A 144,179-nucleotide genomic window follows, 5' to 3' on the forward strand; every position below is an offset into this window, starting at 1 on the left:
GTCCTGCCAAGGCCTCCTGGTGCGCCGGTCTCGTGTCACTCTGCGCTTAATTATTTGCATATGATTAGACCCAATTGCGGAGTGAGATCCGACCCATTCCGTCCCCTCTCTGACTAATCACTGGAGTCAGCTACGTTGTGTAATTGTTAATGATGATTAGATTCAATTTAGGGCACCATTAGTTAGCTGACGAGGCTCCATTCCCCATTCCCCATCCACCACTTCCCATTCCCCACTTTCCAGTTCACAGTTCACCCCATTGTCTTCCCTTTAAATTTATGCCAACGCCGCAGTCGAGAGTCCGTGAGGCGGGGCACGCCGGACCCAAGTGACTTACGTGGACGTTGCAACGTGACCTGAGGCCGTTGTCGAGTTTGAGGTTAATTTCGCAAAATTGTCGAGTCAACGGGTTAACACCCGCGCACCCTGCGCCGCCGCCGACAGGCGCTCCCCGGTTGAATAGTTCAGAGTGGTATGCAAATGTGAGGCATTGTGTGGTTTTACTTTGGCCGGAAGGCGTTCACCGTCCGCAGTCGGGATTCCGTAGTCCTCAGAGCTCGCAGGTCATCTTGTGGACGTCCATTGTGCGATTTTAATCACTCTGAAAGCATTGGCGCAAGAGTCAACTAATCGTCCTTAGTGGCCCCATGCTCATAACCATCAAGCTGTAATTGGGCTCGCTTGTGGAGCTGAAGGCTGACTATTGGCTCAAAAATATCAATTTACTTGTAACGTGGAAATTTCGCAAGTATTAACATATCTCATTAAAAAAGTCGTACCATATACCTTTGATTAACTTAGGCCTGAAGGCAATGATTTTTTTAATTATGATCACATAGTTAAACAAAATCCCAGATCCCTGAGTCTGTGCGCTTCATTTGGGCATTGCTTCTGGCCCTTTGCCAAAACTTTGAAATCAGTTTCAGTTTATAAACGCAAATTTATTACAATTAGTGCTGGCAAAACGAACGAAAGTAAAAATATACATCGCCGGACGAACCAAAAAGTTTTTAATTTAGGCGAAGCTTATTATCTACTCCCCGCAAGGCCTCTTCGCAAGCAGAGGTGAGGAAATTATTAAAAAAGTTGCCAAGGAATTAAGGATTAGTAATGCAAAATTATGCGCAATTTTCACTTCGCATCCCCCCAAGCCTCTCCATCCATCGTCAACTTTCCACGAGGAGTTGAGATAGCTACTCCTTGAACGCACGGACCATTCGGCCATGAAATTAACAACGCTCTCGAAAATATTGCTAAATGCAAAAATACTGCTCGCAGTTTCGCCGGTCTAAAACGGCAGACAGGAGCAGACGACAGAGTCTTTGGGTATTAGATAAATTCAATGCAAGTGCAGACCTCACGATTTATGGATACCGTGAGTTCCACAACCAGGAGCTGCACCTGCTGGTCCCAACGCAAACTGAAGATCCGAAGATTTCTTTTGTTGCCAATTAAAATTGAAGGCAACTTCCCCTTCTGCTTCTGCTCCAACGTGCCGCAACTGCTCTGAGATGTAATCACATTTCTGTAATTGTAAAATCAAATCATTTCTCATATATTGCATGGAAAATATTTATGCCACTCCACTCTGGTGCGGGGCAATTGTGTGGCTGACTGGCAGAAAAATGAACTTGTTGGGACGCAGCCAGCCAAGTCGCCTCGGGGTGCAGTTCGGATGATTTTATTCCCATTTTTGTATTTTCCAAGTGCCCGCCCTTGCTGGCCAAATGTGAAATTGTTGTGCTCCTCGGCATTGTTGCGCCCGTTGTTGTTGCGGCTGTTGTGCGGAGCTCAAGCTGCTGCACTTGAGTGCTCACTTCAAGGCAGCATATGCGAAAAAATTGACCACCTCCAGTGGACCCTTGGCTGGCTGCCTCGGCAGAGAAGGTGTAGTCCAGCAGCCCAGCAGCCCAGCAGCCCAGCAGCCAGCGAAGTGAAGTCATAAACTAAATAAGCCGAGCTGAGTGATTGGATTGAGTGAGTGAGGATGGCGGCGGCAAAGACGAAGTAATTGCTGGTAGAAATGGGGAGTCCTCGAACTTGTTACAAGCCCACTTCGATCCGCTTAAAGCCCGTTCGTGAGCCTTTAATGAGAAACAAAGGCGATGCATTCTCCCCCGGGAGCTTTGAGAACTTGCGCAGCTGCCGAAAAACTTGTCTCGCTCCAAATCGAATTAAGTTCAATTACAATTCGGGGTTGGAGGTAGGCGAGTGCAGGCTGAAAGGGCTAAGCCAGTCGGTGAGGAACTGTCACACATTTTTTTTGCCGCCTCTCCTGCGCTGCAAATGGAAATCGACTACTCTGCCATCCTGCTGCTGAGCAGACAGGACACGGGCACACATGGCCGGGGGAGTGCGAAAATGTGTGAAAACATTTTTGATTCATTAAAAATTTAAAAAGTTCAAAGTGTTTTGCAGACGATATAGGCGGGATGCCGGGTTGGCGGGTTGGCGGGTTGGCGGGTTGGGAATGGATTTGTTTTGCTGCTCGCTTTTGGTCGCTCCTGCACTCGAGGTGAACCGTGTGCTTGGGTGCTCAGTGCATCCCCAGAAGTAGTCATTGAATTACATTTCGCTTACAGTTAGCGCCTCAGTTCACCGTGAAATCTGCAAATCATCGGGGGGCGCGAGCAGGAAGCCTCGAACTCGGATGCTTGTCGCACAACTGTGACCGGACCAAGCCGCGTTCGAGGGCCCCAAAAAGATTAAGACGCAGCCTCTTCGTTCCCAATTTTAAGCCCAAATCCAGCGCTGCAAAGGGGCGAAGACAGCCTGTCACCAGGGCGGTAGCGGGGGCGGTCCGCTGGCTTTGATCTGGCTGCCTGAGATTTTCGGCTTGTCCTCAAACGAAGTGCAGTCGAGCGTCCATAAGCGCACCTGCGTACAGCAAGACGTCCTCCCAGGACAGGTCCTGTGCCCCAGGACCTTACCCCCGGCCCACGGGCAGATGCTCAACTGCGGTCTGCGGCCCACTGTGCCTCGACGTCCTCGTGCTCGATGGGCGTGTAAGCAGCGAGTGAGCGAATGAATGACTGAATATCCATTCAGGACAGGGCGATGTAACACTCACCGAGCTGTCCTTTTTCGCTCCTTGCCTTGGCTGCGGACTGGGGATGCTTAGGGACTGGGACTTGGACTGGGACTGGGACCCGGGCAGTGAAGCATGTGACAAAACGATAAACACATTGCGGGCCCTGCATTGTAATCACTTTGGCATTTATGCATATCAAGCAAAAGGACGTCTCGGTACTCGGTCCTCGGTCCTCGGTCCTCGTCATCTTCAGCGTTCCCCGTTCGACTTGTCTCCATTCAGATGTAACGTTTTTAATGATGTCCAAATATATCGGCTCAGCTTGCGTATACTTTCATGCTGGTCTGATTTTCGTTTCATTTTGAATGCAAATGAAATAAAGACGAATTCACCAGCGTGCCGAGGAGTTCCTTCTATCTGCTAGACGATTATGTTCTTCCTGCCGCATATTTTTTTGGCGCAGTTGGCAAAATAAAAACTTCAAAGAGAGCTCAGGAGATTTATTGAACTTGAGAGACCCAAGAGACATGGCTTTCGCCTTAGCATTTTGTTAAGTCAGTGAGAGTTTTTAATAGGCGGCAAATGGTACACAAGCAGATAATCTGCTTCAGGACCCAAGTGGGTAGATACCCCACCTGAAAAAGGGTGGCAGGAGTGTCTAACACAATAAAGGGGCACTAAAACAATGTAATGAAATAATTTCCATTGCTGAAATGATAACAATATATCAAGCAGACATGACATGAACAGCAAGAGCATTAGGGCTGCTCCGAAAAGCAGCCAGAACAACGAAGACGACGGCAAATAGCGGCGTTTGTCGCGGCTGGCTTGACAATTTCAGAACCAAATTCTGTGGCCTGTCGTGGGTGTGGGGCAAAGTGCTTGTCGAGAGTGTCTGGGGCACATGCTGCCGGCTAGAAAACCAATTTGTTATGCGCTGTAGTACAATTTAACGGCGTTTGATTCCCCAAATTGCGTGGATGCATTCGAAATGGAGGATTACAATGGCCAGTGGAGTGGCAGTGCCGGCTTACCCTTTATGGCCAGCTAATTGTCTGCGCTCTCCATGCTGAACACGTGGAGTGGTCTTCTGAATTTTTATTGCAAAACTTTGCTCCAACTGAACTTTGCCCATAAAGCAAGTCGGCTTGGTGGCACGTTGTACTTAGGCTGCTGAAAATTCCATTTGTAATGTTGTCCAAACTCATTTGGCCATGTTAATTCATTAATTCAGCTCCCAGCCGTGCCGCCCACTGTCCTAGCGGCCCTTTGATGCTAATTGCCATTTCAGAGCCGGTTTACAGCCAAGTCGTTCAGCTCGGACCGCTCCTTGGAAATAAAAGTTAAAATCATCTCAATACGTATACGCCGTGTGGGATACAGAAAACTAATTCTCTGGCGCATTGCTTCCGCAATTAGGCTTGCCCTAGCCGCCCACGTCTTTTCTATATGCCTTTCTATCGCCGAGTTTATTTTAAAAGCTGGCCAAGTCCACTACGCTTCGGCACCGTGGCTCAAAATCGTGTATTTGCCAGAGATCTAATTTTGTTTGCCTTTTTGCAAATTGTTTTTGAAATTAGCAGCCAAGATCTAAACATTGCTAAAAACATATTAATTTATATTTATTTTATTTATTAAAAAAAAGCTTTGATGATTTTCAACTCAATTATTCGATCGTTCATAAGGCTACGTCGACTCGGCTATTGAACCTGATCAAAACTATGTAGAGTTGAAAACTCTTCCTTCTGCTTGTTACATACTTTTCAACGAATATACAATGTACAATTTATTCTCTACTACTAAAACGAGTGTATAAAAAGACAATTTTTAAACATTTATGTTGGGCACAAGATCAACCGATATCACTGATGCACTAAAAAAAATTATAAGAATTGTTTTTTCTCTAAAGTTAGTGAGTTAGTTCATATTAGTTAATGTCACAACGATATTATTATCCGTCATCTTTAGTGTTCACTGTATGATGTGCAGCGGCGTTTATTTGGGCCATATAAATGGAACTACCGGATGGTTTTTGCTTTACTTTCAAAAATGAGGTCTTGGTGGAACAAGTCAACAAAGTCACAACCTTATTTGACACAATTTTTTAGAGTCTTAAAAGTTTTTGAAAATATTAAAGTTAAACGTAAATATTTTTTATTTATATGGTTTATTTTTTAAAATAATAATATTTTCTATTTATTAGAAAGGCATGCCAAATTAAGTCGTACGTGTACAAATTTATGTTTTAATTTGAATAGACTGGAAAACCTCAAAACATTTGTGGAAAAATAAAAAACCGTAAGTAAGGAAGACTGATATACAGGATATATAATTGTCTGATCTTTATATATCTGGTGTTATTTTTAAGAAACAAAAAAATAGCCAAAGTTGTTAAACAATTACACTGGCTAAGAAAGTTAAATCGAAAAAAACCAGCAGAGAACGTGGATTTTCCGGTGGAGTGGACCCCCTTATGCTGAAAATGACACACAAAATGTTGTATTGTACAACAAAGTTAAAAAACGATATATTTCTAGTAAAATAAACTATCGATAAGTTATAATCGGTTTGGTAGAACTGGAGATAAAAAAGCATGAAAATAGGTAGAAAACGTTAATTACATGTTTAAAAAGTGGTACCATACAAAAAATTAAAAGTTATCTGAGTCTTTCTGTAGAAAATTTTGTCTATTTAAATTTGTAAGCCAGTTTTATTCGGTAGTTATATGTCAAAAAGGAAGTTAAGTCTTTGAATGCTGTAAATAAACTTTCCATTTGAGCAAGATAAATAAATTTTAGGAGTTGCAGTGGAGTTTGCTGACGGAACAAAAGGCACTACATTTTTGCGCACTATTTGGTTCTTTGTTCCACGGTGTGTGGCCTTTGATTTTGTGCTGATTTTGGCTCTTTTGTAATTGGAAAAACGCTTCGTATATAGAATGAAATCAATCAAGTGTGGCAGGGAGCTTACTTTCCTCAGACCTCAGTTGGGAATTGCCACCCGCCACATCCCTTTTATTACGCTATCTTCCGAATCTGTTGGAATTGAGGGAGGAGAAAGAATAGTTCATTTTTGTTTTTTTTTTATCTCCGGCCACAGTTGATTTCCTTCGCTGAACAGGCCTTCGATTTAGCCTTTCCCCGATTTTTTTAGTTTCGGCGGCAGTAGCGCTAAATTAATTTGACTGCTTTGTTCTTTATTCCAGCCCACACACACACACTGGACAATGCTTTTGTGCGCACTCGAATGCTGTTATAAATATTAATGAACTCGGGCTGTAAAGCTGGCAGCAGTGTAATTTATAGGCTTAGTTTTTGAATTGAGCTTAGGATGGGCCAGAACGTTGTTGCGTTAATTGCCGGAAAAAGTTGTAATTACCGCTTGAAATATATTTCCCTGCTGCGGTGCGATCTTCCCAGATTTTTCTTGCCCCGAACTTAGTTGAGACAACTACTTGGGCGCGAACCAAAACTTTCCTTGTCTGGCTTAAGCATTTTTAATGATTGTGTGGGCCACAAAACATTCCATAAGGAGCAACAGAACTATGCCAGTGCCCAACAACTGAGCCCTGCATGTGTCGCATGCAAAGGGAGTCGAAAATTGTCTTCAAATTGAAAGCGAAATGTGAGCGCATTTTAATAAAACATATGCGCTGTTCTCCGCCAAAGGACACCCGTGCTGGCTGTCGCTTGCCAATAACTCTTGCACTATCTTGGCCCAGGTCCAAAGGACGGAGGACGAAGGACGTAGGATGGAACGACCTCATCGCTTGCTGGAAAAGTGCAGACAAAGCCGCAGTCACAGTTCGCTATTGCGGTTGAGTTATGGGCGGGCCCTGCCATAGGGCGCGCTGCCACGCCCACAGCCCACAGCCCACGCTCGAAATGTGCAGGCGACACAAAACATTTTGGAATATGTAGCAGGCTTTTAGACGGCCCAGCCCGAGGGCCCTAGCGAAGAAAAACAACATTTTGCGGCCAACATTAAGCCCAACAGAAGTGGGCAGCAGGGTGGGGCAGCAACAATGAACCGAAATGAAATGAAATGAAATGAACTAAAATAGAATGGAGTAGAATAACTTGGCCGAAATGCGACAAGAAAATTGTATTACAACAATGGAAAGCGATTGTGGTGAAAAGTACAATAAAATGTCGCTAAATTAGACATGAAGACAACCGCAGTTGAAGGGGCGCAGGAGCCGCAAGTGTAGTTTTCGAAAACCCAGGGACGGGAGGGTTCAAGTTTCAGACTTGGTTCGAGGGATAAGTGGAGGGCTGGCCAACTAATTGAGCTTTGTGGAGGCAACACATGATAAGTGCATGGGGCTAAGCCCACTTACTTCCACCGGCTGCCCTTTTATATGTTTCTTCATTTTGTATGTTCACTTAGAATACGTTTATGGTTTACTTGGATCATCTTTAAACGGGAGATATATTCGTATGCGTATATTCGTAACGTATATTTCAGTTTACCGCAAGTCTGCAAGAATGTATTACCTAAAAACTTGTCTTAAGTTTTTTTTAGTTTTTAAGGTTTTTTTCTTCTTAATTAAGTTTTAAAATGCAACACTAAGCTAAGTTGGACTGGAGATAGAGAAACTGAAGAACAGATCCTTATTAGTTTAATAACCGTTAACATTTTAACCATTAAATCTAAGAAGTTCGAGAAAAATAGAGCTCCATTAGTTTAGATAAAGTGAAACGACTTCATGAAATAAGCATTAAGTCCAACTTAATTTACATGTCTGTTATTATTTTAGCTGATTATAAGTACTTCTACCACCGCCAAAGCGAGCAGAAAACCTAATTAAAAATAAAAATAATAAATTACCTTTAAGGGTGAGAAGAATTAAATTTCAATTGTTTACTTTTACGTTCGTCGTTGTCACCATATTTAAAGCTTTATCATTTCACGCATTTGGCTTAAATTCATAGTAAACGTTCCTGTGTAAGCGAATACATGAAATGGTGACATGAAATGGCTATCGTATAAACACAGTAATAGTAGTACGATTTTGAGTTTATTCAAAGTGGCCTAATTCCGATAAATTGAGGCGACGGATTCTATAGAAGTGATACAATATACAGAGAAAACTAATCATTTGTGTAGCGCTATAAATAATTGTTTATAAACATAATAATTCCTAATTAATTGTTATATTATTCTTTTAAATGAGATCATTTTATTTAAGAAATACTATTATAAAAAAGGTCAGGCGTCGACTGAGAAATGATCCCGGGACCTTACACGTGCTCTAGATATAAGTCTTAATCTCCTAACTTGTCAGTGACCAAGAGTGGCACAACTATTTTCTTGAATATGCGAATTTGTATTTAAGGCAAAATATTTGCGGATATTTTTAGAAGTGGTAAACAGCTAAATAAGCTTTAATTAAATAAAAATAAAAGCAAATCAAAGAAAATAAATTACACAACTCGAAGTGAACTCGGTACCTCGAACCTTGGGAGTCGGCTAAATCTCGGATTTTGAATACATTATAAGAATTTTTCCTCAATTTAAGTTTTTTTTAATGAGTTCAAGTATCTTAAATGTGAGTTCTTAGACAAAATATTTACTGAAAATGGGTACTTCTTCAAGTTGAGAATTCGAATTCTCAATTTCTGAAAGTCGAAATTTTCTTTGTGTGTAGTTTTTATATATTTACAAATATGCTTTTCAAACATACAAATAGAACTACAATGGTTTAATTTTTCAGCTTGTTGCTTAGTTCGTTTAGTCTGATCAACATTACAGCCGCATACCAATTCATATTAAGTGCAGCTATTATCGTGACCGCTTATTAAATTAAATTGTTATTAGAGAACAACCTATCAACCTATCTTGTTTTAAATTGCCATCTCACTTTTTGGAAATTAAAGCCAAAGTCACGTGCACCGTTCAAAAACAATTTAATGAGACAATTTGGACGAAATGTACTATGCAATATGGCCAAGGGAGCGGACTTCCTGTCAGTCGTCTTAATAGGCTATACGAACGGAACTCTTTTCGCTCGAGGGCGGCCAACCCTCTCGTCGACTGGAAAGTGTCCAGGGGGACTGAAATTATGCGATTATCGTGACATTAAGGCGAGAGAATAAAGCCCACGCAAGCCGCTTAAAACGCTATCAAAGCGGTATTGGTCGAGAGCTTCCGTCTGGGTCGACCCACCCACCGACCCCTGCCCCTCGAGTCCTCGCAGCCATCCGCCTGAACTGACAACACAATGCTCAATGACGACGACGAAGTCGCTGAGCCAGACGACGAGGGGACGACAGGACACGCTACTACCATCCTCCTCCGACTGGGACTGGGACTGGGAATGAGACTGAGAATGAGACTCTCACTTGTGCACTTTGTGTGAAATAATTGCTTGGAATTTTCACGCGTATTTCCGCCTTGCCTTCCTGGAAGCGACTTCCTCGGCTGGGCACTAAAATTTCACAGCAATTTTCAGCTCACCTGCGCGCAAAGTATTTCCACAGCTCGTTCCGTTCGTCGTTGCGATTTTAACAATTTTATTAAATTGAATTTATATCATTTACACGCTTGTCGCCTTCAAGTCTGCCGAGGACGGTGGCATCCACCCAGGCTCCTCCCCAGCCGCCGTTTAATTTCGCGCTTTCGTTTTATGTGGCATTTCTGCTGGATAGACGAGCAGATATTTTTTTTCATAGGCATGTCGGGGCTTGTAGCAAATTTTTGCTTTCATGATTATTGATGCGGGTGAAATTTAATTGGTCGCCTTGTATCGTCCGACCTGCGTCCGCCGCCTTTTTAGATAATATTTTTCCAGACTAACGAGTTGCAGCCAGATTGGACCACTCGAGCCGAGTTGAGGCGTTGGGGGTACTGGTACTTTTGGGTTCTGGGCTCTGGGCTAATGCCAATTTGCTGGGCCAGGAACTTCTGGCAATTCTTTTGACCGCTTCCCCGGCTCGGTCTTGTTTCCAAAGTATTTCTAGCTAGGAAACTTTAAAAGAGTTGCCACGCATGTCTGTGCCGAAAATTTGTTTAAATAAAGGAAAAACTTTTCTTATTTCGCGCAAAGCTCTCTCGAAAAAACGAGTGAGCAACAACAAGCAAGTAAGCAGCAAAGAAAACTTCGACGCCGATACAATTTCGAGAAATGTCGAAAGCTGTGATTGCGTGCCAGGCAGCAGGGCTAACTCCTCTCGCTCCTTCAGCGTTCAGCTGCTTTCCTTCGAGGAACGCAAGCTGCCACGGCGCCCAACTTTGAGGCAAATGTAAATACTTTTCCTGGCAAATATTATCACAATTCCACGCGGCTGCTGCCAGAGACACTAAATAAACTGTTGGCTTGGGTCGCAGCCGAAAAGTAAGCAGCAGGAAATATCCTTCAATTGCAATCAGGAACGGGATGCAAAAGGGGCCACGGGGAGTGAGTGAGTCAACGTGCAGTCGATAAGCTGTGCCGTCGATGAAGTCCCGAATCGAGCATTTATATAAGCCGATGACCATCGTGAACCATAGCCCATTTCCATGCGCAATTAGCTGGTGTAATGTGACGGACAAATTAGCCAAAATCCCCTACCGACTTGCAACCGATCCATGTGCACTCACCAGAGGCGCATAAAAATTCATGTCCTCGAATATTGCGCATACGCCGCGTGGCGCAGCCCTGCACGGCGATAAACTCCAAGTGCCCTGCCACGGACGACCACGACCGCATGGCCATCGTTTGGATAGGCAATGCCAACGACTAGAACATGGCTCGCCGCATCCTCATCCGCATCCGCATCCGCATCCGCATCGATTGCCATTGAGTGGGTGGTAAAGGGGGGGGGGATTCCTCAGATCCCAGGCTGTCGGAGACAACGCCCTGCCATATTAATCTGGTTAATGATGAAACTGAATCAGCGTTTTAAGCGAGTCACTGCACTGCTGCTACTGCTGCTGCTGCTGCTGCTGCGTCGCATAAATGGCCCAGCCTGCAAATAAATTAGCTGCGGCTTTCTCTCGCCTCTCGACCACTGGCCATAAAGTTGCCATTCTCGGCGATTTTTTCCTGTTGCAGTGTCGCTTCCGCTGTTGACTTGAATTTGAGGAGGAGGGGTTTTCGGTTGCATATTTCATTGCATCGTTGGGGCAAACTAAGCTTACCTTATGAGCTTTAAAAGCAATGCCCGCTTAAAGTGTCCTATGCTCCATTGCCTCCTCACTGGCACGCAGTGTCCGAAAAATTGCTCAATTATTCAAACGAATTTCACGCATTTAATTGTGTAAATTTAGCCAGCCATGGCAGACTCACCCCCCCCCCCCCCCCCGAAAGGACTCGAGGAGTCGAACCACCCATCGAGCCATGTCCGTGCAGTCCGAGTGGACCTGATGTGCGTCGGCTAACGGTACGTAACGTCATAATCACCCCGAAGCGCACGTAATTGGCCAATCAATTGTGTCATTGTTCGCATTTATTACGCGGCCTTTCGGACTGCGACTCTGGCTCTGACTCCGAGTCTGAGTCTGCCCGCCGTGATTTATGTGGGAGGTTGTGGGCAAAGGGGAAGGGGAAGGGAAGGGGAAGGGCCATGGCCCATGGCCAGGGTGCCAGTGTTAGGCCTACCAGAAGGAAAATCAAGAAAAGCGAAACTGCAGCAAATGAGATCCTGCAAAGGCAGTGCTTGTTTCGCTCTGTTGTGGTTTTGTTCTCGCTTCTTTTTCAGCTTTTCCCGTTTTCAGCTGTAACTTTTTAACAAATGCACAAAACGAATGACAACTTCCGGTTCCGGTAGGGGAACTGTGCTGGCTTCCAGGCGCCAAACAGGGTGGATGGGGATGGGGAAGGTGAAGGGAGGTCTACGGGCGGCTGTCACTGCGAAAAATTACATGCCTTGCGCAAAAGTTTTGCCTCTTCATTATTCTAACATCAAGTCGACACGAGTTGCGGTTTTTGCAATTTTTCTTCAACTCCCGCCCCTACGTCGCCGCATTCTTCTCCAAGGAATTTGTGCACAGTCAGACAAAGTGTGAAGCGAGGCCCAAAACTTCTTCCTCGCCGGCGCACATGCTGCCAGCTCGGAGACAGCTCCTCAGACACCCAGTGAACAGGAACGCTCCTTCCGGGGCGGGCGATGCGGTGCGGAAATTATACGCTGCATTTTAATCACAATTCAAATCAACGGACTCATCGTCTTTATTCCGAGCAGCGGGCGTCTGTGCTTGGCAATCCACACAGGACTTCTCCCACGCCCACAGGAATGTTCCAAAGTGGATGTGGGGCTGGTGACAGTTTTTCGGAGCCCTCCACTTGGTTCATCATTAACTCTACGCGGCTAAAGTCGTCGGCATCCATGTAGCTGGGGCCAATGTGCAGCAGCAAAACTAACTGGCTATTAATGGCCCTCAATTTGCGGAATAAATTTCCGTATAATTCACGGTGCTCTTCCGATTCATTTACAATTATCCATGTTGTTCAAATGCCATCGCGCGTAAACATTTGCAAGAGAAATTGAGCATACATTTGCCGTTCGTTGTGTGGACAAATCGTGCAAAATATTGTTAACAGCTCTGAAATCACAGCAAAAAGTCGGCATTCAGTTATCAACTGCACTGAAGGAGAACTTCATAGATCAAAGTGCCGCATAACGCGCACCTTTGGCTCGATAGGAAAACTTTTGTCCGACTTTCTGAGGGTGATTTATTAATGTGCAAGCCAATGCAATTTGCCAGCCTTTGACAGATGGCGATAAGCGCCAAGCAGGAGCACCCAAAAGCAGCACAGAAAATGGAAACTGTCAGAATGGGGCAAAATCAATGACAGTTGCGATTCGGAAAAGTTCGCCAGACGGCAAACCAAGTACGCCTCGATCGTATCGTATGCGGCAATTAGCATTCCGTGGCAATGTTGCAACAATAATTTAACGAGCCGGCAGGAGCTGTTCCAGAGAAAAGTCGCAAAAACGCCGAGGACCTTCGCCAAAGGATAGGAGGAGGCAGCGAAAAAAATTATTTGATTATCCTGCGGCCATGCGCTGTCACAATTTCGCAGACTGCCCGCCGAGCGTGTCGACCAAGTCCAGGCGACTCCGTGTCCGTGGTCCTGGTGTCCTGGGTGTCCTGGGTGTCCTGCAGCAGCGCCACGAAAGTGCCACATCAGCGAAAGTCTGTTAACTTCCGGTTTATGGTTGCAGCAGCTTATGGAGTCATTTCCGCCTGCTCCCCGCTGCCCCGCTGCCCGCTGCCTTCCAGTTCCCATTCATTCGGCTCAGCCGGCTGGCAGGACACGGTAGCCAGCTGGCGGTGCCCGCAGACCATTCTATTAAATCATCATTTCACTGCCAGCTCCGCCCCACCGCGCGTCCTTCGGCGCACTGCGCTTGCGGTAATTTCTTCCTCCTTTTTTCGGCTGCAAGTGCTTCCTTTAGATTTATAATTAAGATTTGGTTAGCAGAGAATAGCGGCTCTTTCTGAATTTATGCTGCCCTGTCGGGCAGGCAACTGCAGCTGCCCGTTAAGCGGTAATTTATCATATTTCTAGCGTCAGTCCCTAACAAATTATATGGGCAGCCCGAAGTGAGGGTGGGACTCAGTTGGATGGGTAAACTTCTGAGCCACTTCTGCAATTTAATTACATTGAAGGGCTGGCCTGAGCGCCACCTGAGTGGATCCGCAGTTTCATTAGCGCTGGCACGGCTCCTTCCCGATATCGAACCTCGGACTTGAGCAGATCAACACACGAAAAGAAAAACAAAGTCAAACCAACTATTTAATTTTTTAAAAAAATTTTATTTCCCATGAAATGGTAATTTTTCAACAAAACAGTTAATTACAAAAAATAATAGTTGCATTACTATTACAGTGGGACAGCCAAAAAATTGTGTATTGACTCTTAAGTGATTGCATAACCATACAAATTGTTCACATACAATGGTACATAGCATGTCAATCAATTGGTTTGTGAGTCGAACGGTAGGGGGGGAGTAAATTTTGAATATTTTACAATTCAAGATTTTTGGCCAAGCTTTCTACCCGCTGACCCACGAGCTAACAAGCTGAGGTGATTCCAATTTGTAACTTTAACACTCATTAAAATTGACGGCGACGTCGACAAAAAAAATATTGGAGCAACAAAAAATATGAGAAAAATTCAAATGAATCAATTACTAGTAGGTATTGCAACAACAAACTAAACAAGAAAGGTAACATACTTCGGCAAGCAGGTATGTCAAATATTAAATATTCTTGAAAACTTAACATTATGATTTATTTGCGTATATGTTTAAGAACCTTGAAGCTATGATTCAATTATTCGATTTTTTCTATGACAGCAATAGAATTAAAAGCGTAATTCTGAACTGTCAAATTATTAAACAATCAAAAATATTTTTTAAAAAAATTACATAATAGAAAAGAACATTTTTTTGTTTTAAAATATTTTTTTTGTTTCTATGGGAGCTATTTTGATGAAATTTAAACCGTTATTCTGAAATATTAAACCATTACTTTTTGTCGAAAAACTAAAACTATGATGATTTGCAGCTCAATTATTAGATAGTTATTTTATATATTTTTATTATTTCTATGGGAGCTATATGCTATAGACGTCCGATTTTGATAAGATTTATACCATAATTCTGAAATAATTAAACATTGCTATATGTCGAAGAACTAAACAAAAAATTAAAAAACAGCAAAGTTATAATTTTTTTTCATTTATTTTTCCGATTGTTCCTATGGGAGCTATATGCTATAGTCGTCCGATCCGGCTCGTTCCGACTTATATACTACCTGCAATAGAAAGACAACTTTTGGGAAAGTTTCATGCAGATAGCTTAAAAACTGAGAGACTAGTTTGCATATAAACGGACGGACAACGGACAGACGGACGGACAGACGGACGGACAGACGGACATGGCTAGATCGACTCTACTAGTGATGCTGATCAAGAATATATATACTTTATAGGGTCGGAAACGTCTCCTTCACTGCGTTGCAAACTTCTGACTGAAATTATAATACCCTCTGCAAGGGTATAAAAATTTAAAAACAGCAAAGATATAACTTTTTTTTTTGTTTATTTTTCCGGTTGGCCGCGAAAGCAAAAACAAAAGGCATGAAAAATCGTAAAATGCTGAAATAACTAAATATCATGTGATAATTTTACTTATACTTGAACTGGACTGAAAACCAACAACAAAATACAGGAAAAATTAAATATTTTATTAAAAATTTTACTAAGTTCGTTCCTACATATACAATTTTTTGTGTAAAGATAAGGTGTTTCGCTAATGCAAAAATTATGAGCTTTTAATGGACCCATTAACAGCAAAATGCGTGCCAATTGAATTCTATCAAAAGATTCTATTAGTAAACATCGAACAGTAATGGTTGTACGCAGAGCCCTTGTTTTTGGGCTGATCCTCTGTTCAGCCTGCGGACTTCTTGGGGGTGAGAAGGTGAGATTTAGCGGATAGCACTACTGATTACCCTGTATCTGATATCGCCACAGGCCCTGAATTTTCTGCTCTTTCGAAGGATTGTCACTGGCTACAACAGCAAGTACATCTCCCTCTACGAGGCGGCAGTCAGTCGGGACTGCACCACGATCAACTTTACCTTGAACATTGCGCGGGACATCACGGCGGACGTGTGGCTCCGGGTCACGATGGGGCAGCGGGTGTCCAAGAGCGGAAACGCCTACCGGGACGTCTTCACGTACAAGGTGAATATGTGCCAGGTGCTGGGAAGGGGCAAGGGCCACAGCCTGATCCACCTCTGGATGGACAATGTGCTGAGGCAGTCCAACTTTCCGCGTAGCTGCCCACTCAAGGAGGTACTGCGTAGCTGGCAATCGAGCTGAACAAACTAACTGGAGGTTCCTTTGCAGGGAAACTACTACATGCGCAACATTCGATCGGAAAAGGACACCGTTCCACGGTTCATTCGCTCGGGCAGCTTCCGGATCGACTCCAGTGTCTATGTGAGAGATTGGCACAACGTCAACTTGACAGACACCGTCTTCTACGTCGACATCAAGATGAAGTGAGTGGGTGGATCCGGTCGCCAACTGGCAACTGGAAACTGGCAACTGGTAACTGGTCACATTAAAAAGCAATGAATCATTGAAGAGCTCAAATCTCCAGTGGCTAACACAATTTCTCACTTCCAATCGACTAAATCGTTGCACGTGCACTTCGCATAAATAAATTAATGAGTGCTCCAGCAAGGACACGGATACGGGCACAGATTCAAGCTCGGAACGTGGCTGGCCACGCTGCGAGCTGCAAGCTGCAAGCTGCGATTTATACGAGTGCGCAATCTAAGCGCAAAATAATTTAAACACTGTCAATAATAGTTTGGGGACAAAGTATTTTCCATCGACAAGTTTGCCTTCGTCCTTCGCTCTTCGTCCTTCGTCCTTGGTCCTTGGAGCTGGACTCCTCTCGACACGTTCGCACGCGCTGCCAAGGATGCCACGGGTTTTTCCATCGCATCCGCCATCAATTGCACTTCCGCCGCTGGAGTGAGGGGCGGAGCGCAATTTCTTGTGTTTTGCCGGAACTCAGGGAAGAACAAACGGCGGGGCAGTGCAACCGGAGTTGCGGACAGAGTCTTGGGTGCTTCTGTGAAACAATTGCAGGGGGGTGAAGGGGGGGCGGATAACTGGAGAAGTGGCGTCGTGTACTCAAGGAAATTGCCATCATTATACTTGTCGCAGTCGCCGTGCCTTGTGTTAAATAACGTTTAATGTTTGTTTGCCGTGAAATTGATTTACAAAAGGGAGTCGCATTGGCCTTCCAAAATCCATCCATCCGATGGGTCGTACGGGCTTTGCCTTAGCCAAGCTGTGTTTTCTGTGATGTTAAATCATCTGCAAGCCATTCTTTGGAATCATTTCAAAGGCCTCCAATTACATGGCCGGATAGGCGTTTGAACTAATTAGGCAAAGCTTACCTGACTTTCACTCGTTCTGTGGCCCACACTCATTAGTCATCAGACATGCCTGTCGGCGTTGTCAGGACCAGGAGTAGAGTGTGGGCTGCGCTATGCAGGGGGCGCAATCATCACCACACAACCTATAATTATACCAGCGGGATTCGAACAAATTGGCCGGCAAGAAGGCCTGGGGCAAATCATTTCGGATGTGTCTGTGTGCAAATGCACGTTGTGACCGGACCGTCAAGTCGAAAGGACTGAGAAAGCAGCCAGCAGGCGGCAATTAGGAAGCAATAAAGTTAAACGCTCAGTACACCGAGTCACATGTTAAGCAGACCGTTAGTGTGACGATGTCTAATGTCTCCTTTTTCCCGGGCGCTTTTCAATTTCTTTTGCAGCATGCGACATCTGTGATCCCAGTTGAACACCAAGGACAATGGAGCCCAATTGAATGCGCCAATGTCTTCTCCTTCTGCTGCATCGATAATCGACGCAAACGAAACGCCGTGCAACATGTTGCAGCCTTGTTCAGGATATTATTATTTTACGCCATAAAATTGCTGCTATCTTCCGTTGCAGACGTTCCCCGAACTGTGTGAAGAAAGCAGCGGTAATGATTCGGTTATCGACGCTCGAGTGCGGAAGTTGTTGGCATCATCACTGCATCGAGAACACATCCCAACAAAGTTGCACTTTTTCGACTGCAATTAATATAAGCTACTTTAATAACAAGGTCATTACATTTGTTCAATCAATTCTGGTACCTGCACAATGTACTCCTTAAATTTTGTAATATAAGAAGGATATGCGTGTGCTATGACATACTTTTCAGACGCGGCTAAAGCTGAATAATTTTAAAATATTAAAATTATTTTATTAGTGTGAAACAAAATACATCTTTAATTCTTTAGTATAAGGCGATAACATGTTTATGGGTTTTGATTATTTAATGACCTACTTAAACAAAAAATAACCAGAAAGGAAGCCAACTTCAGCGTGTCGAAGGTTATAAATTAATTAAAAACCATTGAAGATATGATGATTTTCAGTTTAATTATTCGATCGGTTCTATGTTAGCAGCTATATGACATCGTTTTCCGATTTTAATACAATTAGTAGCGTAATTTTGCATTAACAAACCATTCCTATGTCCAAAAGTATTGCAAAAAAAATTGAAAATTAAAGAAACAAGAAAGGAAGCAAACTTCGGCAAGCCGAAGTTCATATACCCTTGCAGCTATTAAATATTCTTTATTTTTATACCCTTGCAGAGGGTATTATAATTTCAGTTAGAAGTTTGTAACGCAGTGAAGGAGACGTTTCCGACCCTATAAAGTATATATATTCTTGATCAGCATCACTAGTAGAGTCGATCTAGCCATGTCCGTCTGTCCGTCCGTCTGTCCGTCTGTCCGTCTGTCCGTCCGTTTATATGCAAACTAGTCTCTCAGTTTTAAAGCTATCTGCATGAAACTTTCCCAAAAGTTGTCTTTCTATTGCAGGTAGTATATAAGTCTGAACGTTCCGGATCGGACGACTATAGCATATAGCTCCCATAGGAACAATCGGAAAAAAAATGAAAAAAAATTATAACTTTGCTGTTTTTTAATTTTTTGTTTAGTTCTTCGACATATAGTAATGGTAAAATATTTCCGATTTACGCTTTAAATTTCATCAAAATTGGACGACTATAGCATATAGCTCCCATAGGAACAATCGGAAAAATAAATGAAAAAAAATTATAACTTTGCTGTTTTTTAATTTTTTGTTTAGTTCTTCGAGATATAGTAATGGTTTAATATTTCAGAATTACGGTTTTAATTTCATCAAAATCGGACGACTATAGCATATAGCTCCCATAGGAACAATCGGAAAAATAAATGAAAAATAATTATAACTTTTCTGTTTTTTAATTTTTTGTTTAGTTCTTCGACATATAGCAATGTTTAATTATTTCAGAATTATGGTATAAATTTTATCATAATCGGACGTCTATAGCATATAGCTCCCATAGAAATAATAAAAATGTATAAAATAACTATCTAATAATTGAGCTGCAATGTTTTTTATTTAGCACATACTCAAGTAAATCATAATTTAAATGTTTTCAAAAGTATTTAATTAATGCAATAGCTGCAAGGGTATATGAACTTCGGCTTGCCGAAGTTTGCTTTCCTTCTTGTTTTCATTTATTTTTCCGATTGTTCCTATGGGAGCTATATGCTATAGTCGTCCGATCCGGCTCGATGCGACTTATATACTACCTGCAATAGAAAGACAACTTTTGGGAAAGTTTCATGCTGATAGCTTTAATACTGAGAGACTAGTTTGCATATAAACGGACGGACAGACGGACAGACGGACGGACAGACGGACATGGCTAGATCGACTCTACTAGTGATGCTGATCAAGAATAAATATACTTTATAGGGTCGGAAATGTCTCCTTCACCGCTTTGCAAACTTATGACTGAAATTATAATACCCTCTGCAAGGGTATAAAAATTGTTTGTAATATTCCGATTGTTTCTATGGGAGCTAAACGATATAGTCGTCAGATTTTGATCAAAAGAAAAACGGCGGTAAGTTATGTTATATATAAACAGGTAAAAAAGTAGGGACGATTGCACTTCAACACACCAAATTATTATATAAAATTGTGTGACGAATAATTATTATTAAACATTAGACCTAATAAATATACTTTTAACAAGAAAGGAAGCAAACTTCGGCAAGCCGAAGTTTATATACCCTTGATCTTCTTAAACCCAATTGACCCTGCTCACTAAATAACTTTATATATGTTCGAACTTTTTTCTAAGAAGTTTACTGGCCGTAAAGATCTTTAAGATTTTTTTTACAATTCAGTCAGTGGCATAGCGGACATCTCACGATCATTTAGTTTATTGACTTTCACAGCGAAAATGGTCCAATTATATAGACAGGCGGAAAGCAATATTCGATGATTCTAGTTGGATAGGATCGCATCAATCGTCAGATTCAATGCTTCCTCGTACGACTTAGTCGCGTATTTGCCGTAGAAGAAGCTGACCTTGGCGCGATATTCACCAGGGATAAGAAACTTGTGGGTCATTGAACTCCCCATGCGCCAGTTGCGCAGGTAGTAGTGGCCCACCTCCACTGGGCAGTTGTACATGAAGTTACTGTCCTTGGTCATATCCTTGAACCAGGTCTTGAACAGGCTGTTCTTGACACCCGACGTCACAGCACACACGTCGTTCTTTTGGTTGAACATGGACTGGAAGTTCTTGGCGTTGGCCAGTCGCAGCTGAATGTCGAAGTGGGCCTTGAAGCCCCTCTGAATGGGTCCGGTTCAGATCCATGTCCATGTTAAGCAAGTTGTCGACTATTGTCAGCGAAAAGTTTTTGAAATACTTCGGACTGTACGAGCAGTTCCCGGTGAGGAACTCTACACTGCGCTCCTGAAAGATAACCAATCTGGAGATTTTCAAACTCTCGGAATCAGAGAGTGACTTACCACCGCCACGAGATCGATTTGGCAAGCCAATAGAACGGAGCAAACAAGCAGTTTCCACATTTCAAAGCCCGCGATGAAGCTCAAATGAAAGCCGTGGAAATCAATTACAAACTATGTTCACGAGCCATTACCCAACGGAACAGAACCAGTGCATCAGATATGTATGACAGCATCGGCCGTACAGCTCATTACGAAGTCCTCATCTTTGCCCTTGTACCCTCCGATAAAGTTGTAGGTCTCCAGTCGGTATGACCCACTAGCTCCCCGAACCGCCAGCGGACACTGGCGGAGGAAGTTGCCGTACTCGAGCAGGTTCTTGTACCACTTCCCAAACAGGCTGATCCTGGCCGCGTTCACAATGTGGCACACGTCGACGTTGGTGGAGAAAAGGCTCTGGAAGCTCTTCGAGTTTCCCACGCGGGTTCGGAAGTCCAGTCTGGCTCTCCAGCCTCTGAGCAGGTGCTTCCGCAGGTACATGTCCAGGAAGACCTGGTCGTTGCGAATGGAGAAGCTGAAGTTCTCAAAGTATTCTCGGTTGAACAGGCTCTCGCCGGCTATGAACTTGATGCTGCGATCCTGGGAAAGACAAGCTTTCTTAAGTTATCGGCGGAAGGGCGCCGTGACAGAGAACAGACCGATGGTCAGACACAATTGTATCTGCAGCCTCATGAGCTGCAAGATCCACACACGCAGAGCCATCTCTGTTCACAATAAATAGAAAACTGTTTCTACAATAGTTTTACGTTCAACAAAATATATTAATTATCCAGAGCATTGGAGCCTGACTGCCCAATTAGTCAGTCTCTAGCTCAGCACGGCTTCCACACTGCACTCCAGAAGGGGATGGTCCACCTGCTTCTTGAACCTGCCATAGAAGAAGGATCCGCGGATTCGGTAGTCGCCCAGGTAGAGAAAGGAGGGCACATAGTTCGCGTCCAGTGTCCAGCCATGCAGGTAATAGTAGCCCTGCTTTATGGGACAGCTTGTGGCAAAGTTTCCCACCTTCAGCATGGACGTGTACCACCGACGGTAGATCGACTCCTGGGAGCCCTTGATCAGGGCGCAGTAGTTCATATCGTGGTGGTAGACACTCTGGTAGGGCTTGCCCTTGGAATGGACGGAACTCGAAGCTCAAGTGCGCCTTCAGGCCCTGCCGCAGAGTGGTGTCCAAAACCATGTCCATCATCACTTTGGTTTGGATTATTTGGATAGTGAAGTTGGAGAAAATCGACCTGTTGTACCGGCAGTCACCGGCCTTGAAGGTCATTCGGGGGGCCTAAATATCAGGTTCTCAACAGGGCTTTCTGGAATAAGCTGAATGACTTACCACGCTTTGGTGGATGAGAAACGCCACCACAATGCAGACCAATACAACAGGTACGACTTTCCCGGGAAACATCGCGGGGTAATATCAACTCAAACAATGTTTCTATCGCCTAATTTTGTACATTGCAATTAAAGCCATTTAATGGGATTGTTTTTCGGTTCGAGTTGCGTGGCTGATTGATTAATCGGTCAAGTACGAACCAGTTGAATGGTATAATTACACTCGCCCAAATCAGGCCGACCCCGTATTTAATTGTTATGCATTGTTGCCTCCACGATGCAATGGACGAGGAACAGCTGCCTCCTGGTGCGATACTTTCCGTAGTAGACCAAGGCACTCAGGCGGTAGTCGCCGCTCAGCAGGTAGGCAGGCACCAGGCCCATGTCGACGTGCCAGGAATTGAGGTAATAGTGGCCCGCCGGAACCGGGCAGTTCTCCATGAAGTTGCTGTTCTTCAAGGCGCTCTGCACCCAGCGCCGGAAGAGCGAGTTCTTCAGGGTCGAGAGCAGCTCGCAGTAGTCGGTGTCGGTCTGCACGAGGCTCTGGAAGTTCTTGGCGTTGCTCAGGCGCAGCTGCACATCCACGTGACCGCGGAAGCCCGACCTTGAGGGTCTGGAGCAGCTCTATGTCCGCCGTGACCGTACTGTTCACTACCGTCACGTTCAGCTTGCTGAAGTACTTGGGGTTTTTCTCGCAGTGCACCCCACTCAGGCTCACCGAACTGGGCTGCGGTGGCGGATTCATTAGAGACCGGATCGGCTGTCTTATACTTATACTATGCCCAAGCTTACCTCTGCCAGCATCGCGAGAGCACCGATGAGGACAAGTGTTACCTTCAACATTGGTACTTCCGAGCTCTTGTCTGATTGCACTGGCAGTCTGCTCCCAACGGTGCTCTAGCTCTGCGATTGAACACGAATCGGATCCGCTAATTGCTTTTAAATTACTCCACAATGGCGCACTGCGAAGTATGTTGTTTTTAGAACGAGCTTCTTGTTTTCGCTTTATTAATGAGCTCGAATCAATTTGCTGTATCACACTAGCCATCGGCGCTCAGGTGGCTTGCAACAGAGCGTAGACGACCAGTTCGAGGACAAAGTCCTCCCGCTTTGACTTGTGCTTGCCATAGAAAAAGTGAGCGGACACACGGTAGTCACCGGGAAGCAAGTAGTGCGGCACAGACTGCGAGTCCAGCTTCCAGCCATTCAGAAAGTAGTGACCCGCGGGCACAGGGCAGTTGACCATGAAATTTCCGTGCCTCAGCATGCTGTCGAACCAGCTCTTGAACGTGCTAGTTCTCACCGAGGAAACCACGCCGCAGGTGTCCAGAATGTGGGCGATGATGCGTTGGTAGCTTCTGCCCTTGTCGAGGCTGATCTGGGTATCGATGAGGACCTTGAGGCCGCGGTGAATCGTCTTGGAGGTTACCATGTCCATTAGCATCGTGTTGTTTTTTATTTCAAGTGTGAAGTTTTTGAAATGTGTCCCACTGAACCTGGACCTTCCCGTCTGGAAAATAAACGAAGACTTTTTCACAGGCAGAGCGGATTATTCGGACTAAGGCTTTTAAACTTGTAAGCAATTAATACTCACTCCATCTGCGATCAACAATTGGTGGAAAAATAGCAGGGAGGCACAGGTTAGTACTTTCAACATTTCCATGCTGATGCCGAGCGTATAATGATTTAAAAATTACATTTTCATCCAACCACCAATTAGACTAAACTAATTTTAATTGAAGGCAACATAATGTAGCAAATTTTTATTTATGCTGATTATGCTAAACTTTGTTTGTCCTATAACAATTTGCAATCGGGTTTCGGTTTACAGTCCGATATTGATTGTTTTGAGATGGTGTCAATCTAATCTCTTTAATCCGAATTGCCTTAAATGTAAGGTAATGAACGCTTTCATTTATAATCTAGTCTCTTCATATTGGCTCAACAATTTAGGAGTTCTTCTTGACCCAAAATTAAAATTCGACTGTCACATAAAGTCTACTGTTAACAAGGCTATGAGTATTTTTGGATTTATTAGGCGATGGTCAAAAGAATTGGACGATCCTTATACAACTAAAGTATTATTTACTTCCCTTATCCGTCCTAATTTAGAATATCGCGCTCCCGTTTGGAGTCCCCAATATCAAGTACACATTGATCGCATTGAGTCGGTACAAAATAAAATTGGTTCTTTTCGCCCTTCGTGGTTTGAACTGGGATCAAAAAATAGAGTTGCCTTCTTACTCTAGTAGATTACTATGGCTTAATATACCTACTCTTCTAAATCGTTGAATCATGCTTGGAACTATTTTTATGCACAATTTTGTCAAAGGTGATATTGACTCCATGGAATTGGTAAGCTGCTTAACTTTTAATGTGCCTTTTAGACCAACCCGAAACTACCACCCTTTCGTGTTCTTTGTAATAATAATATTAATAACTATATAATCAAATTTGCAACCTCTATCTCTGTATTAAAAACTACAGTTTTAATATATTTGCACTTTACTTAGTTTTGATTTTTTTATAAATGTCTCTACATTACTGCCCACTTGATGTTAGAGCCCGCTCTTAACAAGCTCGTGCTGGTTTTCGTTGAACCACTTGTTTGTACTGTTTATAGTGCACCAACGTTCAACAAATAATATAACATAATTTACTATATATACAATTAGGGGATCACACATCGCTTATTTTAGTTCAACTACAAAGGCACAGGCCACAACGAATTCTCTGATTGTTTCGTTACTTCTTAGCTGGTTCATGTCGAACTTCACTCGGTACCTGCCTGCATACAAAAACTTTGGAACAAAAAGCAGGTTATAGTTATAGTTTTTCAAATAGTATACGTTCGGCTCAACTGGACAATACTTGTTGAAATTGCTGGCATCAAAGAAGGTCGCAAACCATCTCTTGAATATATTGTTTCTCCTCTGTGCCAGCATACTACACATATCCAGAGTGTACTGGAAAATTTTCTGATACCTAATGGAGTTTTGCATGCTGATGAGGAACTCCATGTCCATTGTCACACCCGGAACGAGACCTCTTAACAAAACAAATTCCAGATTAAGCCGGGAGTTTTTCACCATCATAGTAAAATTGGAAAAGTAGCTTCGATTAAAGTTCCCACATTGACTCTCAAGCATTACGATTTTACCCACCTGAAAGTGTTTAAAAGTGCTCATTAATTAATTCCACCTTTGATCCACGAATATTTACTATGGGAGTGGGCATAACCATTAGGAACACCACTATCACCAAAAAACCAAAGCCATTCGTTGTCATTTTTCAAAATCCGGGCTGGAAGGTTGCCGAATATTTACTAAGGTCTATATCCTAAACATTGGCTTTTAAATGTTAACAGAGCCGTTTTATATGATTGACGCAAACTAAATTTAAACGGTCATTTAAGAACGATTATTTGGTTATCGTTTTGACTGCTTTTGTATTAAAAACAAAAGAAAGGATCAAAAATCTTCCATCCATAAACAAAAATGTAAGTACATATTGTTATAAAAAATTGCAGTACACTTTAAATTCAAAACGTATTTCTGATATTAAAATAAGAATATACAATAATATACTAATTTTATCAATTATTTTCCCGAATGATCTGTGACAGACCGAAATGGCTACGTCGACTGGCTTACTGATTCTGATCAAGAATATATATTATTTGTATGGTTGGAAATGTCTATTTCACAGCGTTGAAGCCTGTTAAATTGCATTGTAACATCATTATCATCCTCTGGAATTAAAATATATCGATTTAAGTATGTTTAGTGAAATACAAAAACATAAGTTTTAAAATCTGAGGTGTTCAATTATAAACAAAGTATAGTACAAAGTGTCGGACACTGACAATGTGTGTTTTAGAATCGAAATTACCTGACATGATCATGTTAATGATTGTTGCTCACCAGTGCGTGGCGGCTTAAGTATTTAACGAGATCAAGTGAGCAATCTGAACACTTACCAATTTGGAATTCAAGTGGAAAGCAAAACATATTTAGGCAAGCCGAGCTCAGTTCTTAAATAGTCTAGAGCAAACACATCAAAATGGGTGCACAAAAAGTGTACCAGAGCCTAACTCTACTGTGGCTGCTGTACTTGCAGGAAATTATGGCCATTGTGGGTAATACCCTTTTCTTTTAGATAACTAATAATGGAAATCCCACCTTAGAAATCACTGGAAGTGCTTAGCCACAGATGCAATCATAATACGATTTACTTCGATGAATTTAACATCTCGATCATTGAGAATCGTATTTCCTGTGAGATGAAGACGAAAATTAAGATCCCAGCTGGCATAACGTTTCATATCAGTCTTGAGAGGGGTCTGAGCCGCAATGGAACGTACAACACATTCTTCAAGTACGACATTGACTTTTGCAGGGTGATCAGCTCTTCTCGGAACAACCTGCTTAAACGGTGGACTCTTAGCTTGGCCAAGCATGGAAAGATTCCGAGTCGCTGTCCCTGGCCGGCTGGCCAGTATTATGTCAGGGATTGGCTGCTGAGTCACGATCTAGTACCGCAATTCGTGGTCTCTGGCTATTACAAAAGTAAAGTAATGTCCCACCTTGGGATCGTTGGCTCAGAATCTTTTGAGCTGTTGTACCACTGTGAAGTTACTTCGAAGTTGATTTAATTGAAGACATTTATAAATTGTAATAAACTGCAAACAGTGCAACATATGTATATAAGTTAAACATTCGCCTTAAAGCCTTTAATCCTCAGGTTCCTCCGGCTGCAAACACATCCACAGTCTTAGTCTCCCGCAAGCATTCAACAAGGCAGTCAGTCATTCGTGGCGCTCATCCTAAATGCAGTCAACGTGTCTCTGTTTACCCAGCGTAGAGCCCAGCCCCGAGTCCCCAATGCCGCATTTATGTGCACGAACCACTGCAGAAAACAATTGCACGTAATTCTGCTTACGCCGTTGCATTGCAACAATGCACAGCAAAAAAGGCACACAAAAAACAGCCTGCCTAGCCATTTGTTAGCGTTTTCGGTTTTTCCGGATTTTTCCTCCCTTTTTCGCCTTCCTGCGGTTGCGACAGTCTGATGGCCAGACGAAGTGACAGACCGACAGATGGATGTGGATGTGGATGGGCATTCCGCCGGGAAACGGGAACGGGAACGGGAACGGTGGGTTGTCAGACGTCGACCCATGCGCTTAATCAGAATCGGGTCTGTCGAAACTAAGGCGCCATTTGCCATTGTCCAACGATGTCTGGGTCCGGGTCCTGGTCCGGGTCCGGGTCGTGCCTACTTGCTGGATCCTGGTGTTGGCCAAATAGATGTCTTGCCTTCGCTCTTGTGCGCTCCTTTTGTTTTCTGTTTGTCCCTCGTTCTGCTTTCACTCCGTGACTGACTGCCTTTTTCCCATTTCTGTCTGTCGGTCTCGGCCTCGGCCTTTGCCTCCGCCTGCATATTGCATTTATTTACATAGGCCTGGCCTGACTTTTGATTTTAAGCTCTTTGGCTGTTTGGCTCTTTGGCTCTTTGGCTCTTCTAACTCAATTCCCTCTCGAGGCTTTTCCCCAGCAGCTGTCATGGCGCCAGGTACCAGTGTTTGTGTGCGGCTGTGATTGTGGCTGTGTGCTGCCCTATGTACTTACGGATGCATTTACGTGCTCTGCCTCTTGCGGACTGTGCAAATAGGACACTTGCCCATTCTGTAGGTCGCCAGGATGCAGACTCGAGCCCGTGACCATCACCACAGTGCTTATGTGTGACTTTTGTTTCTTGAGCTATCCGGATTATGTGGATTATGTGGGCTGCCTAAAGGGGAGCTCGTTCTTTAATGCCTACAATATAGTTGGACGATTTACCCTAATGACATGATTTGGGTTCTTGCTCATTACTACCAGCTGTAAGATGGAATGGGGTTATGGAATGGAAAACCATTAAAAGGTGGATACACCGAAAAGAATTCGACATCGATTACTGTTAGAAAAGAATGCAATCCTATGAGATCAATGAGATTATCAGTGCGATACTAAGCGGACACACAAGTCAATCTTGCATTTGGTGCATCATCAATAATTAAGAATCATTGGCATCAACAGTAAATTGCTTTTAATTGAACCGACTTATATTATATGGACTTGTTTTTAGTTCGGTTTGAAACAGCCATTCTCAGTTGCCTTCATTAAAATCCTCTTTTTAACGGAACTCATCAACTTTCTAGATTCCGACTTTAAGGCGCACGAACTTGCGAGTCAGCTGTCTTTACTCTTTGGTGCAACCTGATTGCCTCCAGACCTCCGTTCGACTCGCAAAAACTATTGAAAACGCCTCGTCAACGATTTCAACCACATTGCTCTGATTTGGCCCGACAACAAAGTCTCCTTCTTTCGAAATGGCTCCTCACGGAGCGCACTCCTGCCACTCCAAACGAAAACGGCAATCAAAAGTGCAACGGAGGAAGACAATTTTCACACTTGGCATGAAAGAAATATATTTTGCTTGGCAAATATGCTGACCTGACCCCTCAGAGCAAACAAGCTGGCAGTGCGGTGGCACTCGTGCGAGTCGAAGGAAAACGTCATCATAAATGCCCAGAAAGGACTTGAAAGGCGGCAGGAGCAGCAATCAGAGGCGCCTGGAAATATGCAATGCGAAAATCAACACAGCAAAACGACGAGAACGACCCCAATTACCCTCGATTTGCAGTGTGAATGGGGAAAAGGAGTGAAAAGCAGGAAAAATGCCTGCAAATGTACAGGCGTTGGCATGAAAATTTGTCACCTAGCAGAGCAAACACCTCCGAATGCAGTGTCTGAGTGGGTGTGAGGCCGGGTGTGAGTGTGGATGTGGGTGTGTGGCTCTCGTGTAATTGAGCCTACAGATATGCAACCAGCGAGCTTCCCAGTAATCGACACTTGGGCGCGGCAAACAGAACTATGAGCCGAGCCGAGCCGAGCCGAGCCCCCTTCTCGGCACCCCTCCGACTTCCCTAGCCGCGTTTGCGCCTACTTGCGTGCAATCGTAGGGGCAAGAGTGCAGTGCCGGCCTGGAAATGTGCAATGCTGCGATTGGCCAACGCCTGCCGTGCTCATAAAGTTTTCAGGAGCGGCTCGGATTGGTCCGAGCAGAAAGTTAAGGGCAGATCCCAGTGCGCATGGGCGGCGAGAGAGCGAAACGGACGTGCTCAGCAAATAGAAGGAGCGCCCCACAGTATGCAATGGTATTTTATTTTCATCCTGGCTGGTTCGGGGTTTCATTGTGTGTGTCTGTGTGTGTGCTGAGGCGATTAAAGCTCTGTGCGTGGTGAAAATGGACGGGGATTCACTTTTGAGTGGTGGTGGTTTTACCCTCAGTCACTTTTGCGTGTGTGTGTGTGTGTGTGTGAACTAATTGCGTTGGAATGTTTTCGTCCCGCCGCCCTCGTTTTTGTTGTTATTGTCACTGGACGTCTGTATTTGCATTCGGATTCCAAGTGTTTGCCATTGATTGCATCTTATATTTGTATCAGTGGGACAGCATGAATTGTTTGACTTTTCGTGAATAATGTATGCAAAACATGGTTATATTTGTGTAAATTATCTAGGAGTTAATCAAACTTATAGCTTCACAATGTATATTGTTTTAATGTTGCTTTGGTTTCTGTCGTTGTGACGTTTAAGTTCCATTAAATTTATTTCGCATTCACTTTTATGTTTCAACCCCAAGTAATACCCTTGGGCAAAGCTTTTGTGTAGACTTTGCTATCCGTCTCTCTTCTGCAGCCTGTCTGTCGGTTGAGTTTTTCTTTATCCCTCTTTCATGTTACTTGCGTACATAGAAAAGTCTACACAAAGTGGAGTCAAATTCGCCGTGATTTGATAAAGACTAAAAGCTTTTCTGCATTGTAAAAAAAATTCAATTGATATCGAAAATGTCAATAAAATGTTTTAGCCTAGGGATACAATTTAAGGCGATTCATTTTGTAGGAATATTGAGCTTGATAAGCCGAAACCCGAATCAACGAATTTCGAGTTCCTCTTCTTCCACTTCGCATCAACTTTATAAACTATACACTATTAGAATAAATAAACACCTCATAGCAGCGGAATTAAAATTCTGATTTGATGGTCCGATCATAAGAAGTACACCAATTGAAAGGTTTTGCAAAAAGGAAATGGTAATGGAGAAAGTAACCACTACTACTAAACATTTTTATACTCTTGTAGAATATTATAAATTCGGAGACGTTTCCGACCTTATACAGGATATATATTCTTGATCAGCATCCCTAGGAGAGTCGATCTAGCCATTTGAGTCCGCCTGTCCATCTGTCTAGTCTACTCTCTCTGTTTTAAAGCTATCTGCATGAAACTTTTCCAAAAGTTGTCTTCCTATTGCAGGTAGTATATAAGTCGGAAAGAGCCGGATCGGACGACTATATCATACAGCTCCCATTTGAATAATCAGAAAAATCCGATCCCAACGAGCAATACACCAATCAAAAGGTAACGCTAAATGAATTAATTGGTTCAGGAGAAAGTGCTTTTAACTTCTTTAACACAGATTAAATTTTAATGAAATTTCGCTTTGATGCTCCGTTCAAAATTTATTAAAAAAATTTTTTGTTGGTATATTTAAGAAATACAAAATGTTTTCGTGTCGTTTGTCAAATCCTAAAATGTAAGGACTTGTAAGGGACTTCTTTTATAATTCTGGAATAATTTCTTTTGTATTGGTCAGGTCGTTACAAAAAAAAGTTTGTTCAACGACGTTTTAACTATGTAGTAAAGCTATAGACAAGTGATATAAGCCATTAAAATAGGGATCACGAAGCCTTAACTTAATTGGTCTAAATAAAATAGTTCAAAAATTATTTAATTTTAATTTGTTTTTACTTCTTTGCAAATTTTTAAATGTTTTCAGTGAAATTTCTCTGAATGAATGTTTTCGAAAAATATTAAGCAACAAAGGCGGCTACTTTTCTCGGTTTGGAGAAGTTAAAACTGCTTGGGCAAGAATTTCCTTAAAGAATAATCCCCCACCAATTTGGTAAGAAAAAAACTATACAAAAATGGTTTCACGATAAAGTAAAAACATTAACATTAAATAGTTGTAAAATATTAATATTAAAACAATATTAATATTAATTTAAAACAATTAAATTTAAATTTAAAACTAATCTTAATTTAAGCAAACTTAATTGTAATCAGATACTTCGCAAACAAATGAGCACTCGTTTCTACGCAAACTAGCCCATCACTATTAGTAGAAGTTGAAACAAGCCAGATCGGACGACTATATCATACAGGGAACAATCGGGAACAATAAAAAATATAACTTGGCTGTTTTTCAATTCATTTGAATATACTTCGATACAAAGTAATAGTTTGTTGTTTCAGAATTACGATTCCAATTTTATTAAAATTAGACCACGACATTTAATAGCTGATTATAAAAAATAAAAGCATACAAATCGAAATATTGTTTTAACAAATATTTAATTTTTGGAAATTTTGCAAGGGTACATTAACTTGGAGTTTGCTTCTTTTCTTTTTAGCAAGCTTTAAGCCTTTTCAAACGTAGTTTGTTTAAATGAAATAAGTACTGACATCAGTAAAAAAATCATGGTAATAATATTGGGGTATTTTGACTATATTTCAAACAAAAACTTCTGATATCAAACAAAAACACCTTATAACGAGGTAAAAAAAACGTGCGATCATTCAACATATAAAATATCTGATATCAAATTTTATGACGAAAACTGAATAATCATTAGAGTAAATAAATACACTTATTAAATGTTCCCATTCGTCACGCTAAATTAAAAAATGCCTGTGTATGCAAAATACGTGGATGAAGCGGTCCGAATGGAAACATTTAAAAAGTATATTTAGTGCGATCGTCACGACTATTTTAACCTCGTTAAGAGGTGTTTTTGTTTGTTATGAGTTAATTGCAAAAATTAAAAACTTTTGCAGCTATGATGATATGTACTTTAACTATTCTATCGTCCCTATGGCAGCTCTATGATATGATACTGAGTTATGAAAACTTCTGACTGAAATTATAATGGGGTACAAAAACTAGAAATGGAATTTTTTTTAAATTTTTAATTAATTGATCGAAATATAGTAACAGGGTAATATAGCAGAATTTCTGGTTGATTTGATTAAAATCGGACGAATTTTACATATAGCTCCCATAAAAACATTCAAAATACAAAAAAAAATAAATGAAAAAAAAGCATTTTCTTACTTCTTAATTTTTTTTTAATTTAGTTAAACATAGAAATAATTTTGTAATTCAGAATTACGCTTTTAGTTTTATTAAAATTAGAAAACAAAATCATATTGCTGCCATAGGAACGAACGAATAGTTGAGCTGAAAATCATCATAGCTTCAATGTTTTTAAACATATAGGCCTATAAATCGAAATGTAGATTTTTTAAGTAATGTTTAGATTTTGTAATAGATGCAAGGGTATATAAACTTCGGCTTGGCGAAGTTTGCTCCTTTCTTGCTTGAATTGAAGTTTTTTGGCCCGGGTTGGTAAAATGCTCTACTGTTTTTAATTAAAAACAAGAAAGGAAGCAAACTTCGGCAAGCCGGAATTATTTCATTAATTATTTCATTAATGTCGCACGACTATATCATATAGCTTCTATGGAAACAATCGAAAAAATATTAAAATTTTAATTAATTTAGTTTAATTACAATTGCAATATATAACACTGTGCAACAATTTTAATTGGTTTGATTCTGAACCAATATTTTAAAAAATCTGCTCAAAGTACTTCCAAATTGGTTCGTGCTTGTGTTTAATGCTATTATCCATTTTGTTGCTTAAACTGGCATTCGGAAACCTTATTTGACATTTTGATACAACTATGTCTCGTAAATCAAGAAAAAAATTTTTTTTGGTTCTTAGCAAAAGGAGGAAAAAATGCGGAACAAACTTACCCGAAAAAATCCCACCTTGTGCCTCAATATCGCAAAAATTACAATTTTTAACCGTATTTTGTCAATAATAAAATAATTAAAACTTAAAAAAAGCGCCGAAAGGTGACAGTAATTTCCAAAAAAAAAAAAAAATTATATTTGTTACGTTTTGTTGTCATAAAGTGTTGAAAAAAGACGAAAAGGAGCGAAATAATTTGTTTAGTGCCGATTTCATAAAAGCGTATTGTGCCTATTTCAATGAACCTGATCTCAAGCTAAAGGTTAAACGCCAAACATCGTGGCTTAACTTAAAAGTACTCATTTCAAACTTGTCATAATTTCGTATAGAACGGCTGCAATCAGGTTTATAGTGATATTTTTTAGGGAAATAATATCTCTCACTAAATTATCATTATTTCTGAGCGATATTTTTTTCCCTAAAAATAATGATTTATATATATACATATATATTAAAATAATGATTATTATTTTTTGGAATTTTTTTGAATATCGCTTATAATGATTATGGTAACTGATTATTAGTCATACCTTGCATAAGCTTAAACGTCGCCCAAAGTGAAAGTAGAATATAACTTGTAAAATTGAATGGATTAGAAAACTTAAGTCTTCGCAGAGAATAACATTTTGCGATTTCACAAAAATCAAGAAAAGAAGCTTGCTTCGGCAAGCCGAAGTTTATATACGCTTGCAGCTATTGCACAAAATTAAATATTCTTGAAAACATTAAAATTATGATTTACTTGAGTTTATGTTTAAAACTATTGAAGCTATGATGATTTGCAGCTCATCGTTTTCCGATTTAAATAAAATTAAAAGCGTAATTCTGAACTGTTAAATTATTAAAAGGTCAAAAGAATTAAAAAAGAAGATACAAAATATAAAAGTTACATTGAAAATGAAAAAATTTGTTATATATTTTTATTGTTTCCATGGTTGCTATATGATAGAGTCGTCCTATTTTCATGAAATTTTAACCGTAATTTTGAAATATTTAACCATTACTATGTGTCGAAGAAATAAAATAAAAAAATTAAAAAAAACAGCAAAGTTATAATTTTTTTTGTTTATTTTTCCGATTGTTCCTATGGGAGCTATATGCTACAGTCGTCCGATTCGGCTCGTTCCGAATTATATACTACCTGCAATAGAAAGACAACTTTTGGGAAAGTTTTATGCAGATTGCCTTAAAACTGGGAGTCTAGTTTGCGTAGGAACGGACGGACAAACGGATGGACGGACGGACGTGGCTTGATCGACTCTCCTTGTGATGCTGATCAAGTATATATACTTTATAGGCTCGGAGATGTATCCTCCACTGCATTGAATACTTCTTACTGAAATTATAGGGCAAGGATGTATTGAAGATTCAACAAAAAAAAATTCAAAGACTTCTTGAAACAGGCATGGTTGATTAAAAGTAGTTTCGTGTAGAAAAATACACGTGCAAAAACAGCTACATACTTTCGTAAAGTCCAGCTTTACGACATTTGTTCCCATCGCTCAAATTTCTGAAAATGCAAATGGAGAAATCATGCACAGCTACCTAAAAATGTTGTTTTAAATAAACATGCAAAGTAGTATATACATATAATGTAAAACACCAAATTTTGCTGCTTTACAGTATGCCTTAAAAATTAAACAAGATGACTAATTTTCTGATCCAGAAGTTAAAAAAAAACAAAAATGAACTTTAAATTCGTCAAAAATGTAACGAAAGGCTTAAACTAAAATCAAATGCAGTAAAATCTGGCATGAGTCAAAAACAAGAATGAACGTAATACAAACAGCAAACACAAAAGTAGCAGTGAAATTGCAATTCAATTCTCGGTGTATATTACGTATTGTATCGCGTGTCACTTAAATAAAAAATTTTAAGAAATTAAGAAAATGGTGTGTGAATAAACAGATAAGTTGTGGGTTATTTATTTTTAAGGTGTGTACAACTATACAATATATTTTAAATATAAAATCTTGATGAATATATTATATAAAATGTTAACTTTTTATTGCATACTCTTAGGCATTTTTTGAAGTGATTTTAAAAATTTGACGGGTTTTTGTGGCACCCCGGCATTACTGAACCGCTGAAGTAATATTCGAAATCTTGAAGTACTTTAAGTATTGATAGCACACACTTGCGCATGGTTTTATTTCAGTGTTTTCGCTTGAAAGCTCCCAGTCAGTGTATGTGCTTCAGACCAACTGCGGAGAGTGTGTAGAGTTACGAATGCGACGGTTGTACTTGTTGCCAGTTGTGTTGTTTGAGGCGAATTCGCAAGCGCAACATGTTTGATGTTGACTTACTCCAACGACATGCTGTTGCACACTAGGCTATGTAAATAATAGCTAAAATATCTGAAACAATCATATTTTTACTTAGTGATTTTGCGTGTGCAAATCGAAAGCCTCCATTAAGCATTAAGCATATTCGTGTTTTTTTTTATTAATTAAAGCGCCATCTCTGTATTACTGGCTATGGGTCTTCGTCGGCTGGCTGCATTCCTCGTTTGTTTGCCGAGACTTTTGGTGTTACTGTTGCTGGTGCTACTACTTCGCAGCTCAGTTGCTCCTTATTTGCCGGCTAACAGTTCGTAGAGGTCCTCGTGCGAACTCGTCGTCTGCGGCTTTGGCTCGTCGGCTGCCCCAAGGACTCGTGCAGTTGGATAGGTTCGTGTTCGTTGCACAATTCGCCAGCGATGGCAAGCTTGAAGTTTTTCGGAATGCGTTAAGGATCAGTTTTGCGCGAATTACGGTCATGAAAGGTTGCTAACGACAAGGAGCCGGCGTCCGAGACAAACATTTTTCCAAGTACATTTCCCAGAGTCTTCCCTTCTGTGCGTGTGTGTACGGTCCGCGATTTTGATTACTTCTTCAATAATTAAAGAAGCAATGTAAACACATCGCCCATGCAAACTGACCTAGGCCAGGAAACTGTATCGTAACGTAACTGACCTAAGTCAAAAACAATACCAGGACTTGGACAATATTGATTAGGCATAAGAATGTTTTTCCTTTTAATAGTATTAGAGTAAATTATTTCATAAGGCTTTTGGAAAATTCCAAAATATCTTAGGAGTCCGTAAATGTGCTAATCTAGTCTTAGTCTTTGCAACACATTCTGTTAAATATATCAGTTTAAATTGCATGGTGTATCCCAAGAATCAGTAGAATCCTGGACAGTTTGGCCATAGGCAGAAGACATATCCCAACATCGCTCGCTTAAACTATAAATGGTTGTGAACTGTAGTAAAGCAAATATCGAATAGGACCTTTAAACTCCCTAGCTGACTTAACCATAAGAACTTGTGCGTTCTGAAGTATTCAGGTGCGCTAAGCATTAAATCAACAAAATTAAGAATACGGAAAAAGATTGTCGTTCTCTGGCCAGTTATTACAAAAATAAGTGAGCAGTGAAAAGTTGTAAAGAATCTCCAATCTATAAACGGAAAAAGTGCGATATAGAACCATATTAAAATATATAAAGTGTTGGAAAATGTGAAAAAATCAGAAACCGAATAGAACAACGTGCAAGTTTTGAGTTTAAAATCGTATTAAATGGTAAGCAAACCACTCTTGATATGTATTTTTAGTTTGTTATGTTAAGCATTTCTTCAACGTAAAGCTCTACAAAAAAGAAAACAAATATTATTGATCGAGATTAAAATTCAAGTTTCTTTTAGCTGATTAATATATAGTTAAAGCTACAACAAGATTGTTTGGCCGAACAAAATAAAAAATGTATTGCCGTCACATGATCAAAAAATATACAAATCAAACCACCTGGGATCAGTTGAATTATTAAAAAAGGGAGTTCGTTTTACAAAAATGAACAAAATGTAACATTTTTTTTCTTTCTCGCTATACGTTAATATAAAACTTAACTATTGTGCATTAGACCTGCTCTTCGTTGAGCTTGAAACCACTATTGATTTTCTTGCCGCCTATTCGACACTTCAGATTCAATTAAAATTGTTGGACTAAAATTGCTCTTTACCAGTTGGTCAAGTGCAACATCGGCAAATTTTCGCATTGAGCGGGAGGCTTAGGGTGCAGAATGGAGAGGCTTGCGACAGTTGCTAAACAAACGCCAATCCAAGCAATTTCAGAGTTGACTGCATTGCAATGGGCGGCTGAAAGGGAGGAGCCAGGCTGCATGCATTGCAGGAAAGTGATTTTTGCAGTGATCCGAGCCCAAATCCGAATCCGTTTGTGTGAAGTGAGTTGCATAAATGTGCAAGCTGTTCAAGTGATTTCGATTGAAAGACTCTGAATGAGACGTTGTCTGGCTTCGGCTGCGAATGAAGGTCCTTCATCTGCTTGCGTTATTTTGTTGCATACTTTGCTGCGTCATTAAACCAATTGATGAACCTGAGCAGAAGCGATGGAGGGGAAAAAACGTGTTTATTACGCTTATCGTGCCGTAAGTGGAAAATATAATCCAAATTCCTGCAATTCTGAAGTCCTCTCGAGTGGTTCTTTTGATTAGACTGCTGAACATGTGATGAAAACGGATAAGCGTCGATTAAAATACTTTAAATGTTCTTTAATGTTAATTTCAGTGCATATAGAACACTTTGCATTGTACAATTTGTGTGATGTATGTAGGATGGATGGGATTGAAGTCAAAACATTCATTAAAGGCAGTGGCGAACACTGTGAAAAAGTACACAAAAGCAGCTGAAAACAAAATGTTGACAAAAAGCGTAAAACACACAGCTCAATAGTGCACAAAATGAAAATGAAAATGAAAATGACGCAACATGCAAAGAGCAGAAGCAAAACAAAGAGAGTTGCAACAAACTCGGAAAAAATGTAACCAAACCAACTGACCAGCGGACTGAAAGACCCTCCGACAGACAGACCATACAAATAAATACGCAGTCAAAGGCAATCAACGTCAGCTAGCAAGGCACGGAAGGCAGCTCAACGCTCGTCCCCCTTGACAACTACCGATATTTGATTTGAAAACATTCCGAAAAACGCTGCCCAAATGCATTTTCCCTTCTATTCTGAATGCCCGTCATCAGTCGTCAGCCGCAGTTGGTCCAAGAATCGCTGCAAATAAATAAATGGCAGCCATTGGCACAACAATTACAATTCGACGCAGACATTTCGAAAATTTTTGTTCTCCTTTTTTCGGTCATTTCTTGTTGCTGCTTTGTCACTTGATGTTTTAATTGGAAGGCAACATTTCAATTCAAAGCTTCTGTTAGTTTTTGGATTTAACAAAAATAAAATTCAGAAATCGCGTCAGTCTCGAATTTTCTGGGTTCATTCAAAATTATGTAGAAACAGAAACTTAGCAAAAAATGGTTAAATAAATGTGTTCAAGAGCTCAAAATTACTGTTTATAGGATATACATGTTCGATTTTTATCTTTTAAGGCCGCTCTCATTGAGTTTGATTTGGCATTTTCGAAACATTTTTTGTTTTCAATATAATGTCAAACTTAATCTGACGGAAAAAGAAGAACAGTTCGGAAATATACGTTTTCGGGTTCGGTGTTCTGACTTTCAAGTGACAATAGACCGTGTAAATTTGTCATTGGAAAAATATTTTGGGGAACCGAAATTCCACCTACACGAAAAAACTAGTAGTTAGTCATATACAGCTACATTTTTTTACAGACCCAATAAACCGATAGAAGCGAAATTAAGATAAAGCCAATGATAATCAACCCTATAGGGTTATTTTCAGTAATGGTCCCTAATGGTAAGAATATATTGTTAAAGATATTTACAAGCCTGTAAATTACATGTGAACACCTTTTTGTGGTATTGGCTTACTTTTCGGATAAGTGATTATTGTACATACACATAATATGGTACTGCATTTAAACATGCGTTTTTTAGTGTGCGATACGGTAAATTACAATTTATTTATTGTTGTCTTCCATTCAAGTTTACTCTTCTTTTCTTATAAAAAATGTGGGATATAAATATGTAAGAAGGTATTGGTTTCTATTTTCTTTTTAGTCGTTCGATATACTTGAGTCTAATGAGTAATCAACAGTAATTTGTTAATCAACTGCTAACATGTTTAGAAACAGCCACAATTTTTTGTACCACAAATTATAATTATTACCTCTTATGATTGAATTGACGATCGGAAGCTTTTTGATGAAATAAAGCGAAGGTTAGGGCTTGAACTTACAAAAATTGACTAAAACCTCATAAAATAAATTATTGAAACTGGCTAAGAGAAATACAGATAGCGAAAATGAGTGAGGGGCGGCAGAATTTCTATTGTTTTGATCGCAACCGTATAATACAGTCATCCGATCCGGCCTGTTCCTATGTTTTTAAAGCTGAGAGAACAGTTTGCGTATAAATGACTAGACGGTCTTTCGGAAACGGCAAGATCGACTCTCTAGTGATGCTGAACAAGAATACATTACTGTGTAGGGGCGAAAAAGTCTCCTTCACTGCGTTGCAAGCTTTTGACGAAAAAGTTAAAATTTTGTGCAAGTATTTACTTCTCAGAAAGAACACCTTTAGATATTGGTAAAAAAAAAAAGTAACCTTTCAAAAACCAAACATAAATATCCTTACTGCTATCCCACAATGTTACAATCTTACATTGTTTTCCCTGTACAGCTAAAATTAACCAGATTTGAAATTTTTTCTAAGAAATAAGTTTACATTTATTTCAGAAGAAAAACTACAATTGTCCGTATAAACGTCGATTTCTTTGCAAATTTAAGAGCTACAGAGTTGGGACTTAACATGTCGATCCTAAAAAAAGTAACAGTATACAATTGTTCTCTTCTCTTTCTTTCTGAAAGTTTAAAATTTTAGAGATATTTTTATGGAATTTTTCGTACACGTCATTGGCTACGACGGTGACACTATAGCACAAAATCAACCTGGTGCCATTTGTTTTACATAAATCATCAATAATTTATGTTCTTTTTTTTTATAAATTTTATTGTATCAAAAAAATTGAAAATATATTGGCAATAACAAATTTTGTAATTGCAGTAATTTCAAATCAAATTTTCTGCAATGCACCTTTTGTACTACTGTTTTTTTTATGAAATTTCGTATTTTACTTTAAGTTGTATAGTTTATTACGTCACTCCAATTAAATAGTGAAAATATGTATCTTAACGGAGCATATAAAAACCGGTGATCACTCCAAGAAAATATACAGATTTTTTGCAATAAATAACTTTATTTGGACCAAAATGTAAACGGCAATAATTAATTTCCATTTTTATACCCTTGCAAACTAGTCTCTCAGTTTTAAAGCTATCTGCATGAAACTCTCCCAAAAGTTGTCTTTCTATTGCAGGGAGTATATAAGTCGGAACGAGCCGGGTCGGACGACTATAGCAAATAGCTCCCTTAGGAACAATCGGAAAAATAAATTAAAAAATAACTTTGGTGTTTTTTAATTTTTTTTTTAGTTCTTCGAGATATAGTAATGGTTAAATACTTCAGAACTACGGTTTAAATTTCATCAAAATCGGACGACTATAGCATATAGCTCCCATAGGAACAATCGTATAGCTGCCATAGGAACTATCGAATAATTAAACTGCAAATGATCATAGCTTCAATGTTTTTAAACCTACACGCAAGTAAATTATAATTTTAACGTTTTCAAGTTAGTATTTAGTTTTTGAAATAGCTGCAAGAGTATATGAACTTCGGCCTGCCGAAGTTTGCTTCCTTTCTTGTTTTATGTTGTAACATTCTTTTATAAATTAGGGTGCTATACCAGTGTACCCAAGCAAAAATGGTTAATCTTTGGAATTTTTTTATAAAGAAAGTACTTGATGGAATGTTTTAAAATTTTGTACACATAATAAGGTAAGTTTTGAATTTTATTTTTATATTTTATTTTACAAAGTAACGGTACTGTGGGCTGTATGCCGAGGCTTCAAAAAAGAAGTTCTCCAACTGCTGACATGATTCCGGTCAAAAGAGTGGCTGAAGTCTAAGAATTTTTTTTATTTTATTATTAAATTCACAAAACATATCTAGAAAATTGTCCCAAATTTTCAGGTTGATCCGAGTGACGGTTTTGAAGATACAGCTTTGAAAAGTGCAGCACTTGCTTCCCACTTTTTTTCACTTGAAGCTTTAAGCGCGTTGTTCTCAAACTGTGTTTTCAAAATCGGTTGTCAAGATCTCTCGCGAACAACTCAAGCGGTCGCATTAAAATTTTGCACAGGTCTTCAATACGTAATTTACAAGGACTTTCAATTACAACAATTTAAAATAAGAAAAACACAATTAATGTTTATAAAAACTAGAAATATGTCTAACAGAAATACAATTTGCACTTGTTTTTTTTCGGCCGATACCTGTATTGAAAATATATCTTTGATATAAAACAAGAAAGGAAGGAAACTTCGGATATTGCAAGAATTAAATATTTTTGAAAACATTAAAATTATGATTTACTATACGCAAGTGTTTGAAATCGTTGAAGCTATGATGATTTGCAGCTCAATTATTAGATAGTTATTTTATATATTTTATTATTTCTATGGGAGCTGTATGATATAGTCGTCCGATTTTGTTATCATTTAAACCGTAATTCTAAAATATTTAACCATTACTACATTTCGAAGAACTAAAAAAAAAGTTAAAAAACAGCAAAGCTATAATTTTTTTTGTATTTTTTTTACCGATTGTTCCTATGGGAGCTATATGATATAGTCGTCCGATTTTGATGAAATTTAAACCGTAATTCTGAATTATTTAACCATTACTATATATCGAAGAACTAAAAAAAATTAAACAAGAAAGGAAGCAAACTTCGGCAAGCCGAAGTTTATATACCCTTGCAGCTATTGCAAGAATTAAATATTTTTGAAAACATTAAAATTATGATTTACTTGCGTATATGTCTAAAAACATTGAAGCAATGATGATTTGCAGCTCAATTATTAGATAGTTATTTTATATAATTTTATTATTTCTTTGGGAGCTATATGATATAGTCATCCGATTTTGATGAAATTTAAACCGTAATTCTGAAATATTTAACCATTACTATATGTCGAAGAACTAATAGAAAAATTTAAAAACACCATAGTTACAATTTTTTAAATTTATTTTTATGATTGTTCCTATGAGAGCTATATGCTATAGTCGTCAGATTTTGATGAAATTTAAACCGTAGTTCTGAAGTATTTAACCATTACTATGTGTCGAAGAACTAAAAAAAAAATTTAAAAACAGAAAAGTTATAATTTTTTTTTATTTATTTTTCCGATTGTTCCTATGGGAGCTATTATCGATATAATATATATATATATATATATATTATATATATATATATATATATATATATATATATTATCGATATAATATATATATATATATATATATATAATATAATATATAATTTCAGTCAGAAGTTTGCAACGCAGTGAAGGAGACGTTTCCGACCCTATAAAGTATATATATTCTTGATCAGCATCACTAGTAGAGTCGATCTAGCCATGTCCGTCTGTCCGTCCGTCTGTCCGTCCGTCTGTCCGTCTGTCAGTCCGTCCGTTTCTACGCAAACTAGTCTCTCAGTTTTAAAGCTATCTGCATGAAACTTTCCCAAAGGTTGTCTTTCTATTGCAGGTAGTATATAAGTCGGAACGAGCCGGATCGGACGACTATAGCATATAGCTCCCATAGGAACAATCGGAAAAATAAATGAAAAAAAATTATAACTTTGCTGTTTTTTAATTTTTTGTTTAGTTCTTCGACATATAGTAATGGTAAAATATTTCCGATTTACGTTTTAAATTTCATCAAAATCGGACGACTATAGCATATAGCTCCCATAGGAACAATCGGAAAAATAAATAAAAAAAATTATAACTTTGCTGTTATTTAATTTTTTGTTTAGTTCTTCGACATATAGCAATGTTTAATTATTTCAGAATTATGGTATAAATTTTATCAAAATCGGACGTCTATACCATATAGCTCCCATAGAAATAATAAAAATATATAAAATAACTATCTAATAATTGAGCTGCAAATCATCATAGTTTCAATGTTTTTTTTTAGCACATACTCAAGTAAATCATAATTTAAATGTTTTCAAAAGTATTTAATTAATGCAATAGCTGCAAGGGTATATGAACTTCGGCTTGCCGAAGTTTGCTTTCCTTCTTGTTTTTCATTAAAACCATAGTACTGAATAATATTAAACAATAATATCGGGGAAGGTGTATTTTTTTTTATGTTGCGGCTCGTTGCGAATTATATACAGTACTAACTTTAATAGAAATAAAACTGACTAGTTGGCGAAGAAGCGGACGGGCTTATAGACGGACATGGCTTGATCGACTCTCCTAGTGATGATGATATATATAAATATATATAAATATTTTACTGAGTCAACTATGTCTTTTCACTGCGTTGCAATATTTTGACTGAAATTATAACACCGTCTGAAAGAATGTGAAAATGTCTAAATAAATAGAGAAGGTTGAGGCCAAATTGGTAGGTGGGCCGAAACCGACACCGTTCTGGATCTCACTGATGAGGCAAATGACAAACATAAAAAAAGCTGACTCTAACATCAAAATTAGGAAAATCCTCATACCAAGTTTTGCTTTTTTGTATTGTTATTTAATTTTTTTAATTTTTGAGATTCACGGCGATTGAGTTAAAAGCATTGGTCCTTGCCCGGAATGGTAAAAAAAAAAAATTATAAAAAGATATTGTGCTTAGTGCAATTTATTTAGAGAAAGCATTTCTCGGAAACAGTGTTGGGGCGAAACCGATCCCCATATGTTGTTGTTAATCAAGCAGCCATGATTTTTCGATTGTTTTGGTCTTGTTGATCTATTCTGTTTTTTTATTTTTTTTAGTGTTGGTTGTCGGTTTTGCCCCAATATATTCAACCACGCTAGAAACTAAGCTTTTGAAATTTTTCTAGAATTTTTTTACATTACACCCTTGGGAATTGGCTAGAATTATAGAAAACTAAGTAAACATAATAAAAGCAAGAAAAGAAGCAAGCTTCGGCAAGCCAAAGTTCATATACCCTTGCAGCCGAATCGGAAAACGATATCATTTAGCTTCCATAGGAATTATCGAATAATTGAGCTGCAAATCATTATAGCTTTAATGTTTTTAAACATATACGCAAATAAATCATAATTTTAATGTTTTCAAGAATATTTTATTTTTGAAATAGCTTTAAGAGTATATGAACTTCGGCTTTCTGAAGTTTGCTTGCTTTCTTGTTTCAAATCCCATCTATGTGAGTGTAATTGTTAACTTAACTTAACAAGGTTCTAGTTTCAAAACTCAGCTATCATCACAGGAACATAACTTGGCAAGCCGAAGATATAAATAGATATAAAACCAAAAAGTAAAGCAAAAAAACTGCGTTATATTCGCAAAGTTCTTCAGAAACAACCAAATTTTTGTATAATATATGTCCTGGTCCTTAACCTGGCTTTTTATTTAAGCAAATTAAATTTTCCGATTGGCAACACATAAAAAATCTTATTTAAAATTTGAATAAACAGATTAGAACCAAGCTGCCAGTAAGGCAAATAAATCAATAGTTTTTATGGAAGCTGGAGGATATAGACTTCATTTTCAAACGTGTTTTGAGTACACATATAAAAAACGGATTAAGAAAATGTCAAGTCCCTAGCTTTTGGCCTTTTTAAATCGCTAGAAAAGCGGATTAAGAATATATTATCCTAAAGGGTTATGTCGGAAATATACATAGTATCCTCTGTAAAGGTATAAAAATGAAGGTGCTACAGAGAGCTTTGCGATTCAGACCATTTGAGTGTCCAATCCCATTTCCCTAGCTTAATGCTAACTGCATATGGTCAGAAGCTCCAGCTTAATAGGCTCCTTGTATTGCAGGAATTGAGTCATGGTGCATTGGCGCAATTAGCACACACACGGAAAATAAATTCGGCAAATCCCTGGGGCACGGTCAGAGCTCCAAACAAGGGTTCGTTTCGGTTGGCTGAGTTGTGACCCCGAACCCCAAAACGGAAGGCTGGAGCTGGCACGGAAATCGTTTGAGCGTCTGCAGCCGTATAAAGTTTAATGAGCCGCAATTAATCGTACATGACAACACTATAAAAACGTTTACGAAAAATTATGTCTTTTTTGCCGGGCTTCTCTCCCTCGCTCTGTTTCTCCTGTTGGAATTGTTGTAATTGCTATGTTCTTTGTTGGAAGCTCCTGGATGTGAACACTCTTTGCAAATGCGATTCAGTAAAGGCAGCCAATTTTTTCATGAAGTGGAAGCTTTAAAAACATTTGCGGAGTCTGGTGAGCGATGGAAAGGACAGAAGGTTCGGACTTGTTAGAAGAAACTCCAACCAACGTTGCGCACTGCCGGTGTAACCTGATCAATTTGTCATTGGAATTGCCTTTCCTAATTAACAATTTAAATAAATCGCGTCGCATTTTCCCCGGACCAAAATGTAGCAAAGTGAATGCAATTTAATTGGAAATTTAATTGCTTTTGTGGTCGCAATGTGACATGGGCGCCCATTCACCTGTGTGTCCTCGTTTACCTACGTTCCTCGACCACCACAATCGCATTTTATTTTTTCTGTTACTGCTGTCGAGCTCTTAATTTAGACGTGTCCATCCATCGCTGTCGCTTGGCTTTTGTTGTTTTAATTATCTGCGGTTATATTTATTTAAATATTTACCAATTCAATTAGGGTGACCGTTTTTGCGCCTCGCCCTGTTTTGTCATTTAATATTTGATAGACCAATTGAATTGACTTTGAAGCCAGTCCGTCCGCCGGTCACTTTTGAAGCCCGCAAGTAATTTCGATTAATCTAATGTCATATCTGACAAATAGTATTTGCAGACATCGCTGCCAGAGATCTAGCAAAAACCTTGCAGACAGTTTAAGCCCGTCTGCTCTTCATTCTGTTGGTCCCGCGCAGATATTCTTTTTCCGAGTTCTTCTTTTGGCTGGCTGCGTGCCAATTATAAAAGTGATTTCGATGTAAGCTGCACCCGAGACCCAAAAGCAGACGCAGCCCCAGACCCTACCCTGGCCACACTCACGGGCACACACGAAGCTCACTTCCGTCAACGGGAAGTCATAAGACGTATGAACTTGTCGCCATCGCCGGCTAAGGAAGCCGGAGTCTGAGTCTGAGGCGAAGTCGTAGTCGAAGTCGAAGACGGAGTCGGAGTCGGATTCGGAGCCAGGGAAGAAGTTGACGTGGAGCGCCCTGACAGATTCCTCTGTTTGGTTTGGTTTAGTTTGGTTGGGCTTGACTCGGGCCAAAGAAATGCGATAAATTGAATGACTGACGACGCAGTAAATACTTTTCAGACAGCGGCGGAGTGGGTAGGAAATCACTTGGATCAATTTCCACATCCACACACGACAAATTGCGCGTGGTTAGATTTTTCTTTCGAAGCCGCCCCCCCAATATCCCTTTTAGTTTGGCATGTGTACTCATAGTGGATAAAGACCAAGTGATTGGGACGAACGAGCAGCTGACAAGGTGCGAATGGTGCGGATTTGCTGGGCGGAAAGGGCTGTCAACTCGGGGAAGTCGTGACTCGATTTCAGGAAAATGCTTCCATGGAAGGGTTATCCCCGATCCAGTCGCAAAGTCCAATCCTGCTGTGTTTTGCTACGCAAAGTGAACAACATAATTAAGCCTATCGAATGGTTTTCATCGTTTCCTCGCTCGCTTGCCGAAATCCGCTTATGGATAGCGCGCCTTTGTGTCCTTCGGCATGTCCTGCCTGGCACAAGGAGCACACTAATTTAAATGCACAAAAACTTACCCGGTCGCTGATTGTGTTTGCCCAAAGTCTCGTTTCATAATTTTTGCACAAATTGCGGTTTTTCAGGCAACGAACAGCGGACGGCTAACGGCGAACAGCGACGGCGAACAGCCAGCAGCAACAACCGCCAAACGCTTTGGCAACTAATAAAAATGACCGACTCCTTGCCGCCCCTCTGACACTCGCTCTCGACTGCATACATGTGTTAAATTTACGCCACCGGATTCGTTAGCCAGACTGCACAGATAGGGGATAAATAGGGGGGCGGGCCGGTCGTTGGCCATTTTGTTGCCAACTCGACATATTTCAATCACGTAAATTTATTACGTAAACATTTGCTTTGCTTTTCGCACACAGCTACGACGGCTGGCGGGGTTCGAATGGTCGAGGGGAGCGGAAGGACCCAGAGCCACCGCAGGACGACGCGGGGAAAACGCACAGGGGTCGCACCGACATCCAATGCAGGAACACAAATTTCAATTTCAATCTTTTCATGCTGCACTCCAGCACATCACTGGCCTACCATCTCCACCAGCCACTGACCACTGGCAACTGGCCACTGGCCTCCCTGTTTTCCCCCATTTTAGGCCGTCGGCCTTCTGCACGCCCGTAATATTCATAATGGATTTACCAATATGGTGAACAATTTTTATTAATGCAACCGACAAGAAGTGAGCGGTCAGCCTGCTCCGCCCACCCCGCCCCATGTCCTTTAGGTCTCTATCAACACAGGAGCGGCAGCTGTTTGACCATGGCGAAACACATGTACGCGTGGGTCTCCGTTTGTGTGGGTGTCGCCCTGGACCGGGTTAAATGGGCTTTTGGCTTTTTGATCTTTAAATGTTTGTACAACGCTTTGATGTTCATGTGATGACCAGCAGTCCGCTTTTGCCTCGTTTTGCTTTCCGTTTTTCGGATTTTTCTGTTCTCTCCGGGTTTTAAGTAATTAAAGCAGTATTACTTGCGGAAATCAAATTTAATAACAATGGATAGCTTCGGCAAGCTAAATTTATGTGCCCTAACATTAAAAAAAAATTATATTAAAAAAAACGAATATAAATCGATTATTATTAGGTATTTTCAAATTAATACTGTTGGTCAAGATACAATGGTTATAAGTATGAACCGGTAGTAAAAATAAATATTTGTTTTTGGAATTGATTTATATATCTGAAAAATTCGTTTATTGTTTCCATGGGAACTATATTATATAGTCGTCCGATTTTAATGAAATTTAAACCTTAATTCTAAAATATTTAACCATTACTATATGTCAAAGAACTAAAAAAAAATTAAAAAACAGCAAAGTTATAATTTTTTTTAGTATTCTTCTTCCGATGGAAAATACCCTATGCAAGGGTATTAAAAGACATTTCAGACACTGGAACACAGAAATCAGTACAAGAATTGAAAGAGACGAACCCTATATAGCTTTTATGAAAATATTTAATTAGCTAGGTTGCAGAGCTTTTTCGTGTTCTGAAGTCCAAGCCAAGTTTTCCTCAAGATTATTTCTCCTTATTGGCTAAATCTTTGGCAGCAATGTTTTTACCTTCATTACACTCAATCGACTTGTACGAACAACAAGCCCTCGAAAAACAGAATAATGATCAATTGATGGCGTCAAACTTCGCCCACAGCGGCATCCCAGAAATTAAGTGGATTTCTTGGACTCACTGACAGCCAGACATCATAATAATCAGAGCCAGAAAGATGGAGCGATAATAAGTTTGCCGAGTCGGAGGCCGGGGTGCGGAAAACCACCTGCCCGACTTGATGTAGGTTGGCAGGCGATGAAAATTCTTGGGCCAGAGAATTAATGGCGAATTGGGGGACGACTGTCCTGGCATTCAATAATTGAAATATTTGCATAATTATTAACTCCCCTCGCAAAGGAAATCTCATTAAATTGCGCAAAGGCCCCGCAGTGGACTTGATCCACTAAATTGTAGAAAACTCAAAAGAGCGTGAAATCTAGCGGCAGAAAAGTTTTCACCGGCAGAGAAAAATAAAACTATAAAGGAGCACGCCTAAAAGCGTACTTCACAGGGCGTCGATGGAGGCGGATTCGTGGGGGACTCAACTTTGCCGACTCCTTGGAGTCAGGCATCGGGATTCAAGAGCGACGGCGTCGGCAGGGCATATGAACATACAAAATATTCCCTACAAAGGAGTTGATTACACAAAGGAAAATTACGACGAATCATTTCCGCTGCTTGGCTGCTTACACGACCGGCGAGTGCACAGACCCCTTTTCCTCTTTTCCCGTTTTCCCGTTTTTCCGCTTTTCCGTTTTTGGGGGCGGGCCATTCGGTAAACGGCTGCAAAAACAAAGCTTTTCGCCCTCCCACTTCACCCGCAAGTGAGATAGCGAAAAAATAAAAGGGAAATAGGTTCAGTTTTGGCCCTTTCCCTGGGCCAAAAGCCTTAAAGATGTAGCTCGATTGAAGTCTTTCCCTCCGCGGAGTCTCACATCAAGTTGACATCTTTTGGGACCACATAAATTATATTTAATTGAAATTCTTTCGGCACCCATGGCACCTCGAAATTAGCGAGCGACGGCCCAAACAGACAGCGCCAAACTTGGCTGAACTCATAAATCGCTCGGGTGTCAGGGCATTAGCCAGCGGCTGTAAGGTGGACTGCTCCGCGGACTTGTAGACGTCAACGATCGTCTAATGTTTCCATGCGTCATAAATTTCATTGAAAAGCGCTTCCGTTGCGCCATTTCCAGACGGTTCGAGCCATTCGGAGGGAGGGGTCGAGGGACTGGGACTGGGACACAAGGATACAAGGCTATAAGGCTACAAGGCTATATGGCTACAAGGATACCTGGCCTCCTTGGCCCCTTTGCACATACAAAATGCATAAGGGAAATGAATTGCTTTACGAGCAACCGCAGTCCCAAACGACGAGCTGCTTGGGCGCTTGGGCGCCCAAGAGTATGCAACTGTAAATCAGCACCCAGCAGACGAACACGCACACAGACGCAAGTAGTTGGGGCTGCGGGGGCGTTCCATTTTGTAGGCGTTTATAAGCTGTCGAAAGTAGTTAAGCGTTTTTCATAATTTATTTATGGCCGCCCGGAGGGAGCAGCCGCGTTTAAGCATGTTTTATATTAAGTGCGCACAGTTTATGGCTCAGTCGGCCATAAAGAGGGATTAGTGGGGCGCAGCACACTTTTTGCCAGCGACTATGCAAATCGGGGCCTGGAGATCTGTTTCCGGGCCCATTGTAGGTCCTGGGATTGCCAAACTTCGCTCGCAATTGGAGCGCCGCAGCTCACTCATTGGTAAACAGTTATCCGCAAGTTAGGCTACTAACACGATTATAACATTTGCTGCAAATAAAACTCGCAAACTTCACCGAAAACTTCGTCTAAGGCGGAGGGAAAGTTCCCGCTAACGACTGCCAATTGAACTTGTTAATGAAATAATTTCTTATAACGGGAAACAAAGTTTCGCCAGTTGGCCAGGAAAGTGAAACTCAGCGCTTAAGTTTTGTGGTTGCCTGGCCGATAATTTGGCATAGATTTCCCCATCCCGCATTGCGATCCTGGGTCCTGGGTCCTGGGTCCTGGGGCACAAAAAGAGCAACTCAAGAGCTGGCTACATTTATAAAATGTATCCCTGGTCCGGCCTCGAGTCCTTGGGTCCATTGTGCATTTGTGCTTCATTATGCGCAACTCGTTTTTGTTTGACTTGTCAGGGGCTGGGGCAGGGGAAGGGGCAGGGGCAGTGGGAGTGGCAGAAACTCTAAACAAATTTTCTTTTCTTGGCCGCATTTCCCGCCCAAAGCCCTCCATCGCCTGTCCGTTCGCACTCATCAGCAGGGTCCTTAAGTCTGCTTTCGTGCCATTGTGCGCTTTGTTTAATGTTATGTAAACTTTTGCTCTATGGCCAGCTCTTCCCCTCCCTTGTGCGGCCACACTCACAGCGCCTGGTGCTTCTATCTGTTCAGCCATTCATTTGCCGCTTTCGGATGTTTTGTTGCTCGTTTTTGCCACCTCTCCAGCTCCAAGTTGGCCGACTTAAAGGTCCTTAAAGTTGCCGGCAGATTGAGTCATTGCATCCAGTGGGCAAAACGGCCCGACAAGCCACATTCGCCCCCTTCTTGGCTCTATATTTTTGCAAACACTGACAAATTTCTTGCTTCGCTGGCTGCGCGAGGCCAAATGATTGATGACTTTTCAATATGGCAACCGCATCAGCAGCCGCAAATGTAAATACTTGCCCCTCGCCCTTATCGCGGTGCCACAACCGCTCACCCCAGTTGTTCAGATAGACCGTCGACTTCATGGCATTGGCATCAAGTTAAGCACTCAATCGTGGATTACATGCGTTTTATTTATGATTTTCCATGCTGGTATTACGGAATGTTTCCCTTTGGCTTATTTTTATTGTCATTTATTGTTGGTTTCGGATCTGCGTTCCCCGAGGGAGGTTGGCTTCGATTTTTGCTTTTACTTTTCCTCTTTCGCATGACGAGTTTTTACGCTACAACTTTCGGCTGGGCAACTTTTCTATGCTCAACTTTTGCTGCCAAGTGGCAACATTTAATTGCTCAGAAAAATATTTCCCAAAAAATCAGAAAACGATGAAGACGAAATAATAAAAATGTTGTCAATTGTTGTACTTTATGATGTTGCTTAAAAGTTTTCAACAGAGGGGGAGATTTCGGACTCGGCGCTCGACCAATTTGTTGTATTTTATGTTTTGTTGTCAGCTGAAGTCTAGTTAAAAACTTTACACACTTTTCAACCGAGAGTTCTGTGGGTGGCAGGAGTTGTTCTCATCGCTTCTAAGAGCGATGCTCAATTGTTTAAGTATCGGTAATTGTAAATTAAAGGAATATTCAGCTCCTTATTCAAATGCAGGTCAATAATCCAAGTAACGAGTAAATTTCGAATTATTTAAAATTTCTTTGGCTTTTCTCAGCATATGAATAAACAAACCACAAGCTTTGCATAAATTTCATTCATCGCAATGTATAAAATGTTTTCTGTAGAATCGCGAAAACTCAGTTTTCAACACAGCCTCATTTAGACAGGTCAAAAAAACATTTCTGTCTGTTGCTGTGTTAACGTCTGAGGAAAGAATGCTCTGTAAAAAAATTACCATTTGACCCAGCGGATGTGTGCCAAAAAGTTTGGAGAAAAAATGAAAATTTTAATGTTAGCCATCAAAGCAGGGAGCCGATTAAAGCGCATTAAGGCTTTCACTGCCGAGCTCGTTCTTTACAATTCTTGGAATTTCTTTCTCTTTTCGCCCTGTCTGCATGTATGTAGGGCTCTTTTAATTTTATACTCGTTATTCGTAAATTAAAAGGGTATATTTTGTTTATAAAAAGTTTGCATGATTATATAAAATTATTCGTAAGTTTTAAGTCGATATATGTTTTTTAAATTTTATGAATTTTGGCTTTAATGATTTTGATTAACTTTTAAATTGATAATTTTTTTTTTTGTAGTATAATTTTAATATGAAACGTCCTTAAATTTCAAGTCGATTCGAGCAAAACATAGAAGGACATGAGCATTGAAGGAAAAATAAAATTACCCCTAAAAACAAGAAATTCGCCCTGTTTCTATATTTTAGAACACATTTCTATATAATAAAAAACTTTTCTATTTTGTAAGTTTATTTAATTTAAAGGTTAGGTTGAGAATCTGTTTATATTTTTAGGGTAATCCATATTGTTAAACAGTTCCTCATAACAAGTACCAATTTTACTTTAATATAGAAAATTGTTGTTGTTTTTTCGGCGATTAGGCATATGGCAAACAATTTCTCTTAGTTTATGGTTTCAGTATGCTGACACTCTTCAAAATCAGAACACCTTTTTTGCATTATTGCTTAATATTTTTTAATAAAAAATACCAATATGTAATTAGTTATGTTCTAAATAATAACATATTGATCGTTTAAGACAATAAGGTACTTATATTTAGCATGAGATTGAGTGGCGGGTATCTTAGGGTCGACTAAAGCGTTCTTCCTTGCGTTAGTTGTTTTCTGTTTCTCTTGGCGGCGATTGCGGATTTCTATGCTGATGTTTGTTGTTTGCTCGCTGCACTTAATGTAATTAATTTTAATTAAAATCCAGCGGGGACGTAAAAAAAATTTGCCACAGTAATGAGCAGGAAGGTCCGTCCATTCGACTGACTGAGTGTCGAATGGTGAACTTGCGTCGGTCCCCGTCCCTCCGTTTCCTCCCCCATCAGTCGCATATCTTTTCGCGCCTGCAGAGTCGAGAAGAAAAAAGGTAGCCTGCTTTTCAGCGCTCTCCTTTCGTGGGTTAAGCACAAATAGCAACAGACACTGACACTGCTGAATGTGTGTGGGTGCGGGGGTGGCTGCGGTGGTGGAGCTTGGTGGTGCAGAATGGTGGTGCAGAGTGTGTTTGGATACTGCTGGCCCGTAAATTCACATTACAACTGCGATGAAGCGCTTGGTAAACATTTTAAAGTTGCCATTTAAATTATGTACTCCGCTCTCGGATGTTGCACTATGCAAGCGTAATCGGTGAAGGGATTGCAAGGGGTTAACGGTGGAAAATGTTTACAAATAGTTAAGCAAATACGATTCCAAGTGATGCCATATATGTTGTGTCAGGACTTTGCATTTGCATATATTGTTTTTCTGGGTGCAAATATTAATATTTTCATAGTAATACAGAGATTTTTAATGAAATAGCGACAAAAGCTAGGCAAACTTTTTAGTTAAACAATTTTTGAACGGATTCTATGATGTTTCGTTCGACGCTTATTCGAAGTCATAAAGTATTTTGAGTCTTGACAACAGCTCCGATTTTTGTATTTTTTTGTTAAGGCTGGTTAGGCTCACATTTAAGTTTTAACGATAATTTTTTTCAGGGACCGTAATAATTATAAGCAATATTTAAAAAAAAAAACAAAAATAATAGTTACTATATTTTGGCTTTTTATCAGCTTTGCCCAGAAATAATTATAAGTTTTGAGTTTTATTATATTAGTTAGTTATTTCAAAGCAAGACAATATATCGCTCAGAAATAATGATTATTTTTTAATTCAAAACCTTATTGCGGTCATTCTTTACGGCTGACAAAACTATCATGTGTACTTGTTGGTTTAACCACGAAGTACATTCATAATTCAGATTAATTTAAAATTAATAAATAAAATGTTTTTAGAACTGCGACCTAAGTAATGTATTTTGTAAGCTGTAACTTCAAATGTCGGCTGTGATTTAAAATATTCGTTTATCGGAATAAAGCACTTCACCTTTTATATTTGAGAGGGCGTTTCACTTTTACACAACTTAGGGAAAAACAAAATCATTGCAAAGACCGTTAATGCACACAGATACCCATATGCGACAGACAGACAATAGGCACTCGCACACAGTCGCCAGTTTTCCACGCCCCATATTGACAATGTGCGAGTCTGTTGCACCTGCAGGGATCCAAGAGTCCTTTCTCCTTGCTCCTTGCTTTTCAACCGGCAGCTGCGTTGCACTTTTTGTTGGCCGCCTTCTGTGCTATAAACAAATAAAATTCCTTCCACTGCCAACCATTCACATATATATTCACCCCACCTCGGCCGTGTTCCTCAGTGTTTGCCTAGACATTGCATTTTTACCTCCTATGCCGATTCACGCGCTGTTGCACAAAGCAAAGTCGTCGTTTCCTGCCCCCCAGCTTTCCCCCTTCTGTCAAGGCTCAATTGCTAGGCTACGTTTCGCCGACTCCTCGAGTTTCCCATGCGAGGAGCGCCTGGCTGGAAAATGCGAGCTGCAAAATGCGGCGCGTCAAACAAATAGAAAAATGTTGCACGTGGCTGGGAAAATTAAAATAAATCAGAGCCGGCAGAGCAGCGCACTGGCTGGTTTAAAGACTTGCCAGAAGTTTAAACATTGCATGCAGAGAAGGGAAATATTCGAGAAAAATGTGAGCTTGTAGCTATTTTAAATTCTTGAAGCCATCTAAGTTTATAATTCGTGACCCCTGATTGATTCTGCACCCCCGATTGAACTGATTTATGTTTGTTCTTATGCCAGTTAGGCAAAATGGGCAAAGCATTTTTAACAGATTGAGGATAACACAGTAAAAGACTTCTTGTTCCATCAAAATTAAAAGAAAGATTCAAATTTTAATGTTTTAAGGTAATGGAAAGGTTTTTGAGAACACATCTACCACAAAGTTGAAGTCAGAATTTGTTTAAGTTTGTTTAAGGCAGCCATTAAGCGACAGCTACCGCAACGGAGGCGACGCTAAAGCGACCCTCAAATCCTGTTAACGAGACAGCAGGAGACACAAACACACCAGGGCATACACACCCGCACACACACACACACCCACACACACACACTCATGCCACGCACATCCGTCACAGCACAGACACAAACCCACCGCAGGCGCTAACTAGCGTGGACACAAACACGCAGGACCAACAAAAACAACAACGAGGACGAGGACGGGAATAGTTTTTGAGCAGCCAAAGCGTTTCGGGGGATCGGGGGATCGGGGGGCTAAAACTGAAGAGTTTATAAAATTAACATCGTCATGACATCCCAGCAGACGCCGGCAGTGCACTCGGGTCCCCGTGCAGCCCATTCGGAATATCCTTTGAGCCCGTTGTCGCTGCTCCCGCATTGCATTTGTATGGAGATCTCCTACGGAGATGGCGATGGCGATGGCGATGGAGATGGAGATGGCTGATTTATGGGAGGGCGTGTGTCTGGGCGAGTGTTTACGTCTCGTGTCGTGTTGGCATTTGTCGTTACAAACTTAATTAATGCCATGTCGGGGAGGAGAGCGAGGCCCGCTCGGCTGTGAGCTCTTGACTTTTGTCGAGCCAGGCAAAAATGTGCAACCAGGACACGCTGTCAGTTTCAGCTGACGTTTGGTGTTTCGGCTGCCGAGTTCTCGTTCAGGAGCTGTTCAGCACCACCACCCCGCTCCAGAAATGTGCCGCAGATTAATCGGGAGCAGACTAGAATGGAAATATAATTTTGGAGCATTTGCAATCGTTATTTGGGGATTTTTGATGAAAGTCATCGCCTGGCAACGCCGCAATCCTTCGGCGAAATCCCCCCCAGCTTATGACAACTTGACTGGAGGGCAGGCCCACCTCCTTGGGTCTTAATTTCGGTAATGCCTATCTGCTTACCCGACTGGCAGCCAGTTGTTATTGTTTACAGGACTCTCGTCAGGAGCCAGGAGTCCTGATTGTTTGCCCGGGCCCTGCCAAGCTCCTATCCACTTGTTTGCTATTTGACTTAATTTAATGAAAATGTTGCAACCTGCAATTTACAAAACTAACGCCAACAAAACTTGAGATTGTTTGCTCGCCCCCTCTTCGCCTTCTTGGGCCACTACAACGTCTTGGGTCTCCTGCAATTGCTCCTGGGATGCGGGCTCAGTTCTAAGTACACATCGAGAACGAGAACGAGCACGAGAACAAGAACGCTGCCATCATTTTGCTGGATGGAGAAGTCAAACAAACGAATGCAAAAGGTTTTTAACTGCCTCAAGTAGTCGCAAAAGTAAAAATGTGCTAAAGTGGCAGAAGACGATGACGATGACGGCGGTGGTGGTGTTTGCCGAAGTGCTGGGCTGAAGTCTCTGCCCCATTATGGTGATTGCATCCGGGCTCTCCAGTTATATCATAGAAACTCTTAAGTCATCCATAAATCTGATCATTTCATTCCCTTCGTCTTTCAGTTCTCCACACTGGCTCTGCTGTACTGAACCCGGCCTGCATTGCTCTCATCTATGCGCAACTAATTTGCAATGATGAGCTATCAGAAAGGTAAGTCGCCAATCAGAGGATACATTCATTACCTTCCTGGCCGTGACACATGCCAAATTACTGGCCATCCATTAGCGCAGGCCTAGCCCAGCAGGTCAATCGATTGGTAAACATTTCGAATACATTTCGATGCCACATGTGTAACATTTTTTACGGCATTGGCCAAATCTCTGCCACAATACAATTTACAGTAAATCAGCTAAAAGCGAAATTACGCGGGTCATTCTCAGACAATTTGCTCGACGAGGACAACAAAAGATAGGAATGCGTTCGAGCGTTAAGAAGGCACCGGAATAGAGACCCACGGACGGAAAAGTTGCAATTGATGCTGAGCCGGGTGGCCACGATACAATCGAACAAAGGAGACTGCTGCATACTTTCGGGGGTTGGTCGTGGCCAGTCTGCCAACTAATGAGCTTCCATGAATCGACATGAATTGGGGGCCCTATTGAGCCGCATTGAAAGCCCTTCCTGCTAGTTTCAAAATTAATTGCCACCAGTTCTCTGCTGGCTGTGCCGGCTAAAAACGCGTCGGCTCAGTGGCTTAGGCGGTGCCCGCGTGGCTAACAATGTTACCAATCTGCTGCGCCGTTCAATTAACTTGTGCGACAATCCAATCAAAAGTGTATTAAAGGCCCGTTTACGGGACCATCGCCATCGCCATCGACATCGTCATCGCCTACGCCATTCCCGATCCGGGATGCGGCTACGGGGCCATTTTGGAGAGCCAGCCGCTGTCGATAACAGCAATTACATAAATGTTTTTATGGCAGAGGTTTTGTGAGGGGGCCTCGCCTATCGCGATGCAAAGTGCTGGAGCGCCAACAATCGGCTGACCAAATGCGATTTAATGGCGCCGCTGAAACAGCTGCAGCTCAATGTGTCCGCACGCAAAAAGTACTTTGCTAATTAGGGCAGACACTTGCATTGTAGCGCATACGACATGTTGGCCGATGAGTATGTCCGCAGGAGGGAGTTATTATCAGGATTTGTAGCTCTTATCTCCTCTGAATTTCCCCCAGATATATGAGCCCCATTCACATTACCAGGCAACGCCATTCTAGTCCTTTGTCTAATTTATTTAGCTACTTGTAATATTTAATAAAACGTTCAATCGGTCCTGGAGACACACAAACACACACACTTGGCCGCCTGAGTTCAGACAATCAGAATTTTTATTTACATGGCTGGGCGAGGAGAAACGGAGAAACACGTGCCTTGCTGCCCCTCGACACGAACTACATAAACAAGCGAAAGCGAACGAGGAGGGCCCCAGCCCCTTTTCCGCCTTACTTACTACCAAATCTGGGAGGGAGTCTGGAGAAAACTTTTCCAATTTTCCCCTTTTTATCGTAAATTACGCACGATTCAATATTTGGCCTTTTCACTGGCTTGTGTTTTGTCTCTGCGTCGTCTGCCTTTTTTCTGCCTGACTAGCTTCGAGAGTGGGTTCAAGGGGCGGACAACTGGGGAATGGGGCTTGCCATTTGCCCCCACTTTGGCTTTGCTATTTTGCTATTTCTTCTGTGTCTCCCTATCGTAAATAAGAAATCTTATACGTGCGTAGGCCTCTCATGAGATACAGTTTAACCCTGCCCCCTGGCCGCCGAACTCATTTTCTTTATGAATGAACCAAAAGTTAGTTTCACTTTTGTTCCTGAGCGGCCCGATCCCTCTAATCGAAATTGGCCACGGTTCACAAGTGTAATGATTGTTTTTCGATGCGGGGTAATTTATTTAGCATTATTTATAAGGATGTTAGCGAAAGGGAGGGGGAAAGTTTTTCCTATTGTTTATTGTAGGTCCAGGCACAGCAGTAGACTGGAGTTGGATATTAGTAAGACTTTTGCGGGGGTGCTGGAGCTTATCCCCAATTGGTCAAGTAAAAACTTAAACTAAGCTAATACGCGGCACTCAAAAAAAACTGCGAAATGCTGTTTATTGCGAGATCGTCAAGTGATTGTAATTTTACATTTCCGATCCAACTTTATCGCTCGGCAAAGATGAGCGAATATAAAAAACCAGATAACTAAGAGCGATTTCGGACGATGAACTATTTTAAACTATTCAGTTTAAAAAATTTAAACATCTAGGATATAGGAAATATAACTTTAATAATAAATGCATATTATGTGCAGTTCATGTATGTGGTAATTTCCACGGACAAACTTGTCAATGCTCTGCCGCTGCTCTGCGGGTAATCATTAACCGTGGTAATCTCTGCTTCGGAATAACAAATATGTTAAAGTTTCAAAATTTTCATCATTGCAGAGGGTATTATTCTATTAATCAATAAGCTTGCAAAGTTGTGAATGAGTCATTTCCGACCCTTAGAAGATATGTTTACTTTTTTATCAGCATAATAGAAGAGTCAATCTAGCCTTGTCCTTCTGTCTGTCCTTCCGTTTTACGCAAACTAGTCCTTCAATCTATCTGAATGAATTTTAGCAAAAGTCTTTTATTCTATTGCAGGTACACGTAACAACCGGAGCTGTAGAAATGGTTTACTATTTCAGAACTACAATTTTAAATTTATTAAAATCGGACTCCGATATTGTAGAAACGAACGAGAAAATCGTCGGAAAATCGACTTAGTTTGATTGTTTTTGAGAATATGCGTCTAAAAATTGAGATATAGTCGTTGTGAACAATTATTAATTTTGTTACAACAACATACAATTTTTGCTATGTTTTCCTTGAAGAGATACATTTTTATCAGATTAGAATTCTTTGGTTCTAAAGACCTCATCTGCAAGTAGATGGACAGAAAAATAAGTCTTCCAAAAGATTTCCTTGGCTGCTGCATACAAAATCAGAGCATGACAACGACCTCAACACGTTTCTGAGGCGTTCGTAGAGCCTCTTTCCCCCGAAATGCCTCCTTTTGGTCAGGCCCCGAAACACACACACAGGCGCAGACACCAACACAAGCACAGGCAACCGCTTCGTCGGTGTGTGTCGCTGCTCTGCGCCCAATTGTATGCAACGGCTTTTGTGTCAAAATTTTTATGCCGTGCATGGCACGCAAACGTGTGCAAAAAAAGATAGAGCAGTGGAGTGGAGTGAATAGTCAAACGTAGACCCGAAACTAGAGGAACAACAATGACAGGGGTAGTAAATTGAAAGCCCGAAGACACGGAATCGGTAGACCAGAAGGTGGGGGTAGGAGCCAGTACTAGACGACCGAACTGATTCAATTAAATCAGTCCAATTGAAGCGGCTGACGAAATGTGTGGAGAATGTGTGCATGGAATATTTAAGCTGCCACAAAGGCCATCGGCAGACAACGCACTTACTGCAACCTCAGGACGGGACTCTGTTTAAATTGCGGCTTAAAGCCAGCCCAGATCAGAGCAGGACGAACCTTCATCATTACTGCCGGCCAACTCTTGCAGCCAAATGTTACCGCCGAAAAAGTTGTCGCATCGCGATTTATACAAATAACTGAACACTTTGTTTGCGCCACACTTGCGCGCGTATTTTTTAATGTCCCGACACTTTTTGCCGCATGTTTGCAGCGGAATCAGCGAACCAAGCGCCCAACAACAGTCGCGCCTGGACTGGAGTTGGAGCTGGAGCTGGATCCCGTGACTTTTGTCGCGTATCGTATTAATATCTCAATTTATAGCAATTTATAAAAATATGAAAAACGCTCGAATGGGTGGAAAACTGTGCGCAGTGGCGGGCCACCCCGGAAATAAAATTTAAATGTGCCTTTTTGTAGTCGGCTCCCCATCCTCCATCCTCCATCCTCCGCATCCGCCCACATTTGCATGGCCGCCAGTTGCGCCTAACGAAGCCCCCGGGGAGTGCAAGTGGAAGCTTCAGCTCTCGCCGTTTAAGTGAGGATTTGTGCTGGGCGGCTTTAAAAGAGATTCCAATGCAAATTTCTATATGCCCCAAACTGGGAGGGCTTCTGGCATGGCATGGCTCCGAGAAGGGAAAACTTTTTAGCACCCAGGCATTGGGCTCTGTGTGAAAATCACTCAAAATTGTGTTTAACTAAGCGTAAAAATTATAAGCAAATTAATTTGCACAAATCACAACAACAGCAGGGGCAACAAGCCCAACAATAGTGGCTGTTCCTGCACCAGAAACTTTTATGAAACAATCAGGCAAAGGCAAAAGCTCTGTTCCGTCGTTCTCTGGGCCTGGTCTGGGTCTGTTCCATTGGCTCGTCCGGATCCTCTAGATCCCCTCCAGATCCCCGGCCCGAAGCCACTGACGCGGCAGCAAAGGCAACCAAGGCGGAGCCCAGAGTGGGAATAACCGACAATTTATCTGCATAAAAGCGCAGTGTGCAACTTTGACGGGGATGTCTGTCCTGATGCGGATTGATGGGTGTGGGCTCGGAAAACTTTGCCGGCTCTGCCGCTGGAAATTGTACTCCAGTCCATGGCCGTGCGGGGGAAATGGGAGATTAAAGATTGAAACGGGACAGTTATAGGAAATATTTCAATTACTTTCTTAAATTACGCAAGACCCAAAGCAACCCCCGTTGTTACGGTTGACAAGTACAATTAAAACTTAGAATCAACAAAATTTCAAGAGCAACATAACTTAAACACCCCCAGTGAAATCATTGCCATCATTAATTTGCACACAACAAAGGCGCTGACTGGAAGTGTCCTTTGGAGTTCACGAAAGGGTCGGTCAGCCAAGGGGATGATTTGGCCTGGAGATTCTTTAGCCATTTTTAATTGACTGCAATCGGGAAGTATTTGCTACAGTTGCTGTTGCCTTTCCATTTAGAAAAATCAACAATTAAACGGGCCAAAAAGGGTGAGGACTCACCCACTTGAGTCACATGTGCCCAGGACTTCTGACGTCGCCCAAGGCTTCCAAAGGAGTTTCCCAAATTTATGCCTTGACTTGGCAGTGGGCTCATTAGAGCGGCCGAAAGCGGGGGCGGGGGCGGTGGCGGTGGCGGAGGCAACGCCCATTTGCATTTTGTAAATTGTTGCCAACGCAGCCCTGAAATATTTGACAAGGGAGGCGTGGCCCGACCCCCAAACATTGTTTGCTGGCATTGTCTGCGTTTAATTATGGGCGCAAATAAATGTCTGTCACTTTGGGTTGTGTGGTCCCCGCGCCTTGAGTTATGTGCAGAGTTTTAATGAGCCATCGACAGTGCTGGCTGTGTTGGCGGCTTAGAAGGTGGCAAATACTCGTCTGTACTGGCCCCCTAATCGTGGCTTAGCTATAAGTTTCAGGACCAGCTTGGGAATCGTTTAATCTGGCCTTAACGAGCGCCTGACTCCTTTCGCCCACGCCCATCCATCATACGCCCCGTGCCACCCTCTCGGTTGGAGGCCAAACCAACCCCCTCATTAACGCCCCAATAATTAAACTCAATTAATGGCCGAATGACCAATCAACTGGCACTGCCAGGGCACATCAAAGGCAACTCCGAAATGCATCGACCTTTGGTCGACCCCCCATACTTATTCCGCCCTCTCCGCAAAGGGTCGGCCCTGAAAACATGTCTCTGGGGCCACCCGCTAACAACTTCATTTGTCTCCGTTAAGACCCGTCCTGGCTCAGCATCCAAGACTCCTGACAAACTCCTTTCCCTGTCCCCGGGTAATCCCGGTCGGATGGGAAGTGGGAGTGGCGAATCAGGGCAAACCACACGCTGTGTTGTGCTTATCTTGACAGCAAACATTTACAAAAAGAAAACAGCGAGTGGGGAGCACGTCTTTATCGCAGCCGAACAAGGCATTTCCAATTTTCCTTTCGGGTTGCGATCTGGCTTTTAAATACTCCGGAGGTAGATTAATCATCCCACTCCCACTCGCACTCCGATTACCTGCTCGCTTCGCAAGCAACTTCCTCCAAATCCAATTATAATTGCGCTTATCAAAATAAGTTTTCGATACTTGTTGGCCTGACTGACTCCTGGCGGGAAGGAGATCAAGGGAAGCGGGGCAGAAAGACGGTGTCTCTGCCAATTTCACCAATATGGCAATTTAATCCACACAATCAGTTTAAGGCATCGCCATTTATCTTGCCAGCAGCGGAGGGTGGGACTGCTTGTATTAGTTTTCCCCCCCGACCTGCGGTTACCAATTGGGGATTTCTTTCCTCCGCATCGCTGTCAATTACCTCAAGTTTAATTGAAGGTGAAATTGTGTCAGAGCACAAGAGCAAAAGTTGATGTGGTCAGCCGTTCCGGGGTAAGATTTTGGCCCAAAAGTTATTGCCAATGAAAAATGATATCTCTTGTGATGTGTGGATGGTGGGGTGGATTAGTGAAGGAAATAGTGGGTAGTTTGAAGGTAGTGTGAAATTATTTGATTAGCTTTTATTTGGCAGCGCATTGTTGGCTAAGAAATTAGAGTTCCCTCGCAAACAACTCCGAATCAAATAGAGGACCTCCTTGCCTTACACTTTCGGTTAGAAGCCCTGCTTTTCTATCGGAGCAGTAAAACTTCATCATATCCCTAAGAAATATTCAGTATGTGAGAAATTGGCGGCACGACATCACAAATGCACTACTATATTAATTTGTTATTGGCTAAATGTAAGAGTACATGGAAATTAAAGACGTTATAGTTGTTTTGGGTGTTGTTGCTGTTTATTTAAGTTTCAAACATCCGAGTAATTAGCTTCATTAAAATAACTAATATCATTTCTTCAATTGTGCATTATCAAAAGTCGCAAATTAAAAAAGAAATAAAATCAATTTAATATGAAGAGTATAAGGTCTAACAAGAGGTCGCCCGTGTCGTTGGACCTAATAAATATATTTAGTTTTAAGCCGAATATGAACGGTTTTGGTTGTTAATGCTCAAAGAACTTAATTGAACTCATTGCATTGTTAGTCACCTAATCAAGCCATACTTTAAAGAGAACAGCCCAATTGGAGTTTTATAAAATATATTATCTAGTTGTTAAATATTCTGAGATCAAGTAAGATGCTTTAATTTTACCTAGTTTCTTGACATTTGCTTGACAGGCTATCAAAATTGTGACACAGCGCAAGCAGATAAGCACAATTTTTACCGGCAGTGGAACCAATGCAGAGTCTCGCTTAATTACATCCGCTGTGGGGGCTGTGGAATGAATTCGGAGGGCGGACGGCTCGCACTTTCCATTTCATTTTGGGGAAATATAATAAATTCGCTCTTAAAATTCATTTCATTAAACACTCGCCATGAGCTACTACCCACCAACAGGACAAGGACAAAGGAGCGCCGCAGCAAGGAAGTCTTTTGTTTATACTCAAGTTCCGTTCCCCCAGCTTTCAGCCCTCAGCCCTCAGCCTTCAGCCGAACTCGGGCAAATTAAGCAAGCTGACAATTTTCTCTCTCTAAACTGTACAACAACTTAATGAGCCTGCATAACTTTGCGACAACAGCAGAAGGCGGAAGGCAAGAGCTAAGGACTTTCCCCCAATTTTGGGAGGGCGGCAGATAAAAAAAGCACGTAAACTTGGCCGGAGGCGTCTCACTCGCAAACGGTGGCAAAAGTCATTATTCACTGTACTAGCGCGACTCCCAACCTCGTAGCGCCAGCTGAAAAATAATCAACTTTTGCACGACTGTCACCCCCCAACCGCCCACCATTCCACGGTGGCAAGTTCGGCGCAAAGTTTCATGCCCGGCGTGGAGACAACTTCCGTGCTGCCTGCGGCCCAATGTTGCATATGGTGAATGGCGAATGGTGAATGGTGTGTGGCGAATGGCGATGTCCTAGTCCAAGTCTGGCCAGGCTCCCCTTACAAATGACGCATTAATGAAGTGATTTTGCTTTGGTAGAATTTGACTTTTTAGATTTTCCCCATTCCAAGCTCCAAGATGCGACCGTGACACGCTCAATTTTTGTGAGCTCAAGCAAGCATTTTTTACTAATAATGCTGAATAATATGTTATTAAAAAACATAATTTTATTTAAAGTTTTTTTTTTTCTAATTTATTTGTTTGTACTTGGTGTCACTATCATGTTGCCTCAAGAGAAACTTATATTTGATATACTAGTCACGAAATCCTTTTCTGCAAATCATTTTACATTTGTTTTGCATCAACTTTGACTGTAAGTGAGCTAGTTGTTATTCCAGTTTACCCATTTTAAGCAGTTTAAATAATTTCAAATTGCAGAAGCCTTATAAAATATTTCAGCTTAAGTGTCACAACATTTAATTGTGCTTTTCCAGGACCCATTTGGCAGCCCAGTCTCGTGTCACGCTCCCATCTCGACGCCCAGCACTCATTAACTTCCGCTTGAAGCTCGGTTGGTCTGGTCCGCGTCCCATTCCGTCCAACTTCCCGTTTGTTGCTTTATGCAAATGTTTTTCTTGTTATTATTGCCTGGCCGCGATTCCAGTTGCCTGTTGTGTTTGCTGCTTTGGTTTTGCTTTTGGTTTTATAGGAAAACACGCAAAGCAAACAAAGTTGGCTCTGCTCAGTGTTTTCTTACATGAGAGTTTTCCCTTCGGTTTGTTTGTACATATTTTAATTACGCGTCTCTGATTGGGAAGCATTTGTGGCGGGAGCTCGACATTCAGCGACTCTGCGGCACAGCTGTCGCTATATAAAGGCAATTTTTCGGTTCCCCCAAGTGGTTGACATTTCGGGGATGCGGGTTCAAGGGCGGGTTGAAAGGGTGCGGAAGTGAGTGTTTGCTTTGTGGGCATCGCGTTTTTTGGATATTTGTTTTCTTGAGTGCGTCCAGCCAGAGTGATTTTTGCAGGGAATTAGCATTGCAGGCTCCAAGGCGGCACAGTTGCTGCAAACAGCCTCATGGTTAAATTAGCCAGAGCTTTCCCATTCATATGGGGCAATAAAAACCAGCTCCGGCCAGCACTCACTCGAAGCCAAGAAAAGAAATCCGGATGGCAGTCATATAGGGCGTGCCACAGTTTCGGATCGAGTCCCATATTTCGCCAACTGCCGGCGGATGAAGAGCCCGGCAACATGTTGACTTGACAGTCTGAAGTTTCCGGGCAATTGACACCCTTTTTCAATCCAACAGGGCAACCCTCCACTCAATCTGGCTCTTCGCGCTACAAGGGTAATTTCAATAAATCGAGGGGCGCCACCCTCAGCGCGGCAGAATATTACTTTTTGCATAACGCACAAAACTTGATTATATTTTCTCTTCTATTCGAATGGTGGCAGTATCCTTTGGCGTGGGTGGAGCAGAATGCGTCAAAATCAAACGCCAATCAATAAATCGATGGGCGAAAGTCATCAGCATAAATTTTGCTGCCCAGACAATTAACAGTCGACCTGCAATCATCATTAACAATGGCCCATAATCCACTCAACATCGGGCAAATTGCCTCGTTTTAAATTGTAAATATAAACTTTGATAGCATTAAACGTTATTAAGCCTGCAAATTTATTGTTGTGGCCGGTGGCGAACCCTTTGGATCCGATTTTGCCGCCTTCCCAGCCTGTGCCTTCGATAATTGTGTGCTTAATTAAATTTTCATGCAGGTGCCATAAATGATTTTCACCCCTGACGTCTAATTAGATTTACATTTTTACGACCTGTCTGCATTGACTCCTCGGTGAATCCTATTAATAGTCCTGCTCAAGGTCGTAAATACCTGCAAAGCACACGCAATGGGACAGTCAATTAGTCAAACACTTTATTCGTTTTCAACGGGATGTCAACACAGGAACACGGGAAACTCGTCTAACGAGGTCCCTCCCAGGAATGCACTTCCCGGGAGTGGGAAGCTTCTTGACGCCGGAGTTCTCCCTTCGATCGCAGTGTCCTGCATCGGCATCCTCGGATTCCGGAGCAGCAGCTCCCTCCATCGGGACCTCTCCAGTCTTGGCCTGAGCATCTTTGGCCGCCTCTTTGGTTGCTTCTTTGGCTGCTTCTTTGGCCAGCGCTTGTTTGTGCTCCTGCACCAGATCGACGGCTGGCTTGACCAACCGCCGGGGATCCCTGGCGTAGTAGTAGTTGGCAAACAGGTTCTCCGAGGGACCCTGGGGAACCGCCGGGGGCGGCTGAGTCCGCGGGGAGACGGTGTCGGCAAAGCGCAGGGCCGTCTTGTGGGTGCGGCCCAGGAGGAAGTTGCGCAAGCGACTCAGGAACTCTGCCACGTCGCGGTGCTTGAGATTCGGCTTGGGGGGCATCTCTGATTGGGTGTTGGGTGTCGGGCTGTCGGAAATTTAGACTCGAGTCCTAAGTGACTACTAAGTCAACTGGCAGTAGATTGCTCGTGCACAGCAATCCCTTCCGCAGTTTCCACACGAATTGACGCGACAGTGTGGCGCCACCCCACAGCGGATGACTCAATTCAATAAGCGTCAATCTTTCCACGCGCTCGGCTGTCAATCAGCTCGGCATCGAAATCTGCCAGCGATGAGTTTCAATTATGGCCACAGAAAAGAAACAATGCGGCTAAGGCGCCCCATGGCCAAAAATAGAAACATTCGCAGTATCATCGAAGACAGCGCAAAAAGTCGACATTGAAATTAATAAAAACACTTCAATTTCCGATGCCAATCAAGGCGGCGGTCCACCCCCATCCACCATGTGTCGCCAGTGTGACAGGAGCACGCGTCGGGCTTTACTGTACTTAGGGCGGTACAGCACGTCCGGCTGTCAGCCTGTCAGCCTGTTAGCCGGAGCGCCAGCACCCGGAGCGCCGGATTTCAGCCTGCGAACATGAGCCGGAGTCCGAAGATGTTAATCACGGATACCGATCCGTGAGCTCCGTGAGCTCAGTGAGCTCCGCTCGCATTGCATCAGATAAGCAGCTTGTCGAGATTTACGAAATCGAGCTGATTATGTCCTTGTGCGACGAGGTCTCCTTGGACGCGTGTCAAAGGGTGGCCCGGTAGTTTGCGAACGCTGCTGATGTGTTTACCTTTTGGCTTTTCAGGGAAAGTCCCGGGAAGGGCAGGTCGAGGGGTAGAACCAACGAAAGAAGAGTCGTTGGCTATGGAAAATGCATAAATCAGATTGACTCCTCGCCCAATTTGATTACAATTTACGGCACACGCGGAAATCGCTCGCGATAAGCTCGGCAAGCTAAATATCAGGTTAACATTCGTTTGGGATGGGAAAAATCCGGAGAAATTGATTCAATGTGTGAGAAAAAAATGAATACGGTGTGGAAAGAATGGGCATTTCAATTTGCTGTGATTCAGATTTCGGGCAAAGGCTCTAGAATAATGCACAGTCAATGTCGCTTAAAAGTACGCTCTAGAATAAAATTTGTAAAACAAGGATAATGCAGGACGAAACGAATATTTTTTTAAATTAAAAAAAAATGTATATTTTAAAGACGAAAGAGGAAAGAGGAAAACCAGCTCACATTTGGGGATATTAACCTAACCAAATTTGTCATCCAGCGTCACATTGCCTGAAACCTAAAGATACGATTCTTCCATCTAATTGATCAAATTTTTGCGAACATGGAAATTAGATTAAGGGAGGTTTTGCTGCAGTCGTGATTTGCCTTATGTCCTTGGTTTTTAGTTATTTTCAGTAAGGCAAGGTAACAGACCTTAAAGTGACATTCGACTCGCCGCTGTCTTTCTGGGGTGGTTCATCTGGGGTTCGGGACGGGAAGGCACATGCGGTCGCTGTGTGTTCGCTCTCTGATTGAACTAATTGACACATGTGAGGAGAAATGTACCAAAATATCGGTTTGGGATTTCGAAATTCGAGCCAGGGTTGGACCAGAGGTGGCAAGCTCCCTGAACTTTCCCTCTCACCGTTGGCCTCTATCGCCGCCGCTCCATCTGCTTGTTGTAACACGATATGTCAACAATATCCAGAGGTCGCAGCAAACTTTAAAAGAAGCCGGGAAACCCATGGCGATGCGGTGCGGCGAAAGTAAAAGCAGCGAAGGTCAACATCATCAAAATGTCTGTCTGGGCTCGGGACAAACATCTGAGAAGCAGACTCTGGTCCAGCAGCACACACATGCTCCAAGGATCTGGCTTGTGTCCTGCTCCTGCTGCTCCCGGTATCGTCGTAGTGAAAATGATAATGTTAAAGTTTTACAACTTAAGTCGTCAAAGTCAAACACACTCTAGGGAAATTACAAACACATTCGAGACAAGAATGTGAAGCACGAAAGTCGTTGTCCGCCGAGGGGCAGGCGAATGGGGGGCTAAGGGGTGAGGGGGATGGTACTGGGAAGGTCAAGAGATGAGGGTGGCCCACAACTTTCCGTACCGAGTGGTGTGATGAAATATACGTACACTGCACGTCCTCCCAACTTTACCTGCACAAATCTTGAGCTCACTATCCTTGGTTGTTTGGCGCTTTTGGCTTTTACAGTGCTTCGGGGTGGAATTAGTGACAGACCCTTGCCCGCACCTCATCCCTGGCCCAGTTGCGCCATTAGCATAAATAAGCGTTTCTAAGTACGCCCCATAAAGGTGTAAATGCTCTGGTATTATTAGCCAAAGGCGAGCCCAGGGACCCAAAGACAAGAACAGCTGAGGGGCGGTCCGGCGAAACCGCTGGAAGCTCTTGAGTGACTTTTGCTAGCGCTAAAATTTTATAGCCGCCAACTCACATAAAATTTGCTCTCCAAGTATTTCATAAAATTTTGTTGCGCATCAAAATTGAGGGACCTGCAGCGAATCCCAGTTATCTGTAGGACGTCGAAATGATGGGTTGGAAATGAAATTTTATTAAATGACTGTCAAGTTCCTGGCTACTTGGCTACTTGGCCACTTGGCCACTTGGCTTAGCTGTGAAATTAGCAGGCGCTGGTGGCAGATCGACGGCCCTTCCTGATTTTGGCTGGCTAAGCAAATGGGTCAAGTTAAAGATACTGACGCTGGGGATGGCACTGAGCGCCAGGCAAGAAGTGTAACAATGTTGCGGTAACTGGCAAACGGAAGTGGTGATGCAGTTCATATTTCAGCTCCAGGGTTAGCCAAACCTTTGCCCAGTTATCTTCGGAAAAGTTTTGCCTGCTCGGAATGTTTTTGGCACAAAAGTTTCCTCCTGCGGCCAAATGGCATTCCTCCTCAAGAGCAACCGAGTGCAAGGAACCTATCGAGCACCCGGCGACGGCCTCCTGCCGCTCATTAAAATGTCCCAAACGTTCTGTTTATGCACCGGGAACCCCCTTTCTTTACTTTTTACGCACCCATTGGCACGGCAAGTGAACACTGGCTTTATTCGTTTCATGCCCACGTTTATTGTTTTCCCAGTCGTTTCCAGCATCTTATCAATTTGACTCAAAGGCACAGGCTCCGAGCAATAAAAGAGTAACCATTGTTTCCTGCGCCGTCCTCCTTCCGTTCGCCTCTGACGCTGATAATGAAGACAGCAACAACATTGTCTTCCTCTGGCAGGCCCAGAACGTGACTGCCTTATCAATGCGTCTTATTGCCATGACGCAGCCGCCCTGCTCGTGCTCCTGCCCGTGTGCCACGCCCCCCTTCAGATATCGCTGAAGCAATTAAAATTTGTAGCTATTGGTGGAGTTCGGTAGAGAATTCGATAGAGGCGCCATCGTTTGCAAATCATTTCACAGTTGCTCAAGAATCCTCCTCCCCCCCCCCCCCCAGCCTCACAATTCCCCGGGGGCTCCCCCATCGTTCATTTTTCATACTGACAGCCCAATGGGCGTTAATTGCGTGGGTTTGAGTTTGGGTTTGGTTAGGGCTACGGCGTCAGATAAGCGCGCGTGATTTTTCTACGAATTTTGTGCCCAGCGGGCATCCAGCTCCCTCCCCACAGCCACAGCCACACCCACACCACACCCACTCAGGGGGATGAAGCCAGGCCTTGTTATGTGGCGCGATTCACATTACTCCCCCAATCGGCGATTTAAATGAGGCTGACTCCAGCTTTCCAGCCTCTTCAGCCGCGCATTCGGTGGCAGGCGGCGATAAGAAAAAGATGCCAGAGTTCTGAAACCAAGAAACGGAGGATGAAATACCATTTTTGAATTGGCAAAACGTGCAGCAAATGGCTTAATTACGTCTGAAGAGATGAACTTTGACTCCAACTCAGCAACGAAGTGGGCAGGCATTTTGTTATGGTTCCTTGACTGGCCACAAGATGAGCCACATATCAAAAGACTCATGATATACTAAGGATATTACGAATTTTTGTTATTTATTATTGGGCAAAGTTACAGTTGTAGGTATATGAAATTATAAACGAATGATTGATTCGATTGATGCCATTGACTTAGCTATAGGGTCAACTTATACTAACTCTCCCAGTCCTACATTACATACTTTTGAAAGCATCTGCTCTGTGTGCATCGAGGGGATGCATTTATCATATCAATATCTTTGTGGCTGCCACTGTAGGTGCTAACAAATGATTCCCTGCTCCGCACTCCGCAACTCCCCCTCCTGAAACATCCATTTAAATGCGCATATTTCACAGTCAACATGCCTTGACAACATGCCCTACCGGCTTTCTTCTTGGCCTGCTCTAAATATGTAAACAAATAGTTTTGGCAATTGCCAAGTGGGGCATGTCAGACCCGAGTTCCAGGCCGGTTGCAACCCCAGTTCCCAGTTCCCTGTTTCCTGTTCCCGCAGGTCGTCCCGTCGGGCTGCATGTTGTGGCATGCGGTTGTGCAACGGCAACAACTTTTGCAACATGCACCAGACGACTGACTCCGTTCCCCTTCCTCGGCGAGTGCCACCTATGCGAGGATGGCAAAATAAACGAGGCCTTAAATCGAACTCTGTACACGGGTCGAGCTGGGTCGGAGGCCGGGATCGTCTCGTTTGAGGTTAACGTAATTTAAGGCAGCAGGAGCCGGGTCGCAGGGCACTAGGACTGGAGAGCTGGTGGACCCCAGTGACTGCCCATTTAACATGCTGCCGACGTGCGTGGCTCCGTGTGTGAGGGTGGCAATTTCGCAAATTATAAATTTTCCACCTGCGCAATGTGCCGGCTGCCTCTGCCCCCCACGTCCCTCCATCGGGAGGGCTGTTGGGGAAAGTTGTACGCGCACCGAACTGCTTCCTGCCCGCCGACAACAATCCGAGAATTGATCGCTGTTTCCGGCTTCTCTATTGCTTCGTTGTTGTTCGGGATATTAAGTCGACGACACCGAACACAGGTTGCATGCGTGTACAGTGCTCACCCGAAACAGTGTACTTTTAGAGTGGTGAGTGGGCATGCACCACCTGCAACCCTTTGATTTTGCTATTAACTATTTCAGATGCAAACGAAAATACCTTTTACCAATGAAAGTAATATCTTACGAACTTCAAACCAGACAAAAGCTATTTTTTTAGGCACTATAAGACAATTACCTTTTTGTACTATTTATTTACAAAATTTAATTAAAATATTGATTGGGTGCATGTTGGGTAACTATGTAGATATCGTGCAATAATAGTGCTCCCAGCTGGTGACACCCAATAACAGAAACTTGCCACAGAACAAAACGTAAAAGGCAACAATTTGTGTAAGAGCAAATTAAATATTGTAACTGTGAGATAAATTCGATACTGCCGCATGAGGTCAACTGGGTATCAGGCGCCTCCTTCCTTCCCCGTTGTCTCGATGATTGCATAAGCAAGGTGGAAGAAGGAGAGGGGCCTGAAATCGAAAGATGTAAACAATATGCAAAACATAACGGAGGCGAGCGGGCCAGACTCAGAAATGCATATCACGAATACGCAGTGGAGTTCGCTACATGACTTTGCATATTGAGGAGCAGGAAAAACACAGGGCGGAGGCATGAGAACAAGGTCAACCTTTATCAATCCAACATCAAATGTTTATAAATCCCGGATGGGGCTCGAACTTGGAGTTCAGTGTCTGCTCTGCATAAAGGTTCAATAAATGTCGCAGAATAAATATTTAATGAACATAAACACAAGACACAAACATCGATGGCAAACTGCACGGCTAAATATTGAAATAAAATCTAGGCAAGAAAATCACCCCCCCTCCCCCCATTTTCCTCCCTCGTCTTAGGTCTCTGTTGCGACATCAATTTGCATTTGATGGCGAATGGGAAATTAAGGGGCGAAATGCTTTATGCCGCCTGCTCGAACTTCCTCCGTTTATCGATCGCCCAGTTGACATTGCATCGATATCGGGCGAAAGTTAACAAGCGGCAGGCCATAACAAGCCAGTATATGATACTGTAAGTGTTCGATTTAAAAGCTTTTCTCTGCTTTTCCTCATCGCTTGTTTGTCTTTCGTTCTCTGTTTGCTGTCGCGTCTCGTCTCCTGCATTTGGTCTTCAATAAGGACCTGACTTCAGTTCAATCTGACGGTAAAATATCTTGCAGGAGAAATCGCATGGCAAGGCAGAGATATACCTCAATCAAGCCTTTATTATTCACGCGATTAATATGCAATTAATATTCGATATTTTGAGCAACTTTTCTATACAATTAATTAAATTTCCGCCCCTTCTCGTCCGGGGTAACACACTTTTGTGTCACATCAGCGAATTGCAATCCGCCGCACACCCAACGAACCTGCCTATGCACACTCATTAACACAACAATAAAGTACAATCGCCGCCCCCTTCTCCGCGAGGGGGCGTGGACAATTAATGTGACTGACACACATGCAGATTTTGCCGCCGTTCGCGTTGTCATATTTGATTTACAGTTGCAATTTACGCACTTTCCGCAGGAGGAGGCCCAGGATCGGGAGCAGCGATGGGTGTGGATGTGGGTGAGGGTGTGGATGTGGGTATGAGGCTGGCCGACAGCTGTCCACGTCAGCATCCGGCTTCTGTTTGATGTTGTTAATTGATTTTCAAAGTCAACTGGCGTGGATTGGTGGGTACTGCTGGGGATTGGTGGGGACTGGAGGGAGGCCTGCTTTCGCTTTCGCCACGCTCGGAGATTAGCAGGGCAGTGTAAAATGCATCTCCATTGAGGCGCAAGCGACATAAAACCAATTCCCAATCCGCATTCGCTGGACAATTTACAGACTGTGTGTCCCGACCCCGCCCCCATCGCCCCCATCGCCCCCCTTCCCGCCCCTGGTGTGCATTGTAAGTGCAGTGGAGCGCACTTGCAGCTGCAATTGCCGAGTGGATTTCGGAGTTGTTCCTGCTGCACGGCACGTGGGGCGGTGGGGCGGTGGTGCGGTGGTGCGGTGGTGCGGTGGTTGGTGGGCTCGTGTTTGTTTTATGTGTGGCAATTGTCAGCGTCCCATCGACATGGGACTGTATCTGTTGTCTGCCCGGCATGCGGTTCAATCAAAGCGATTTTCAATGTCCACAAAATTTCGGAAAAGGACATTTTGGTAATTTCAACGACGTCACCCTCCGAATCAGGAGCGGACTTGATTCCGCTGCGGTTTTTTAGGGCCCATTGAAGTCGATCTTGTTTAGTTGGGCAAACTATAAAGCTGTGCTAGCCTTGACCATAAAATATCCAATCAGTTTGTAAAAGATGCCAAGTAAAATTTATCAAGTGGCCGTTACTTTTGCGATGCAAAAGTGATTTGAATAGAATTTAAAAGCGTAGAACCATTAAAATTTGTAAAGACTAATGCCATTATATTCCAAGGAAACTTATTTATTGGTTTGACTTACATTAAATCTAATCGCTGTGAAAAATGTACCCTCCTTCTCTATAATTTTAATCAGCTTTAGCAGTTGCAATATTTGTTCGTTTTTTCGTTTAAGGATGCTAACAAGTTTTAGATATCTGATTGAGGATTTTATACCTTAGCAGAGGGAATTGTATTCATATTATACAGTGAATTTTTTTTTTGATTAACATCACTAGGAATGTCGATCTAGCGCTGTGCGTCTGTAGGTCCGTGTGTCCGTTTCTTCGCAAACTACTCTCTCAGATTTAAAAGTATCTTGATGAAACATTTCCAAACGTCTTATTTCAATTACCCAGTAGTATATAAGTCAGACCGAAACAAATAGGACCACTATATCACATAGCTATCATAGTAACAATAGAAAAATCAGTGAAAAAAGACCGGAAAAAACAATGAACGAAAATAAAACTTCGCAGTTTTTCAATTTATTCGAATACACATCGAGATATTGTTAAAGGTTCAAATTTCAGAACAATGGGTTTAATTTAATCAACGATTAGTAAAGCGTAAACATCGAAAAGTTAAATAGTTTTTATAAATATTTACTTGTAATAGCTGCAACGTGCTTATTTCTTTTTTAGAAAAGTTGTAATGTTACTTATTGATTTAAGGGCTAGGAAAGAACGGCCAAACTCGCAAATCGTCATTAATTTTTAACCTTGTTGCATTAAATTAAGCTGTTTGTTGCTGTTTCTTGTAAGATCAAGTCAAGATCAAGAATCAATCTGACCACCTGGGGCAGCAATGGTAAACAGCAAAACATCTATGTCCTTGGACATACTTTAACTTTTTAAAACTGGCGCCCAAAAGACCCGCAATCCATCACCAGCCTTGCTGTTGTTAATGAGTTTGGTTTTACTGTTTAAATTTAAACGTGTTCGGCGACGGGAGGACGGGCGGGACAAGGGTTGGCTTGCAAGCGGATGGCTACAGTTCTAAAGTGTATTTGCATTCAACGCTAAATGCATTGCAGCAGGATGGGATGGATTGCAGCCTGCGGGAGGGAAAACATGACAGTTGCATTAATTTTGATTGCGTAAATATTTTAAGTGTGCGGATTGCGAGAGCCCTCCCTCAAAAATGTTTGCCCATGGCCCATTGCCTGGTGAGTGGGTTGGGCTGGGCTGCACGAATTAAGTGATTGCAATTGAGATGAGCTGATTGTGAAATCTGGGTGAGCCCAGCTCGCTGCATTTTAAAGTTTGTTGAAGGACTTGCAGCTAATGGTGAACCTCCCGATGCTTCGGCTCAGTTCGATGAACTCCTGAATGGAGTTCAACTCGAGCATTGGCAACTTTTCTAATTAAGCAACAACTGCCACTCCACCCTTGTTTTCTGGGTCCCATTCCCAGATGTTGCTAATTTCAGACGCTAATAAAATGATTCAACCACAAATGTTTGAGGGCAAAAACTGCTATGGAATTTATGGGCACGTAGCTGACATAAAACTTTCAGATGGATCTTCGGATCCCTCGCATGATGTGATAATTTACTGAACAGCCTCTGCGCAGCTAACACGCTCCGGAGACAATTTACAAGATGCAAACATCAAATTTTATGATGTCTAGGCCATAATTAATCGAGATTTGTTGTGAAGGTGGCTGAGGCTGAAGCTCATAAAACTTAAGCAACCTCTTAATGAATATTAACTTAACTTGACTTTTATGAATTCCCGTTCTATTTTCCTTCCTAATCCTCGCCCGTCTCGACTCCTTTTATAAATGCTTATTCTATTTATTTGCCACTTCTCCCGTTTATTTGCGCTTTCCAGACCCTGTCTGACCTTAGCAGCTCAACTGCAATTAAACCTTAACCACATTATCTCCAGCTCCGTTTCTTCCCAACAGCGCCATTACAAGTTTTTCGCTTTCGGTCGACCAATACCGCAAAGTCTGCGGCATGTGGAGAATTTTCCCATAAGACTGCAATTTTGTCCAGAGTATTATTTAAAGGGGCACATCAGCATTTGGTTGAACTTTGGTAGGGCGAAATACTGAAATACCCTCCCATTTTAACCTTTTAAAGTTTTTTTATTATCAACAAATAAGAATAATTCAAGCATAAGAGATAAATCTAAAGAAGATAAGATAAATCTAAAGGAAAGGAAAAAAAAAAAAAAAAATATATATATATATATATATATATATATAATCATTTAAATAAGTTTGAAAGTTACCAAAATATAAAAAATTTTAAATCTATATATAAGTTTACTACTATATTGTAGCAGATTTTTTTTTTCCATTGAAAGCTATCAAAATAATCGTTGATCCCGAGTTAAATATCCTGTGGCTTCTTATCTCCATTGCGCACTGGGCCAGAAAGCTAATTTTTTGGCCAAAAATCTGGTAAATGACGTCAATACGAAGGATTAAGAATTAATTTTGGCTTTAGCATACTTTTGGGCTGCATTAGACTTCTAAACTACCTCTCCTGCGCTAGAATTTTTAAACTACCTGCTCCCTTAAAACCTCAATTCTCGAAAACTAAAGCAAAACAGCGCAGTTGAAATTGGTAGTTAATTGATCAAAGAATTTAGTTGTAAAGGACTTGACATTATATTCCGAGGGTAACCTGAAATTAATCTTAAAACGAAATCTTAATTCGACTCATGTCGAATTTATAAAATATGTAAAAAATAAAGCTAAATTGTTCTTGTTACTTTTTTTGTAAGCAAATTCTAAGGGCTTTACAAGCATTTCAGTCAGATAAGCCTTCGACTCTTTTAACTAGAGTTATTTACATTTCACTGAATAATACATAAAATTTCACCCATTAAAATATGTCAAAAAATCTATACAATGAAAATCTTTCAAGTATTGTCATAAATTGGCTTAGGGGTCCTATACTCATTTTATTAATTTTCTCAACAAAAAACAACCGAAATTGGCCAGAACTCGGGCCCAGTGTGCATTGGCTAGACATGATCTGAATTGGGAGAGACAGAGTATTCTAAGGAAACAAAGACTTGACGCTTTGTGGTGATAGCTGAAAATTAATTAAATGTCGCGGCGAATGAAATTAAAATAAAAAGGTCGAAAGCTGCTTAGGGTGTACTTTAAACAAGATGATAGCTTGGGACAGAAGGCCAAGGCTTATCATTAGATATTAGTAAGGGAGTGAGTCGAATGGTTACTCAGCCGAATAGCTGAATGCACAACTTTGCGTGTGGCCAAATCTTGTGAATGACGTTCGTTTTCTTTCTGAAATTTCTCGTTCCTGAGTGCGGTACAAACAATAACTTCGAAATACAAAGACAAAGCGAAGGAATAGTTGGGCCCAAAAGAAAGGCACTTCCTTTGCTGAGTAGCCTTTGCAGCAGAAAAACTGCAACTTTTGACTTCCGCAGTAAAAGTTTAAGTCCATTTCCGGCCGAGCTAAGATTCGAGGCGAGAAATTAATTAGCACGTTACCCTGTCTTTGTGTGGTGAATCTGGGGATATCTGATTTGCTCCTTGTTTTCTATTCCTTGTTTTACTTTTACTCCTTAATAATTCCGATTCTTGTAGCATTTCCGATGGGCCATTCCTGTAAGTCGAAGTCTTATGATGTGTATTTCTTGTGCTGGAAGCTGTAGTTAGTGGCCTTTAATATTTTATAGCGTTTTGGTGTCTGATAAAACAAGTTTATATCCTTCATTACCAGGAGTAACCGAATTGCCCTCTTCTATTGCAGGTCTCAAGGATCCAAACCTGGACAGGCATACCAGTAAAGGTGAGTTTCGGCTTAGCACTCTACTCCGATCAAAAATTAATTAGGAAGCCACTGGAGATGTAAATAGTCTGTGATGGCAACAAACCGAAATTGTGCTGCTCACTCAAAGCGACCGAGACAAAGGTCCAACCCACACACTGGCTCCAGCCCCGCAGCTCGCCGCAATAACTATAAATTCCCAGGCCCAAGGCAACCACAAGACATCACCCAAGCCCCTCAAAGCATAAACCAAGCGGCTCTTTAAAACGCAATCAAGCTGAAAATTAATTAAAATTTTCAAGCGGGATATGAAATGAATGCGCAGTCGAAGGGGAACGACGGCCCTCTTTTCGAAGACGAGCGGGTTGTGCAAGGTAAATCCGAGGTTTAAATTAAAACACACTTGTTACTGTCTTAGACGCTGCCGTCTCCGCTGGAAGTCGTCGTCTCGATTTCATTAAAAATGTTTTTATGCTCGCATTATCCTTTCACTTTGCCTCTGACTCTTCCACGCAGCAATTTAATTTGGCTACGAAACGCTTGCCGCATCCTTGACACTTTCACTTTCACCTTCCCACTTTCCCACCCCCAACCGCCAATCCCCCAACCCCGACTGGCTCACCTTCCACTACCCTCAACCCATTTCACTTCAGGCGATGGCTTGTTTTAAGCAGCTTAAGCTTGTCGTTGACATTCGCCCGTGCTGTTGTTGTTTGTGCTGTGAAAGTGCTCATAATTTCACGCTAAACGAACACACACGCGTCCTTCAGGTCCTGTGCCAGCTCTTGGCTTTCCTCCGAGCGCTTTACACCACTTGGCTCGCCTTCGAGCTTGTCGGAATCACGGTTTTCGCAGCGGAGTCGCCGAGGATATCGCCGAAATGCAATAAAGTTGAGTGCGGATTCGCTGAGAGCTCCATTTGAGTCTGCACTTTTTGCCTTGCCCTCCAAGGATGTTGACTTCTAGTATCGCAAAAATAAATCAGGAATGTCTTGTGTGAGGAATCAATCGATCCGAGTATGTTGGACAAAGTTGGCTTGTACTCTGTCCCTCTGTACTCCACCGCCTGGTCATCCCGTTGGCTGTTGTCTTTATTACATTCTGATGAATGTTGCGATTTGACTTCGGCAGGCGGCTAAAAAAATAAAACTCATTGCATGCTCGGGGGCCATTGAATGGACTCGATTCGGTGTATTCATATGCTTTTAACAGAATTAGTCTAGCCGGCTAATGTGATAAATGGATGCGGCTGGCAGGATGCGAAGCCTGGTGAACCCTTCATAATTATACTTGGAGCCGATGGGCTGAGGTATGGGCTGCAAGTCATTCCGTAGGCACAAAAACCGTCTTTCCTGCCAGCTACTCCGCCCCAAGGAAACCCACTTTAATCTCATAAATCATGAGCAAGATGAAACTTGCCGACGAGGGCAGGTGCAGGGGCAACCGCACATATCATAACATTCAACATATTTCACTTAGGCAAACATTTAATCCGGCATCTTGTCTGGCCTCCTCTTCTCCACCTGAATGCAAACGCGGGGCTACATTTTCATTTCCGCTGGCGTTTTTATTCTTATTTCATGCTGCACGTTATCAAATAATGAATATCAATGTAATGCTTATCATTTATTTGCCGAACCGAAACCGAACCGGGACCTATGCAGTGCCAACTGGGGGAGCTGCGGCGGCAACATATTATAATATTTACTTAATTTTCATTTCTAATTCGGACGCTCTCCCTTCGCTTGGCGGCACATGATACCTCTCTGGACCAGGACCTTGGCATTGGCAGGCTGTGGCAGGCCGTGGCAGGGGAAAATAGGAAAAAACCTGCATAATAAGCAAGTCTGCTGTTTGTGGGCCCGAAGTCAAGTGGTTGGGGAGAGTGATTGGGTGGCTGGGAGGGGTGCTTGGTGCTTGCAGGTGGCTAAAGCTGCGTCTAAAGCGATAACGCAAAGTATTTGAATTTTTAATATAACGAAATGCGGATCTCAACGAACAGGGTGCCCCAGCCTCCCCCAGTTCATCTGCCTCTTGCGCAGGCACTAGCGAATCCCAGATACCCTGCTCAATAGGAGTTTCCCTTCCATGACTCCATGGCTCCCCAGCATTTCGCAGCGCTGATGTATTCAAATACGCTTCGTGGCCGCCATTTTCCTGTCACTGGCTGTGAAAATTCACAGCTTTTCCTCTCCCCGAAGCTTGGCTGGCTAATCTTTTGGTCAGCGAGCACCCAACTACCCACCAACCCACCAACCCACCAACCCACCGCCCCCTCGGACGTCTGTCGCCCTGTTGTCCATTCGCTTTTTTGAAATTCCAATTTGAATGGTTCGTGGTTTTCTACCCGGCTGTTAGTGGACGTCCTCCGCAGCAGCCAATATTATATTATTCAAGCCATCGCATTTGGCTGCCTCCTCCAGGCCACCAGCCAGCCATCGTTCGCTGTACTTGAAAATCGTAATTAGAATTGGTAATGTATTCAAATTGACTTTCATTTCCGTTTGCTCGTCGGGCGGTTCGTTTGTTTTACTTTTGGCATTCTTCATCAGGATTTTTGCGCTTTTCGGCGAGTGACGCGCCTTCGCAGAGAGATGATTACAGCCATCGATTCGCACTGTCCAATCGCTTAGACAAAGTGATCAACTGGCCAGACAAAGCCACTTTCGATTATCGAAGTGGGCTGACTCGGCCGCCATATTTCAAAATCTCGGAACGCAAAAGTTTTCCCTTGCAGACAGCGGCGGAAAAGCAAAGAAACTGAAACTTTTCGCTGGCAGGCGGAACGCAGTAAAACCGTAAAGAATTCAACTAATAAAAATCAGGCATTCAAGTGCGAAAAAATCGCGAAAAAGCATCATCAAATAATGTGCCACTCAAACCGAATCCCTGCGTGGCGCCCTGCGCCCGAATCGCAGTTTGGATTCAACCGAAAGACAAATAGAATGGCAAAGAAAAGTAAAAGGCAAGTTGGTAACAAAATAGAACTATGCTGGCAGCAGCAGTGAAAAGTTTGCTTCGAGATGGCATCGTGATGCCATATATAACTATATAACTCGCAGTCAATGCTTTTCGATTGTTGAACACTACATTAAAACAATTAGGAGCGCAACTGTTTTTTTTAAAGTTAAGTAAAAGAAATTAACAAATAATGAATATTATTAGAAACATAAATATACAAATTATACCATAAAAAACAAAATAAAAAACTGAAAATGTTTTAAAATATGTTATTGGTGCTAGTCTTAATTGAAAATTGCTTATATTTAATGTTTTATTGTATACTGACCAGTGCCTTTATAGTTTATTGCTGATAAGATCAGTGCAAGTTAGAATTTTGGCGACGATGGAAGCAAAACGGGAGCTAGTGCAAAACTTGCATTTGCAAGGAAAAAAAACAAGTGAAATTGTGAAGTTGCTAAAAAATCTCAATGTGAATAGGCGATTTGTTCAGCGCACTGTGGCTCGATTGAAGGCAACTGGAAGTGTTGATATAGCCAAAAAAACTGGTCGGAAAAGAAGTGTTAGAACCCCTAAAATAATAAAGAATGTGCGTGAAAGAATTAGGCGAAATTGTGCGAGGTCAGCTCGAAAACTAGCCAATGAGCTGAATGTGAGCCGCAAAACAATTAGAAACATCATAAAAGATGACTTGGGACTGAAACCTTACAAAAAAAAAAGAATTCATGGTCTGACAGAACGTCAAAAAAAAATGCGACAGGAAAGAAGTGGGCAGTTACTTCGGCGGCACGCAGGTTGCAATACTGTGTTTTCTGATGAAAAGTTGTTCATATTGCAAAAAAGCCTGAACCCGCAGAATGATCGGGTGTATGCAGCAAGTATGGAGGATATTTCAACAGAAAAAATTGCTGTTGAGAGATTCCAAAACACAACGTCTGTCATGGTTTGGGGGGCCATATCTGAAAAAGGTAAGTTACCCCTTCTTTTTATCGATAAAGGCGTGAAAATCAATGCCAAATATTATTTGGATGAAGTGCTTGTGGGCCATTTTTATCCCCATGCATCAAAGCTGTTCGGGAATAAGCCATTTTGCTTCCAGCAAGACTCTGCTCCGGCTCATAAGGCCAAAACTGTTCAGCACTGGTGCAAAGATAACATTCCATGTTTCATGGCTGTTGATGAGTGGCCTCCATCGTCACCAGATCTAAATCCTTTAGACTTCTGCATATGGGGTTACATGCTGGATAGACTAAAGGATTTAAAAAAGATGAATTTGGAAAAGTTTAAGCGACACTTGACAAAAATTTGGAATGAAATTCCTGATGATGTGGTGCGTGCCGCTTGCAATAGTTTTAAGAAACGTTTGAAGCTCGCCCGAAAATACAAAGGGGAAAGATTAGAACTTAAGTCTTAGTAATGTAAGCTATATTAATATATATTAAATAAATAATATTTGTTACTTAAAATATCTCATGGTTTGTTTTTTATTTCAAAAATTAAGTGCGACAGTTATTTGGGCCCACCCTGTAAGTGTATGCTTGTATCGCTGGGATAAAATACTAAATAAAATAAAGTATTAAATAAAATTAAATTGAAATGGTGGAAGCACCCCCAGAAAATCTCGTGCCACGGGCGCATCTCCATCAATGGCTGCGGGCTTGAGCCGTACGTCATCGGGAAAACTTCGATGGCTTGGCCAGGAGCGGATGGCACTCCGTTTCTCCGTTTTCCTTGCGGATGGGGGGAGGGCCACATATTTTCTCCGCCACGAAGCGTGCGAGGTATTTTCCCCATGTGCGGATGCGGATGCGGCTGCCTCTGTGTCTGCGCGTCGGAAAAGCAATTTTCCTTTGTGTCGTGGCCAGGTCTTCAGTTGGCATTGTCTTCCGCTCGCCGCACTGAGCTGGCAAATTTGTTGCAACCGAAATAAACACTTTATTAAATGCATTGGAATAAGCGCAGCACTCGCAGTACCCCCGCATGTGGATAAACTTTGAGCCAAGTGAATTTGGTGCTAAGCTCAAGTAGGATTCGATGCCGGCAAAAAGGGTGCTGCTAATGCACTCGGAGCAGCTTAAGCGGCTAAGCGACGGAAGTGAAATGCCAGCCCAGCCAGCTTCCCATGAGTCGGGCCAAAAAAGTCGCCACATAAAATATCTCCGCCGAACAGGCAAAGGCCTTTACAGGTTATTACTTATTTATTTTGTGATTTCTTTGCATTCTGCTTTTCATTTGCCCCCCGGCCCCCGGCCCCGCCACGCCCACGACCCTTCTGCCCCCATAATCGAAGGCAAGAATCAAATTATGCTAGAATTGAGATTGATTTTTTATTCAATTTTAATGCGACAAATGCAGGCAGATAAACAGACGACAGCTCGGAGGACACACATGGCCCGAAGTCCTGGCCCCGAACCAGGATCCACATCCACATCCACATCCACATCCAGCCAGCCCTGCCAAACACGTGGCCCGAATGGGGCTGCCAATGGGAGGAGTTGAGGAGGTGTGGCTGGGAAATTACAACGGCGATGGCACACAAGGGAGTCGCACTGGATTAGGTCGTCCTCCAGGCCAGGTCCTTATGGGAAACTTTTTGAATATTACAGCATAAATCGATTAGCTTCTATCGGGCTGTGTGTGGGGTGGGGTGGGTGTGGGTGCTCATGTGTGCTGTGTGGTGTGTGGTGTCTGTGTTGTCACTGATTGACACTTGAAGCGATTTTTTTGCTGGCTGCTGTTTGCCGAAGCTGCTCCAGCTCCAGCACCAACTCCTTGCCCGCACCCGCATCCTTGAGAGCATTGATATGCGTCCCCAGCACTCGACTACGGGCTTCATCTAATAAGCACCCGGGCATAGCTCCACTCCCCCGGCGATCCGGCTAGGTGTACAGTCTTATCGAGAGCCGGCAAATTGGCTGCCTGGCCCGTTTAACGGAGGCGACCTCGATTTGCAGCATAAATTGAAAGGAAATTAAACACTGAGTGGAGGGGAAATGAGCCCTCTTTGAGCTGCAGCGGAAATTGTTATGTGATAATTGGGTATTGCGTTTCCATCGATCTGCACCAGAGCTCAGCCGCAAAGTGGGACAGAACGAAGGTGGCACAACTATGGGAATCGAAGTCATCGGGCCTGGTGTTTGTCCAACGGATTATCGCGTTTGCTGTTTGGGCACCAAATTACATTTCAATTTGGATCACTTCACATCATCAACGCACCAGGAACTCTATCCGCCGAACCAGTCCACAAATCCGCTGAGCAAATAGTCAAAGTCGGGCGAAACGGAACTGAATTGCAATTAGAGTTCGTAGTGCATGTGAGCAAGGGTAAATATGACAGTTTCAGGGGTGGATTCGAACCGGGCATAAGCTATAATTTAACAGAAATCAAAGGAAAAATGCGTAGCGAATTTGGAATAGCGAACACGCCAAAACTCTGAAAGAAACGTCGATTTCGGAAATGCCAAAGGGGTAGGGCCCAGGGGATGGGTTTAACCAGGCAAGGCGATGAGTTATGGGGCAGATGAAATCAATTGTCTTGGCAACAGACGCAGCAATCCCATTGTGCAATATTGCGGCGCTTTAAAGCGGAAGAATTTTGCAGTTTCGCCCTGCCTTCTCTTTGTGCTCCAATTAAATGGGTTTGTCGCCGATGGATTCACTTTATGGTCGGTTGGTGTGGTGGGCCCTGGCTTAGGGGATACTTCCTTTGCAGTTGCCCGGCCATCAGCCATCAGCCATCAGCCAGCCATCCGATTCCATCCGCCATTCCACCTGCAGATCCGAGTCGAGTTTCACGCTCCGCTCGCTTGGCAATTTGTTGTCGCGGCTGTTGACTTTGTCATTTCACTTTTCCCCTTTTCCGGACTTGTGCTTAACGGCTTCCTTTCCATTCCTTTCCATTCCTTTCCTTTCCTTTGCTTTCCTTTCCTTTCCTCGAGCTTGCACTTTCAAGCTTAAGCTTTAATTGCTCGACTTTCCCCGCTCGGAATCGTTGACATTATTTTTTGTCGTTCGCCGAATCCTCTTTGCCCCATTCCTTTACTTACATCCACTCATCGGGACAAAATATGTTTAGCCTGGTTTCGGTGCTTCTCGTGGGAAACTCGGCTAAGAACATGTCAAACTCTCATCATCAGCATCGTCCTTTTGACTGCCCAGTCTTGTCTGGTCGTAATTATCACGCTAATGAATCAAGTGTACTCGCTTGTAACTAATTGATGTGAGAAAGGGACCCTGCCCCGCACAGTTCCCAGATTCCGAGTGGGGTTGACTCGATGAAACTCACACCGAGGACAACCTCTGACGCGTGTGCTTTTTTGCCGGGGTAGTTGCGAGGGTCACGATGATGATTTGCATGTGAAATTTAGCCATTAGCCAGTGACCATATTCACCGAAGAGAACAGGGCACGTTTGATAAGAATTAAAAACTGTGCCGGGGCAATTGCCTGTAGTCTTTGTGAACTTTTCTAAATGGATTTCCCTGATTTGGGCTTACTTTCTGCGCTTACCTTCCTGCTTGGCAGAGGACTCAGGGGATTTCTTGGGAGCTTGTTAAGCGACCTTCCCGCCTCCTCAGGTGGTGATGATGATGGGCTTGTTCGTGGCTGATGACTTTCGACTCCCTTGGAGCATTCGCCAGTAATAACTGCGATTGTATTTGTATTTATTGTTATTTGCCAGGTGAACTTTTCTGAAATTGCAAAAGAAAAGCGAAACTGGGGAAGGGCAAGTGGAAGTAGAAGGGGACGCGGAAAAGTTTGCATAAGCCGAGGCGAGCTGCGCCGGCAATCAATTTCAATTTTTAAGCCCTTTACCGAGGACAACGTTTTTAATTAATCGTCGGATTACCAGGAGCTGCAGGACTCTGGACGTGGCTGCTGCCCAGGGCAGCGGTTTACGCTCATCCCATCCCATCCAGCTGTCCATTTTTTCCATTATCTGTGCCATTTATTCTATTTTTGTCGCACAACTCAGCTAAACGAGCGACAAATTGCTGCCGAGCATCGACCAAGTGCCGGCATCATCCTCCATCCTCCGAAGCTGATGAACTTCCATTGTCCCCTCGCCTCGCTGCGGCGGCTTAATCCTTCCGCGCTTTGTGTCATCAGTGCGGGACTCCGTGCGCCACTTGTGATGGATTTGGCAGCCATAGTTGGCCCTCTGGCCCTCTGGCCCTCCGGCCACATGGCCATATGGCCACAAGTGTCATGGCGATTTCGGGGCAGGGCAGGGATTGCACTCGCTTCGATTTACTCGCATTGTGGTCTCGGTCCCCTGCGCTCCGAAAATCTGTTTTGAAAACCAATAAATCAGATTTATTGGCCGCCTCTGCCAGTCTCGTTCTGTCCTTGCTGTAGCTGTCTCTCTTCATTTGCGATTTAAGCTCGCTTTGTCTGTGCTTTTTTTCCCGGTGTATATTATGACAAAGTGTTGTTGGAAGGTTTACACTGCGGCTCTATCAACAGCTCTTGTGGGCGATTCCGGGAAGTAGACGCAAAGTGCGGAATTAAAAGCTGATGAATAGTGCCCTCTATGGCGGGGATGTCATGCATGAATGGCAACCGAAACAGACACTCAGAGTTAGTACCCTACTAACAATCTCCTGACCTCCATTAGCAGCCCAGTGGCCGCTTCCGGCCCGAAGCTCACGCCAATTACCGTCATCAAAGTCCATCAGAAGCCATCAAAGCGGAGCCATAAATTACAGAAGGTGCTAAGAGCCACACGGACGTAGTAAAATTGCCAAAAAATAATGACACATTTCCCACACCTCCTCGGAGGCAGGGAACAGTTGCCCGTCGACGATGTCATCATCGTCGTTAGAGGCGCAAATCTGCGCTCTGGGCAATGTTATTGTAGCAATCGACACCCAGCGCGTTAAAAACACACATGTACAGCCGAAACACAGATGATTGCAGGGGTCGGAGCGGTTCGGTATGGCCCGTGGCGTATTTCGGTTTTGACCACCGAATCCATTCCCACTGCCGTCTCTCTACGGGGGTGTTGACAATTCAAACGCAATAATTGCGACCGAGAACCGCACGACGCTCGACGGTCGGCGCTCGACGGGATTCGTAGCTGAGATTTGGATTGGGAGTGCCGAAAGGTGTGGCGCGCTCGTTACGCCGTGTTTGACACAATGTCAACTTTTGTAATAAGTTTCTGCCGGCCACTGTGCGCCGTAAAAAGAAGAAGGACATGGGCATGTTAATGGCAGTTGCAGCTCGCTTTGATCTCCGCACCGGGGTAGTTCGACCTGGACCAAAAAAGCCGCACCCCTTGCCAGACGAGACGCAGTTTTAATGAACGCCACCCCGCCCTGCGTAGTGCTGGGTTCTCTGGTTGCTGATTTTTGATCCTGTTACCCATTGTGGCCATTGTTCTCGCACCACCCCGCATTCATCATTTGCCGTCCCGTTTTTTCCATGCAGTTTTTTTCGCTTGGGTGTTTATTATTAGCCCGGCAAATACATCCGCACGCCGAAGTCGCAACGCCAGCCGGCGATCCTTTTCGTGCCTTTTCAGCTCCGGCGTATTCGGTCGAGCTGTGCCATTGTGTACGGGCACTGCCGAATGTTGGTTTAATGAGTTGAATATGTCAATGGCCTGCGTCTGCAGGGGCAGAAATGTAGTCATTAGCATTTCGAAATTACGCAAAATATTTGGTGAAAGGAAAACGAAACATTTCGAAGAAAGCGCGTTTTTAGTGGTGAGGCGGCCGCAGGCGAGGTTTCAAATGATGTGGCACAAACACAACATTGTTTTCTCAATCCGGGTATTGGTGCACAATGAACTTTATACAAATTTGTATACTTTGTGGTATCTTTTCAAAATTGTTCCCATACACAAAACAAAACCTGTTAAAACTATCCACACCCTTATGCAGAGAGTAATACAAATTCGGTCAAAAGATTAGAACGCTGTAAAGGAGACATTTCCCTATATTGTTTATATATTCCTGATCAGAAACTTTTGGAGACTTTCTCTTAAACCATTTTGTTTTCGAACTGTCTTGGTATGCACACCATTTTTCCTTTTGATTGGTGTGTTACTAGTTACGGTCAAACCATCACAGATGATATACAATTCTTCGGCTATTTATGGTAGAATGGAATTTGGTATGGAACAGCTTATGAACAGCTGACCGAATTTCAGTATATTTCTGCTGAATTTTCACCAATTCAGAGATTGAGACGTTTCGGGAATGCCCAAAGTATATTGTGACCCCTTTTCAATTTGGCTTTGGTTCGGTTCTGGGTTCGCACCTAAACGATTTATAAGGTTATTATGAACCCGTTTTGTCGATATGCTGAACGGGGCTTAGGCTCGAACAAGGGCTTAAAAATAATTTAATTTCATTTATTTAAAATTTATGTTTTTTTGTCCATTCACTCTTTTTTATTGCAGTCTTCCGATTAAAAAAATTTTAAAGTGTGATATGAACACACAATCCCCCAAAATATAGAATATTTGAAAACAAGAAAGGAAGCAAAATTCGGCAAGCCGAAGTTTATATACCCTTGCAGCTATTGCAAGAATTTAATATTTTTGAAAACATTAAAATTATGATTTACTTGCGTATATGTCTAAAAACATTGAAGCAATGATGATTTGCAGCTCATTATTAGGTAGTTATTTTATATAATTTATTATTTCTATTGGAGCTATATGATATAGTTGTCCTATTTTGATGAAATTTTAACCGTAATTCTGAATTATTTAACCCTTACTATACGTCGAAGAACTAAAAAAAAAATTAAAAAACAGAAAAGTTATAATTTTTTTTCATTTATTTTTCCGATTGTTCCTATGGGAGCTATATGCTATAGTCGTCCGATTTTGATAAAATTTAAATCATAATTCTGAAATATTAAACCATTACTAAATGTCGAAGAACTAAAAAAAAATTAAAAAACAGCAAAGTTATAATTTTTTTTCATTTATTTTTCCGATTGTTCCTATGGGAGCTATATGCTATAGTCGTCCGATCCGGCTCGCTCCGACTTATATACTACCTGCAATAGAAAGACAACTTTTGGGAAAGTTTCATGCAGATAGCTTAAAAACTGAGAGACTAGTTTGCATATAAACGGACGGACAGACGGACAGACGGACGGACAGACGGACATGGCTAAATCGACTCTACTAGTGATGCTGATCAAGAATATATATACTTTATAGGGTCGGAAACGTCTCCTTCACTGCGTTGCAAACTTCTGACTGAAATTATAATACCCTCTGCAAGGGTATAAAAATTGGTTAAACAAAATTCCAAAAAGGCTATATTTTATCTTGAACCGAACCCGATAAGGAAATGAAACGTGCCGGTTTATATACAAAATAAATAAGTACTCGGGTTAATGGTTCGTTTCGTCTTAAAAATAAATCTAAAGCACTCCGGTTAGGAGTAATCCAACTACGTAGTGGTTCAGTTGGATAACTAATCAGTTTTAAATGGCTAATCACTTTGCCATGACAAAATTTTTAAGCAAAATCGTTACAAAATTGTAGCCAATAAAAAGTTTTTTAGCACACTCATTCTACACTCAAGCTTTATAGCTCATCAGATGTTTAAGTTTTTAGTAAAGTAAAATATTTGGATGCGGTGAAATCTAAACAGCCATACAAGTGAAAAGTGTGTATAAAAAACAACGAAGTCACAAACAAAATTTGATATCTGATACTTATTTTTAGATTTTTAAAGTGCCATAAACTTATTAATAATCATGAATCCTTGTTAAACCGTCTCAGTTTCTTAACACTTTAATGAATTGTAATGAAGAAAAATCGATTGGTGTAATCAGCGTAGAAACCAATTAGTTTTTTTTTCGAGATCATTTACTTGCGCCCACGAATTTCATTGAAAGTTTGCATATTCCTTTATTTAAAGCGACAAAGTTAATTGTGGCATATGTTCAAGGACCCGACCGAAGCAATCTGCCCCGTAGAGCCATTGAATGGCCACAGAAGCCGCAGAAACACGCTGACATATTGCACAAAGGCCGCCGTCCAAATGGGTTACTTATCGCACAGAAAGGACCGCCGCTGGCGAGCAGGACTCTACTTATCGGAGGGCTATCTGTCCGCTGCCGGTGCTCAGCAAACCGCGAAATCGAATCCATAGATCAAGCGAACGAGTGAAAAATAAAACTGATTCAACTCGCGCTAATAAATGAAAGGCAGCCCAAATGTTTGCAATTGCTTTGACATGTTTGACAACAATGGCGAGCGGGGCGCGACTTAAGCCGGCGACAAATGCGATTGCCTATAGAAATGGGTGAAAACCCATTCCGAGGGCGGGGTGCAGCAACCCTTGAGTCGCGTCCTGCTCAGTTCCTGCGAGGTCCTGCGAGGTCCTGCTCAGGGCATTTGCATTGATTTCAATTAATTTGCTTGTTGTGTCATCTCCGGTCCTCTGGCCGTGTTGTTCGGATTGCGTGGAATGTAATTGATATTTGGTTTGGTGGGGTATTCGGTCTTTCGGGCCTTTGGGCTGGTGCGAGTCAAGTGCTAGCCACCCCTCGCCGTGCCAAGGCCAACCCATCCCCTCTCCGAGGAAGGTTATGTAAATGCCAAACATGCATTAGAGGCCAGCGGACTTCCTCCTCTCTCACCTCTAATCCCGGTCGGAATTATTCAGGCGGATGACTTCTGCGCCGTCTTCGCTCAGCTGTGCGGATTTCCTCGGGGTGGCGGTGACAACGGCCAACTGTCATCGGCAGCTTCACTGCCAGCAGCCAGGACAACAAGGTGTTTGTGCCCCAGACTTGTCTTTGCCCGAGCGGATGAGTCAGCGGCACTCACATTCGCATTCGCATTCGCAAACGCACTTCCCCAGTTGCTTTTAGTTTTGTGAATTTCAAATGCCAGGACATCTGTTCAAGTGTTTCGGGGATCAGACCCAATCCTCAAGCGATTTTAATGCGCTTAGTTTGGAAAGTATACCCAAGTGGCGAGGAACTTAAAGAACTGCGATTCAATGGTTCAATCTCGCCCACCCACCGCTTATTGTGTACCATAATTGCAGCAATTTGAATGTCCAATTGAAAACAATTTAGGAAGTGTGACTATTATTAGTTTTCCCAATTGGGCCGTGCGTGTGAATGCCAAATGGAGCCATCAGTCCGTCATGAATTGTTGATGAGGATCAATCGATGCGACTGTCCTTGGAATTTATTTTGGAGGACTTCAAATATTTATACGAAATTTGGCATTTATTTATTTTGAGCATGGGTTAATCGGTTTAAAAAGTTGCGCCCTCGCAGGGCTTTGTTTTTTACAAAGTTTTTCCCCAGCAACTTTCTTTGGCTTCCATTTCGGGCTGCCTGTTAATTGTTAATTGGCTGCATCGATTGTTAATTGTTCCAGTTGTTGTTGGTGGAGACTGGATTGGGGGCATTGTGAGTGAAAAGTTTCGAGTGCTTTCGTCTGGCCAAAGTTTGTGGCGAAACAAAGGGAGCTTCGCTTGCGGATTGATTGGTTCGTGAATTAATTACGTGGATTGCGCAAGATTACATAATCCCCCTTGGCAGCTCATCCCCAGTATCCGACAAAACTTGAAGTTTCCAGCCCACACACACACACACACCACTCGTCCCTTAAGTTATGCCCCATTTCTGCTCGAAAATGTTCCGTTGATAATCCTGAAAAATAGAATCCTATTCGCAACCGTCCCCAGTGCCCTTACAGGCCCATTTCCACTCCCATTTCCATTGCCATTTTCATTTCCAGCCATTGCCCGTATATACGCTTTTTATTTATTTTGCTTTTAACAAAATTTGGCAAATTTACACTTCGCTGGCAGGGCAACAAACAACAACAGCCCATCAACAAAAGCCGGGCACCCACTAGCAGCACATCCCCAATGGCCGCCAACTTCCAGGACGGCCTGATTGCGCCATAGCCCCATAAATAAGGGCAACATTCAATGCAAATTGGACTATTTACGCAAATTTTATTGCCACACAATTTTTACACTTTCTGTTGTGTTTGCTGTCGCTAGTTTTCCTTCGCCACATGGAGACGCAAATGCTTTATTCCTTTGTTGTTGCCAATACTTTGCAGCCTCTGCGGAGTTGGTGCCCCAAGCGTCTACTAAATCAGGCCATTTGGACGCTGCTCCCTGACTTTCACTGGGGCGCCAATTTGGCCCCTTTGTTGTGGGCCTCGTCTTCGACCCTCGAACCCTTGGAACCCTTGGAACCCTTTCTGCCTCGTCGAATTATGCGATTTTGTGTCATTATTCCCTCGCTAAACGAGGCAAATTTCCCCCCCTTCCCATCGGAAATCGTTGGGTAGCCGAATGTGTTTTTTATTGACATTTAGACGCGTCGCAGACGCAGATTTGCCCCAGCCTCAACGAGTTGATTCCAGTTGGCCTGGCCTGGTGTCATAAAGCCGCCTACGGCGGGGATTTACCAATAAATTCGTTCTAGTGAAAATTTATTGACATTGCTTTTTAAACCGCGACGCGTGCTGCCCCCAGAATTTTTATCTCCAGGAAATAGACATTGATGGCTTTGCTACGAGCAAGTGGAACTGACCTTTAAAGCCCACCATGTTTGCTATGAATACCGAGAGGGTAATTGTTCGGCTGTCGTCAATTGATTGAGGCATAAAAATGTAGTAAACGACAAATATTGGTATGATTTTGTGGTTTAAAATAGTAGAAGGTGTAAAATATAATAGATGGACTACAAAACAGTAAAATTACATGACTTTATCTATGAATCACAATCAAATTTAACATCTGTTTTCCAAACTTGCAGGAAATTCAACATTAAATTCATTGGTTGAATTTATTGAGTAAGTGATTGAAAATTATAACAGGACACTGTGGATTATAGTAGAATAAATATCACGTGACTTTATTTATGAATCTCTCACAAACAACGAATTTTGTGCAATTTATATGTTGTCGCGCTAACCAAAAATATTTTGGAAATAAAATTATATTTCGACGCAGCTTGCCAAACATTCAAGACTAAATTATTACTTTTAAGCCAGGTCTAATTATATTTGCGATTCTTAAAATTGGGAAATTTGTTGCATATACGTATTATGTAGTAACTTGGTCTTCACTCATTCCGCACACAAAAGAACACATGCGTCAAGGCCAAAATTAACAGAGTTATTAGCTCGTTATCTTTTGCACTTCATATTTACACAGTTGGCTACCAAAAGCCGAACAAATCAGTGTGAATGCCAAGCGAACAGCCCGAAAGGAGGACAAACCCAAAACCCACACCCTCTCCACACGCAGTTTACCCCTAATTTTGTCGCTTGTGTTGCTTAAAATTCAAACAATGTGTTGATGCCTTCACACCAACCAAAACATGCATAATTAATATGCAAAGAGCAGCAACAACAACTGCGGACAGCCGCAAGGAGCAACTTTTCCGAGCGGCCTGCTTGTGGAAAATTGAAAGGGTTAGCATCATTTTTTTTTTTTGTGGGCTGCGGCGGGGAGGGTTTAGGCCGAGGCGACACTTTGCTTTTGGCCGCTTCATTATCACAGCTTCCGCGTCAACATTATTTCCACAAAACAGCAACAACAATGGAGTTGTTGTTGTTGTTGTTGTTGTTGTTGCCATGCATAATTCATATGAGAAAAGCAACAATAGGCGACAGCGATGAGCGGAGCAAAAGTGAAAACCTCAAACCTTTCCGAGCTGGCAGTGAAAATGCTTTAATTGAAGCGAGCACACTCGCACACTCGCACACCCTGGTCTTCATTTGCATATTTCAATGCATGCAATTAGGCGCAAGGAGGGTGGAGGTGGAGGTGGCGGCGTTTAGCGGGGAAAGTAGCAACTGCCGTGACATGGAAAAAAGTTACGCTCCCCTTCCACATCCATTACAAGTTGCCATTTTAACGCTGTTCCGCCCGCTCCATCTTATTCTTTCAGCCAAATCCCGGCATTTCACGGTCAACGGTCTTCTGAGTGCCAATAACACGCTTCAGCAGCAGCAGAACCAATACAACCTGCAGCCATCGAATGACAGTCGCAACATCTACAATAATCCCTATATTCCTCCGCCTCAGCAGCAGCAACAGCAGCAGCAGCAGCAACAGCAGCAACAGCAGCAACAGATGCAGCAGACGCAGCAGCGCACCGCCCACCTGTTCAAGGCGTTGGCTGCCTCCGCTGCAGGCACCAATAGTCTGACTCATCCCTACGACTTCTCCAACTCATCATCCTCCTCCAACGCGAACAATGACAACCAGGGATCATCCTCTTCGGAAGCGGAAAACGCCTTCCTAACTCATAACAACGGTAAGTGGTGCTCTTCAAGAGCGATTTATAATCTTAATCAAGCTATGATGAAGACAATTTCTACCTAAGCAGAGGATAATTAAGTGTTTATTGAAATTAAAAACAATGAGAAAAGGCAAATTATTAAAACTGGGTTAGAAAGGTTTAAAAATAACTTAATCCGTACCAAAACTGATTTACTCATTTCCTGATGGGACTAAATGCTATTATAACTAGAGGTCATGGATAGTTATACTATTTTTTTATTACATCGTTTTAAATACTTTTCATCACACTTGCACTTACTAAATAGTAAACCAGAATAATAGTGAATAAGACTAGCCAGATTCGTATGAACGTCTCCTCAACATCCTGCGGTGGGTCGATTTCAAAAGGATTTTTTATGAAATATTGAAATTAGGAAGCTTCCAAAGAAGAGGATGCGTAAAATGCATGGCCGCAAATTGAATTAGGACTCCGGCAATTAAAAACACAACTCCCCGGAACTCCCAAGTAATATTTCCTTTTCCTGCACCCTCGCAATGAATCAGGAAAACAGCGGACGAGGGGCAACTTGTTCACCTGCCTGGTTGGATGCCAGCTTGCCATAATTTGCACGCAATTTGCATTTCAAGTGGGCCATCCCCTCCCATCCCGACGGCAACTCCTCAAGTTGGCTAGTTGCCGGGCTTTCCTTCTAATTACATCTCACAAAAAGTGCTCAGTGCTCAGGTGCTCAGGGTTCAGTGCTCATAGCTCAGAGCTCAGAGCCAGCTTCAGGTTCAGTCTCAGTCTCAGGCAATGGAAACGAGGCTCGAACTTGGCGCCCAGTCCGGCGGCAGTAAGTGAAATTTATGTGAGTGCTTATAACTTGTAAAGGTAAACGGACCGGAGAGCGGACCACGTTCGAGCAAGAGGTAAATGAGAGTTTGTTTAGCAACAAATTAAGCTTGGAAAAGGTGTGCGGTGCCGAGATTTATGTGGGTGCAGTCAGCGACGAGGCGAAGGGGCCCGAAATGAGTGCGGATCAGTGGAAATTCGTCGTGATTATCCAAGTCGAATTGAATTACCACAGCACTGAGTACAGTGTATCTATTCCTGCTGTCTCCGGCTTAAAGCCAGCCCGAAATGAGAAGCTACTCCTTCGCTTCTGGGGCCCCCGAGCAGCAGCATCACTGGCCATTGTTGGCTTCGTTCCTCGGGAGGGCCATAAAATGTGGCAAAGTGCAATTGCCTGGCAGGCCAGGGATGAGCCGTAGGTCGGGCAGACGCCGCCAGTTATGCAATAAAAATCATTAAAAAATATAAAACTGAAAGCGGCAAACTTAACAAGCAGACAGCTCCTCCCGCCTGCGATGAAGTCGTGAGAACGGAGTGGCAAACAGCATGGCAGACGCTGCGAGATGCATCGTCGTGTAGCCAGGAACTTGTAACAAGTAACAGGAAACTAAACGAGCGCCCAGCGCCATAAACTTAAATCACGATTAAAAGTGTGATTATCCTTGTGGCGCTACAAATCGCCGCCGCTGCAGCTGACAACCCAGAGGACCAGGACACAGCCACCGCCTGTCCTCCTGTCCTCCGGCCAGCTCTTTTGCTCCTTCGGCTCCTTCTGTTGCTGCAGTTGTCTGGCTTTATATCTTTACAACCAGGCGCGGCTGTGGATGAGCAGACAGGACTGCCTTCGAAGTCGTAGTTGTTGTTTGGCGCGCACTTGGTCGTGTTTTGTTTTGTTTTGTTTTGTTTTGACTTGTGAATGGCTCGGGGCTGACTAGCTCGGCCTCAGGATATCAGCGTAGATGCCGGAAGCCAACTACAAGATACACACAGTCAGTGGCCTTAAAGAGCCTGCAATCCAATTAGGCGTCTTTGTTTCGCTTATCTATATAAATCAAACAACACAGTATTACAGAATGTTTTAAAATCAAAATTAGCGTGGACTTTAAGAAAGGATTTCAGGAAACCCTTTGATTTCTTGGTTGATTGACACAAAAAGCACACACAGACCCACAACTAAAGCCGGAGCTTAATCCGTTTCTGCAGCTGGAAATCTGGGCATTACTTTCCGCTCACATTGTAAATAACCCGAGCCGGGATTGGCCCTTTGCATATGTCCAGAATGCTGGCCGTCAATTGTCGGCCTTTTTGCCGGGATCCGCCCCTAAACTGTCAATTGTTCGATGGATATTTGCCAATTTTGCAGTCGTCCTGCTCGACCTGCTCGTCCTGCTCGTCCTGCCTCGATTTCACTGCAAACACAAACAAAGGCGAATGCAAATAAACGCCGGCCAGAAGTGGGCCTAGAACAAAGGAGCAGTCGGGGGTGGCATTCGGACATTCGGCTTATCACAATTGACCCATCACACGCCTTTGGCCCGCTGTCTGTCTGGACATTGGTTTAATCCCCCTCTCCCCTCTCCTTGTTTCACGTTCCCCCTTCCTGCCCCCGAGCCGCACAATTGACTCTCGTATTTCACTGATGAACTTAACTTATGTCAAAATATGCGATAAGTAATCCTTTTTAGCCCCGACATTCGGCTTCCTGCGTGGCCCCAGCCATCCGAACGTCCGAACACTTGTCTTGTCCGCCCGTCCAGAATCCCCGAACCTTTCGCCTGTGCAAATATTTTCTTTCCAGCGATAATTCCGACTCGAACGGAGAGGGTTTGGGGTTGGCCATTTCTGTACATTTGTCACGAAATCTAAAACAAAAAGTTTATTTATGTTTTCTTTTGGCCGGCATTGAGGACTCGTAATGAATTGTGACAGGAGACTGACAGATGGGGGAGAAAGTGGTCAAGATCCGACTTTGTTTGAGTTTCATTTGTTCGCAGCCTTGGTGAGGGGGACACTTGGATGCTGGATGCTGGATGCTGCTCTGATTCGAAACGATACACAAACATTTCTCCCAGTGTCCTCCACTTTTGATTGCGACGATTCCATGGTTCCGCTTCATTTGCGGAATGCTGCCAGGATGGGACACACATCTATCTATCTGGGGCCAGTCTTATCGACAGCCCTCGATATGGGGCATCACCCCCGGCGACCACCACTCCCAGCCCAACGCCGAGATTCTCAATTAGGATAATCTCCAAATGACTAAGCAAATATTGGCTAAATTCGAAAATTCGTTGCGGACTAGGCCCGGGTCAGAACGCATTGGTCACGACGTGAGTCGTTTCTGTTTCCTGGTGCGTTGCAGTGTGTGTGAGTGTTTTTTTGTGGACCCATAAAATGTTCCGCTCTGCCAGATGAAATGCGTCTCTGGGGGAAGGGTGCCAGATAGCCAGGGCGAGGGCGCAGTCCTCTATTATATGCACATAAAAATAAATTCCAAGACTTTATTATGCCCATGTACTTGTCAATGTCGATGTCGATGTCGATGTGTGTGCAATGGACTGTGTTTCGTCGGGGTTTCCCGTCCGTGTTCCCTTGTCCCGGGTTCGGGGGACATGCAATTGCAATTGTTGTTGGTGGGCGTGAGTGGGTATAAGGGTACCGGGGTATTGGGGTATTGGGGTGCAGACAAGGGCACATTCTGCATTTGTTTGTGCACCGGACTGCAGACTGTGTTTAATTTTTCGCAAATGTTCAATTGAATAACATGGGATAAACGCTTCATTGCCCTTGCCGTTGTGTGTGATTTCTATTTGGTTAGTCAATTTTGGATTATTGAGGACAGTTTGGCAGGGACTTTCGGGGAGGGTAACCGGGCCAAAGCTGCCTGACAAATTGAATTAGAAACTAAGCCCGACTTCGCTCTGCTAAACTTTTGCACAAGTTTGCAGGCCTTTGCCATCGAACCACGGCAATCTCCAATCATGTGTTACTTCGCCAGCGTTTTTGCTTGTGCCGACTCGGCAAAGTTTACTGGAGCACAGCCGCCCACGGCGCGGGAAACAAACAAAATGACAGTTGGATGCACTGAAAGTAATAGACAAAAACTGCAGCCGCCTTTTAGGCGCTCGGCCAAAGTGCCCGCCGAATGGGCGGCAGTGGAAAAGTTTGCCGGCACGTGAGCCAGCCATAGATAGTCATCGATAACCCCAAAGTGGCTTCTGGCCCTAAGTGCGCCTAAGTGTATGCCTCGTATGTTGTGCAACTGTAATTTGGAAATCTCAAGTACCCCACACACACACACACACACACACACACACAGACACGGAACTACTCCGCACAAAGTGACTTTTCAATCTCCATTGAGTTGACAAAATGTTGCTTTCAAATGCCAGCCAAGCACTTGAGCAGGTCTTTCGGTCGACATCAAGTGGGAGTTTGTGGTCAGGCCATTATAACTTATAACTGGGGCTGCTTCAAGCCGCTTTTTAGTCCTTCCATTTGGCAAATGAAATGCAAGCCGACATCGTATCAATTTAAATCAAATGAAGTGCATCTTGTGCCATCCCATCAAGCAGTTTTCGAACCCAGTGAACGGAAGGACGAAAGTGCTTGGGGCTTAGCAATCGAGTGTTAAGTGGAGTGCCCGGAAACTTTAACACAATTTTCGGCCTTAGTCAGGAGCCTCGACTGGTTACAATCCAGGGTCCGGCCGTTGACATAGTTTCGGACTGACAAGGCACGTGCAAGTGCGAAAGTTGCAGCTCATTACGTGGTCAGCAGCTCAAACGAGGTGAGAAGTTGCCGGCCACCAGTGTTGTGTGCAAATTAGAATCCTTGCGCCTGATATACTTTAAGTACGTATACTCCCAACTCCCGACACCCAACACCCAAACACACACCTGGCCAATTTGCGCTTTTGACCCCTCGGCTGGTGAAAACGATGCCAGCAATTTAATGAGCTGCCATTTATATAAAAAGCAGCAAAGTAGCCAAGTGCCGGCAGCTGGAGGTAGACAAATATTTAGCAACGTTGGTGGACCTTCTCCCCGCAGACAGACACACAAATGAAAGGGACCCGGCGGCACTCACATGTCCCCTCCGCTCCAGCTCGACTGTGATTCATGCAGAGCAGCAGCGACGGCAGCAGCTGGCCATAAAAATGGCTTAAAATGATCATCATAAACGTTGAGTGAGCAAATATTGCAATAAAAGTAAATGACTGAAGGACGTCGTAAAATATTTATACGTGAGCTGCTCGCACGGCGGCAACCTGCGAGTGTTGTACTTGTAGAACATGGGTGGGAGCATCCGAGGAGTCATGAATACCATGAAAGTGTCGGGCGAATTCTAGGAAATTAAGGGTCTGTCGAAAGATATGTGCTTAGCGCGCGAGGGAGCGTCTTGACCCAGTGAGGGGCACAGGTGGGAACGGACCAGGGTGCTCCACTCCCCCCACTAAGGAGCCTCTAATGTAGTTCAGTGCAATTTCATTATGGTGCACTTTATGGTGCAAGTTTCGGCTATAAAACGAGCGTTTTACGATAGTTGCAACCGAGGCTCCCAAGCCCAAAGCTCTGCTCCGCTAGGTGGTGTTGTTGAAAAGCTAAGCCATAAAAGTCTGAAAGCATCGCGTTCACAAAGTCAGTTTTAACAGCAGTAGTGAAAAAGTGCTCACAATTAAGTTGAAATTAGCCTAAATGTATATAAAATCTATTACTTTGTCCCATTCCTACGTTTTTAAATACAAAAAAAAAAAAAAACATCAGCTTCTAATTTCTGCCAATAGACACATTCCACCGCCTGCTTAGCGATTTCAATGTTGTTCTGAGTTATCTGCTTACATTTTGCCATGCCAAATGTCTAACAGAGATTGTAGCTGCGCTCTTTCCACCCCTTCTCCAATTGTCCCCGCTCTCTTGGTGTCTGCAAACTACCCCTGTTTGCTGTAACTTGCAGAAGTTTCGTCAAGTTGTCCTCTACCCCTGTCTGTTCAGGGGTAGATAGATAATCTGGCTAACATTACAACCCCTGAGATACTGTGTTATGTTTGAACCCCCAGCTGAAACTCCCCTCAAATGTTATAGGAGCTTTTCTGTAATTCAAATGTGTAAATGCTTTTTTTTTGAGAGTTTTACACCTTAGTCGTGACAGGGAATAAAATTCGTACAAAGTAAGTACTATCCATTTCGAACTTTTAAAGTTTAAAACTTTCTTATCTTATTTGTTTAGAATATCATATATCGATTTCAGCTTAAAGAACAAATTAAGAGGTATAAGTGAATAAAGCCAAGGAATCGTGTCTACATTTTTTACATTTTACATTAAAGAGTAACTGAATCCGACTGCCCTTCAAAGTTCCTCTTGTTCCGAGGGACCCTAACTCCCCTCCCAAAGCTTTTCGGTTTCACCAACAGCTTTAAGCTCCCACCTGCTGTTAGCCAACAGGGGACCTTTGCCCCCTCGCGCGTTAGGGGAAGCCCCTAACAGCAAAGCTTCCGCGAAGCTCTGCGGAGGCAGTGCATCTCCTGGAGAGTCCTGTGCTGCTGCTCGTCAATGGCTGCGACGCAGACGTCGACGCCGACGTCGACCGCGGACTTACACACAATGAGCGATGGCTGCGGCGGCTTTTACACTCGTGCTGCACACTTTTAGGCGCTGCGCTGCTATCTCGTCCTTTGCATAACTTTTATTGTTGAAAACACAGCTGGCCGAGTTCGGCGGAGAGCGCCGAGTGAGCCGACGTCCGACGTCCGACGACCGAGGAGCCAGGACCCAGGACCCAGCACCCGACGAGAGCTGAACGCGGAAGTAAGGACGCTCGTCGCTGCCAGCCGACTGTTGCTCATCTCCGACGTCGCCATTGTCCGTGTGCCGTGACTGCGCCTGTGTGTGTGCCGTGTCCTGTGCGTGTTGCTGTATCTGTGTCTGTGGCCGTGTCCTGAAAGCTGGAGCTGGCAATGGCAATGCGGCCGGTAGTCGCATCGTCGCATCTGGCTAACGCCGCCATAAAACGCAACGCATTCAATGTGGCAAGCGCAACAATGAGCTCCTGCTGCTCATCGCTGTATCCTTTGCCATCGACATCGCAAAAGCCATCGCAAATGCCATCGCAAAAGCCAAGCCATCGTCGCAGTCGCTCGTCGGGTCGTGTGTATGCAATTTTGCATTAAATTTTGTTTGCTGCCTCGGCCGACAAACTTAACTGCTGTTTAGTTGAGCGGCCAATTGCGATTTGCAGGCCTGTGTGTGCAACAGTAACAACTCTAGTCCAATTCGACCGCTTCCAGTGAGCAAATGTGAAAAGAAAAGGCTGTTTATTTCATTTTGGCGCCAAAAAGGTCGCCACGCATCGGCGAGTGTGAGTGTGTATGCGAGTTTGTGTAACAAGTTGGCGAGCATGTGGCCAGAAAAACTCAGTCCGCTGGTCCACTGGCATTGCTAGCTGCCGACTGCAGTCCCAACTCACAGCTGGTAAGCCTTCGAGCACTTCCAGCACTTCGAGCACTTCGAGCACTCTGCACTTTATTTATGACAGCCAAATGCCGAATTAAAATCATAGTACGCTTTGTAGCTCAAATCACTTTGACCACAGTGCGTATACGCAACGCGCTTGGCTTTCAAGGTACATAGTCATATTGAAGTGAGTTTTATAACATTATGGAGCTCTACATCATTGGCTAAAATAGACTGTACAACGCTGCGATTACGCAATAGTTTAAACAGAGAGCCTCATTAAACCGATTGCCCACAGAAAAGGTTGCACCGTACGTAATTAAGTAATTAAAATAGTTGCTAGATCATAAAATCAAGAGCCCCGACCAGAACACATTTCCGGAGATAGCTCCACGCAAAGTGTAAATTAAATCAACACACGAGCACTTCTGCGAATAAATCGCATCTCACTAATAAAATAAGCCGCCGCAGGCTGCGAGGAGCGAGCAGTAAGACCGCGAATTCGGCACTACTTGGCGGGCCAAAATACTTGAAAACTAAAACAACACAAACACTGTGCCAAAATAGCCGACGGCACGGCGTGAATATTTGCCAAAATTCGAATTAATAAGCAAACAGGACGCTCACAGCGGAGGGGGCGGCAATAGCGTGTGAGTGGGCGTGTCGCGGCAAGGAAGGGCTGTAGAATCGCGTGAGTGTGTGTAGTCAATGCCATAGCTTAGCGCTAGATAATCACGAGCAAACATCCGAAAATCGGGCTCCAGTCGAGTGCATAAAACGAATATTGCCAAACACCAAAAACTAAGCAAACATCATCAGCGAAACATCGATCTTCACGGGTTCAACTCTTCACAATCGGAAATTGCATTCAGCCGACAGTGGCAGAAAGTGTGAAATAAAACTTTGTTTCTTTTGAATCAATGAGAACTTTTATGAGTCCATAAAAAAACGACCTCATAGTCAATTTACTTCGCCAATTATCGACTTACACTTAATGTTACTGACTAAATGTACAATGAAATCGACTGTCCTAAAGGTAAGCGAGCTCACCATTTTTAAAAGAAATTAATGTTAAGGATATCTAAAAAGAAATTAAAAGGTTTTTTTGATTCTTGGTGTATTGGATCACTTGTTGCTCATATATATATAAGCATATATATATATTAAGAAGTTCTTTGAATGAATGCCATCCCTTGTTTTTTCACGCTTTCGCCCGGCCGCAAAATGATTGCAGCTGCCGGATTCCTTTGGTCATATTATATATTAAAAGAAAATACGAGAAAATACTTGAAAATACTTTATCAATAATGCAACTGAAAACAAAACGAAAGCAAATGCTGGAGAGCGAAAGAAAACATCCGGAAGACCAGAGATTCCTGTGCCTTGGTCCTGGCCTCAGTCTTGGTCGGGTGGCGATGGGTTTCCTGGCAGTGGATTCTCTAGGATGCCCTATTGTTGTCGGATGGGGGAAATAGTCGTACAATAAACTCAAGGCACCAAGCAGCAAACGACTGGAGAGACGTTATGATAATCATATTACACATACGCCCCGTCCGCCGCGTATCTATGTATGCCTGCACATAGCGACCCTTCTGCTCTAGCTTTTCATATTGTGGGCATTTGCATATTTCCTTCTATTGTCTTGAAAGGCCTCACTACCTGGTCTTAACCACTATCTGCGCTACCAATGATGATATTGACGAAAAATACCTTAGGCTTTAACTATTGGGGTTTTACTTGAAGATTCAGAACGCATCCTGATCTTTGTTGGCCAACAGATGATGTCAAACTATTTTCCGCACCTTTTCTGCTGGGCTGGGCTATCTCAATTCAATATGAGGGATGGGGACTGGAGCCGGTGCTCGTTTGGAATTTTTCAATTTTGCAGCTCGCACACTTCTTTTATACTTTACTTTATTCGTTGGCATATTACATATACAAAACCCACAAGAAGACGTATTCATACGCACGCCTAAGCCGCCCGGAATGGTAGGGGAACCTGGGCAGGAGCACACATGCGATTTGCATAGGGAAAAAGGAAATCATCAGGCTGGGAAGGCAGGAACTGTGGGAGGATGGCAGGATGGCAGGATGGCAGGATGGGGCCTGGAGAAGCAGAGATGGCCGCAGCCACGAATGAGATGTTGCTTTAGTGATTGTCTCTTCTTCCTTCTGCCACTTGCCTTTTCTTTGTCTGCGCTGTGTCGTCTGCCTTGCAGTTCACTTCCGCTTCCCATCTCAGAGTGTGCCGACAGAGTGTGCATGTGGGTGTATGTGTGTGTGCCTGGGCCCCATTCCGCCCACATTTAAATATACATTTGAATTCCGTTTCAAGTTAGCGGGTTCGAAATAAAGCCAACGGAAGAACGTTGGCAAAATTATTGTTTAAAGGTAAGGCAAATACGTAAAAATGCTGTTCGTTCCTACAATGCACAGTGGAGAAAGCAACAAATCTTTACCCGAAAAGTCAATATTTGGCATCATCTTTGGTTAGTTTTTCATTAGAATTTGGTGAAATATAAGGTGAATTGCCTTTATAAAGATATTTTGTATTGCTTTTGTATTGTATTTAAGCAGCAGGCCATACAGCTTTAAGGTCATTTCCGTCCATTCAAAATTAAACTATATTATTTATTCCCATGACAACCAACTTAAAGTTTTTAGACTATTTTAAATGTTGAACTTATTTAATAAATTCGTTATAATTGACTTAAACAAAATAGAACCACTGTGCGTTGTATGCGTTTGTGAGGGGTTTGAAAAATTGAAAACGCTGCCATGAGTGAGGCCAAAAGACGCTTACAAAAGGCGTCGTGAAAATAAAATAAAAATTTTAAAAACACAAAAAGGAGAAATAAATAAAAAGCCAGCAGCAGGAGCGGAAGAAGCGCAGCTGGCAGGCAAAAAGGATTTGCATGCGTGAATACGTGTGGGCGAGCGTGTGTTGGTCTGGGTGAGCTCCATTTGCCTTTTTACCAGGACTCTGGGACTCAATGCTCCCGAGGGAACTATTGTTCTTATTGTTGCCTTGGATATTTCTATGCTGTTAAGTTGACGCAAAAGGATCTCCTGGATCTGCCTGCAGGCCCGAGTGTGCGAGTGCGTGTGCGTTTGTGTATGTGTATGTGAGGAAAGGTACTAAGTCGGAACAAAGCTCGAAATTATGCAACATATTTTTTATTTTTCAGTGCCCCTCGCTCCATTGTGACCCACTCCCTTGCTTCATTTCCTCTTGCCTGGTGGCTAGTCGCATTGGCTTCGTTCACAGGCAAAGTAATGAAATTACAGCTCGGGCGGAGTCTTGCCTTCAACTCTGGGCTGATTATGGAAATGAGAGCGGGAGTTTATGCTGCTCAGCTTTAATGCAGCTCCTAATGATCTCCGACGGCTGACAATGGGTTAATTAGATTGTGGGCGCAGATGGCCGGCGTTTCAATCGAATCGGGGTCACCAGGCATATGGTGAGGCCATGGGTCCCCTCCACTCATCAAGTTGCGGGAAAACCTCCTTCAAGTGTGGCAAACTATTGGCTGGGACAAGTTATGTCTTCAGAAAGCGGATCTTGCCGCTGGCTGTGTCCGGCTAACATTTCTTGATTATGTAGCTACAAACCAAAATGTCAAAAAAATTTAATTAAAATTGTCAAAGTTAATTTCGTCTGGGCGACAGCACCGAACACGAACAACAACAAGGACTGCAAATATGCAACAGTAAGACCCGAAACTGCATCTGAAAGGAGCGTAAAATACCCAAATATGCTTGAAACAACATGTGGAGTGGAAAGTGGAAAGTGGTAGGTGGAAAGTGGAAAGTGGGAGGGGTTGCAGTTAAAAGTCAAAGCAATGGTCCAACTTTGCCGTCGGCCACAGGGAAAATCAGGCTGGGTGCGAACAATGGCTGAGGCTGCGGGATGGGGCGCAAAACTTTAGTTTTCAGAGACTTTGCTTGGCGTTTTCAAATAAATTTAATTCAATGTCTCCTCAGTCATTCGTACAATGGACAGCGCACATGCTCTGCCATTGTCGGGCCAAGGTTGAGCTGAGCTCCATGTGCGATCCATTCAGGCGGCGCTTCTTTGGCTTTCATTGGCTTTTCGGGCGAGCGCAAACTTCTCTCGATGTATGCAAATTGATAAAAGAAAACACCGAAACACTGAAACACCGAAACACCGAAACAGAAAGGAACTGAGCCGAGCGAGAAGTGACCAGAAGGCAAAACTTTCCGACACTTAATGAATGGCGCCCAGAAAGGACCTTGATTCGGTGCGGTGCGGTGCGGTGCGGTGCGGTGCGGTGCGGTACGGTGCGGTGCTTGATTGGCCCTAGCGCATAGAAAGTGGAAGTGGCGAGCGCTTTATATGCGAGCACATGTGTGCTCTGACACACTTCTAATTGGGGCTGGCTGAGGCAAATCTAACTGCCGTTGGCCAGAACTTATTCGACAGGTTCCGAAACAGAAGGCAATGTGGGGCTTTCCTTTGGACGGCAAAGAAAGCGCCGGGCCAAGCATATTAACAGCCCACTTTCACATTGGGCCAGGAAGACCCAAATGGCCGAAACGGTGCTATGGAAATGCGAGCGCGTGACTTACTCAAATGCACATTGGCAGCCATCCTGCCATCCTGCCATCCTGCCGTTCTGCGGGATGGCAACTAAGGGAAATGGACTTCTGCCCCTATGATGCCAGTTTGTGACGACGCCCGAACTCTGGCTCAAGTGGCCGGGCATTTAAATTCAATCGTCGCCATTTTTATGCGTTTCCTTTTCCTATTTAATTTGCTCGTCCCACTTTTCGAGGGGAGTGTCCTCCTTCCGCTCCTTTCGCTCCTTTCGCTCCCTCCCGTCCCATGGCTCACATCCGCTGTGTGCATATGCATATGTGGGCGTGGCACCCGCCCCCTCTTCCTGGATCCTCTCGTCCGATTCTGGCGAATGTCCTGCGGATGTAATAATTGTCAGCAGCAGTTTTGCGGTGCTAGTTTAAACGCATCCCACGCAAAAAATTGTCAGCCATCGGAAATGCTAAAGTGAATTTTATGCTAACACGAGTCTCTCTCATCGTCCCCCATGACCACTACGCCCCCTATGCAAATTGCAGAGCAAATTGAATTTTTCGCAGAGCATTTTTTGCATGCTGGCATATGAAATGGACGTGATTTGCGGTGCAAGCTCCCAGTTCGATTATCGTTTTTGCTAATCACATCTGCTGCGCTCCTTTGTACGCTGCTCGCCTACAATTAAGTCGGCAGCTCCTTTAACTATAATCGTGGTGCTCCTCCTGCCGCTTGGCTGTACATTAAATTACCGGCTGCCAATTAGCCATCGCACCCAAAGCCCTCAAACACGCCCATAGATAAGCAGCACACACACAGATACTGTGATATCCACAACAGCAACAGCAGCAACATCAGCAGCAGCAACAGCAGCAACAGCAGCAACATCCGTAGCAATAGCAACAGCAACAGCAACAGCAACACAAATGAGCGCATTTAAAAACATTACCGCGCTGGGCGACTGCAACAACAAAGGCGATGAGCTGGCGAGTAATAAAAGTGTCGGGGAGGACCTCAGTGGGGAGTAAAAATTGCACAACATGACAGCAGAATGCATATTATGCATAATTAACTGTTTATGCGAATGAGTGACAGGCGAAAGGACATGGGGATGACGTTGCTCGGGTGGAGCATGGCAGCAGCCTATGACCATGATAATCACAATCACGGCTCTGACGACGATAATTACGCCGGGGTGGATGACGATGATTGCATTTGTTGAAAGTGAAACAGCAGCAGTGAGGAGCAGCGCGCTCGTCTCGGGTCTGCTAATTTAGACGTTGTGCTCTGTGGCTTTTAATAATTCACACACCAAAGACAGAAGGGAAACACTCGAACGGTGGCAGTGCAAAAAATGGGTTACAAAATGGAAAGCAGACCGGCAGGAGGCGGAAGGCGGGACGGGGAGGGGAGTGGAGGGGCGTGGCCTCATCCAACTGTCGGCCATCGGAGCCTTTGTCACCGGGGGCTGGCTGACGTCGCTTTCACTTCGCAGGCCGTCAATTTGACATGTTTACCATGTGTCTGGGGCTTCTCGTGTAACAAAAGGCTTGTTTGCCATTCGCACGGACGGTGACAGAGGGGTGGAGAGGGGTGGAGAGGGGTGGAGAGGGTGGCAGAGGGGGACCGGGGTGGCACACATTCCGGGGAAAACTTCTAGACTCTGAGGACACTAGTTTTGTTCCGTTTTGTGGTTCCTTCCATTTGCAAAAAATCAGGGAAACTGAACAAAGATTTTTGGCATGTGTGTGGTGCAATTTTTGATGACATGACAACAGCGATCACCGTCTACAGTTGGCAGCCCTGTGACTTAATAGGTTGTTGACTTTCGATTGCCAGACGGGCCGATGGAAGAGCAGGACAGGACATTCAATTAGTGTCCTGCGTCACAGCAAACTCTGTAGCCTTGCAGCATTGATTTAATTATGCACAACCCTTTCGGTGTGGGCCAAGGAAAATGCCGTCTAAAAAAGCAGCCCTCTTTCCATGCTTAATGCAGTGAACGGTGCCATGGCAATTGCAAATTATGCAGAAATTCAGCCAAAACAGCAAGAAACTATTCAGTTTCATTCATGTGCAAATATTTTATTGCCCGCACACACAGCCAGACAGTCGGCCAAATTAATTAATAAACGCAATGGCAACAATGACAAATTTTCCGCTTGGAAAACTGCAACCAGCAGCAGCAAAGCGCAGAGTACACTCAACCGGACAAAAGGCAAAGCTAAAAAAATCAATTACTACAATTGCATAATCTTTGGAGGGTGTATATAAACTTCTGTTGTGTAGATGGGAATCACCTTAGTTCGTTTAGTTTTATCATAAATCTCCTAACAAAACATTTTAAAAAACATTATTATTTAGGTATTAGGTATTTAGGTACATGGTGTATTTTAGTGCAACACGAGTATTTTAAGAGTATTGAACATGAGTCAGTGAACAAAAAATACAGTGAATCAAAAATCCTGCATATCACTAGCTTAATTTTTACCAGCTATATTATGGTTTATTAGGTTTAATAATAAAAGTTTTAATTTAATACGAAAAGAGAAGAAAGCTTCGGCAACTTTATGGCTATTGCAAAAATTAAATATTTTTTAAACATCCAAGTTTCGAAAATTTTTAAAGTTATGATATTCAGTTCAATTATTAGATCATTCCTATGACAGCTATACGATATAGTTTTCCTATTTAAATAAAATTAAAAACGTAATTCTGAATTAATAAACCATTATTATATCCAAAAAACATAAAATAATATTTAAAAATAAAAAAAAAAATTTTCATTATTCTCTTTTAATTTCCGTTCTTTTCCATGAGAGCTATTGAGCTAGACGTCCGATTTTAATCAAATTTAAACAGTAATTCTGAAAAAACAAACCCTTAAAGAAATAAAAAAAACATTAACAAGAGAAGAAAGCAAACTCCGGCAAACCAAAACTTGTATAACCTTTTCACCTCAAATTCTCGACCGTTCGTGTGGCATCGTTGTCCGTTTTGAATAAAATAAAATGCGCAAATTTGAACTATTCAATGATTACTATGTACAAAAAAATTAAACAAAAAATTAAAAAATAATATAAGTTAAAATTTTTTTCTTTATTAATTTGTATACCCTTGCAGAGGGTATTAAAGATTATATATATTTTGGTTAGCATCAGCAATAATCACTAAATAACCACTAATCACATAATAACCTCTGCAATGGTATTAATATTAATATAGTCCGATCTCAGTCAACATAAATTATCAACAATTTTTTCATTTGACACACAGCAAGAGAAGATACCTGAATGGAAATTAAGTCAAAGCATTTCGCTACAGCTATATTTATTGTTAATTTGTTCATTTTCTCGTAATTGTTCTTTGCATGGTTATTTTAAAGATGTTGATTTAGCTTCAAATTTAAATCTTAATTAATATGTTAAAAATAATTATAAAACGCTTAACTTTGAACCTTAAATGGCATTTCCAGTGTTGGTATAAAATGCTTCCCTTTTCTGGCTCTATTCGTTTCAGTTATTTTTAATTCTTACAGAATCACTGACACGAACTACAGTACAATAAAACCTTTTTTTAATACATTAGTTCTTGCGTGAGGGTGCAATATAGTTGTGATTCGGGGTATTTAAATTATTAACAATCGGCTGGATGGTGTCCGCAGCCGAAATCAAATTGAGGCACTGATGGCTGTTTTCATATTTCATCTGAAGTCCTCGGGCAAACAACTTGAAAGTGCATTTTGTGAGTCGCTCTTGTGTCTAGCCGAATCGCAGTCAGCGACAAAACAAAGCCCGAAAGCCAAAGCCGCTCCACACAATCAAAAGGAACAGAAAGTGCTCAAGCGTCAGAAAAACTTCAAAGGCGGCTTTTCCATTTCCATTCTCCCGTTCATTCCAATTTTTCCGTTAGCGGTAGCTTTTCCTGCTCCACTAAGTCCCTCCTCTATTGCAGCCTTTTTTCGTCGACTTTCGGTTGCTTGGTGCAGTTTTTAATTTAATTTGAAAATGCTTAAATCGCGCAATTCTTTTTGTCTCTTCGTCTACTCTTGTATGTGAATGCCATTGTGTTGCGGCAGGCCCATGTGGGAAGGGCTCTATCCTGAGCATATCTTTTCCCGGTTTTCAGTCGGGAACTGAACAAACTGAGCAGGCCAGTGAAAAGGCAGTCGTAAGTCGCACTTTTGCTGCATTTGTTGTAAGCAAAGTTGGCAACGTTTGTGCATAAATGATAGGTCTCTGCCTCTGTGTGAGTGTTTCCCTTTTATTTACCACACGTTGCACATACGCCGCGTTGGCTCCTCACAAAAAACCGCAGAATACCGAAAGAAAATCAACGCACTCACACACGCACACAGTAAACACTCGCAATTATGTGTCACAACTGCAGCCGAGTGTATGTATGTGTCTGCCGGCCGGCTTGCCGAGTTGCCAGCCATTTGTGATGTTTTGGCTGGCACGCTATCAGAGCGCACACAAGTCCAATGTCAAATATGCGACTCTCGACGTTGGCAAACAAGACAATGAAAATACTTCCCCATCTGTCTCCTGTCTCCTTCCGCAGGATCCCGTCCCTCTTCTTTGTCCCCTTGTCCCCTTGTCCCCTTGACGCCCTTGTTTGCACCGTCTGTTGGCGGCAGCGGCAGCGGCGGCCCTTGGTGGTGGCATTAAAAAAAAAACAAATACTCTGGGCCGGCACAGAGATGGGATCGTGATGCAGGACTTGTACATGGTAGTTACCAGCTGAGCTCTCTACTACCCAGATCTCCTCAAGGATAGTTCTTGGCAATTTAAAACTATTTAACAATGCTTGTGGTTTACACAGAAGCTTTTAAAGAAAATGTTGAAGTTTGCGCTACGGAATTTAATACCAAAACCAGAATTAACTCTGTAGTTATTATATATTACTGCCGACAGCAGTTCTAAATGCACGCAAGCCTTAAAGTCGAACATGTCATCGGGTGTGGAAAACATATATAAAGGCATATTCGAATGTATGCAGATTGATGATTGACTTTAGTTACTTAATAACTTCCGAAATAATAATAGTCCCTAATCTCAGGCTTGTATAGTTCCCTAGATTTCGACATTCATACGGTCAGACAGACGGACATGGCTGTCCTGTGGCAAATTTGTTAACGAATACACTATAGCCCTTTACTTTACAAGTATCTGATTATTAACACATAGTAATTGTAAAGAATATCATTCTTTCATCTATTTTATCAAACATTTCCTAGTGTATCTGTGTACACTTGGCGTAATCTTCGGGTAAAACTCAATTTTTTTTTAGCATGGGAATAGGGAACTACTGGATGGTAAAAAACCCTAATGTTAACATGATGTACCAAAAATCAATCGAATAGATTTTTCCTCCGTATATTTATCGAAACTGAAAACCCCTTTTTCGTTGTTTTTAGGTATTTCTCACATCGAATTTGGGACTTTCGCACAAAATTGCAATCAGAAATTAAATCAGGGATAATCGCCCTTAGATTCAGATTTATGAGCGATTATTTTCGTATTTCAGAAAAAAGTTTCTTAGAATATGAAAGGAAATATTTCGAAAAATAAAAAGTGTTGCCTATATTAAGAATTGCCTTAAAATGATTTAAAAATAACTGCCCATCATACCTTTCTTAACCCTTTCATGCTTCCTGTTGCAACATATTCTGTGTATATTATTTAATCATGAATGGGGTAAAGCCTGGTGTGGAAAGAAAATGAAATACCCATCTTTGATTCGAATATGCACTACGCTTTTATAAGAATAGTATATTTTTATAATATACAAAATTGGAGAGTCAGTTTAGAGAAAACACTATTTAAGAAAAAGGAATGGATTCCTGTATTTTAGAATACCATTTAAAAAAATTTCTTTTTTTAAGAAAACGTTTCAAATTAGTCAAATTTTTCTTTTTATGTTTAAGAACAATATTTGTATGAGTGTGGGAGTCCTATTTGATCCTCAGCGAATAGGTCTGTTTATATGAAAACAAACAAAAATCGGTAAGATTTTGTTGTTTTTAAATAAACAACTATATAAGTAGGGGCTAGTTTCTTAAAAGTGCAAGGATTTATGAACTTGCTAAGGTTATTTTAAATTAAACAAATATAACAGTTCTTCTTGGAAAGAACTTTTAGTGAAAACTGGCTTGATCGTCACGCGGCCACCGCTGCCACGAAGCCCCGCCTTCAGTTTAGTCCTTGCTACATTTCTCCTGGCCACATGATTTTATCATTCTGTGAGTGCGAGCAAAGTTTGCAGAGGGTCGCGGAACGTCTGGGTCAGTACAATTGCTTTTATGAAATTAAATTACGACACACATATTTAAGTACTCCTGGAAAAGCTCGACGGCGGAGAAAACCATGTTTGGATGGAAAGCTGGTAGCATAAGTGGTTTCAGTGCATCATGGGAACCGCTGGGCTAAGGAACAGGATGAAAGGAAACAGTCCCTAAATGACTAAAACTAATCAATTAACGTCCATCGCAATCGATAATCAATTTTAATTTGAATTACTCCATTAATTGGATGAGGATTTGATATAAAATTATCGTCAAGTGTCCGCCAGCCAAGCCTCAGACAAAGAGGCTTTTTGTAATGCAATCAACAGAGACAGAAATGCCAGCGTTCCATTGAATTGTGCGTGTTTTTTTCTTCGGATGTGAGATGACGAACGAGTCCTGACCGCAAAACTCAATAGACACATGCCGAAGTTAAAGCTGCAAATGTAATTAAATAATTGAAATTAAACATCCAAATCGAGGGCGCAGAAGGAACTCGAAAACTACATAAATACATCAAATAATCAACACATTATCAACTTTTACGTAATTACACATCCAGCATGCAGGGCAGAAGCAGAAGCAGAAGCAGAAACAGTTGCAGATGCAGATTCAGATCCAGATACTAAAGCAGATGGAGCCGTAGATGCAGATAAAGTTCGATCCGAGCAGATGCGGAAGGCAACTCAAACAAGCTCAACAATGGGCATCGGCAAACAAGGCTGAATGACAAACAGACGGACTGACAGACAGACAGACAGACAGACAGACAGACAGTCCGAACAACAATTGCGGCGTAATTTGGTAAATGGAAATGGATACATTTAATAACTAAACTAAATAGAAAGCCACCCTGCTTGCCGGTGGTCTCATCCTGCGTCGGTCTCCGTCCCTAATGGATATTTGTTTGTTTGCATGGAAATTCGAAATTAAACTATTGAATCATTGAAAGCCCTTTGACTCGGCCAGTCCGTGAACGTGAAACGTGTCCGGCTCCGGATTCTCCGATTTCCCTCCACCTGTCCCGGCATCCGTGTCCCTATCCGCCCAAGCTCGGCAAACAAATCAAACTGTGATTGCAGAACTTAATGGGATTTAAAAATTCTAAATTGCTAAACAAGACTTAAGCTTCTGCCTCCTGTCGAAGGTGTATGAGTGCCACGCCCCATGTAACCACAAGCTGCTGTGGCTGCGTGCACAAAGTGGAATTGTTTGTAATGCGTTGATGAGAACGACAACAGGCCGACTTCCCCTCTCAGCGGGGAAGTGGGAAGGAGGGGTCGCAAGGACCCTCACCGGAGATTAATTTAAATGAGATTTTTAATTTACTTTGGCCTATTGAGGCGGCAGCGAGCGGGCTTTTGTTCATGCGCTGATTGCACAATTTTGCGGCGCTTGCCGATTAACTTGCCAACGTCTCAACTGCAATGCCAGAACAATTTCTGTGCCGCTTCGCACTCGAGAGCACTCAATCAGGAGAGGAGAATCAGAAATAGAAATAAAAATAGAAATATAAATAGAAATAGAAGGGAGCAACCACTTGGACACGCAATCAGAGGAAACTTTTCCGCACTTTCCCAGCATTGTAATTCAAGACCTGCCCGCCTTTCCCCGAGCAGGTCAAGCTGCCAACGACCGAAAAACCGGAGAACAATAAAAGGAGCAACAATGCAATTGCCGAATCCAGCTCCGAGCAGCTGCAGATGAAAATAGTTTAAGTGCAAAATTTTACGCTTTATCGAATTACCCGCGGGTGCTTTAACTTACAGCCAAACTTCGGGACGAGCAAAACTTTACCGCCCACCGCCTTCTGGCGCAGCTCGCAATTTATGATTCTAAGGTGTTGCAATGAAAACTAGCAGCTCCTTGCTCGATGTTGCCATTGCTGGGGCAAGTTGTTATATTCCTTACTGTCAGCCAGACCATTTGTTAAATGAGTTGGCAAAGCTAATCGAAAAGTTACTGCGAGTCCGAGGACTGTGGCGAAGATGCACTGCCTTGACCTGGTTCCGGGCTCCGGGCTCCGGGCTCCGGGTTACGGGCCACCTGGACACGGCCACTTCTGATGACCGGCACAAACAAACGAATAAATAACGCTGAGCCAAACAATTTAACCGGAGAGCATACGGAACTCAGGGGGCAGCAATAAAAAAATAATTTATAACAAAGGCGCCCGAGAAAGAGAGGCTGTGAAAAGAGCAGGAGAGAGCCAGCCCAAAATGCTAAAGTAAGATTTATGCAAATCGGAACTAAACATTAATCAAAATTTTTTATCCCTCGTTGTTTGTTGCTGCCATTGTGTGTGTGTGTGTGTGTGTGAGTGTGGCCCAGTTTCGCCAGATTCGGGCCACCGATACGGCAGGACTCGGAAGCGGAAACGGAAACGCAGGTCACCTCCAGGGGAACAAAGTGTTTTTCACCAAGAACTTCATAAATTAAAACTTCATATGTCAAAATGGCAATCGCTTCGGGGGTTTCCAACGCTTCCCCGAGTTTCCAAACGCGGCTGTGTCATTTATATTGAAGTGTCAAATCAGCAAAACGTGTGCCACACATCTGAACGAGCAGTTCGTCAGAGAAATTATGTTTTTTCTTTTCTCAAAAAAGGTTGAAACACTTAAGTTTACTATTTGCATCAAAAATATTATTTTTTCCGAGCGCTAGGCAATAAAAAAGATTTTAATCTGTTTAAGTAAAAGTCTTAAGATTTTAATGAAAGCAATATAAATTTCATTCAAATTTTTTTTTCTATTTAAATTAATATATAGAATATTTTAAGATTAAATAATGATACCATAATCTATTTGCAAACAATAATTTCGAAATTTTGCTTTCCTGCATTTCCTGCATTGCATTTTATTAAATTCAAATTATTACAATATTAAAAATACAAAAAATTTAACTTTTTAAAACTTCTACGAACCGTTTGTACTTTTTCATGATAATTGGCTGCTTCTGAGAAAAAGTCCCATGCAAACTCATATTTCATCAAATAAGGACTTCGCGAAAAATCCACCAAAATGGACTATGCATATATAAAACCCCTCTCTTTAAGTATTAAAGACAACGGATATTTTAAATACATTGACACGTTTTACACGCAACTTAAAGGCATGCCCATGGGATCACCTGCGTCTTTTGTAATTGCAGACACAGTTATAGAAAATCTGTTGAAGGACACGAAGTCCTTTACACAGATACCAAACCACAAACACCAAGAAACCAATAGAACAACAAAAAACGTATAAATCTGTAATATATTATATGTACCGAGACGATCTGAAAGATTTATGAAATCGGACTGCTATGTTACAAATTAAGTTAAAATCGCCAAAAAGTTGACTGAAACCTTGAAACGTATATTTAATAAATCTAAATCAAAAATAGAACCAATGGATAAAAGTAATTTAGTTTGTAAAATCCCATGTAACGGGAAGGACCAGCTGGCGTGTAATATATAGGAACGACTAAATCATAACTAAGGTCAAGGATGACCCAACATAAATTTGACTACAAGTCAAGACATCAAAACGTTTTTCAAAAAACAGCATTCATGGCCCACTGTTAAGAATGCGGCCACACGTCAACAACACCACAGAAAAAGGCTTACATTAGAAATGTTACCCATCATAGACACACAGACTAAGGTTAGACTAAATTATAAGACTAATGTCGACTGCTCTGCCCATATATACAGACACCTGTCGACTAACAAAAAACATTACAAGACTTTACTTTCGAATGGTGCAGACGTATAAATAATGAAAAGAAAACCTTAAATATTTTTAAAATATTTACTTTTCAGAAATAAAAAATATAGCTTTTATTTATAAAACAAAACACCTTTTGAATAGGTAAGAGTAAAGGTTCCAGTAACTCTAAAAATGTCTGGCATCAAATAACTAGGCTGATTTAATTGAGAAGCTTTTTGGCTATTAAGGATATTAAAAACTACTACTCCAGTCATGTTCAAATCTGTCCTGGAATCGCTCGAAACAGTGGTTAAACAGTGGACAGTGGTTAATAATTGTATTATTTTATAGCCAAGGTTTTTAGTTATGTGGTAGACGGTGAACTTGAACTATAAAAGTCTTGCCTTAATCCGCTCTAACTGCAACAGGAAGCCGGAGTGGGATCGCGACCTGACCGCTTGGTGATCGAGAGCCGCGTAAACTCCTCGGCGGTGGTGGGGTGGATGCCCACGGTGCTCAGCAGGGTCTTCACGGTGAGCCCCGACTTGAGGGCGGCGGCGAAGCCCTGGATGACCTCGCCGGCCACTGGGCCGATGTAGTGCAGGCCCAGGATCTTCTGGTCGCCGGATATCTCGGCCACGGCCTTCAGGTAGCAGTGCCGCACGCTCTTCTGCGGGATGAAGAACTCGGTGGGCTTGTAGTAGCCGTGGAGGACCTCGATGTTGTCGGCCCCGCGCAGCTCGATGGCCGTCTCCTCGGACATGCCCACGCAGCTGTACTCCAGGGGCGTGAAAACGGTGGTGGCCACAGTCGGCGTAGTCCATCAGCTGCGTGGCTCCGGCAAACAGACGCCGGGCCAGCAGGCGTCCCGCCAGGATGGCCACTGGAGTGAGCTCTGGCCGCCCGTAGACGATGTCGCCCACGGCGAAGATGTGCGGCACGCTGGTGGCCTCCGCCGCGTCCACCACGATCTTGTCGCCGTGGGTCCTCACGCCGGCGGCGGGCAGGTGGAGGTCCTCGACGAGCCCCCGTCGGCCGATGGCCCACAGCACGGTGTCGAAGACGTCGCTGCCGTCCGCCCCAGTGGCGGTGTTGTGGTACCGCACCAGCAGCCGTCCGTCCGCCTGCCGCTCCACCGAGCGCGGAATGGTGGTGCCCAGGAAGGGCACACCGCGCTCGGCCATCATGGCGGCCAGCAGCTCGGACATCTGGCGGTCGAAGCCGCGCAGCACGATGGAGCGCACCATCACGGTGGGCTCGTAGCCGAGGCCCTTCAGGAAGCAGGCGCACTCGAGGCCCACGTAGCCGGCGCCCACGACCAGGGTGCGGCCCGGTTCGCGCTCGTAGCTGAAGATGTCGTCGCTGGTGATGCCCAGCTCCACGGCGCCGGGGATGTCCGGGTAGCGCGGTCGTCCGCCCACGGCCACCACCACATGCTCGGCGGTCACCTGCCGGCGCTCGAGGCCCGACCTCGTTGCGTACTCGATGGTGTGGGGGTCGAGGAAGGCGCCCAGCGAGTTCACGTACTCCACCTTCTTGTCGCGCAGGTCCACGCGCGTCACCCAGTTGACCGACTTGATGTGGTTCTGCACGGAGCGCACCAGCTTGCGCCAGTCGGGCCGCAGGTCCTGGTCGTTCACGTTCCAGCCGTAGGCCACCGCCTCGTGCACCGCCTCGCCCAGCAGCGAGGCCTGGTGCATCAGCTTCTTGGGGATGCAGCCCACGTTCACGCAGGTGCCGCCGATGCCCCACCTGGTGCCCGCCGGACTGGGCTTCACGAAGTCAAAGCAGAGCACGCGGGCGCCGCAGTCGGCTGCCTCCTTGGCGCAGGCCAAACCGGCAGAGCCGCCGCCGAGCACCACCAGGTCGTAGTCGTGGCGCGGCTTGGAGGCCGCATGGCGGACCGACCCGATCCCGATGGAGGCACGCAGTCGTGGGCAGGAGGAGCACCTCATGAGCTTCAGGGCAGACATTTTGGGGATGGATCCAGAGATTTCCAGAGCAACAAACAGAAACTTCAAATTTACGATCCAGCACTGCCAACTTGTGCGAGTAAAATTGACTGTAAATGTGTTTGCAAGGGAGTAGGAAAAAATAATAAAGTAACATTCAGACTTACATTACATCACAATTACCATTTCTAATGTCTTTAAAGCATAACTGTGTTTACACTCAAAGCTTAATACTGAAATGTTTTCATTCGATTGGCAGTAGCAATATATTTCAAGTTGCAATGAAGTCACTACATTCTTACCAAGTTAAAGGGTTTGATTGATATCTGTGGTTTAAGTTTTTTTATTCTTGGTTCTTTTGTTTTACCATAATAGGAGATATTTCTATGTTTGAATTTTCGAAAAATCCGACAATTTTATTCTCATATTATTCCTTTACTGACAAATCGCATTGAAACAAAAACCGAAATGTCTTTATTATCCACGAATATTTTGTACCCTTCAATACAAAACCAATTCGAGCTGTTTAGTTTAGTAAAACTGATTTCAAAACTTATTCTAACAAACAAAATTACGAACTTCTCGTTTGGAATGACAGTTAAGCTTTCGTTAATGAAACGATTGTTAACAAAGTTTTTAATTGTAAGGTAAGTAGTCTTTCGATCCGTAGTTAAAGCAAGAATGCAATTCCGGTATTTTCATATTGTAAGGTTACACCTAATATCCTAAATTCTCGCCGGCTGCCAAATCACAATATATTCACTTAAAATATTTTTCCTTATTTTAATGGCTAATACTTTGCCATAAGCTGGAGATCTTTACTTAGTTTAGCTATAAGGACAAGAGGGTTCGGAGCTTTCGACTTTAGTGTGACGACATCACTATGCGTTACAACCATTCAATTGCAAAATGATTTATGTGAGTTAGCTTTGCAGCCAGTGGGACAAAAGTCCTGGTCAGCTGCAATCATTGGGGAACTACAAGTAGTTCAGGGGACTAATAGAGCGCTCTCTGGGCCCAGTTCTTCGTCGTAAGGACGTGCGTACCGATGGTTTCTTGGGAAAATCGACGGATATCTTAGGCAAATTCCCTCGCCCACCAGAGCACTTTCCACCCCACGAAGTAGCCGAACCTTTAGCATATATACAAATCCAGTGAAATGGTGAAATGTCAGTTTCAATGATTTATTCTCCTCGGCCATGGACCTTTGGAATTTTTGGCAGGCCGTTGGTAACCAGTTTCCTGCCCGGGCATCCCATCCTCCCCAATAAATGGCGTTCTGGTCTGCTGCCCGCCCAATCCCACGCCGATCCAAGCCATGTCCATGGCTTCCTAATTTCTAATCTAATATTTTTGCTTACGAGGGCTGGGCGGACGGGCGGCATGCGAAATTCCTTGCCTTGGATGCTTGGCCATGTCCAATGTCTGCTCTGGATATGATTTACTTTTGCGGTTTGTTTTTGGTGCGTTTAACCGCAAATATTTAATGGTTTTATTTCCCGATGCTCGGCCGGCCCTCAGCTGCGATTCATTTGTACATGTCCTGGTGTGCGGGTGTCCGGGTGTCCGGGTGTGCGGGTGTGCGTGCCGGGTATCTGTGTGCCTGCCGTTTTCTGGCATATTTATTAGTTGAACCGACGACCCAGTATTTGTAGATGCGGCAAGGTTAAGCCCCTGACTGATGGCGACCCAGTTAAAGGCGGCTGGGTCACTTCCAGTTTAACCGAACTTAGTGTTCTGGGCCATCGCCAATCGTGGGATGTGGCCTCTGGCGAGAAGGAGGCCGCTCTTCGAGGCCCTCCGTCTGCAGCTTCGTTGTGGCGACGATCAGAGCCAGGTGAAGTGTGCTCAGCAGAAGTCCGAGGACGACCAGAGGTCCGTAGTAGGCCCAGCAGAGATCGCTCCACCATAGGTACCAAGTCAGCCTCAGGAGGAACCCGAACAGGCGTTGGTAAACGTAGAAGTTCCACACCAGAACTGAGGCCACAAGCGGGCGGAAGTGATGGAGCTGGTGGGGGCATAGCTAAATTAGGACACCAAGGAATGATCTGCGTCTGCGTTTACCTGGCAAAGTGCTGGCAGAAGCAGCAAGCAGTTCACATACAGGTTCATGTTCCACAGGAAGTCGCTGAACTCCTTATGGTCCAAAAATGCACTATCTGTGTCTGCTGGCTGACGAGGGAAGAAGCTTGCTGATGAGGGGAATCCGTTGCCAAGCCCTCACATCAGTTGGCTTGACTACAAGGAATGCTTCAGCCATGTGGAACCGATCATGACGCAGAGCTTACCCTTGACAATGCGATTTACTTCCTTGGCTAAGTAGACCATCAGGCCGTTGAAGAAGAACAAGTAAAGAGCTGGCCTTCGAATCATGATGCGGCTTTAAAAAATATATATCAACTTGTTCTGACTCTGACGGGAGCAAAAGGGCAACTGGATTCAAACGCTTGGTGACTGAAAAAGGGAGACTAGCATTATAATATATAATAATAATACTTTTGATCTTACTAGCGCCCAAATGCAGAGTGCCCTGTTTTCTGTGACTAGCGTTGCTATGGCCATGAATTCCCAAGTAATTTCCATTTTGTATTCTTTTCTTTACAGGTAAGTGGCACCTATCTGCACTCGGGTGAGTACAATCGCCCTTATTTGCATTATCTCGGGGACTGGGCTAATTTAAATAAAAGAATTAATATCTGGAAATTCTCCAACAATGAAACTTTGCCAGGGTAACGCTGGAAAACTCTCGGAATTGATGCGATAAAAGTTTAATTCAAAGTAAGGTTTCCCTCCCGCTCTCCCCGCCGCCAACCTGGTAGGCCTAATGTGCTGACAATCGTTGGATTCCAGACCACTCAGACCTGGACTCCCTGGGCTTGGTATAATTTAAACTTTAAAATGACCAGAGTCGGGCCTAGGCAACAACAGAAAAGGCGGAATGCAGCCGAGGGAGGCGGAGAAGTACCGCGTAAACTTTTGCACAAGTTGTAAAAAATGAAAAAGTTTCGCCAATAAACATTAGAAAAACTTTTGCGCCTCGTCTCACCTTAGCATTTTATGATTTGAATCGCTCTGCACGCCCCCGGCCACGCCCCCACCATCAGTAGGCACAATGTCAGACCTTTTTGTGGTGGCACCTGCCTAGCGACAAGTTTATCAAATGCTCTTCCTCCCAGCCAAATGAAGCTCAATTTCGGAAAATCCTAAAAGTTATCTTTATTTTGCTGTCTGTTGTCAGGCAAACGACGAGGGCCACTTACGGGCTGAGTTGTGCCCTGGTTTGGGTTCGCAAGTGCCCGCACTTGGTGCTCTTTGGGTGCCGTCTTGGTAATCAGACAAAAGGTCAAATAATTCATCAAATATTAATTAAGTTTGCGCCTAATTAGTTTGATTCAGCGCCGAGACGCCGTCTTTTGCCCGCGGAGAGACATCAAAAAGGTGTTGGCTCCTGGCCTGGGGCACAATTCCGTCAAAAACGGGAGTGGGCAACACCCAAGCTGGGAAAACCATCCCGAGTTGGTTACAATTGCGCAATTAACGTGCAATTACCGCGGAGCCCATGAGGGAAGGCGGGAGCTCGGGTCAAAAGTTAAACAATTTGGTAAACAAAATATTTGTCAAATGTTGGCCGAGAGCAGGGCGCTGGAGCTAGATACTGACTGAATCGAAAATCCTTGGTAAATTAAAGAAAAGCCAACGTTCGCTCAGCAATTCGAACAATACCATAAAAGCTTCGAGAGAAAACCACTGGTTTGTTTGCTGAAATATTTGCAGATGGCAAACTTTTTGCTGCAATTATTTAATTTGTTGCCAATGCGAGGCATAAAGTGTTCAATTCTTTTCGATTTCCCTCCGTTGTGTCCGTTCCGGCATCCTGAGGAAAATGTTTCATTCCATGCACAAATATTTAATTTCGTTTATTGAAGTATTTGTTGTTTGGCTTGGCTTCCAAACAGTTTGCAAGGCGGTTGTGTGTTAGGGGGTTTGTCGGGGAGAACAGGAGGCGGGTGGCTTGGACAACACACGTGTATTGGCACACGCAACTTCTTGAACAACATTCCGTTCCGACAAAAGTCTTTTCTCGACCGGGAGGCTTGAGCGGGTTTCGGCCTTTATTTTAAGTTTCTTGTTTGTTTGTTTGTTTGCTGGTCCCACTTGAAACGAAAATGTTATTAATTAATTTGAAACTGTTGCTATTGACGAGGTTTCAGGAATTGGCCTGCCGGACAGAAGGATTTCACGTCGGCCTTGTGCCGAATTCGATTAGTTTACATAGGAAAGCTTATATTTGCTGGGGAATCATTTTTGGGATGAGATTCCTTATAACTTGGGTCACTTAAAACTGCTTGCCCAGGGAGAAATTCTGCGGCGGGATGCGAAATCCCTTTGAGTTTTACTCCAATTAATTAGAATTCCACATACAGAACTAATCTCAGAGTTAAGCATACTTATTTTCGCCTTAAATTGTTTTTGATATTCATAAACCAATTCACCCCATCGCCTCTCGTTCCCATTCCTGCAGAGGCCATAAAAGTGGGTCATAAAAATTCCAATAAATGCATAAGCCCAAATCCACAAAATTGGTTAGACATTGCCAAAAAGTCGGTTTTACGAGCCTTATGTCGAGGACCCCCTCCGCATGTTCAACTCCCCCCCGAGAATAAACGACTTGAAAATGTTTTTAATTGCAGACGAATATTTTGGGCAGATTACATAACTAGCATTCGAGAGCTCGTCTAGGCTCATAAAACCCAATTCCCACACACAAACGGTTGGGGAGTGGGATATCTGCTCTATAATGGCACATAAACCGTTTCGTATCCTGCATATATTTTTCAGCTCTGTGGCCAGCAGCAGCAGCACAAGCCACAATTAAAACCAAGCCAAGCTCAGCAAAATGTTGTGCGTAGATATTGCTCTACCACTCCTCCCGCCATTGCCCTCCTCGAAATCAAGTATACGACATGATAGCCACATTTTTGTGTGTGTGTGTGTGGCATTGGTGAGTCTGGTAAAGTGCGAATTACAACACTTCCTGCCGGGCTCCCCAGTGCGGCTTTCTTTAACGAATACGGCATTCGACCGAAAACCTTCTCCCACTTCGTATGCTCACGAGGTGGAAATTTTCGAGCCTCGAAGTAGGGAATGCATGGGGTCTATACTACTCGTTCGAACACGGCATTGTGTCGAATTTTGGACTTTGGAAACCAAATCTATTCGAAATGCCATACAATGCGCTTAATTGCTCGCACTTGACCAACACTCAGCTGACTTAAGCCAAAGTCGGAGCTGAGCCCGACTTTGGTGGATGGAGATTGGTAGCTTAACAACGTAGTATATCTCAAATAAAAGCCATTCAAAACACCAGCTTTTGTGGATATGTATGAGTGTAAAATTGGCTAAAAACAATAATGTTGTGCTTACTTTAGTTCAATATGAGGTGGGTGGTCTCGTCAGTTTATCGGATCGTCCGGTTTTTTTGCTCCACAGCAGCTAATGGAAAATCTGCTTGTTTGTCGGAAAAATAAAAAACTTGAATCTTATACGCCAACAGTTTTATCACAATGTTTATCTTACTTATATGCCACGTATACACTTATCAAACATAGGATTTCCAACCGTACTAATTCTTGTTCTTTGGTTAATAAAGCCAGGAGAATGCTCGGCTTTATAAAAAGGTGGTCAAAAGACTTTTTTCCTTTCATTATTTGGTCCAGTCTCCAATATGGTGTAGATATAAACCTGACAGAGCCTGTGCCAAATTTGATCTACGGGGTCTTAACTGGAAAGCAAACCTAGTTTTACAAACTTATTTCAGAAGGTTTATCCTAATAAATTGAACTACTTTATCAAACCGTAAATTTCTCTGTGACTAATAGAATTACTAGGAACTATATTCTTGGTATTGAGCAGCTTTGTTCAAACTATAATATGCCTGAACCTCTTAGAGTATTATGTTATGACTATAATCAAATTATTTCTACTAGCGATTCTTTGCCGATTTTAAAAGCATTAATTTTATATTATCTTACTTAACGAAATTAGTATTAGTATTTGGTTTTGGATGTATTTTACTGTACCTTTTCTTTCAAATCTCGCGATCTCGTTATTATGCCCATTGTGCATCAACTTAGGAACCATAAAAGCTATATCGTGAATTTTTGTTTTATATTTTGTCAATTGGGATTAACGCTTCATAACCTTCCAATATTGAGTATACGCAAACTAAATTTTGACTTCTCTCAAAAACTGACAATAATTTAATATGTATGAGTTTGTTGGCGGCTAATAGGCACACCCAAAAGAAAATTTTTATAGAAACTGGATTATTGTTACATGAATTTTAAATGAGTAAAACTTTCAGACTGTTAGCTCTAGAAATTAAACTAAAAGGTATCGGGCTTTTATTGAATTAAGAAAAACATGGACTTATTTTAGGAAAAATTACCTTAATTTTGCAAATAATTGCTTGAGCCTTCCATACATAATTTAGGAAAAAATGGCCTAAAACGACACCCAGAGCCATTATGGCCTTGAACTTAGTTTTAGGTCATATTTTGCCCAAATGTTGCATGAAGAGCACAATTTTAAGGCAATTATTACTAAAATAAGGCCATGTTTAATAGTGTCTGTAGTTCATTTTCTAGACACACTTTTTAAAACAAAAATTTTATTTTTATTGTGAGTACTAGACCCTACACTTTGTTGTTAGCAATAAAAAACAGAAATTGGATTTGCATACAATCGATAATTTTAATTGTTAACTGAATTATTCCGAAAAATCGTTTGAAGCTTAGATATTTTATTGTCTCTCCTTTCTATGCCTGCTCGCAATTAGAGATTGTAAAATGCAAGCGCTGTGCTCTAATTACACATTTAATGCTTTTAATTGCTACAACAAAAAATAAATTCCAAATCATTTATATTTCGCATCTTTTGGTGCCAATTCAACTAATCCCATAATCGGATTTTGCCTGACAGGTCGATGGCGATGAATACATAAAAACCATTCTGGGAAAATAGGCAGGAATTGTGATTCGGATTCCACCTAACAATTTGAGTCGTTTTTGGCTTGGCTCTTTAATAATTTCCATTGGCATCCGCATCGCCTACATCATCGTAAGACTCGAAAAAGTTTTAATGTCGGAAAGATTCGACACGCAAAAGTTTTCGATGTAAATGACACAGAGTGCGATGTGTAGTCGAATATATGTATGTATATGTTTTTGGTAAGCAGTTTACCTTTTGCTGACTCACCGTGCTGCCTAGGTAAAAGTTGAAATGCTTTTTGCATGTTTCTGTGGTTATCAAATTTGCTGCTACCAAATGTGTTGGGGTAAGTGCTGGAGACAACTACTGATGGGATAATGGCCAGGTGTGATACAATTTATTGCGCATAGATGAGATAATACAATGCCACGCATCCACGTAACCATCAGACCTTATCAATCCTTAGTTATGAAATGTTGCACAAGTACACTCGGTGCCTCGCAAATGCATAGTCGCAAGTGATTTGCAGGATATTAAGGAGCAGAAAGAAGTCCTGAGCAATTGAATTTATCTAGGCGCTTAAAATTTAGCTTATGTGATAAGCGCTTCATTTAGTAGACGCACATTCATCCCAATATTCCCAACCTCGATTCCCCTTAATCACACAAAACCCATATCACAGCAACCCCTCATGGATCCCAGATTTGGTGTCCACTTGAACTTAACTACAATTTGATCGCCCCATTCATGCATATTGATAATCTTGAACGCTCCAATGCTCATTTACTCATCTTGAAAGGTGCACAGCCCTGGCCTCCTCTGCCACCCACCCATCCACTCCTCCATGAAGGTCCCAAATTCAAGTTTTTAATCATGCGTGGGCGGTCAGTTAGCCTTTGATTCGTTTCGTTTTTCCCCATCATCTGCTCCGGGCTGCCCTCCGTCCCTGCGCCCGTAATCTCCAAGGGATGTGTGTTCATTTCGGGGCTACATCATTTATGGGCTTCTTTATCCTTTTCCAGCCAGTGGCGGGCACTTTTCCAATCAACTTGAGTGTATGCCAGTGTGCGTAAGCCTGTGTGTGTGTGTGTGGCAAGAAAAGGGAAGGCAAAGGACCCTTGTCCTATTTCCTGCTGATGCTGACTTTGTGCCGATTTCATATTTTTCATTCGACAAAATAGATATTTTTTAATGCCATTTATTAAATCGGCTTAGATTTATTGTACATGTATGTCAGCGTTGCACATATGTGTAAGTTCACTAAGAAAAATCGGAAACATAAAATAAAGAGTTATCTTGAGGTCAGTCAATTCAAAAAACGATTTCTTTGAAATCAAAAAACCCACGTTTTTATTTTCCACGAGGATACACAAATAAACGGCATCTTTTAAGTTTGAAAAAAGGTCTTGTCAAATAAGACACATTTATCTTTTCTGGCTGTTAAATTGACTCCTATCTCTCCATATTACGATGAAATGGCATTGCTTAAGAAACATTTTTTCCAGCAAAAGAGGTCGTATCCTTATCATATTAGTACACCAAAGTGACTTTTTGGCACTAAAAAAGAGAGTTTTTAATTGTTTTTAAGCTTAAGAATTTGTAACATCAAAACAACAAGTAAAAAAAATTGTATGTTAAAACTGGTAGACGTCTAACGATGACTGTATTGTTTATTTACGTGACCAATTATCATTACCTTAACAAGCCGTCAAAGCCTTCACGATTCTCAACTGTTCCATAGAGTATCTATACTTTTCATTAAAAAATATAGTTATTGTTATCAATATTAAAATTATATTCCAGCTAGTCCCAATTAACATTTTTGTCAAACTAGTTTCTTTGACGCAAAAACTAACTGGGAATATAAAATCAAGAAAGCAACAAAAACAATTAACATATTCTTAATGACAATAAAAAAATACAAACCCTTTTTGTGTTAAAATTCATACTCTTTTTTAATAACAATTTAGAAATATGGTTTGTTCTACGTTTTTTATGAGTGTATTTGTGTAAGTGACGACGTCGATTTTAAGATCTTTTCGTAGGAAAATGCCTTTATGGGTCTTAAAGCAAATATTGGTTTATAGTCGAGCCCAAATTGCTTTTAGAAACAAGGGTCAGCGGTCCGCGGGGGTGAAAGTAAATCCTCTGTAATCTAATGAAGAGGGTATCTGGGTAGCTCTCAATTCCTTTTTTTAATCATTTAACAGACTAAACGCTTACAAATTTGACACAATTTTCTATGAATTTTCAATGTCCTTCTGCAGTTCTCTCTTCGCCACACTAGCACGAGGACACTCCGGTCACTAATTGTGATTGATGCACTTTAAAATTGTTGGCAAATTATTATTGCCGAAAGGCACGATGCGGCCACCAGCATCCAGCCCCCACCACCCACCACCTACCACCTGCCACCTACCCCGTAGTCCCCTTGCCTAACTCAATTAGTCAACCTGCCTGCTGCTGTTGCTGACGTTGACGTTCCTGCCGTTGAGTCTGGGCGTCCTGCAGTCCTAGCCAACTGTTGCAACGAAATTACCACAAAGTTTTCTGTTTGCTGCATAATTAAAAAGTTTGAAAAGCTTTTGCCGAAACCAGGCAACAACCAGAACCAGGACCCGTCCTCATCCCCGGAAAACTGCCGCCAGCCTCCGGGCTGCCTCTCGTCCTTCATCCTTCATCCTTCATCCTGCTGCATACTCCGGGCTAACTATTATAAACCAGCGGTTATGCGGCGGTTGCAGTTTTTGCATGATTGACAGCCCAACAGCCCGAAACGAGAGCGAGGACGAAAGGAATGAGGAGCAATAGGAGGACGACGTCGAGGACATGCCGTTCCTGGCACCAAAAGCTAGTCAAGGACATGCCCACGCATGTGCAGCCCCACCCCCTCATTGTTGTGAAAATATTTTGAATTTTTCTAAAAGTTCGCCCTCGCTCTCACAAAATGTTTACATTTTTCATCAAATGAGTTTTAGATAATTAATTTCACTGGCGAAATGAGGGCAAAAATCATTTCCATTTCATTCTTTGTCCTTCCATTTTCGTTCTATTTCGTAATTAGAATTTGGGGCTAATTGTGCATGGCTGTGTGTGTGGCTAAGGTCGCAGTGGTTGATAGCGATGAGAATGTGAGAAACTAAAATTGATATCGCCGCTTAGTGGTATTTCTTTTATCCGTTGAAACGAGGCCGTGCTCTCTCCACCAGCTACTCATGGCAAACTAATGACAACTCATTAGGGCCCAGCTTTGTTGTGCTTAAAACTTTTTGGCCAAGAAACTATTTATGCGGGTTCCCCACCATTGATGCACAGCACATGTATGTGGGAAAACACACAAAGTGTCAACCTACCTGGCGGAGGAGGGGAGAGGGTCAAGAAGTGGGTGGACTGGGATTCCGGGGGGCTGTTTTGGGAGTAAGCGCCACTAGCCTCATTAATCATTTAAAATAAACAAACGCAAGTGGAACGCATTTTGTTTTATGCTATTGCGTCCATTGCAACCACCGCTCCTCATCGTACCTATCCTAGCCCCCAGTCCCGTGGGTAGCACGTGTAGCTCTCAGAGCCCTGCACTGATTTTTTGACATTCACCATACTCGCCATGCCCGAATACACCGACAGTCGCCCAACCAGACACCTGACCGCATGACATTAAACAATTAAAATAATTACGCAAAACACTCATAGGATTTGTCTCAGTTGACTATGACAGCCGCTAGAATCCCTAGTTTTTGCAGGGTATGCTCTATGCGGACATTTCTGATTTCCAATAATGAAAACCAGAACCGAAAACAGAAGTCATTTTGATTTCTGTTGCATCAATGTATGATGGAAGTGTAGCAAACCAAATTAAAGTACACCAATGCAGTTGTTTTCCCTTAGCTTAAGCGATTTATCACTTCACTTATGATTAAATCATCTTGACCTATAGTTAATAATATTTACTATACAAGTTTACTATTAATAGCCATATTAGGGTACTATAAAATTGGTCAGAAGTTTGCAACGAAATAAGGAGATTTATTTTATTTTGAAATTTGCCTGCAGAGTAATATCTTATTTTAAATTTTGTTGTTTTTTCGAGGCATTTAGCTATAGTAATTCTACCAACATCTTCAACAAAAAAAAAAGTTTATTGTTCCCAAAGGAATAGAGTTGATGTTTATAATTCTTTATGACTTTCGACTTCGAGTTTTAATGCATTTTTTCTTCTTCGTTGCGCTTCAACTAGGATTTTAATCTACATATGCATTTATTATTGCATCGTGACCAATGAGAAACTTTAAATAATGTATTTATTAGTCAAATTGTTAATCATTTTCTTAGTTCTTCAATGTATAGTAATGTTTTATTATTTTAGATCTAAGTTTTAAATTTGATTAATATCGGATGACTATATCGCATTGAAACAGTCGGAGCATTATAAAATAAAGTGAAAAAAATACATTTTCTTATTCTTAGTTTTTTTTTAATATTTTGGACATAGTTGTAATTTAATAATTCAAAATAACGCTTCTAATTGTATTTAATTTGGATAACAATATCATATACCTACCATAAAACTATCGTCAAATTTAGCTTTAAATCAACATAGCTTTAAAGTTCTTATACGCATACAACTCAAAAGTTAGATATTTTAAAGAATATTTATTTTTTGGAATAGATGCAAGGATATATTTTTTCCTTTATTGTTTTATTTATTTTTACAATTGTTTATGCCTTGCAAAACAAATGTCTTAGTTGATGCCCTTATATTTTGCAGCAATTGACACATGATTTAAAGTAATTTACCTACCTCGATTTTTAAAAATTTATTTTTAATTTTTAACTAACACACAGCTGGTAATTGCGTGATAATTTCGCAATAGTATTACAATATTATTTAATATGAATGTTTTATCACGTAGCCTAAATACATTTTGTTTTATTTAAATTTACTGCTAAGAATTGTTTAAAAATATTCAAAACTCTTAAATAGTAAATATGCCACGTAACATATGTTACAATACAATATTGTATAGTTCACACTCCTCAGAGGACTCGTCCTCTGATTTAAGTTCTTTAATGCAGCAAACCTAAAATGATTTAATCCCCGTTCTGGTGGCTGAGAGCAAATTAATCTGCAGCATGCTAGCCACTTTTTAACTAAAGCCAAAAGGCTTAGCTACCCCTATATGTCGGAAGACTGCCATTCCCTGGCCCAATCCCCATTTCGCTTTCCTTTTGCTCAGGCCGGTTTAGAATGCTGCATTACTTGCCAAGGCAACCTGCAAAATGCCTGATAATGGATTATTCCATGCCATAAATGCAAATGCAGGCCAGGGCGCATAACTCCTCTCTAACCAACATGGTGCCGAGGAAGGGGTCGGCCAAGTTGCCACCGATGACGCCATTTTGTGTAGCAACAGTTACATTTCCAGAAAAAAACAGCCAGGAGGTGGGCGGTGGGCGGGAGCGAGGGGCGCGGCAGCGCCAGGTTTTAACGGCCACGGCAACTGCAGTCAACAAAGACGCGTAAATTATTTTAGATTTACATTTCTGCATTTCATTTGTGCTCGTAGTGTCTCTATCCACCCTCTGCCACGCCCCTCGCCCCCTTCCTGTTTGCGTTATTGTTGTCCGCCGTTGCCGCCGCAGGCAGGCGTTAAGCAAGACGGCGTCGGCACATAATTTATGCAATTTTTATGATTATTCATTATGAGCCAGGAAGCGCCTGGCAAGCACAGTGGGTCTCCTTGTATCTTTTAGTGACTGGGCTCGTTTTAGAAGCTCTTGGTTCAGTTTAAGTTGGAATTGAAAAAAAAATATTTTTTTAATTTTATTTTGTTTATGTACATATATTTAAGAACACACAATGAAAATTTCATATCGTTCCGGTAGATATTTTTTAAGTTACACCCAAATTTTGAAATGCGTTTCAGAGTTCTTGCATGTACAAGTAGAAACTTTAAACCCGTTTTACTCAAAATAGTGTTTTCAAAGTCGGTGACCAACATTACCCGAAAACGGCTAAGACACTTTGTCTTCTTAAATATATTTTTAATCGAAGAATTTTTTTCCAATAAATTAATAAATCAAAAATCAATTTTTTGTTCCTTCGATTAACTTCTAGATATGACAATAATTTAACGACATCTTTTTGATTTTGGAGGATCCAGTCTAAAGATATAGAGGTCACCGCAAAACGCCTTTTTTGACAAGAGCTCCCGGAGATTAGCTGTAGCTCCTTTCATATAAATATTTTTTCAATGCTTAGTCTTAAAACACAGTTAAAATATCAGACATGTTATAGTTTAATGAGGAAACATTTTCAAAATAAGCTTTATTTAGGGGTTCTAACTGTATATACCCCATAAGCCAATTTTTAAATCAGCAAGACAATTATCACCGTCATTTCCTATGAATGTATTCCATCAGTGCTTTTTAAAAGAAACAGAACAAAGAAAATAATTAGCTTATGACATATTAGCAACTAATAAAAAAATTAATATTTGTTATTGTTATCTATAAATATACATATTTTAACTTAAAACTAAAGTATAAAACTATATGGTATCATTTCTATTAAAAGCTAAATAAAAATGTACTTAGCAATATAAAACCTTCAGTTCTCTGGGAAAATAAGTAAATTTTTAGTATTTCAAACATTAAATATGTATGGGCCTCACAAGAGTTAAATTTATAAATTTAACAACTATCCTAACGGCGATACAAAAAGTCTTATATATCATCTGTCTCACAACCTCTACCACTGTGTCTCACTGTGACTCCTGGCTTGTCATGTCTGCGCCGCATTTGTTTCATATTTTATGCATTCATACACATTTTTTCCATAGCGCCTAACGGAAATGCAACAAAACGTTGGCATTTTTCCTCCACTCGACGGAGGAGGGCAAACGACTCTCATATATTTTTCAACTAATTAGCATTAATTTAACCAACTGATAGTCCCCGCGGCTTACTCCCACTGGATCTCCAGGTTACAGGTTCGTACTCAAGTCCTCACTTCCCACTTTGTAGATGAAAACTAACTTTTGCATGCCCCTGATTCAGGGCAACGTTCTGGTTCTCCCTTCGTACAAGTTGTTGATTGCGTTATGGGGCAAGTTAATAAAGCCATTTGCATCTCCGTAATAAGTGGATCACTTTGACCGCAGAGGGCATTTCCGACTTCAGGAATCTCGGTGGGTTAAACTAGACCTACCCGTATACGCAACTGCCAGAACCAAAGACGCTGAAATTGGAAATTCCATAAACCGCTTTGGCATTGAGTTTCCATCTCCTATTCCTGATGTCCTTAATGGAAAAATAAATAGAAGTACATAAAGAAACCCGCTTTTCAGTCGCTTCCCGCACAAAACGGCGTGTGTGTGCTACATAAGAAACGTCAATCTAATTGAAATTCTAGACAAAATCTTCCGCAAATTACCTTCATTGACAAAAATCTCTAATCCCCGCACAGCGCGGCAAGCGAGACGAAACCCGAAGACCCAACCCACACTCCGATAGGTTATTCCCGGCAACGGGTGGGTCGCAGTGCCGCAGTGCCGCAGGAGGAATCATGCTTGAGATGGAGCTGGAGAAGCCAGCCAGCCCGGCGGAAACGGAAGTGCAGCCGGGAGCGACGATGTGTCTGTGTGGGTGGGTGACAATTGGGGATGCAGGTGGATGTGGATCCGCTGCCGTTGATGTCTTCTTCGTGCTTGAAAGTCGAAAAGAAGTAGGTAAATACTTTGCGGTCTTCCTGCTTCGTCTTTTGTCGCCATTACGCTGAGTGCACTGGCCCGGCCACGCCCACTCTGTCCCAAAAGGGCCGTGGGAGATGATGATGATGACGATGATGGAGCAGGGGTATGTGGGGCTCTCTCCAGCTGCATTTTTCAAACCCTGCAGCTGCTTTAGCGATTTAATTTAATCAACTGAAAGCGCATTTGCAGCTTTGCTAACCGCGCACACACACAAAGGCATACACGGGGACACACAACCACCAACACACCCACCCACACACCCAAGGCGAGTATTATTATCCTTGCATGTCTTCGGTTTGGGACATCGCTGTCATTCAACCCGGTCCGCCACCCGTTGAGCAATGTCACCCGGATTGAGGCATCTAAGCTTGCTTCCCTGAGTTTTTCCTGCTCGTTGCAAATTCAATTTTTGGTAAACTTTTCGCTATGATCTTTAGGACTGCAGCCTTTTGTTGGGATTATATTAATTATCTGGGCGGGATCTCAATTGAAATATTGCAAATGCGTATTGACGGTATAAAAGATGATGTATAAGATAATGTGCTTACAGATTGCCGTGATCAAACCATTTTTAGCCAAATTTCTGTCAAATCCATAGCTAGGAAGGCAAGAGTAAACAGATTTCTTCCTAAAAAACTTGAAAAATTATATGGAACATCATTGTAATAAACCAAACTGAAATCGCATTCGAATTTTTCCTCTTTTAATTTAAGATAAAAATCTATAAAAGGTTTGATTTCAATAAGCAATTAAGTATTCATAACAAGATATCAAAAAAATTAAATCTTTTAAAAATTAAAAACGTTGTTAACCGCTAATCGATCAAAAATATGTGTTTCTTATTTAGTTTGGTGCTATTTGTTACGTGGCTTACACGTTTAAAGATCCGACTATGATATACTCGTTTTCACTAGCTTGTGGATGGTTTGTTTGAAAGGTGTCACCTTAGTTGAATAAAGTCCGATGAGTAGAGTTTTTTTCATAAATAGATAAACATGTTTGTTCAGTCAAAAAAGTTACACATATTCGGATGCGTTAGTTTCGTAGAAGCATACGTATCAGTGGAGGTTGTACCTTGAGCTTCATCGACTCCGACTCCCTTTATTGATTAGTAAAATAAAAAATTAGGCATCCTTCTTTCTTTTTACGGTTTCTCAAGTTAATGTTAATCAATGGGGATATTTATAACGGGTTTTAAATTTAAAGGTTTCAAATTTAAAGGCTAGATCAAAAAGGTTGACCCAGAACCTATAGTTATTTACAGAAATGCATCAAAACTAACAGAGTGCCCTGCATGATAGCCGCCATCTAATCTCGGTCCTTCAAAGGCTGTCGTGCAAATGTCCTCCCTCGAGTGTTGGGATGCCTCCAGCTTAATCATGTGCCAGGAAAAACACGCACAGAAACACACGCAGATACACACACACTAGGCAAACAAATGCGCGACACGCAGATTTACACTTCACTACACCGAACAACATGAAACGAGTGGCAGGGCAAGGGCAAGGGAACGGGGACGGGAACGGGAACGGGGGAGTGGCAGTAAATTTGCCTGCACATTACCAATGACAACAAGCCCATGGGGCTTTTGGGGGCGGCGGTGGGAGCAGCCCTTGCCGAGATAATAATGATCCCAAAAACACCAGACACGCAGCCAAACAAAAAACTGGCGAAACTTGGCGCAAAAAAAAGAAACCAGCTCCAAAAATGGCAGCACTTTAAAAACTGCACGCTCGCCTCACTGCAGCCACGCCCCCAACGCAGCCGCCCATGGCTGCTGGCGGATTTTCGTAGCGGGCTGAACGAGGGAAACTTCTGTTGCAGAGCGCTAAAGTTGGCCGTGGGCTAGCAAAAAATGTTTTGAGAGGAGGGCAGAGGAGGGCAGAGGAGTGGGGGAACCCCCTTTTTAGCCCCCCCGTGGGCTTATAATTTGTACCACTGTTGTTGCTGCGGTTTCCCCCCGACGGTTTTTCCTCGCGTATAATTTGCACGCATTTTGAAGCATAATTTGACATTAATTCGATGCCCGCAGGAGGGCGACGCATCCTCGTTCTCCTTCCTTCGATGGCCGGGCAAATGAGTGAACTTTCCAGGGCATCGAAATGAGCCCTCAAAACTTTTCATATGAAATAAGATGCCTTTTGATGGGGCATCGACCCGACGGGATTGCCATTCCTCTGGTGATCCGAAAACTCATTAAAATGCACTGCGAGAACCCAAGTGGCAAACGGAGTGGGCAGCCCAACCGCCAATTAAACTCGATTCGTTTTACAGCAGATTTGAGATTTGGTTTTATTGCACTTCTCCTTGCTCTTCCACACTCCGCATAACCATATCCAAATTTATTTAAAAACTGAAAGCCGTGGAAGGGAGTCGAAGGCAAAGACAGAAAAATGCTGCCAATTTTGAGCCGGGGGAAGTGGGAGGGAATTGGGGGAATTGGGGGAAACCTGGCCCCAAAGAATTTCAAACAATGAAGCTGAGCTCTGGTCAAAGGCAAATACCACTGATTGTGACAATCAGCGTGACAATAAAATTGGCGCCCAGGAGCCGGATTGGGATTCGAACGGGGATCGGGACTGGGACTGGGATTGGGTTTGGCTTTGGCTTGGGGATGGCTTATGGGATTGAGGCTAACTGCCGGCAACAGCTGGCAGCGAGGGGCGGAGAACAACTGGGGCAGCTTTAAAACTTTGACAATTTCCATGGCCACGCAGTGCGACGAAGGAATTTTAAAATTCCAACATGTCAGTCTAGCAGCAGACGGGGGCGGGGGCGGTGTCGGTGGCGGGGGGCGTGGCCAACAAAATGACAGCCCGGTGACACGCACAGACCAACTGTCACACCCGATGAGCGAGTGTGTGTGTGTGTGTGTGTACGGTTGTGCGGGTGTGCCAGTGTCTAACCCTTGCAAAAATCTTTGCAGAAGTAAATATCTGAATGGCCTGGCAAAAGTGGTAAAACGAAAGCAGAGCAGAGCAAACGCAAACGCAAACATTAAAGGCACACACAGCAAGATGATGACTTTCCCTCCAGGCAAAACCCCCCCCCCCCCCCCAGCCGCAGCCTGGTCCTTTCCATTCCTTAGCCGCCTGTAACATTATCTAAGCTAACAAATTGTCAACACGTACAAATGCGTTCACTCAAACGTAAACGGGGTAATAACCATTTTTCGTAATAATTTTATGTCACAACAAATCTAGGTTATATAAGCGATTCTTCCACACTCGCAGCAGTTTTGTTTGCCCTTCCTCGAGGGCTGGCAGATGGGTCCCGTCCGGGCGAAGCGCTTGTCCTCGCCATGCTAATGTGGCATTGAACACCCCGGCAAGCCCGGGCTCCATTAGGGGGGTTAGCACTTTGGGCCTGGTCAGATGGGGCTTCCAGGGTATGTCGGGGTCTGGAGGATCTGCCGTTGAACAGACTCATTGGCTCAAATCGCTGGCTTCCGCTCAACCGACAGCAGCTGCGTCCTCCGGACTCCCCAATTGTCCTGTCGAAAAAAGTCCTGCTGCTGCTGCTGGTGCTGCTGTATCGCGCTGAGATATATAAACTAAAGTTGTCACGTAAGCAAAGTTTATGGCCAAAAGGAAAAGCGAAGTAAAAGAATCCCAAAGAAGTTCCAGTCACAGAGAGACTCGGATCCCGGCGATTTTCCAGTTGCTTTTGGCAAATGACAGCATTTCGTTGGACACGCGCCATGCCACCAAATCATCCGCAGACCAATCCCCTCCAGATCCCGGAATTCAGGGCCCAGAACCATGGCCTTCGCCTCGCATTTCCGATCCCGCCAAGACGTTTTAAGCAATTGCGTTTATCATTTAGCTGCTCCGCTGAGTTGGCGAAAGGGGCTGGCGGGCAGGGGGCGTGGCTCTGCCACTGATTGACCAAATGATAGACAGCCGACACGAGCACGCCCCTTCCTCCACACCCTCCACCACCAGACCATGGCTTACGTCTTGCAGTTTCGCCTTTGATTGCAACTTTCTTTCTGCCCATTTAGCACGTCCTGGCGTTCCGTCGATTCCTGCCCCCTTGCCTCCTCCACTCCCCACTCCTTCACTCCCCCACTCCTCCACCGTGTTCACCGCTCGCAGTTAAATACTTCAGAGGCGCCTGGCAATGCGCAATTTGTATCTTTTCCTACAGCTGGCACTTTTCCCCGTTTCTTTTGGCTTTTCGACTGCGGGAAAATCGCGGGAAAGTGGGTCGAATCGTCTGCCCAAGGCCCTGTTAATAATTCCGTAATTGTTCATTAATATTAGATGGGGCTATGAAAATAAGAAGCGTATTGAGGAGGGGATAACCTAATCCTTTCTGTACTGTACTAAATGATTCCGGAAAACAAGGTGAAAATGGCACACCAAACTGTTGGCATTATGTCCTTAAAAATAACATACCCCATGCCTCATTAGGATGCCCACAAATTGCCAATGCAAGTGTCGAGTGCGTCGCCTAATTGGATTTTTGACGGGCATTTGCGACAGCTTCGACATCAAGGCTGGCGGTTTGGCCCAAATCAACATTTCATGCGGAACATTCCTTCATTCCGCCCTGAGCCTTCCGCAGTTTGCATATATGAAAGCGAATGCGCAATTTGGCAAATTAATGGCGAAATAAGCGCGAAATTTGCATCGAATCATGAAATTGGGCAAGTAAGTTTTACTAATTAAACGCGCTTTCAATTAAAACTGATTGGCAGGAGCCTTTTTCCGCTCCTCCCTTGGGTCCGCGTGTTCATTAAAGTGACGGCAAAGGATCCCGGCAGAATTACTAATTGAAGGCCGGCAGTGTAAAGAAGCCCGAGTCGTCGGTATCAATTATTAAGATCGCAGCGAATGGGTCCCCCACTAATCACCCTCGGAAGTGAGCGAGTGCAGGCGCAGATTGGGAAAATATTTGCACACCGTGGCACGTGGCTGGGAAAAACCAAATCACTCGATGGCCAGGCCCAAGTATATTTGCTTAGCTGCAGCCAGCACGTGTGTAGGTGTGTGTGTGGCTCTACTCCGCTCCAAAACAAGTTCTCCAAAAGGTTGGCGAAACATCTTGTTCCGCAATCAAAGACACATTTGAGACAGACGCAGGATAATTCCACCTGCGGATTCGGAGGGAGGGCCACATCTGTCTGGCTCAAACGAGAAATTACATTTTTATAATTAAAATCCAATTTGTGCTAATTTAGCGCGTTTGTCTCGCATTACGCGGCGGCCACGCCCCTCCAACTTCCCGCCCCCCTCCCGCGGCAAGGACATGAGCGTCGACAAATATTGTTGCTGAAAGCGAATTTGTTCGGGAAAGAGGGCCGTATAACTGCAACTAATTACGGGGCCTAGAGAAAACCCCAGCGAATCAGAGAAAAAACGGGGATGGGGAAAATGAATGAATGGAGAGGCAAGTTGCGACTATGAAAATTAATTGAAACGCTTAGACAAAACTTAGGAGCGACAAGCACTTAATGCATTTAGCACAACTCCAAGTTTCCCCAAAGCAGGAGGAAAGGGAGGGCGAAAGGCAGGGCCTCGAAGCAGCGAGAAGCAATTTAAATCTTACTAATTACTTGGGCGACAAATTGCGCAGGGCGACAGGATAACATAAGGCCTGGTTCTCTCCTGGGACCCGGGATTCGCCCCCCAAGAAGGTGTCGCGGTACTGGCGTCGCCGGCTATTCTGAAAAATTAAGTGTCACTGGCTGTCGCACGGGTTCATTGTTTTCTGAACGTCTCTCCGTCGAGCAGCGTCTTCTTGGGTTGAACTCTTCCCTGATTTTAAGGCGACAATTGTAAATAGCAAGAGTATATAGCGGTGTATGAAGAAGAACTGTATCTGATCAGCTTTAACGGTGGGGCTTAGTCTTCTCAGTGGGTCCACGAGATATATCATAGAGACCTTTGATGAAAACCTTTGTAATACCTAAATAATTATTCAATGTTATTTACAAAGCCATTCTATTATAATTTTTTTTAGTAAATAATTTGGCAGTTCAGAATTACGCTTTTAATTTTATTTAAATCGGAAAACGATATCATATAGCTGCCATAGGAACTATCAAATGAATGAGCTGCAAATCATCATAACTTCAATGTTTTTAAACATGTACGCAAGTAAATCATAATTTTATTATTTCAAGAATATTTAATTTTTGCAATAGCTGTTTTAAATAAATTAGATAGCTAGATATTAGTAAGTATTTTTTACTTCGGAACAATAAAATGAAAAATAAAAGGTTTGGAGCCCATTTTTCCTTTTAAATTCAAAAATATTGCTTGTACATTTAGGAGTTTAACCCACATGTCAGGGCTGAGATTCCATAATTTTTTTAAAAATGTCCAATTTTTTTAGGCAACAGTTTACTAAAGTACTAATTTTAGGCAATAAAACACAAGTTAATAAAATTTTAGAAAAATCTGTTTTCTGCGTATGCGTTGCAATCTTCTGACTAAAATTCCAATACCATCTGCAATGGTATAAAAAAGGAATCTGAAACCACCCACCCGCTACCACCCGTATGTTGTCAAAATGGGTTTTCAATCAAATAAGAAAGAATTGTTTATCGATATATAGACATGTCTAGATAGACTGTAGGGACATATTATACTTCTTCACTCACCTGGTGAATAATCTGACGATGACTTTCAATTACCCAATGGTAATTTTGAATCGAGTTCGGAATAAATAATGATTTAGATTTGAGTTTTAAGTTTTGTTCCTGTATTCTTTAAGCTCCACTTTGTATCTGAATGCTTAGTTCTCTTTTTAGATGGCTTCTAATTTTTGTCTAGGGCGCAGCCTTAGCTCCAGAGCTCGACATTAGAAATGATTTGGCTTGTTTACAAAGACGGTTGAACGATTGACTAAGTGATCGAATTTTGCCTCAATGTCCTGGATATACGATATTAAATACACCTAAGTTTTAGTTATAATGAGAAACACCAAGAACGAGACCTCTCCAAAAATTAATTTGTGAGACAATCGAAGAAGTAGATGCTTCCTCCAAGGCAGTGAGATATTTGAGCTCTGTGTCTGTGGTCTAGCGTCTTTCCAAAGGGAGTAGTTCGGTCCATAAACTGCCCTCCAAGTGTGTCTGGTCCTGGGCAGCTGGTTTCGGATGCGGCCATAAATTTATAGTTTGTCGCAACAAAGTTCATTATTTCTGGAGTCTTGGGCAACTTTTCTTGCAGGCAGCCGAAAATAAACAGCAGCCGCTGCCCAGCTCCCTTCTTTCCACCGAGAACAATTGAAAATCTTTTTAAGTAATTTCCACACGTAATCCAACATTATTGCAGTTTTTCCAGTCTGCTCGGCCAGGAAAACGCAACTGAACCCAAAAAATATGGCAAGCGGCGAGGATGGAGAATCCAGAGCCAGCCCAGCCACCGCCTTTCCTTTCCTTTCCCTTCCATTCTTTTCCTTGCCCCACCAACCGCACCACCAAACCCAGCGTCGTCCTTCGTTGTCGTAACAAATTGCAGATGGCGCATGTTTTTAATTCATTTCAACAGCTACTCGGAGGATTCAGTTTTGTTGTTTGTTTGTTATTCATTCGACTCCGTCCCGCCTCCGCCGCCCTCCTCCATCTTTCCTTTATTTCCACAGTAAAACAATAAATGCAGAAGGGGATAAGCTGGGCATTCATATTGAGTAATGTGTGTGCTTATGCGAATGAATGCTGAGAATTGCATAATTGGAATCGCTCGAGATGGGGCCAAGGATCGATCGCATACAGGACGGTACAGTGGGTAGTGGGTAGTGGGTGCATTATCGGTCGCCTCTCCTCGCTGCAGGAACTTTCGTCCTTGCAATTGGGGGGATGAAATCAATTGGAAACATTTAGTTGCCTTTGAATAAATTATTGGGCAAATAAGCCTGCGACAGTGACAGCGACGATTGAAAACAATTTTCACAACAATTACGCGCCGAAGTGAGCCAAGCCGAGCGCTCTCGCAGAAGGGTCCTTGTTGTCCTTGTTGTCCTTGTCAATAATTGATGCTGAATGTACTCAAAAAGCACGTATTTCTCGCAGCGAATTGTTGCAAATTGAATTTGCTCGGCGATTTCCGGGAGAACCTTTTGGAGTGCAGAATTATTGGGTTGGAAAGCGATTTGGCTGCCTCATTATGAGCTGCTTATTGCATCCCATAAATTTTCAAATGCTTGGCAATAACTCTGCCCGCCCGCCCGAACGCTCTGAGCAGCGTTTTTTAATTATGCGCTAAAATCCGTGAAAATTAAAACATAAATCCCGTGAGCTCCTCGCGAAAAAAGAAATTCCGGAGCAGCGAATGGCGATGAAAATGATGCCAAGCGCATGCATCCAACGAGTGGGTTTGGGTGCTGCTGGTGATTGTGGGTGAACTGCAAACAACAGCACAACAGCACAACAGCACCACGTGGCGGGTGGGGGCCAAGAGGTTGTGCTTACCAGCTCATTTAGCCAAGTTAAGCTGCATTCATTATGTTCTAAGCTAAACTATGCTTTATTTGCTCAACATGCCTGGCCCCCGATTCCGGGCAATCGTCCCAACGAGCAGCTACTTGTGTTCGAGGCAGCAGCGCATTTATTGATGCTTCGCTGGCATTATGGACTTCGGGCCGGGGATTTGCACGCCGGATTACTAAGCGACGATGCTGCAGTTCCGGCACCGAAGTCAAGCGGACCCGGACCCGGACCCGGACCCCTCCCAATCCGGCCCTGCGACTGCGACTGCGACTGCGACTCAGACGATGGCGACCACTTGCAACTTTATTAGCCGCGCTTTATACCTTTATAATGCTCCGGGGCGGGAAGGACCACTCCATGGGCTTATTAGTTTCGTCCGCACTGCCTCGAAAGCTGCTGCTTAAAAATGCAGTCAGCTTTCGTCGACTGCATCGTCAAGTGGCTCAAGTACTGCTCCAGGAGCTCCTGCCAGCCCCTATCCAGTGTAATTTCGTCCTCAGCCAAAAACGCGGAAGAGGGAAAACTTTGCCGCTTGTTTGTTTGCCGGCTGGCTGTTTGTCGTTTATTATTATTATTTCGGTTTTCTTTACCGCCGCCCGACTTCCACTCACCGAGCTTTATTTAACTTTGGGCAGTTTGATGGCAGGAAATAGAATTTTAATGGATTTTGTAATATCCTCGGCAACGGCGGCGACGACAGAAAACTTTGCGTCTTCCGCTCCACTTTAGTTTTCGCATATTTTTCTGCCGTTTGCCTCGGCTCAAGTCGCGGCTTCTGTGCTATTGACATTTTCCCTTGCCTTTTCCCTTGGAAAATACGGAACGGGTGGCTGGGAGCCACGGAATGGGCGGATTAATTAAGCTGTGGCCGGGTGGAATCGGCTCTGGGGAAGTGCTTTGCATTTGGTGGCCATCTGCACTTGGCAGAGCTGCTAAGTAGTTGACCGAGGATTGGCTATTGGCTATTGGCTATTGGCTACTGCCGAGCTGAAGTATCCGTGTCTATGGCCCGAAACATAGCCTGTCCAGCAATTGAACGTTTCATTAAACGGCTGTCCGGACAGATTCGATTCCACTTGTCGCTGTCCAGTAAATAAAAAATCGGAGGCAAGCAGGACAGGTCTTAAATTTTATTATCGCCATTTCTCAACTTTTCACGGGACGAGCAGCTCCGGAAGAATGAACCGTAGTCGGCAGTCGGGCATGGAAGCAACTGTCAATGAACAGTTAATATTTTTGTGATGACGCGCAATATGTCAATGACAGACTGAAGACCGAAGACCGAAGACCAAAGACTGACTGCTGACTGCTGGCACTCGACAGATTCCACCACGCCCCCACAAGAAGACCCTGGGACGCAATTTAGTTTATAAATTACGAGCCATCCGTGTCAAAGGTGGCCTGACACGACACTTTCTGCGAAGTCGGCCCACTAATCGCACCAATTAGGCATGGATTTCTCCACTCTCAAGCTAAAAAAAAATTATCAATAAATGCGAATCGGGAAATGGGAAGTGGGAAGTGGGAAATGGGAAATCGAAACTTCAGGAGGGAGTGGGCGGATTGGCGAAAGACCCGCAGCAATTTTCCGGTCTCGATGTCGGCATTGACATTGTCATCGCATCTCCGGCTCCTCGATGCGTCTATGTCCCGTCATTCATCAGGGCGTCCGAGGGGCGTGGTCGGGTTGTTGGGTTGCCCGCAGCTTGTGGGCTGCCTTTGATCGTCTGGCGTTTCTGTCGCTCATATTTTGTCCCCCATCCGAGTCCCCCACCAGACGACGCATTGTCATCAGCTCTCCCCCTCAGCCGGCTAAGAAACATTTTTGCTACTTTTATGTGTTTTTTTTTTTTTGTATTCCTCTTACAACAGCCCTGCTGGGAGCGCTCCAAAAGTGTGTTTGCGGGGGGTGTGGGGTGTGGGGCTGACGTTGATGATTTTTCATTGCTCGAGTTTTAATTTTACACTTGAGTTGAGACCGAAAGGCACCCCAGTAGCTCAGCTGAGGGGAAAAGTGAAATCCACAAAAGGTCGCCCCAGAAGAGGTGAGGCCAGAGCCAAAGCCAAAGTCGAAGTCGAAGTCGAAGCAGAAATCAGTAAATTAAAACCTATATATCTGGTGCTAAGCATCGCCATCTAATCGATATGTAAGGCATCTCTGGGTGGCTTAAAGTCGCCACTTTCGAGTTCACTGAACCTTAAGGTCGCTCGGTAGCCCTCTCTCTCTCTCTCTCCCTCACTCTCTCTCTTTCGCTCCGTTGGCCGCTTTAAACTTTCCCCATTTTGGCCAAGCAGCAACGGACCGGGCCGTCTGGTGATTTATGGCCACGTCGCGAGCTGCCTTGACACCGTCCGACATTTGACAAGAGCTCGGTAGGAACTACTACTGTTCCTTGTTCCCCTTTCCCCTTTCCCCTTTCCCCGTTCCCCGCTCCTCGTAATCCTACTCCCCTGGAGCCACGTTATGTAAATGGCTCAAAGGCTGGCCGGCTCCTTGCGTCGCTTGTTTAGCAGGTTGCAGATAATTCATCGCTGACATTGCGTACCAATTTAAGGGTTGAATGATTCGCTCGGCACCAAAGGGGTTAGCCCCGCAGGAGGGGGATGGGGGGGGGGGGGGGGGCGTGGCTGTCTGTGTCTGTGGCTGCCACTAACTGGGAGCGGTGTCTGGTCCTTGCGGCCATGGCCACTGCCAGTGGCAATGTCAGTGGCACGGCTTTCGTGGCTGGTGATTTAGAAAAAAGGTCATCCGACAAATGTTGGTTGGCCAGCTTCGTCGGTGACATGTGTGCCACCTTCGACCGCCCTGCCCCTGCCCTGCCCCTGCCCCCTGCCCCTTGCCCCGCCGGGCTGCTTAATTAGACACGTGAGTGGGGTTGCCTGCTCGCTCCTGGGCTAAACTCTTTAAAGCGTATTTATGGGCGCTCGCCAGTCATGTGGGCTGCTCTTAATTGCAGCTATTGAAATTAAGTGTGCGTCCTTTTCGGCCAACTCTGGCAGGAGCTGTGTCCTTGGGGCTTTATTAGTTGGGAGACAATTGGCCGGAGCATTTACTACCTCGTTGCGGGCTGTCAGGGCAGGAAAGAGCTGGAATGGCGCAGAACTACCAGTTCCATTGTTTTGAATGCTAATGAGGCCATCTCGACAGATTTCAGCTGTTAAATATTCAATGGAATTTACGGATTAACGGACTTGAGCCAGGAAGATTTACCCAAGTTGAGTTCTTGGGCCATTGCCTTCAATTTCAAAGTTCCAGGGCGCTTCGCAGGCAAAACTTTTCACATATCAGCTGCGAAATTTCCGGGCTCTGTTGAGCGCCTCAGGTAATCACCTCTCCTCCTCGACGCCCCAGCAAGTCAAGTTGGTTTGTCCAGCCGGCGGCCATTGTGTGCCGGAAGCCCGGTGCAGAGCGCCAAGTTAAATGCCTTGTGACAGGAGTCCGAGAAAGAAGATGCTCGGGTGGGGTGGTGGTGGGTGGTGGGTGTTGGGTGGATGGCCATTAAAGATTGACACGTGACCGTGCAATGATTTCCAGTTTACCGTTGTCACATGCCCAGCCCGAGAAGTGACATAACGGGGCTCCGTTCGAGGATGCCTCGCCTC

The 144,179-nt window shown here is 42.9% G+C and overlaps 11 protein-coding genes across 11 annotated transcripts; 2 read left to right on the forward strand and 9 right to left on the reverse strand.

Annotated features, from left to right (window-relative positions):
• The first annotated feature begins 15,372 nt into the window (after positions 1–15,372).
• On the forward strand, positions 15,373–16,034 carry LOC128259748 (uncharacterized). Its single transcript, XM_052992300.1, has 3 exons — positions 15,373–15,444; positions 15,498–15,821; positions 15,876–16,034. The coding sequence occupies exons 1-3, from the start codon at positions 15,373–15,375 to the stop codon at positions 16,032–16,034; spliced, it is 555 nt and encodes a 184-aa protein (XP_052848260.1).
• Positions 16,035–19,891: 3,857 nt separating this feature from the next.
• LOC128259879 (uncharacterized) lies at positions 19,892–20,482 on the reverse strand. The gene is given in 3 exon segments (XM_052992494.1): positions 19,892–20,251; positions 20,253–20,366; positions 20,423–20,482. Coding segments are annotated over 3 exon segments (534 nt in total).
• Positions 20,483–20,575: 93 nt separating this feature from the next.
• On the reverse strand, positions 20,576–21,121 carry LOC128259737 (uncharacterized). The gene is given in 1 exon segment (XM_052992287.1): positions 20,576–21,121. A coding segment is annotated over 1 exon segment (546 nt).
• Positions 21,122–21,226: 105 nt separating this feature from the next.
• LOC128259741 (uncharacterized) lies at positions 21,227–21,821 on the reverse strand. Its single transcript, XM_052992292.1, is given in 3 exon segments — positions 21,227–21,538; positions 21,540–21,698; positions 21,753–21,821. Coding segments are annotated over 3 exon segments (540 nt in total).
• Positions 21,822–21,997: 176 nt separating this feature from the next.
• LOC128259880 (uncharacterized) lies at positions 21,998–22,597 on the reverse strand. The gene is given in 3 exon segments (XM_052992495.1): positions 21,998–22,351; positions 22,353–22,475; positions 22,541–22,597. Coding segments are annotated over 3 exon segments (528 nt in total). The 5' UTR covers positions 22,592–22,597.
• Positions 22,598–22,681: 84 nt separating this feature from the next.
• LOC128259736 (uncharacterized) lies at positions 22,682–23,453 on the reverse strand. The gene is given in 2 exon segments (XM_052992286.1): positions 22,682–23,258; positions 23,343–23,453. Coding segments are annotated over 2 exon segments (567 nt in total). The 3' UTR covers positions 22,682–22,802.
• Positions 23,454–24,438: 985 nt separating this feature from the next.
• On the reverse strand, positions 24,439–34,479 carry LOC128259749 (uncharacterized; the record flags this gene model as incomplete). Its single annotated transcript, XM_052992301.1, has 3 exons — positions 24,439–24,912; positions 25,942–25,949; positions 34,443–34,479. Coding segments are annotated over 3 exons (519 nt in total), but the record flags the coding sequence as incomplete, so codon positions are not given.
• A 946-nt stretch (positions 34,480–35,425) lies between these two features.
• On the forward strand, positions 35,426–94,879 carry LOC128259881 (rho GTPase-activating protein gacU). The gene is made up of 6 exons (XM_052992496.1): positions 35,426–35,476; positions 35,994–36,226; positions 56,133–56,220; positions 77,386–77,424; positions 93,273–93,641; positions 94,500–94,879. Exons 3-6 carry the CDS (start codon positions 56,202–56,204, stop codon positions 94,877–94,879), a joined length of 807 nt encoding a protein of 268 aa, XP_052848456.1. The 5' UTR covers positions 35,426–35,476; positions 35,994–36,226; positions 56,133–56,201.
• On the reverse strand, positions 65,799–66,394 carry LOC128259742 (NADH dehydrogenase [ubiquinone] 1 alpha subcomplex subunit 7). Its single transcript, XM_052992293.1, is given in 2 exon segments — positions 65,799–65,888; positions 65,891–66,394. Coding segments are annotated over 2 exon segments (447 nt in total). The 5' UTR covers positions 66,312–66,394; the 3' UTR covers positions 65,799–65,862.
• A 20,874-nt stretch (positions 94,880–115,753) lies between the features above and the next one.
• LOC128259724 (thioredoxin reductase 2, mitochondrial) lies at positions 115,754–117,537 on the reverse strand. Its single transcript, XM_052992273.1, is given in 2 exon segments — positions 115,754–116,251; positions 116,253–117,537. Coding segments are annotated over 2 exon segments (1,557 nt in total). The 5' UTR covers positions 117,417–117,537; the 3' UTR covers positions 115,754–115,858.
• Positions 117,538–118,565: 1,028 nt separating this feature from the next.
• On the reverse strand, positions 118,566–119,833 carry LOC128259738 (uncharacterized). Its single transcript, XM_052992288.1, is given in 4 exon segments — positions 118,566–119,403; positions 119,460–119,583; positions 119,585–119,633; positions 119,684–119,833. Coding segments are annotated over 4 exon segments (537 nt in total). The 5' UTR covers positions 119,769–119,833; the 3' UTR covers positions 118,566–119,124.
• Between the last annotated feature and the right edge of the window lie 24,346 nt (positions 119,834–144,179).

Source organism: Drosophila gunungcola (genome assembly GCF_025200985.1).
Source record: "Drosophila gunungcola strain Sukarami chromosome 3L unlocalized genomic scaffold, Dgunungcola_SK_2 000009F, whole genome shotgun sequence".
In the NCBI taxonomy this organism is placed as follows: domain Eukaryota; kingdom Metazoa; phylum Arthropoda; class Insecta; order Diptera; family Drosophilidae; genus Drosophila; species Drosophila gunungcola.

Coding starts and splice junctions, on each gene's coding strand:
- LOC128259881 (XM_052992496.1), top strand. Junction 77,425..93,272: donor GGACAGGCATACCAGTAAAG/GTGAGTTTCGGC, acceptor TTATTCTTTCAG/CCAAATCCCGGCATTTCACG. Junction 93,642..94,499: donor CTTCCTAACTCATAACAACG/GTAAGTGGTGCT, acceptor TAACTTGTAAAG/GTAAACGGACCGGAGAGCGG.
- LOC128259748 (XM_052992300.1), top strand. CDS start 15,373: ATGGTTGTACGCAGAGCCCTTGTTTTTGGGCTGATCCTCTGTTCAGCC. Junction 15,445..15,497: donor GACTTCTTGGGGGTGAGAAG/GTGAGATTTAGC, acceptor ATATCGCCACAG/GCCCTGAATTTTCTGCTCTT. Junction 15,822..15,875: donor GTAGCTGCCCACTCAAGGAG/GTACTGCGTAGC, acceptor GTTCCTTTGCAG/GGAAACTACTACATGCGCAA.